This window comes from Pelodiscus sinensis, chromosome 7 (genome assembly GCF_049634645.1).
Source record: "Pelodiscus sinensis isolate JC-2024 chromosome 7, ASM4963464v1, whole genome shotgun sequence".
Taxonomy (NCBI): Eukaryota; Metazoa; Chordata; order Testudines; family Trionychidae; genus Pelodiscus; species Pelodiscus sinensis.
The window spans coordinates 44,712,501-44,820,937 of record NC_134717.1 but is presented as its reverse complement, the minus strand read 5'-3'; the positions used below and the strand labels follow the sequence as shown (position 1 = coordinate 44,820,937).

General features: G+C 42.6%; 10 protein-coding genes and 1 long non-coding RNA gene across 27 annotated transcripts in view; 2 read left to right on the top strand and 9 right to left on the bottom strand.

Annotated features, from left to right (window-relative positions):
• Window positions 1–917: 917 nt before the first annotated feature.
• HOXD1 (homeobox D1) lies at window positions 918–3,746 on the bottom strand. The gene is made up of 2 exons (XM_006119463.4): window positions 3,032–3,746; window positions 918–2,794 (listed from the first exon to the last, which is right to left on the bottom strand). Exons 1-2 carry the CDS (start codon window positions 3,621–3,623, stop codon window positions 2,475–2,477), a joined length of 912 nt encoding a protein of 303 aa, XP_006119525.1. The 5' UTR covers window positions 3,624–3,746; the 3' UTR covers window positions 918–2,474.
• Window positions 3,747–15,002: 11,256 nt separating this feature from the next.
• Window positions 15,003–51,157, bottom strand: HOXD3 (homeobox D3). 8 transcript variants are annotated; one of them, XM_075933697.1, is made up of 5 exons: window positions 51,018–51,156; window positions 40,039–40,065; window positions 24,058–24,141; window positions 18,789–19,343; window positions 15,003–17,344 (listed from the first exon to the last, which is right to left on the bottom strand). In XM_075933697.1, exons 4-5 carry the CDS (start codon window positions 19,282–19,284, stop codon window positions 16,596–16,598), a joined length of 1,245 nt encoding a protein of 414 aa, XP_075789812.1. In that variant the 5' UTR covers window positions 19,285–19,343; window positions 24,058–24,141; window positions 40,039–40,065; window positions 51,018–51,156; the 3' UTR covers window positions 15,003–16,595. The 8 variants fall into 8 exon arrangements, with proteins under 8 accessions (XP_075789812.1, XP_075789815.1, XP_075789814.1 ...); XM_075933700.1 differs by lacking the exon at window positions 51,018–51,156 and adding an exon at window positions 50,048–50,103; XM_075933699.1 differs by lacking the exon at window positions 51,018–51,156 and adding an exon at window positions 41,221–41,330.
• Window positions 25,459–28,339, top strand: LOC106731728 (uncharacterized). Its single transcript, XR_001367991.3, has 3 exons — window positions 25,459–25,597; window positions 26,471–26,689; window positions 28,203–28,339. It is a non-coding gene; the product is annotated as an uncharacterized LOC106731728 (long non-coding RNA).
• HOXD4 (homeobox D4) lies at window positions 34,096–51,647 on the bottom strand. 4 transcript variants are annotated; one of them, XM_006119464.4, is made up of 5 exons: window positions 51,592–51,647; window positions 51,018–51,061; window positions 40,039–40,065; window positions 35,713–36,690; window positions 34,096–35,339 (listed from the first exon to the last, which is right to left on the bottom strand). In XM_006119464.4, exons 4-5 carry the CDS (start codon window positions 36,119–36,121, stop codon window positions 35,035–35,037), a joined length of 714 nt encoding a protein of 237 aa, XP_006119526.1. In that variant the 5' UTR covers window positions 36,122–36,690; window positions 40,039–40,065; window positions 51,018–51,061; window positions 51,592–51,647; the 3' UTR covers window positions 34,096–35,034. The 4 variants fall into 4 exon arrangements, with proteins under 4 accessions (XP_006119526.1, XP_075789821.1, XP_014427206.1 ...); XM_075933706.1 differs by lacking the exon at window positions 51,592–51,647 and adding an exon at window positions 50,048–50,104 and having other exon boundaries at window positions 51,018–51,060; XM_014571720.2 differs by lacking the exons at window positions 51,018–51,061; window positions 51,592–51,647 and adding an exon at window positions 41,221–41,325.
• A 4,299-nt stretch (window positions 51,648–55,946) lies between these two features.
• On the bottom strand, window positions 55,947–58,299 carry HOXD8 (homeobox D8). Of its 2 annotated transcripts, none has more exons than XM_075933696.1 (2): window positions 57,307–58,299; window positions 55,947–56,741 (listed from the first exon to the last, which is right to left on the bottom strand). In XM_075933696.1, exons 1-2 carry the CDS (start codon window positions 57,815–57,817, stop codon window positions 56,449–56,451), a joined length of 804 nt encoding a protein of 267 aa, XP_075789811.1. In that variant the 5' UTR covers window positions 57,818–58,299; the 3' UTR covers window positions 55,947–56,448. The 2 variants fall into 2 exon arrangements, with proteins under 2 accessions (XP_075789811.1, XP_014427170.2); XM_014571684.2 differs by having other exon boundaries at window positions 55,947–56,744; window positions 57,307–58,295.
• A 5,186-nt stretch (window positions 58,300–63,485) lies between these two features.
• Window positions 63,486–65,226, bottom strand: HOXD9 (homeobox D9). The gene is made up of 2 exons (XM_025182811.2): window positions 64,485–65,226; window positions 63,486–64,164 (listed from the first exon to the last, which is right to left on the bottom strand). The coding sequence occupies exons 1-2, from the start codon at window positions 65,113–65,115 to the stop codon at window positions 63,923–63,925; spliced, it is 873 nt and encodes a 290-aa protein (XP_025038596.2). The 5' UTR covers window positions 65,116–65,226; the 3' UTR covers window positions 63,486–63,922.
• Window positions 65,227–66,433: 1,207 nt separating this feature from the next.
• HOXD11 (homeobox D11) lies at window positions 66,434–80,740 on the bottom strand. Of its 3 annotated transcripts, XR_003088641.2 has the most exons (3): window positions 79,510–80,738; window positions 78,439–78,941; window positions 66,434–66,452 (listed from the first exon to the last, which is right to left on the bottom strand). XR_003088641.2 is itself a non-coding variant. In XM_006119467.4 (2 exons), the coding sequence occupies exons 1-2, from the start codon at window positions 80,114–80,116 to the stop codon at window positions 78,706–78,708; spliced, it is 840 nt and encodes a 279-aa protein (XP_006119529.1). In that variant the 5' UTR covers window positions 80,117–80,740; the 3' UTR covers window positions 71,542–78,705. The 3 variants fall into 3 exon arrangements, 2 of the variants coding, with proteins under 2 accessions (XP_006119529.1, XP_006119528.1); XM_006119467.4 differs by lacking the exon at window positions 66,434–66,452 and having other exon boundaries at window positions 71,542–78,938; window positions 79,510–80,740; XM_006119466.4 differs by lacking the exon at window positions 66,434–66,452 and having other exon boundaries at window positions 71,542–78,941.
• HOXD10 (homeobox D10) lies at window positions 68,080–73,817 on the bottom strand. Its single transcript, XM_006119468.4, has 2 exons — window positions 70,333–73,817; window positions 68,080–68,952 (listed from the first exon to the last, which is right to left on the bottom strand). The coding sequence occupies exons 1-2, from the start codon at window positions 71,072–71,074 to the stop codon at window positions 68,675–68,677; spliced, it is 1,020 nt and encodes a 339-aa protein (XP_006119530.1). The 5' UTR covers window positions 71,075–73,817; the 3' UTR covers window positions 68,080–68,674.
• A 5,518-nt stretch (window positions 80,741–86,258) lies between the features above and the next one.
• HOXD12 (homeobox D12) lies at window positions 86,259–87,817 on the bottom strand. Its single transcript, XM_006119470.4, has 2 exons — window positions 87,106–87,817; window positions 86,259–86,854 (listed from the first exon to the last, which is right to left on the bottom strand). Exons 1-2 carry the CDS (start codon window positions 87,665–87,667, stop codon window positions 86,616–86,618), a joined length of 801 nt encoding a protein of 266 aa, XP_006119532.1. The 5' UTR covers window positions 87,668–87,817; the 3' UTR covers window positions 86,259–86,615.
• A 4,712-nt stretch (window positions 87,818–92,529) lies between these two features.
• Window positions 92,530–95,779, bottom strand: HOXD13 (homeobox D13). Its single transcript, XM_006119471.4, has 2 exons — window positions 94,682–95,779; window positions 92,530–93,955 (listed from the first exon to the last, which is right to left on the bottom strand). The coding sequence occupies exons 1-2, from the start codon at window positions 95,340–95,342 to the stop codon at window positions 93,705–93,707; spliced, it is 912 nt and encodes a 303-aa protein (XP_006119533.2). The 5' UTR covers window positions 95,343–95,779; the 3' UTR covers window positions 92,530–93,704.
• A 5,684-nt stretch (window positions 95,780–101,463) lies between these two features.
• EVX2 (even-skipped homeobox 2) overlaps window positions 101,464–108,437 on the top strand; it is an 8,152-nt gene continuing 1,178 nt past the window's right edge. Inside the window, exons 1-4 of one of the 4 annotated variants that reach the window (XM_075933694.1) lie at window positions 101,464–101,856; window positions 103,447–104,306; window positions 105,327–105,577; window positions 106,829–108,437. The exon at window positions 106,829–108,437 is cut by the window's right edge and continues 1,178 nt beyond it. In XM_075933694.1, the coding sequence (XP_075789809.1) occupies window positions 103,883–104,306; window positions 105,327–105,577; window positions 106,829–107,458 (1,305 nt within the window). In that variant the 5' untranslated portion in view covers window positions 101,464–101,856; window positions 103,447–103,882 and the 3' untranslated portion in view covers window positions 107,459–108,437. The other 3 variants (XM_075933695.1, XM_075933692.1, XM_075933693.1) reach the window with 3 other exon arrangements.

Here is a 108,437-nt window from a genome sequence, read left to right as displayed (position 1 = left end):
AATAGCCCCTCTCTTCAATGGTGCGGATATGCCTTGTCAAACGTTTATTCTAAGTGCTGTTCAGATTTTGGAGTAACCGGTCCACTTTGGGAAAAACAAAGGGATGCAGTAAAGGCTAGGGCCCTGGGCTGCAAACCCGCATGCCTTCTTGCAAGGGCTCTGCGGAGAACAGATAAGGAGTGGCAGGTACTTTTTAGCAACAGGGAGCTTTTAGAGATACTATCCTTTGTGATGGTGGCAACAACAACAAAACCTTGAAAGGATAAAATATTTTCTGCTCTTTTCTGTCTCTTCCCTGTGACCTTGCTCTGCTTGGAGAGTGGGAGCTGGGTGGGATACAAGCTGTCCACGCCCCTTTTAACGAGTTCAATTAAAATGGAGTTGGGGCCAAAACTTGCTGCGCTCCGAACAACTCTCAACGGGGGCAGTGATGGGTTTTGTGTGATCAAAACGAGCAGGATTTGCGCCTTGGATTCCAGGGCAAAAGGGTTTGAATGGAGTCGGACAGCCACGCAAGACATTCGAGTATTATGTGAAGCAGAACTTGGAGACCAGATTTATTCCTCCCTCCAGGTGTGAATGTGAAACCACCGGGTGCTTTCAGACGTGTGTTGGAACGGGGAGGACAGAGGCTTTCAAATAATTTCTTTTGGAAAAAGCAATAGCAGGGCTTTGGTGAAACTGTTTCACTTTTGTGGCTGTAGATGTCGGTGCTTTTCAAAGCTGGGTGCATTGCCATATCAAAGACTTCCGGAGGAGAGACCGGAGGTCAGCGAAAATGCACCCAGCCCGGAGCCCTTTTGAAATACCGACACATCACTGTGGGTCCTCTGTTGTTTTAACCGAGACCTAATTAGCATTACACGGCTGAAAGACAGATGGCCCAATACATACGAATCATATTCCCGTTATATTTACAAGTGTGACATGATTTTCCCATCAAGTTCTTTTTAAATTCTCCTCATGCTTAACATCCTTGCGTTTTGGCTTTAAAAATGTTCTGAGTTCACTGTAACCCAGCTCTGCTTTAGCAGGGGTTGTGTGATGCATTTATTTCCCCCCGCTTTTTATAAGAGGATGGTGATGTCATGGGTAATCAAAATATTTCGCCCATGTGAATGGATAGTGGGATGCTTTTCAAAGGTTTGTAGTTCAGTGATTTACTAGAGAAAACAAGAGGCGAGTCTTTCGCGTGAGTCTTTAGCAATTCCATGCGAAAGTGAAGGCCAGCCATTGAACTTATGAACCAGGGCCATGTCCGAGGCCCTTTTTACTTCTTCTCTCTTTTGTGATTCTTATCTTTGGACATGTGAATTCGGCCCTTCACACCTCTTTGATGTGCGGGAACCCTACTGCGAACCGCTTAGCTCTACCTTTATTTTTTTTTTTTTAATCAGGACTACCGTTTGCACAGCACCTTTCTATAAGTTTTTGCACTGCCAAGGTGGGAAAAGAGCAATATTTCCCCCCCCCCCCTTTCTTTTTGTAATCACAGCGTGTCTTTAAAAAAAACCGCTATCAGAAAAGGGGCAGAAAGCATTGTATTTACTGTATACAAGCCATACTGAAGCAAAGTATGACTCTGGCAAAAGGCATAAAGACAAACTAGCAATGATGCTAACGTTATTCACCAAAACCTTCCCACATCCATTTCACTTGAATCTGTTCTGTAACTATGTATTCATTTGACTAATGTCCAAGCCTGGGTCACTTTATATTTTACTTTTTAATAAAAACCAACAGCCATGCTCTAGCAATCAATTCGATTCAGAATTATTCAAAACAAAGCCTATTGTTCAGAAAATATAAATACAATACAAATCCGGACAAAGATGCTAATTCGGAGATTTGACATTTACCAGGTCAGAAGTCCTTGATGGTATTGAACTATCCGAATAGTGATTGTTTCTCTCATTCAGGCACATTGAAAAGTAGGAGCAATTGAAAATACCTTGTAGTGCAAATGTTAAACTTCTCTGTCAGTGCAGAACTTCTTTGGCTCTTACTCATAGCAACAATCCTCTTAATTTAAATTCGTTGCATATATATTTCTAAGCTAGAGGACTTTGCGTGGTCTTGTTTGACCTTTTAAAAGGATAGAGGCACAAGGTATGCCGGCTACTTTAGCAAAAAAAAAAAAAAAAAAAAAATCATAGGGCCAATGAGGACATTGGCCGAGAGTGTTTTGACTGATAGTTTTCCCTGATATACCCATAAATAAAATGTAAACAAATTGCAATAACGAGCAATTATATACTGTTACAGTCCTGCATAAAAAAAATCAAGACACAATTCCTTACGTAGACACACCACAAATATTTCATTGGCAGTGGTAGCCTTAGTGAGAGTAGTAATTTTTTGCTCGGGTTGTGCAGGATTAACACTGCTGAGATGCTCGAAGCATCCTTTGAAGTGTCTAAAAAGCGGTTCCTCATTTCTCGCCAGTGGCTGCTACAACAGCTGGCACTGCAGCATCAGCAGGAGTCTTGGGAAGGAGAGGAGGACCCCGAATTCCTGTCAGGCTTGGCGGGGCTTTGCGCGCAGGGGGATGCGACAGGGGAAGGGACCAGGAGCCCTTCTCTTTCCCGTTTCTTCTGCTTCATCCGTCTGTTCTGGAACCAGATTTTCACTTGCGTGTCACTGAGGTGCAGCGAGTGCGCGATCTCCACGCGGCGGGCGCGGGTGAGGTACTTATTGAAATGAAACTCCTTTTCCAGTTCGGTCAGCTGCTTGGTGCTGAAGTGGGTCCGCACGAGGCTGGGGGGGCTGGGCGCTCCAGAGGCGCAGAGTTTGCCTGCAACACAAACCGCTTGTTCAGTAGCAGGGAGAGCGAGGCACCGCGCAAAGGAGCCGGGTCTCTGGGCTCCAAAGGCGAAGCGCTATCGCGGGCGGGCGCTCCTAGCTCAGGGGGTAGATAAGGACGCGCCCAGGGACATTGCGAGCCAGACCCGCCCGGTTTCGCTCCGAGCACTTAGGGCGCGCGCCCCGCTCCTGGTACCGCGGCCCTGCGCCCCCCGAGGGTTACACTTACTTTTCGTGGGTGCGTTTCGCTTCACTTTCATCCACTCGAAGGTCCCGAGCGCGCCCCCTGCGCGCCCCCCCGAGGCCGGAGAGGTGGGCTTGGGGTAGGCGCCCGGGGAGGGGGAGACGCTCTGGAAGGCTCCCCGCTGGAACCCCGGCCCTGCCTCCAGGCAGGGGTGGAAGGGGCTGTGCTGGGCCAGGGCGCTGTAACCGGCCGGGAGCGGCGATGCGCTACCGGAGAAGACGGATGTAGCATAGCGCAAGTGGCCCCCGCCGGCATCCTCCACCTGGGCGCTGGCTCCGCGGGGCAGGGCGTAGCCGGAGCTCGGCGGCAGGGCGGCGAAGTCAGCAGCAGGTGGCCCGGGGTCGTAGAGCCCCGCCAGGGCGCAGGGCGCAAAGCGAGAGGCCGCTGCGGGCCGCGGCTGCGGAGCCGGGTCGGGCGCAGCCCCTGCTCCTGGCACTAGCCGGCTGCCCAGGTGAGCGCGGTCACCGCGCAGGGGGCACGAGGGCCGCAGGCCGAAAGCGCTGGGGGCTGCCGGGCAGAAGCCAGGGGGGGCGGGCAGCGCATCGCCGCGGGACAGGTACTCCAGGTAGGAGCTCATGGCCCGGGGCGGCGCTGGGCCAGCGGCCGGGGGCGCGGGGCAGGCGCCCGCTGCTCTGGCCCTGCCCTGCTCCTCCCAGAGCCATCGCGGCGGCGGAGGTAAATATTGTCCTAATATAGAGCCGGGGGCTGGCACGTGCCGCCCGGTGGCCAATCGTAGCCCGCCGTGCAGAGCCCAGCTCAAGGGTGCCGGGTGCTGCTGACTGCTTCCTGCCCCGGCGCAAACTTGGCCACGGGAGGAGCGGGGAGCCAGGCAGCGCTGGGACTGCGGGGGGAGGGGGCTGTCGTGGCCCGGAGCCGCCCCGCAGACGACGGGCTGGGGCAATTAGGGAGCTGAAGGTGGGCCGGGGGGAGGCGCTGCCCCCGAGCTCTGTTTGCACTAGGTGGCAGGGAAGGAAGAGCGGGATAAACGCGAGTAATGCAAAATGCACGCGCGGGCCTCTCCAGCGCACCCTAGGGACAAGTGGTCTGAGTCTCACTTGTTGCCTGGCACCGCCGCTGTAATCCGGATTGTGGTTCTAGAACGCCGCGGGACTTGGAATCGGGCCGGTGTCGGTCGGGAGGCAAAAGGACTGGCGGTGCCCTAAAGTGAACTCCCGCCCCTTTGATCAGTGCCAAGTCTTTCACGTGCACGAGAAATGTTCTCCAAGCCTTGAATGTACCTGGCCAAACCTAGCGCTCACGCCTTGCTTAGCTAGAGCTCTGCCTTCCCGTTGTCAGCCCCAGAGAAGGCGGAAGTTTTTTGTACGTTTGGTACCATGTACCTTATAGCCCCAGGGGTTCTTAGCATGCTCTCTGCACTATAATCTACCCCCTGCGTGCAGTACATAGCGAAAACAATCTTTTGTCAACTTTGTGATCTCTCATCCTCAGCTGTACCTGTGATTCCTCTCCTGCATGGGGAGTTTTCTAAGAAATATGAGGTTAAAACGCATCCGGCAGCCAGTTCAGATCTGAAGGGGTTCGATGTTACTGCACGTCACAGCAATTAATGGACCTGCTCCATCAGATAAGTGCTTTATAGTCTCTTGTAAGTGAATCCGAGGGCTCACAATGTTAATGGGCTCTCATTTTCCCCAGGGTGATACAATAGTGTTTACTGAGTGTTTATGACTGGCACAGCACACACACACACGCACGCAAAGAAAACAGGAAAGAGATTAGAGTAAAGCTCAGTGCTCTACCAAACTTTTTAAACTTCATTTTCCTTGGGCAGTAGGGAATTAATCTGGTAGAGGGGAAGATTGGACTCCACCAAACAAGTGATTGTGGTTTCCTCAAGCGTTACAATGCACTTGCAATAAGTAGTATAGACCACTCAAGAACTTGAGAAGTGGACTCATGAACTCCGAGGCTCTATTTCAACCCAAGTCTAGTATGCATTAAGTCGAGATGTGCTGAAAAGGCAAATGGCTTATATATCATCTCGAGTACTTCTTGGAGTTAAAAACCATGTCAAAAAAGGTGGCACCTATCATGTAGCCCACGCCTGGAAACCGGGTGGGGCTGCAGTTGAAATAAGCTTCCTTCTCTACAAGAGAAGTCTACAAATTTCAGAGGCAGTCTCTTAAGAGAGGGAAGAAAGCACATTCCTATTCCAGCCCTATTCTCACCCCAATACAATATCATTCCCTATTGGATATATAAGTCTTCCACACCAATCTCATAGACTACTTCGTTCTACTGAAGGTCCCATCCCATGTTCAGTTCCCACTGAAGTCTTGTAATCAATGTGGAATCAGGTTCTCTCCCCCTGAGATTTTTAATGGAGTTTAGAGTTAAGGGGCCATGCCTAAAACTGACGCCTTCTGACCTAAATGATGGCCTGATCTCCAGAGCAGCAGACCACCTGCAACTGTCCCCAGCACATTTGCAAACTTTTATCCTGGTGCTCCCAGTGGAAGTTGTAGAACCTTGGTGTCCAATCAGTTCATGGCTACTACTATAGCGAACTAGTCACATTCTGAAAACGTAAATATAGTGGTTACTACTATAGCCAACTAGCCACACTCGATGGGCCAAATAGCCATATGTGGCTAGTGGCTAGCATGTTGGACACCACTGTATTTGAAGCTCAAATCAAACCTTGGATTCCAGGCCTTGATGAAGGTAAGAGAGGTCTAAAGAAGGCAATCTAAAAGAAGGGAATGAGTAGGGCAGTATAAATGAAGCCTTTCATTTAATAATAAAACAATTTGTAAGGTTAGGAACTTATGTTGGAAATGTTACCCATTGTTTATGTCCATTGAAATGCTTCAACCCTTCAAACTAAGGACTTTTAAAATTTTATTTTGAATAACAATGATAAATCCTGTGATTTGCAGCGACGAGCCAGAGCGTTTGCTCTCCCCCGCCCCTGCCAAACAGCTCAGTATCCATTCACCCTAAACATTAGGGTTAGTTCAGTAGCTGGCCATTCTAACAGTAGAACAATTGCCACTCTTCTGCAGTCCCTCTCTCAAGCCTTGGCTTTTAAGCATTCAACGCAGACAACAATTTAATGGGGCTGAAATGTATTTAACATCAATTTTGTCCTTTTTTAAGGTACAGATGCAGAAGAATATAAATGTTCTGGATGATATTTCAGGGACACAAAAGCAGTGTGCAAATCAGCGCTTTTCTGAGGCAGTTAAATGAAGAGTTACTGCAGTTAGAAAAATACTGTCGTCTATGCAACTGCATTAAAAACAAGCAACTGACAATTTTTTACTTTGTTACTGGGAACACAGACTTGTGGGTTAGATTTTCGCTGAATACACATTGACAGTCTTCCAACAGTTACAAACTATGTTGTCAGAGATTCGCCATAATGGGAGTCTCAAATTTCAGTTTGCAGCTGATCCAGCTATGAACTCAATCGTTATGATCCCAGGGAAAATAGTGTATTTAACCAACTGAGGCAGCCAGCTGATGCGTGTTCAGGAAATTTGGGTTTTGGATTTGTGTCAATTTAAATCCAGACAATAGTGATATGAGGGTGAACACACCTGTATGTTATAAAATTACCGCGCACTCTCTGAGATCAAAAGAATTATGAAAAGGCCATTTTCATTGTAGCGGGAGGGGCTCAGCAGCTCCAAACAAGCACCAGGTTTTCCCCAAAGGGGCTAGTCTGGCAGAGAATCCTGGGAAGTTCAGGGATGGAAGAGAGTCTCACAGTTAGTGGGAGAGGTGATGTCAGTAGAAAGTGCTAGGCTGGCTAAAAGCATGAATTCAGAAAACCACTGGCACAGAGTTTCTGCTGACCAGCTGCCACAGCCAACGGGAGACTGTTTGGGTAAAAGCCAAGCATTGTCTGGAATAAGTGGAATCTAGCATGCAAGTGTGCTGTGACATCCTCCTGCCAGAGAAAAAGCCTAAAGGAAAGTAGTTTAGCAAAGGGTGTAAACAGTAGTGCCCGTCCTCTTCACAAACACCAGTCACTTAATAGAATTCACTCCAAAGGCAAGCTGGAGTCACAAATATTAACCTAAAATACAAGAAGTCTGACAGTCCAGACACTTGTTTAAAAAGTATTGCTACTATTGGCCATGCTGAAGTACACCTCCAACAAAGTCAAAGGTAGCTTAGGTAAGCAGAGTCTGAGTACTTCGGACTCGGCCCTATTTGAAACCATAGGGAGGTGGGTGTGACTTGAACACCCACAATCCTGTTCTCCCCGAGCAAGCGCCCTATCCCCTAGGCCACACAGGGAACTACCTTGTCACCTTACCGTCAGAGCATCCCTTATCCCTCCTGCCCCAAACCGCCATCCCAACCCGGGAGAAGCCGGACTTGAACCCACGACTCTGTTCTCTCCCGACAAGCGTTTTATCCCCCTAGGTCACACCCCACGACCTTATTGTCAGTTAGTTCGTTTTCCTTTGCCCAAACCACCTCATAGAATACTTATGTCTACTGACGAGCCAGTCCCATATGCAGTTCCCACTGAAATCTTATAATCGAGGCAGGATTTCCCGATGCTGACTGTTTGAATCCTTTTCTCCAGAGGAAATCTTACATTTTCCAGGCCCTAGCTGGCAAATAAAGTGTTTTCCTGGCTGGTCATGTTTGATGGTTTTAATACCGTTTCCGATATTGACACTAATGTGATCATCTTAATGTGATCTAGAAAAGCGCTGAGGATGTTGTTTTGTATCACACTGGTGTAGATGCAACAGAGTTTCTGTGAAACTAAGGAAGTGAAAACACTAGTCCAGATATGTACTTGGATTCTCCCACCTTCCTGTCTGATTTTTTTAACAGATAAGGTGTTAATTCGGGACAGTTACTGATGGATCGAGAAGTATACTGCATAGTATACACCATCACTTGAAAATATTAGGGAATGTTTTAAAGTGGCTCTGCAGGAAAATTGATCATGTACATTTTATCCAAAAACTATAATAAATGTTTGTCAGAATTTGCCAAAATATTATGACTTGTTGATCTGCTATTAAAAAAACAGATTATAGGTGATGGCATGGAAAGGTAAATCAGGGTATTTGAAGGAAGAAACTGTAGTGCCTAGAGCAAGTAGTGTCTTTTGTAAAGTTTTGGACAAAGTAAGGACTGTATTTGGACAACTGGCATTAGCTGATGGAATCCAAATTCAGCTCCTGGAAAAACATGGATGCACTGTGAAGGCAGTTCACTTCTGCAGACTGAGGAGGGTGAAAGGTGCTCATTCAGTTGACCTTTAGAGCAGTTTTGAAGAGGATTTTGCCTCTCTGTATGTATCAGTTGAAGGTGAAATTGGAAGACTAATAGAACCTCCCACAGATGGAGGAAAGTCTTTATCTGCAGAAACTCTCTCCTGTTGTGCATAAATATGGAAAATTTCTGCAATTCTCCCATCGGTGTCACTGAAATAAGATCTGGGCTGATGGTACTGAGCCTCTGCTTCCCCTTTTCATATTGCTTGGACTTTATAAACACTCTGGGAAAGATTAGGGGTGAGAGTTATGCGAACCAATGGTTTAACAACATTGCGAGTCCTGTTTAGGTGGGTGGGGAGGGGTGTGCCAAGAAGCACATCTGTCCTGTCGCCGCCCTGCTGGCCATGCACGCTTCTGCAGCACCTGACTTCAGCTTACCCTCTCCAGGGCTCCTTCAATAAACTGTTACTCGAAAGGCAGTAAGACATTCCCCTACTGTTCACACCAGCACTCAATCCTGGGGCTTCTTTTCTTCACCCAGAGGGGAAACCTGCATTAGGTCTCTCCAGCTTTCCCACCGGGCATCTTTTCTCTCTGGTGTCTCAGAGTAGGCTTGGCCTTATACCCTTTTTCCCCAGAGGGGAGCAAAGCCTTCTAGATGCACTCACATTCTTCCTTGCTTTTGGGGAGTTACTCCCAGCCTACCTGATTGGTGTCTTTTGGTTCCTGAAGGGTCAGACTCTCCTAAGGTCTTCTACGCACAACAACCCTATAGAAGGCTGCTAAAGCACTACAGCTTTGTTGTAGCACGCCAACCTCCTCTCCCAGAACCTTCTGCTGTCCCCACCTTTTCCTTCCCGCCCTCCTTCCCCCCTTTTATAAGCCACAGGTGCACTCGCTTCCAATCTCTCTTAAAGGGAGTGGGCCTGGGAAAGAATGCAAAATCTTACTTCACAATTGCTCTGTTCACACACACACACACCAAGTAATTTGATTGTTCCCCCGCTGACAAATTTATTTGATTTCTCTAATTTTATGTTATAGAAAGACCGCAAATGACTGTACTGTGGCTGATCCGGGTCCAATCCGGTTTAGATCTGTGGGACTCCCTATTCTGAAGTACTATCACAGGACCAGTTACTTCTGTAGAAGTTTTTTTTTGGGGGGGGGGGTTAGTTGCTGTAATACCTAAGTTTATTTTCAAGCCCACTTACAATTTTTTTCCACCCGAGAATTTGCGAGGCACAAGAATAATTAATTAATTAATTAACAAATTAAGCGTTTTTTACTCTGGCACATTAATGTGAGCCCCTTAAGTGCCCAAAAGTTTTGGATTTTCGTTAAGGGAAAAGTTTTAGTTGCATCTTTTGTGCTAAAGCCTTCTGGCTGAGTTCCAGATTTGTTTTTATAAGTGAGGGGGAGAGCAGGAAAATAGGAGCCAATTAAGATGTTCTCAGTGCTATCACGTAGAGCAGCGGCTCCAGTCTTTGAAGTCTACTGTTCCCCTTTCAGGAGTGTATTTATCTTGGGTACCACCACGTTTCACCTCATTTTAAAACTACTTGCTTCTAACATCAGATGAAAAATACAAATTTCTCCCAACACACTATTACTGGAAAATGGCTTCCTTTCTCAATTTGCCTTATAAATGTGTAACAATTGGAACGTACGTCTTGTATTTCCGTGTCCGTGTATTCTACGCAGAGCTCTATAAAAGAGCGAGTCATGGGATTGTAGTTTGTCCTGAGGTCGATAATACTTTTATGTAGATTGTTGTAAAACTATGCACATGTGTAAATGAGTTGAAGACCCCTGTGTACCCCCTGAGGCACCCGTACCCCCCACGCGTACAGAACCACTGACCGAACCTCTAATGGCTTTCAATTTAAATAAGGTAGGCAAAGGTCACCTGGCCACCTTGTTTATCCTGGGCAGGCTGCACTGCTGTGTATGAGCTTCAGGGGCAAAATTATGGGGAGAGGGGGCAGTCTGAGGCGGCTGTTATCCCGACCACAGGGTCACTTTTGGCATTTCGGTTTTGTGACTTGAAGGATTCAGTTGCATCCTCCCTGCTGGCAGTTGAATGCCGAGCGCTAGCCCGTGAATATCAGACTGCGGTATTGTGAGCTTCGGTTTCTGTCTCCTCAGGCTGCGGTTGCTGGTCGAATCCCAGCTGGCCCGGACTCGAGCTGAAGTAGGAGGAACCGCTGTCGAGTGAAAAGTGCCCATTGTGTGATTGATGAACTCTTAATAGAACCAATCTCCCCCTTCTTTCCTCCGGCCCCAGCAAGGCCCGCAGCCTGCCCGCTGCTACCGCTCCCTTGGAAATGGCGAGTTTTTGCCTGACCAGTGATGAACTCCATAGCTAGTGTCCAGAAAGTGTCCTGGGCCAACGCCCCTCTGCGCTAGCCGCTCCCACAGCTTGTAAAAATCCACAGAACTTGCGGGGTCAGAACTCCAGAACACCACGTGCTCCGACCGTCTTTGTGCCGCCTGTCTGCCCCAGAGCTATTGTTCCTAGCAAGGGGCTTCAAAGGCTCCCCTGGCTCAAGCCAGCGTTACAGGGAAACAGAGCAAGCCATGCCCCGCAGTTCTCGGAGAGCATTTGCAGGGGCTTTCCGGGGGGGGCTCACTGGCGGTGTTTGGAAGTAGAAAGAGACAGGCACGAACCGTGACCGGCGGTATCTGTTTCTTTCGTCTTCAGGCTTTTATTTAACTGCTCAGATACCTTTGTTTAACAGCAACAAATCCAGGGGAGTCTGTTGCCGAATGTGAACCATAAGGCAGAATGTCCCCAATTTGCACATTGCTGAGCGTGGCTCGGCCAGGGCCCAATCAAGTCTGAGCTCAGCGATTCGGTGGAGCCACTGGCGTGAGTCCAGACAGCAAGACTGGACCTTAACAGTGCCCCTTGTATGCCATAGGTGCCTGTTCTCCTGTTTAATTCTCGCTGAATTAATTTTTGCCCGTGAATCTACCTTCCAACCACTGTCAGAGGGTTTCCTTGGTTTTCCACCAGGCTGGCGGAGGGCAAGGAACCCAAGTCTGCTTTGTGAGCGGCTTTATTACAAACAATTCACTACCAGGGTTTCAAAATTAGCCGCCTCTCTGGAGTCCTGTCTCCATCAATAACTTTCGCAGGGTTTTACAGCTATGTACATGCGTCCTCTGCAGCTCTGACCTTATTGGCACACTCTTAATAGAGGGGTTTTAAGACTGTTTGGCAGGGTTGTCTCCTCCAGCTTCCTTTCTAGGTTGCTGCTGTGCACATGATTTGATAGTTATTTTACCCCGATCCCTCCTGCTATTTCAACTCCATTCGCCAAAACTTGCCCTGTCCATCTTTTAAGACCTGAGTCCAGGCCAAATCTGCAGCTGTCTTTTCAGAGAGCTGCGAAGGCTGTTCCCTCATTCCACGGGGCCTTCGCATTGAAAACGAATGGCAGCTTTGGAAGCCAAACAGCACAGACACAGGACTGGGGCGGGGGAGGGACGTCAGGGCTTCCAAATCTGGAGAGCTCCCGCCAGTTGGAGTGTAAGGCTATTACTGATGCTTTCTTTTAACCAGCATGCAAGGGAGCTAATTATAAATCCATCTGAGGGAGACTCAAAGCATGGTGATCCCTGCAACTCTAGACATTTTGGCGATGTGTCTACAACAGATACAAACCTCACATATAAAATCCTAAGGTTGTAAAAATCCTCCGGGGGGAGGGGAGGAAAAGTTTTCCCTCCTCACCTATATGAGAGAACGGTTTCGTGCATTATTTCTTTGTCCATGGGCTTACACTGTATTTTCCTGTTCAGCATGGTAGGCTGCACTTCCACATTCAAACAGAAAGAAAGGGTTTCCAGAAGAAGAGGACCACGTGACAAACCGGAGGCCGGGGTGTAATGACTGGCACTTCCACGTTTATTTCTCAAACAACCATTTACAGGCATTGTGCCTATAAAGTATCGAGGCAAATTAGCGAGATTCTCACAGAGATCATGTCAAAGTCCCCAGCCAAAGCTTGGCTATACAGATAGGGATTTCTCTGAGCTTTGTCAAATACATCGGTCCTGTGGTACTTTACAGATATTTCAGTCTGCACCCGTTTTTCACCAGCCCCGATCACGTCCCCCCGCCGACAGGACATTTAACCAGGGGTTGCAGAAAAATCTGCCGCTTTTGCAAGGGCCCCTGTGTTGAATGTAAGCTCTATAGGAGTTGTGTCCAGTGAGACAGACCAAGGGAATGACGAGTAGTGAAGGTGGTCAGTATCTTAGGCGTGCTAAATATGCTAAATATCTTGCATAGTGCCTGGTTACCAGCCCGCAGAGCTTCACACATCAGTTCTGCGCCTCTGCCTCTGGTTTAAATGCCCTTAGCTGGGGAGAGGGCATTGATCTTTGCAGTCCCTGCATTCAAAAGGAATTTGCTGGTAACGCTCAAGGGGTATCTGCCTTTATACTTCCAGGATTTGGTATGGAGGCGGGTTCCCCTATTTCTCTTACTCAGTTCTGTGGATTGTAATGGAGGCTTCGTGGCCTAACTGGATGACGATGTGACAATAATAGCAAAGCGTGAAGTGTGCTCCGGAATCTCAAAGGTCTCCTTTATTTTTGTTGGAATCAAGACTCTGAGCAGACTTTGTACAGACTGAAAATGATATTTCAGCCCAAAGAGCATTAAGCATCATACGCACCAGCCCAGCCTTTATATCAGCCTCAGCATACAGGCATGCCCCGGTTAGTCCCCCCGGTTAGTCCCACCGAGGGCGCCGAACTAGAGTGTAATCAAAAAACAAAAAGCACAAACCACCCCGGGAGGAGGTACAGAAAGGTGCAATTTCTGAGTTCTCTTTCCCTGTGCTCTCAGTTTGGAATAGTAAATAATTAGTGTATGAATTATACTGGGCAGAAAGTTACCAACTTCCCTTCCACAATAAAGATGATTTTCCGCCCCCCATTTATTGACTTCAGTAGCTCCCGGTGAGTTTTGCTCTGGACTATATGCACGCAATAGGATCAGGCCCAAAACCTTTTAGTATGGTGTGGAACTTAATCACAAGTGGTCTCCGCTATCAAAACATCACATTGTTCCCTGAGATGCTCCATATTAAGTAACTTCCTTTCGCAGGAATTAATCCCTAGCAAATCTCTCCTCTTCGCTCAGTACATAACGGGCACAGCCAAGAGCTATTACGTAGATCGCGTGGAGCCTGATCCAAAGCCAAGTGAAATCATGGGGAGTCGATTCGTTGACTTCAGTGGGCTTCGTGTGGCTTTAAGGAGCCGGATACGCACCTAAGCCATGTTGGTCTCTCTCTCAGTAGCCCGTAAGAAGGGGTTGAGTTTTCAATGTTCGTGCACTGTCGCTGACTAGCACTGCGCCCGGCCTTATTGAAATGATGCCGACACGAATTTAAAAACCAACTTCAGCCTCCTTGACCTCGCTCGATGCTCTAAGGCTATTGGTTTCGATGGCGCCGGGGGAGGGTCCATTCCTGGAAATAAATGAAGGTTTGGGAGCCTCACACAGCTCAGCCCCGGCGCTCGTGCTTTGTTTGATTTAGGCTACCAAGGCTCGGAAAACTAATTGCGTGCTCAAAAGGAGCGGAGCGTGTGTTGGCTGGGAAAGCGGGCTCTGTAACGTATGACGTTTTAAACGGTGGCCCATGGAAAAGGTGCCACAGTGCCCCTCTCAGATTGCAGGTGCCTGTACAAACACGGTAAAGACGCCAACAATATAGACAAGGTTCCATCACCTCTCCTAATTAGGTTGTGACCAGGGGTACATACCGGCAGAGTTGCCTCCTACCAGAATAAACCAGAAAAAACGGAATGTATTTATCACATGACCCCTCTCCCACCCCACCTCCCACACACAGCAGAACATTTGCCCCCAGGACATACAAAGAGATGATGTACCAGTGCTCACTGGTAATATTGTGTTTTTATTCCAAAGCAATTTCCTCAATCCTCCCCCCTTTTACGGGGAAGTGTATTTATAATAATTTCCCTGGCAAGATGAATTTTAAGGAAACTAATCATAATATAACCCGGCTCAGAGGCTATGTGAAGTCTAGCCCATTAAACAGCAGACAATGCTTAGACTGTAGACACTCACAGACTCAGAAGATGCACGTTGAGTAACAAAAAATACTAACTGGGCTCCACCTATAAATCAAAAATGCATAATCGGTGTACACCGTGAAATATACTTTAGTCTGAAGAAAATAAAATCATCTACATGTGCCAGTTCAGTTTTTTTATCTGTTTCCTGCAAACTGTAACACAAAGCATTGCATCTGTAAAATTCACGCATAAAGTTTATTACTATTTATCTTATTGATTGTTCATTTAAAATATTAATAACTTAACTGAGGGAATAGTCCATGAGTAAATTGTCATAGAAAACAATTGTAGGTCTCTCAGTGGTTAAAATATGTCTTCGATCAAAGTAGTTTATTCTGATTTGTTTACAGATCTACAACACGGATATTCAAATCTGCGCGGGGAAACGTTGAAATTTAACAAAAGGATACACTTCTTTCCTCGGCGTAACGTGACATTTGAAAAATAACACAGAGGAAAACCGAAATAATATTTCGGATCATTGTTGTCCAGCGAAACACAACTTATCAGAAAATAAAGAGTTTCTACGTTGACCAGAACGTTAAATATTTTTCACACTAGGAATTCCAGGTCTTGTCATCAGAGGATGGAGCAGGGGCGGCAGTTTACTTGTCAAACTAAAAAGTGATGCGTCGGGACGATTTTGCTGGGAATACAGAAGATGGGAATCTTAACTGAACACTTTAAAAAGCGATAAGAGAATAACTTTTTCCCGGAAGAACACGTATGGTTACTGACACTGCTAATACCATTGCTACGTTTACAAAACCGTTGTGAAGCCGGCAAGAGATTAAACACAGCCATGTAAATAAACAGGAGGAAACACGCTTCTTTCTATTTTTGTTGTGTCTTTTGTGGCATAGTCTGTGCATGGCAGTAAGGTTTGTTTTCACAAGAAATGTATCAGCGTGTACTACAGAACATTACAAGAAGGGAGATACTTTCCTAACTGAAAGCTATTGTGGTCACCTCGGAATAGTTTCTCTCCACTGTACCTCAGTTTCTACTCTTAGCGGTTTTCTTTCATTTGTAGATATTTGATTGTCAATTTTCTTTCATTTTTTAATATGTAAAATTAAGCTCGGGCTTCCGATTATATCTAAAAAAATTTATTATACGGTTGTCTTTATACTAACGGTTAAATAACAAAGGAGACGGGCAGCTGTAGCTCGGATTGCTATGGAAACCCTAATTACATTATTCCTATTGGACGGTTTCTATTTTTTCCCGGTTCTTAGCTTTTTCTGTTTCAGATAGCTAGAATTCAGTGCCAACAAAGTATCCCACCGGATTACCGTGTGCAAGAGTAATCAATAAATAAACACCAGCCTCTCGGAGGTTTTTGTATGTAGAAGTTTATCCCAAACAAAATGGCCGAGCGGTCCGCTTTGCAACTTGCGTTAGTGAAACAGACACTCCTCCAACTTAAAAAGGTGGCTTATTTTTTTTTAAAGCGAAATAGCTGTTCGAAGGGCACCAGACAATATGAAATAAATACACTTTATAACAAGGTGTCAGGGCTTCTTTGTGTGGTGCCACAGCTTGTTTTACTCTATTAAAGACTTAGAGTCTTAATTAATCCTTACATCAACTACAAACACCAGCCACTGTTACAACTGTTCAAAACTACTCTCTCAACTAGTTCAGACCAAATAGACTAAATAGGTGAAATGCAATAGTCACCAGGGACCTGAATCAATCTCCCGAAGTTATGGTGAATAAACTCTACAAATATCCACATAAATACAGTAAGACGAGGATAAATAATCGATGATACAAAAATGGCTCGCTTAAAACAATAAATACATATCATTTAGTTCAATGCAATCCTTACATTACTGAAGAATTCATAAATTAACTTCTCTGAAATAAGTTTATAGGCAGGCAAGATGCCAGCGTTCACAATTGGGCTAAAAAACACCTCAGCATGACGCGCTGCTAATACTAATTGAGCTAGAAGACTTACCTTCAAGTACATCATTACCAGATTATTAGTCCCTTGGTTTGCAGTATATTGCACTGTCATGCTTTACACAGCTAGAAAAGAAAGGATCCTTTTCACTGACTTACTTAGAGTCGCAAAAAAGAAGATAGCTGCTAGGGGAGACAAATCCACTAATACTGGTGGCACTCAGAGGAAAGTAACACGGTAACGTCAGAAAAGTGAGGTAATTTAAACGCGAGTACATTGCGCGCTCTGGCTCCGTCCCAGTCCACTACAGATGCGTTAGTTTGGGCGCTTCTTGAATCCTTCCCTGAGACGTGTGATGAGAAGTGAGATCTGTGTATGTAGGATGAGGGTCACAAGGTCCATGGTGATGGTTGCCGGGGATCTGAGCGGCGCAGCTGTAGTCCACGCTGGCAGATGAAGGATGGGAAAGATGGCCGATGTTGAACATGGGGCCAGAGGCTGGCATGGAATCAACAAAGTTGCCTCCGACATACACCGGGCTGCCCTGCAAATTGGGATTGGCAAAGCCGCCGCTACTTTGCATGGTGTGATGGTCATACTCTGCTCCCGGGTATCTTTTCTGCTGGGGCAAACAGCTGCTGAGAGGTGCTGTGTACGCAGCCAGGCCATACATGTTTTGCTGGGATTTGGCAAAGGATGTTGGCGAAGGCGCATCGTAGCTAAGACTATTGACTGTTGGAAGCTGGCTGGAATATCCTACGTGATTTGGGCCGCTTAAGGGTGGACTTCGGTCAGGGGACTGTCCTACGGGAGAGTGCATGATCCCTTTGGCTTTCTGGTCTTTTTTGTACTTCATTCGCCTGTTCTGGAACCAGATTTTTATCTGCCGCTCCGTCAGGTTCAGGAGATTGGCCATTTCCACTCTGCGCGGGCGGCAGAGATAGCGATTGAAATGAAACTCCTTCTCCAGCTCCACCAGCTGCGCGCTGGTGTAGGCGGTGCGGACCCTCTTGGAAGCCGGGCCCGGGGGACTTTTGTCTTCGCAGTTTTCTCCTGCCGAAGGAAGAGAAACAAACACAGGTTGAGGCTTTACAGGCCCTGGCACAGCCTCCCGCTATGGGCCGGGCAGGGATCGAGAGATTGTTTCGCGCAAACCAAACGAGCACCAGCCACGCTCCCAGGTCTGAAGAAGCCAGTGGCTTCGCTAGCGCCAGGAACGGCCGCTGGGCGCCCCAGGTCCGCACAGACCCTGTCCTATCCAACCCAGGCCAGAGGTTTGCCCAGCACCGGATCGAATCCGATGTATTTTGGGTTTGCTTTTCCCTGCTCTCTTCCCCTGGTGGATATCCACCACATCCATGCGTCAACACGCACCCGCAGAGTTGATGTAACATAGCCCTCGAGAGGTTGCCAAGATGCAATTCAAAGTAAAATGAGACACAACGGGCAGGGTAGAGACTGTTTTAAGCGAAAGAGGGTGTCAGAGATTACTGATGATTTCACTATAACCTCTCTTCATATCCCATTAATTCACGATAAGGGTGCAAACTATTCTGGCTTTGTATAACGCTGAGAAACCCCTCAAGGAGCTTTTAGTGGCATCAGATTCAAATCCCTCTGTCCACGCCTCTCTCTCACTCGCTTGCTCGCTCTCCCTGACCTTACGCCCGATCCTGCTCCCAATGTGCACAAAGTCAGCATTCCTATTGTTTCAAGTGGGAGCAGTCCAGGCTCCTTAAACCGGATTCTTTATCCAGGCTCTGAAGCAGAGGTGGAGGAGTCAATAGTAAGGAGCAACACTGGATAACGAGGAGTGAAAATAAATTAGATATTGCGGGATTTGTGAATATGCTCGATTTCACTGAATGGAGAAAGAGGGGAAGGGGCGTCCCTTTCTTTCATCCCAAACCGGAGCAAAGGAGAAAGGGCAGGATTTAAAACTTGCTAACAAGTGGATTGGCTTTCTCGCTTTGAAATCTGAGGTCAGACTCCCACGACCGGGGAAAAGGTTGGGGCTCTTCCGAGGGATGAGTGCTAGGAACACCTGGCTTGAGTTTCAGTGCTTGTGCGGTCTACGTTTCTAAAAGCTCCGTCCTGGAAGCCAGTTCGGAGCGAGCGAGAGCTGACAGATTGAGGCGTTTAGACGGAGAGGGAGGAAATGCTGCTTTTCCCTGCACGCCAGACAGCGCGCAGGCCTGTGTGCCCCACATCGCAGCGCAGCGCCTCCGCCAAACGCTTCGATCACAGCGGGCGGGACAAGACCCCGCAAACTCCGGGGCTGCGGAGTTGCTCTTGACACGGGCACAGGCCCCGAGCCGCAGAGGACTCGATTTAGGCCCTCGCTCAACGTTGCCAAGAGCCGCAGCGTGGAGCCTGCTGGAGATCTGAGCGCCCCCCACTGTGCCCGGCGGGGCGGGGCTCTGGACGGGCTGATGCGTGTGCTGCTTAGCGGACCTGGGGGAGGTGATGGGGGGAGCTAGGCGGGGGAGCGCTGTACCTGAAGCGGCGCAGGTGTTTTTCTGCTTGGAGTTCTGCCGGGACTCTTTCATCCAGGGGAAGATCTGTTTGCTAATGGTGGCGGAGGAGGAGCTGGAGGAATTGGGGCCGCCTTTGGTTTTTTTCGGGGGGGCCGCATTGGTGGGGTTCGGTGGGGAAGAAGGGGGCAGCGCAGGCGGCTGCTGCTGCTCGCCTAGACCCGGGGGCTGACTGCTTGCTTGGCCGCTGCCGTTGGTCCGCATGCAGCTGCCATTCAGCTCGCTGCTCTTATGGGCTGGAGCTCGGATGGGAGCCGAGCTCTGGATGGAGCAGGCGGAGCTCGGGTAGTCTGTGTCCAGAGCGGCTTGTGGGTAAGGCTGGTGGGCCGAGCTGTAGCTGTAGGCGTCGGCTTTGCTGTAGGTGTAGCCCCCGAAGAGCCCCGAGTTATCGTAGTACGCGGTTTTCTGCATCTTGCTCTCTGGGATCGCCAAGGCCTGGGGACCCTGCTCAAATAACATTGACTGGGTCCCAGCGGCTCACGTGTTCGGTTTGGGCCACTCACTGCCTAGGAAGCCACCTGGGGGGAAAGCGAGAGACACAAAAGGAACTTTCATTAGGAGAACGGGTGTGATCTCAGAGCGGAGGGCTAGAAGGGATCGTCCTGACTCCTGGCCATCTTGTCTGGCCTCCTGCACCTGGCAGGCCTCAGAGCCTCACCCACCCGCTCCTGCCGCAGGCCCATCAACCCTGGCTGAATTGATGAAATCCTGCAAGTTACAGGAGAACGTGCTCTTTGCTCTAGTTCAAACCAGCAAGTGATCACTGCCCCACCTGCAGAGGAAGTCTGCTGAACACCCCCAAGATATCAGGCAGACAGACATCTCCTTTTACATCCCCCTCCTTAGAAACACACATGTGTATACATTCGCTCACGTGCTTACATCTAGACTCGTGCGAACTCATTCACTCAGTTCTGCGCTTTGACACACCGACATACTAAGATTTGGCTAGTACACAGATTCCTTTCAGGGAGAGAAAAGAGAGAATAGAATGGATTAACTGACTAGACTACAGAAGCTACACTGAACACAAAATGGGTGAAACATACATTAAATGCCTTTAAAAATAATCCTAATCTAGTTGAGTAATCAGCCAGATCCTTCAAAGTCTTTCTTGAGGTTTCCTTCTAATCAAAAAGTATAGATCAAATCCCAAGTGAAGGAGTGAGCATTGGATCCATCTCTTTAAAATCTGAGCAGATCCTCTGATAATGGCAGAAATAATTTGGAACGCTCATCTAATTGCGAATAATTAATAATTATTCTCCCCGTCTTTAGGAACACAGTTAAGAATTTGTTTCATTTACTCTTTTTTCTAGAGTGTTTTTTTCCCCAACTTTGAAATGACGCTTAATGCTTCTACCTCAAAATACCTGATCCATTAACATAAATTTATTAGGCTTCCAGTGAAAAACTGGGAAGTTGTACTGTCCCACTATACCATTCCCTCATATATCTTTAGATCTTGTTTTACAATTCCAGATGTATCGACAGACATTAACTACTGTATTTTTGTGCATTCTATCCATACATTCTTCCTTCATGTTTCACAGAACGTGTTCTAAATCGACATCTCGCCTTTCCTCTTTCTCTTTATTTTTCCACCATCACGGTCATATTATCATTCACTTTACTATCATATATGAGTATTTCCATAATATGCATATTTGGTGACCCTCCTGTACCATTTTGGTACTGTATAAAGATTAACCCACCTCACTTCTTTCCCTCCCCCTTCCCCCCCAATCTTTTTTTCTGTATACGCAGGCGCAAAAGTGTGAAAGAGGCCCCAGATGACATGATGGATTGAACCAGAATTAGAACCTTAAAAAAACCCCAGAAAATTCCATCTCTATTGTAAATTCTGTCTCTTTTCCCTGCGAAAGATTCCTAAGAAGTTAAAGTATAACTAACGCCATTCACTAACTTAAGTTTGTACTATAAAGAAAACGCTTAGGTCAGCTACTCTATCTTAACTCTTAGATTAATTTTACCCTGCTCAAAAATCTTTCACCCAACGTTTCTTGTTAGTTATTGTCAATCGAATCAACCTGAGACCATTAATATGGTTTGGTTTTCATTATAAATCATGTTTTGTGTGTTAGCATGCAAAACTTAATTCAGATTTCAGTATTTTCCCATCAAACTGGCAAGTGTATCCAAATGAAAAGTTCTCCCGGTAATGAATATTTTTGAATAGATACAAAAGCTGTATACAATTTGTTGAATGTAAATCTGTATTTTATCTTTTGCAAGGTAGGAACTAACACGTAGTTTTGATAAATGCAGTGATGGGGTTGCTACAATTTCTCTACTGGTATTCTCCGTGTTTTTATGCATTTAAAAATTTGCATCTTTTATCCTTCTGCCAAAATAAATTACGGGATATTTCACCTGACAATAGTGTCAGTACTTGAGATATTTGCAAGTGTCTTTTTTATTGTCTAAACTTATTTATTACATGAAAGTAGTTCTAAAATATTAAAGGAATCTCTGTTAATTGTTATTCTTCAAAATCAACATTTATGCAAAGCCATAGTAATGTGTTACCTTTAATTTTATTTGTCTGCTGCTTCCCCAATAGTAATTTGTACAACTAAATAGCATTGTTATTCTTTCTAAAAGTGAATAGAATACAGTATACAGGACTATGTAGCACTTTAAAGACTAACAAGATGGTTTATCTTGTTAGTCTTTAAAGTGCTACATAGTCCTGTATTTTGTTTCAGCTACACCAGATTAACACGGCTACATTTCTATCACTAGAATACAGTACACATTCTAAACTAAGATAACAAAAATTCGAAGTCACTTTAAACTGATAGGTCCTCCCATCCCCTCTTAAATATTGCTTTACCAGAGAAGTTATTTTCTTTCATCAACATGAGCTGATATCATTTTGGGAAACTAGTGGTGGTGGGGGGAGAGGGAGAGAAAAAGGCTTTGCCCCAAACCCACCCTGAAGAATGCAATAAACAGAGGCCCAGGAAGTAATAATGAAAGATTTATTATGAGTGCTAAGAAAATACAACGATCCAGACGAGACTATAATTTACTTTCTGCAAATCATCCACACAGTTAATAATTTTCTACCTTTATTATTTACGTTTTCTGGTATAGTCTGGGCTGAAGCATTTGCTTAACACAACATAGGATTATGCCTATTCTTTTATATACCAAATAAAATATAGTTCCCAAAAGAATACATGAAATCTTAAAAAACAGTATTGCTGAAAAACTGTTAAAAGCCTTATTCCTTTTCTGAAATACCAACTGCTTGTGAACTCTGCTTGAACCTAAAAAGGAGGCAATGGGCCATAAATCACACGGACAATGCTCGACTGTTTGGTGGCTCATCTTTTAGATCTTTTTTTTTTAAATCCTTACACGTTTTGACTCTACAAGCGCACTGCATAAGGCGGTGTGTTTGTATGTAACACCAAAGCACAGGCTCAACACTTCTTCGTTTGACCAAAGACATTCTGCAGGAAAGTAACTTCCAAATGGTTTGCCAGCGTTGTGGGGGGTGGACTGAAATGCACTAGGGCCAGGCAACCACAAAGTAGCCATGTCTGTGTTGCGAGTTCCCCTTCCTACTAGTCAGAGAGGTTAACCTCATCTGAACCGTTATACATCACATATGGTAATAGGGGTCTTTGTCCTGCCACTGTTTTCCAAATGCCCGGAGGCTACAATGCAGCCTACAGTTATATCTGGAAGTCAGACTAGGTATAAGAGATACAGGATTGTTAGACAAAATACCTGATTCTCCCACTCACACGCTCTCACCCCCACACTCACACCCACGTGTGTGCCGAATTACAGCAAAGTCAAATTCTGACAAGTTTCCACTCTCACAATTGTGTTCGATCCGAAACCCAAACATATTCATATTAAGCAGTTCTCTACTAATACTTCCACTACACTTAATTCTGCTTAGGATCAATATCTCATATGATACCGAATAAATAAAAGGCAGTATGAGCGGCCAGTGGAGGGGTTATTAAGCAGCCGGAGCTCTCACGGTGCATATCAATGCACCTGTCACTGTGGTTTGTAACAAAATTTATGACTGCTAGCACTATGGCAGTAAACGCTTCAGTAAGGAATGAAAAGGAAAACACTTCTCAAGACCTAGCACTTTCAGAAGGGTAGAACAGGCTGCGCGTAGGAGGAAGACCAGCAAAAGAATTCCCTACTCCGCAATTTTTCCTTATTTGCAGCCTGGAAGGGGACATATATATAAAGTAGCTAAACAGTTCCCTCCTTTACTGCTTCTTTCTCAGAGCACAGGCTATTTTCCTTCACGTTGCCAAGGATTTCTGAACTCCTTCTGTGCTTATCTGTTGTTATTTTACCACCTCCCCCAAATCACTTTCTACTAATGATCTTTGGATTTGCTGGAATAGAGTTTACCATGCGGACGGATAGACTGCAACCAGAAGACTTCCAGGAAATTAGCTTCCCCTCCCCCCAATTTTTGTGGGAAAAGAGTGACTGATGTAATTTGATCATGGCTGCCACTGATACTGAAATGTATTCTTGTTATAGATTGTACACAATGGCTCACAGAGGGAGCCGCGTTTTAAAAGGTGTATGTTCTGTTTCTCTTCCAGTGATTTAAGACGCTGTGAGCCACCTAATAGCACTGGTAAATCGGGATCATAATGTTGGTCTGTCTGTCTGACCGATATCAGAATTCTTCTGTAGAGACTAAAGGTCTATCTAAAATACTATGTTTTGAAGCTGTAAGATTAATATTTGTACCCAGCCTTCCGTACATAAAAGCATCGTTCAAAGGTTACGAGCTTTGTAAGAGCCCGATCCAATTCCCACTGAAGGTGCTGACAACTTCCCATTCGGTGGGAACAGAATCGGGAGCAGTATCGGTCCGAATGTGGTTTTATTAAATGCTTATTTTGTTTTCTATTGCTGTTTAAATAGGCGTAATAATGAGCTACTTTAAATGGGGCGAGAGCATTTTAAATGCTGCTCTTTGGGTGAGATAGCTTTTACAGTAATAACATACTTTGTGTGTGAGGTACTGACAACGTTATTAAGCAGAAATAGATTTGAAAATCGATGATCAGTTAGCAGGTAACCTCTGTTACCATACTCTAAAATGATACACTTTCAAGCATTTTTGTTCTTTACATATGGTAAATTACTCGTGGCAACTACTTCTGTAGCAAGAGAGGTGGCAAATCTATAGAGACGAAAATAAAAACTCACCACACTTATGTTTTTTCTTGAATTTTGACTTTAACTCTTTTTGTAGGATCTTCGGAGCCCTTTGGAAAATCCGTTGGGACGTGCCTGAAACAAAAGTGAGAACTTTCAGTGGAAGCTGTTTTGTTGTGTACTTCTTTCTTGATACATTTTATAATAAATTCACGCCTGTTCGGTAGCAATTCTCTTTGCCTCCAATTCCACATCAGCTCTTTCACTTTACAAGTCACAGGTGCTTCACATTTATATACTAAGCACACTTGGAAAACCCTTTGGTTTTTTTATACGGTTCCTCGGCAAAACTTTACAGAGGCCTTGATAGACTTTTCCAGACAACACAGTGCATACAGCGCGGGAGGGTAGCGCTCACGTAATTAGAGCCCCAAAGCCTTGTAACCATTTGGGCGGAACATTGGACAAAATAGCTCCAACTCGGATCGAAATAAAAACCAGTTCCACATTCTCACGGCTTCCTGAACACTTCCAGCACCTCCCCAAGTTAGTAGCTACAGTACCAATGCTCTTTGCCTCTTAGGAAGAGGAAGTGCAAACATGGCAATTGTGATGTAACTTTTCCCCCCTCAGCAAAAGGATTTAAATGCATCTCGCGCTGTGCAGAGTCAGTGATAACGGCAGGCATGTAGCATAGGTAAGGAAGAGCATGCACAAGTCTAACCATCACACTAAGAAGAATGGAAATTTTACTAGAAAGACCCCGGCGCCATTACCACGGCGCTCATACATTATGGATAGCTGTGGTTATCTCGGGTTTGTCACAAGAAGTAAAACCCAGGCACAACACCAGTGCACAGCTCTGCCCCTTCCCTTCTCCTGATCCACGGTTTAAGGAAAGAGGCACACAAATTACTTGCAGCTCCCCTTTACATCCCCTAGTTAAGACGCACAGAAAACTAAGATAGACACTTCGCCTGCTGCATCTGCACAACAAATATTTGGGGCTCAAACGGAACATTTTGCGTTTCCCTTTTGCAATGTGTCGACTAAGGAGTCTGAGAACATTCGTGCCAGAAAATCCCCCACAAAGAAGCCCGGGTCATTATAAAGACGATATCTAGCAACCATAAGCCTTTGAAATGACCTTTGGCTTGTATAGCAATAACTCACCACTTAATGAACAACCAACGGAAGCGCCTCCAATAGCTCACAACATAACAGAGCTTGCAACTTTCCACCAAATCTTCTCTGTCCCTATCCAAACCCAGTATGGTGCAGCATTCCCCTTCCAATTCACCTTAATTTAGGCTGGCAAACTGAAGTTTGGGAAGTGGAGCCTCATCATTACACACGATGCTCTACCAGGTTCTCGGTCCAAGGCCTGTCCCGGTAACGTCTTATATAATATATTCACGTGGGCGTACGTCAACTTTAAGCGCTTTATTTATTTTTTTTTAGAACGGAGTTCATTAGAAATAGTATTTTACAGTGTGTAAGAAGAAAGCATAAATTCGGCACACCTTAGCTTCTGGCCGGAGAGATCATAATATTGTTATCAAGTCATTGTTATCCGCTGTTGATTGACCTGGTAAGTTTTCATTTTGTGTCTAATTAATTATCGACTTCTGATCCTTTTTGCAGCGGCACTACCGCCTCACCAGCAGCTCAGTGATGCCATCCTGATTCTAGAAATGGGTCTCTTTGGAGCCCATTTTACAAAGACATCTCTTTGATCCTAACTCGAACAACATCCGAAGTTTGGGTTTCTAAGGCTCTGATGCTTAAACACGTTGGCTTTGTGCTGTCGTTAGTGGAGCTTCGTCAGAGAAATAGAACTGAGCTCTGATAAAAAGTTGCCAAAGATAAACCTCAGGAAATCTTTAGAACTATCCAGGCATGGACCCAATATAGGTATTATTGAAATTTTAGGTGAAGTTATAAGTGAGTGCTTCCATCGAGCCAAATGAAATGCTGCTTGCAGTAATTGGATTCAGCTGACTAACTTGGCAGGCCAGCAGCTTGGAGGCATACAGCTAAGAAAAATGTTCACTGCCTTTACGTTCTGATCGAGCAGAGCACACGCAATTGACAAAACAACTTTCTTTCCTTCTGTTCATTGTTCTGCATAAATATGGATGAGCATCTAAAATGAAGGAAGAGTTAGCTGCCTAAGAGATAGAAAGACTTCTGTTCAGATTTTGTCCGGCACTGCCTTCTTCTGGTATCCAACACAAAGCTTGGATATTGTATTTTGCTAGTTTCGATAAAGGTAATCGGAAACGCTATTCCATAGTTCATGCATTTTAAAAGGTAGAAAGTTATTTAAAGCACGGATTTTGCATGTAGTGGAAGGTGCTATTTTAAATAGCAAGAAGTTGAGTTAAGGTTTAAACATGTTTCTGTGGGATCCATTCACTTTTAGTAGCCAAAATAGGCATGAATATTGTTTGTATTTTCTTAGTTTTAGATGCAAGTATCCAGTACACATTCCCTCGCTTACCACGCTGGCCCATTTACAAGTTGATCAGACTATGGAAATAGACGTAAAGAAAACTTTCGTGGTATATGAATGGCAAATAGCACTGTAACAGCGCGTGTGACTGAAATAAATAAAACCACAGTAGCGCGGACAGCAATACAGGAGCAAATGATATATATGAGTCAAAGGCTGAGGAAATAGGTGAGTATGGAAGATCATTTGCTAAGTGCATTTAAGAACCCTATGTGGAGGCTCCCTTACCGGTGAATCTATTTCAATGTGTAGAGTACAGATCAACCCGGCTACATTCTGCCCACCAGTCGAAGTCAGAGATTTAATAGGATGCCCCATAATACTCTGGCAGTAACAGTACATGAAAAAGTTATTTTCTTTTATTTGTTTAACTGTCATTTAATACTTGAAAACAACCAAAAACAGGACCGGGGCAAACAAATTCTCCCGAACGTTTGGGAAGTGTGTAAATTTCCGAAAAAATAGCATATACTTAAGACAATACTGCTCTAAACTAGATGGAAACATATTTCTAGACATATTTTGCAGTCAGATCACCGATGACTAATAAATTACACTTAGTCTCTGACTAAAGGCGATAATGCAGACCTATGGTTAAAGGTTCCATTTTGTCATGCAATTGCTTACCTGTGTATCCATTTATCATAAACCTGTGGTCCTCAGTCTCAATATCTGTGCTTGCGGTTGTTAGAATAGATCCTTCCCCCTTTGTCTGCAGACAGGACTGTCCTAAGCCTGATCTTGCGGTTTTACAGACATTTTCCTACACCAGTATTCCCGATAGAATGAAAACAGGTTCAGGCTCAACTACCAATAAAAGAGGGCGAGTGGAATTCGGAATTTGTTGTTGTTGTTCTTTTTAATTCACAACAACCGTCCTTGGCAATCAACTCCACGGAGTAAAAGGAAGCAATTGGCCGGCGATTGCTTTGTTTTGGTTTTAAATCGTGCGGCCATTTATGTTTTTTTTTTTCAGAAGGGCAACAGAAACCCCTTTATAATCAGAAATATAGGCGCTGCCTTAAAATACAAGCATATTTGTTCACGTGATCCTGAGAGCAGATTGTTCTGATTGAGGCTGGAACTTTCACAATGTCCGTCCTCTCTAAACCCCCCAGAATGTACATGCCTGGGAGTATTACACAGGGATCCAAAAGCCCCCTTAAGCTTCCTGTGAAAGCAACGCAGCAGTCCAATGCAAAACCGCCTCCCCTTCCAATAAAGACCAGGTTCTAGAATTGTTTTAGGTACCAAAAGGCAACAATTCCTTTCCGACGTGTTACAAATCCCTTTGGATACATTGATCTTTTGGGTAAAGTATTTTGAAGACCTTCTCTTCCTAGTTGAATCAAGTATTCTTAGAGCTTTTGGACAAACTGAACTATCACAGCAACCTTCAATCCATGAACACTCTGTACTCGCTATTCTATTAATCCGTTTTCTTTGTGGGTACCACAAATACACGGGATGTTAATTTGAATGGTAGTTTCTTCAGTCGTTGCTGATCAAACGACTCGTTAAATCAACATTGCCTATAGAAGATGAAAAGAAATTTGTATTTTCTGTAACCGAAAAGACGGTTTAATAAAAACTCTGGCCCACAAATGCATACTGCAAAGCTGTCTGAAATGTTCTAGGTTTTATTAGTATGCACTAATTTCTGTTTTCTCCTTCTCTATAGGGGGAAACATTTAGGTAAAGTCGAATATTTCAGTTCGGAAGATTAAAGAAGCCTTAGAAAAATCGTCTTACTTTTCTGTTTGTGCACTGATTCTGATTGGGGGGGAGGGTGTATGTACATACATATACATATGTCTGTGTATATACACACACGGATAGAAAAGGCACTATATGGAGAACACGTCCTGTATTTAATGAGTGTATACAAATGTTCTGAAATCAAATTCTGTAAAAATGTATTTTAACTCCTTTGTTTGATTACCTAAGGTGTCTGTAGATATAAATAAACCACACCTAATCTAGGATCTGCTAAGATTTCATTACCATCCAAAGCATGGAGATCTGACAGTAACGTATTACCTTACAATACTGTCTATAAGTGTATTGTAACATTTATCTAAATTACTCTGCTTTTCCTGACTTTGCAAACAAGTTATAAAAAGATTGCAGTCCTCTTACTGAAGCACGCGTTCAAGGTAAACGATTGTTTTCGACTCCGCATTTATAATGTTGTATTCGTTGGAAATGATGTACCTGAATCTTGCATCAAGTAAAAGGCAATTGTTCTTCGAATAATTTCCTGTTAGACATACGTTTCTCTATCAGTGTCTCTGTCTAAAATCTAGCTGTATTGAGTCAGAGGTATGTATGTGTGTGCCTGTGTCTTTACATACATACATACATACGTAAGTTCGGAATAGTGTTTGCACATTTTCTAATGACGAAAGTCTCGTTTGCTCGTTACACAAAAGTGAAAGTGCAAAGTGCGCCATTAATCAAGGAAAGATCAAGAGGAGGGAATAAGAAGAAAAATCTCCCTTTTAATGCGTAATTTGTAAATCTCTCTTAGCAAAAGTCACACGCCACCGAGGGGTTCATTTAGGTTATACGGCACCAAGAAACCAACAACTGCAGCAAAAATTAAGAGTTTGCACGGGGCCCGAAAAAGCAATAAAGAAGTGTGAAACTCCAGCGATAGGAAGACTGAAGCTCTGAGTGAATTTGTCTCCAGTAAAGGATCTGAAGACTTCTCCAGTTGGAGCATATGTTCATAGAGCAATAAAACAGAAAGATTTACAGTCTTCGCCCGCCCCTCAGCAGCCTCGCACCCTTTCAGGAATTACTTACGATGATTTATAACAACAACTCCGGCAATTGTCAAACTGATCAAATATCCCAGGCTAAATGCAGGAATAAACGTTATTATTAAAGCTGTTCAACTTCTGTTCGGGGCCATTTTACCGCGTGTGTTTGTGGAGTTTGGGCTCTCTCTGGGCAAAGAGGAAAATATAAACTTCATTGATGAAAACAAGAGGAGTTATAGGGAAGCAGCGATTCTGGGTTTTAGTCACTACCAAGGCGCATCCCCGTTTGTCATCTTTGAATAATTGAATTAATGTGTTATTGTTTGAATGTATAATTCATAACAGAGGAAACTTTGCCTCTGCCCTGCCTCCGAAACGGAAGCTATAAAAGCTATAATCTGGGTGTTTAGAAATGACTCCAGCGAGGGATAATAAAGAGTATCCTGTTCGCATGCAGTAGTTTCAACTGGCTATGGGGGTTAATAGAGAATTCTCAGCCGTGCGGTCTGTGTTTTATAGCAGGGGAAAACGTGGTTTCTATATACAAGCTGAAATCCTCATTTTTGTATCAGCGTGCTCCGCTGGCCCCGGAGTTGCAAGAGTGTAAGTCTCCCGCAAATTGACCCGAAGACTGGGGGGCTTTTCCTAGGCTTTTTCTATTTTAGACACCCCCTCCCCCGCTCTCCCACCACTCACACAAACACACACACACACACACACCGCAATGCTTTGCTCATCATTTCAGAGAGAAACCGAAAAGGACCAGGTCAAAAATGGGCATTTATCCTAGAAAAATAAAAATAAAATTAACAATAAATCCTTCCCTTTGTGGAAGGGTAGCAATAATGTCTTGGGAGGGGGCGAGAAGCAAGCTCGGAATTCATTATCTGCTGCTTAAAAACCTGCATTTGGGTAAAATTTCAACTCCGTTCTATAGCCTTCTATTATGACGCAAGGAAAAATTTACGACCCTTGCTTGAAAAGAAGTTCAGGCCCTTTTCTCACCATTTTAAGAATGGGCAGCAGATGCCCTGACAGCCAGTATTGTTCCCAGTAAGACATAAGCAACCAGTAAATCTACTCCCATTTCACCACACATACAGCTCTCAGCAAACCCTTGCCTTGTCTTTTGCCTTCCTGTTACCTCTAGGTAGAACCTGTCCGCGCACACACATAAACAAAGGGAGCCTTTGCCCAACATCATAATTTTTCATAAAGTGTAAATCTTTTCCCCTGCATCTAAGGTCACCACACAAGCCTAGACCAACTTCTGACTATTGCATGGTTCCAAATCAGGAAGCAAAGGGTCCTATTTGTCAAGCATTTGACAGCTAAGTGCATTCAGAATTTAAATATGAAGGAATAAAAGTAAAATGTTTACATACCAAGCGTCTGTTTTTCGGCTGCTACCCAAGATATAGGTGTGCAGGGAAAGAGCCTACACCCTTTGTATATTATATTCTTGGGATCTCTTCAGTTTTCAAGTCTGATAGAGTCCTTTGCTTGGCAGATTAATGACGACTCCGTGTTTCTTAAGGGACGTGCTGAATTAATTATTTCGCAAATCACGTGGTCAGGACTTCTAGAAATCTATTCTTATCATCTTCCTTGCACTTTGAATTCTGCCTGTTATGACTATTCCTAGCAAGATCGGTTTAGTCTGGACTGTTACAAAAATCAGGGGAAAGGGATAACAAACATGGCCGTTGGAAGCTGTGTGGCTCTGCACTGAAAGGTCCCTATTTACTGTACTGTACAGTGAGTGGTGTTTGCTATTGACTCTGCCTTTCCTCCTCATTCTTACCTTAACGACTAGTGGTGATATAATATACAGAATTGTATTGATGTATTGGTAGTAACAGGAGGAGCCATTAGATACAAGGCGGTCAAAGTGGGATCATAAAATGGGTTTCAATATCTAAACTTAATGTCTGTGCACTTAAAAGTACACATGCAAGCACATCTTCCCCCTGCATTCCCTTGTATTCCGGGTGCAAGTCGTATTTACTGCGTTATGTACATTTCACGTTGGAAGAAGAATAATCTATTTTTGGACTCATGCCTTGGCCGCTCTTCAAGAAACGCTGTCATATGTGACATACATCTGGGCTAAAAATAGTGCAATCGACCTCTTCTAGGAAGACGTTGTTGTTGTGTTTGTTGTTTCAGGTGCTTATATAAAAAATGAAAGGAGGTGTCTGCTACAAGTCTACAGGAAAGTTCAAAATTCGAGGTTTGTCTTTGATTTGTGTCTGACTGAGATCAGCTGAAATAAATAAACCTAATTAAAAAACCGAACCCATTCCTCTCCAATTTTTAAAGTCACATTAAAACCTTTCACCGCCCACCTAAAGCACACGCCACTTGTGTGAGGTTAAGAGGCAACTTCAGGTGTGGCTCCTTGATACTTATCAAGCATCCTAGCATCCGTGAGCCATTGAAGAGTGGCTTGTTAAATGTAAAACATTAACAAATGGCTGAGGGGCACTTTAACTGCGGCCCGAATGTAAATACAATCTTCGGTTTGTCCCAGAGTCACACCATCCTAGCCAATGTCATTAGAAAAGCGGTTCAAAGAGACACATGGATGGATATATACTTCGGGATTAAACGTAAGCTTCCATGCTTTTATAATGTTATGAAGGAAAGGGCCTGCCTGATTGGAGGATAGAGATCCACGTGATATGAGCAATTTGGTCAAGGTACAAAACAGAATGAGTTTCTCTACCTTTTGTTATTCCAGATCTATTATGGAGGACTTGTATCAAAACTACAAGAGACCGTTAGTATAAATAATACTTTAATCAATGGCAGCAAAACACTGATAAAGTCTATAAAAAGCATCACAGGCTGACAGATATAGTATTGTTGGACAATGCAATCTTATAACAAAAGGCTACACAACGTGATAAGCATAAAGGGACATCTTTACTTCATAAACTATATAACATAACCTTTCAGTAGAGTTACAACACTTCTGACTTTTCTCTGGAGTAAAATGGGGGCTACTAGCAAATTAGTGTTTTTGTTCATCGTGACACAAAATGTACATTCCGGAACCTTCACAACACTGGCAGTGTAAAGAATACATTTTGGTACGCTCGTGCTTCAGTTCAAGTATTTGCAGAATGTATTCATGTGTTTGTAGCCAAGTAAATTTAAACTCCCCCAGTCCTGCCCAGGCTGGACTGGCAAATAGGGTTTCAAGAGCTGAGTCTGAATCAAACATTGGTCCAGAAGATATTAACATTTCAAAAGACAATGGGCCAACTTCTATTCTCAGATATACCCTTGTGTTACTTCAGTAGATTTCAACTGTGGAGGGTGGAAGACCCATCTGAGAGCAGAATTTGGCTCTTTCACTTCAGGGATCCATCTCAACTTAAAAACACAAAAATGAGGGCTGTGTTTCTCGGAGCAAGTTACTTTAAAGAATATTACACAACGGAAGTCAAAGTTGTGTCTCCCCCCCCCAAAAAAAATTAACATGTCCACATGATTCACTATTAGCTCAGCACAGACATTAGGTAAACAATAGCGGGATTCATCTTGAATCCGACTAACCAGAGCTTCTTTTTTTAGATTAATTTCTTCAGCAAATACTTTATTAGTGGCAGCCGTGCAGATTTAACGCTGATTTTAAAAAGAATTAATTCCAACAACTTCGAAACTTGTCTCAGGAAAACCCCTTCCAAATGCTGCATTTCACTGCTCTCCACGTTAGAAAAAAGGAAGAGGGGTTAGGGTCCAAAAGGTTAAGGGTTTAGAGGTCATTCTTCCCGGCTGAAATACAGCTAATCGAATAGAAAATTTGTCCTTTGGATGAACCTGTTTCTGCAATTTAGCCGAACTTCAGTAAAATACCTTTTCAGCTTCTCAACGTGAAAGCGTCAGAGAAAAGACGCCTTTACTATGTATGAACTCTGTGCTTTTTGTATTAGAGACAATGACGCGAATAATGCAGGAATATCCATCTTTAATATCACGACGTGGAGATTCAAGTATGGCCATGTGCAAGTCTGAGAACTAGGCTAACCCTAAGGAAGAACAAAGAATTGTCTCCAGGAGCTAATACAAAAGACCAAGTCTTCTGAGATACTTTACTGAGTTCTAGGGATGAGTAAAGGGCAGAAATTAAACCCTGACCACGGATAATTTTGCTAACTAAATGATTTTTGAAGTTCTTGCCTTTTTTATTCCCAACCTAATATTAAAACATTGTTCTTAGCGTTTTCTCAAATAAAATGGCCAGACACTAGTTTATTGTCAAAATAGTCCAACTAGAATACATTTGGGAACAGATATTGTTATTTTCTATTTTTTTGTATGGATGTAAGAATTTAGGTTACAATAGCAGTAATAACTAGTTAAACGAGCTAGTGCACTGGTACATCCTCTTGACTATTTTCAGAATGCGAGAGCAAAGGACTGATCTTTAAATCCGTCTACATTACGGTGTAAGTTAAGAGAGCAAGTTGTGTTTGCTCAGTTTATTAGCATTTAGCGAAGAAATAAGAAAGGCTCATTGCGCAACAACTTTTCATTGGTGCAAAAGACATCCCCGAACAAATCGAAGTACATTGGACTTGCCCAGCTATTCTATAACATTACATTCTTTCTATAATTAACTTTCTTTCATTACTAAGCGCTCAATTCGAACTCACTTTTCTTCTTATTAACGAAGAGCTCTCCCAAAATCATTTTTACTGTCTTTCTTAAAAACAATACTTGAATTAAAAATAAGACATGGAACAAAGAGAAAGTCATCTATTGTGAAGACATGATGGCTTAAATGATGCCACAAATCGCTTTGATTTTTCACTCTGGATGTTTATTTATTTTTTACAGTTTTCTGTTTGTTTTTCTTTCTTAAATTAGGAAACGCTGGTTCAAAGTAGAGCGCCAAATAAAGCAAACATTTAAAATACAGTATAAAGAATGTATCTTCTTGCTGATACATTTTGTAGGTTTAGGAACGCTTTCATATTTTACACAAAAGGAAATCAGAAAAAGACACAGAAAAGTTCTGTATGTTAAGGTTAATTGATCATTATGCATAAGGATACAGAAAAGAAGGAATACTGAATTTCACCTCTCCTCTTTAGCATTTTTGGTTTGACTATTTTTTCTTTTCTTTTCTTTTTTCTTTACTCTTTCTAACTAACAATAAATAAATACGCTAATATAAACAGAAAAAAATAACCCGTTTTCACTTCATTTCTAAGCATTTGTTCTGAGGTGTTATGGAAAGGAGCATGTGTTTTCATCACACCAGGAAATGTAAAGCAGCAGAAAAAAGTTCACAAATACTAGTCTCCCTAGTTTAAATAAAAGAAAAAGCCTTAGCTTTCTGTCCTGAATTTGTCCAAATGCATAACCCCGAAATTGTATGGGGGCAGGAAAGACAACAAAAACAAAATACCGGAATAAAGCATCAAATCTCAACTTTAAAATTCAAAACTGAACAACTTTCATTTTCCATTATTTGTTAATTTCTATGGTCAGGAGATCTCACTTAATATTTTCTCACTTCCCAATATTTGCAAGAAGAGTTTTTACGTTGTGCTAATGTAGGTAATTCAAATAAAGTCCAAAGTACTGTCATTTTGTCTCCTTTGTACAACAGTACCTTAAAGCAAGATGACGCTCTTGAGTCTTTAACTGCTACATGCAGGTTCTGCTTGGATAATGTCACTTATGTACAGTACTGTTCCGAATCAAAGGAAGAAATGGAAAATTTCACCTCTTCTATAAAGTTGTCAAGTCAGTCTGATGGTCCTTGGAAACAGTCTGTAAATGTTGGTTTGAACCAGATGAAGAAGACCTACCCTTAGTGTTGGGCAGTTTGTGATCTTTTTTCCACTTCATTCTTCTGTTCTGAAACCAGATCTTGATCTGGCGTTCAGAGAGACACAAAGTGTGGGCTATTTCAATACGACGACGCCTAGTCAGATACCTGTTAAAATGAAATTCTTTTTCCAGTTCTAGGACTTGCTGCCTTGTGTAGGCTGTTCTGGAGCGTTTAGGTTCGCCTCCGGTGTAATTGGGATTCACTGAGAAAAAAATACGTAAACTTTAAAAATCTAATCTTGGCTTTCTAGTTACAACTTCACAAAATAAACCTTACAGGCTACCATGTGGCTGTTATGTGTGATCACATTTCCTTACAACAGACGTGCATGTTTCCTCCTCCTTTATGGACACAGATACTCTGGAAATCTCTATCATGCTCCTAAAATGGAGTTTTCTCCTGCACAGACAAGAGCCACATGGCCAACGGCCTATTTCCTCTGCAATAAAAATTTACGACGAGTGCAATTGGCTACCTCAGTTTTAAAAAGCTCATCTCTTGGAAGGACTTTAGCAAAGATCTAACTGGATTTGCTTAATCAGAATAGAAGAGCAAAGCAAGAAGAGAATCCTTACCCGAGTTAACATGGACTTTCTTCATCCAGGGATAAACTACTGCTGGCTGCTTAATTGCTGACCCGTTTGGGGTTTTGAGGTTTTGCTGCTGGCTGCAGGCTCGTGAGTTGGCTACTGGAGGCGGTAGACAATGCTCTGCTTGACCGGGGAAGTGGCTCGGTGGGCCGGATTGCTCCTGTCCATGACCCCGCGGCTGCACTGCAGAGTCTTGGGCATTGCTACAGCTAAAGGGCTGCTCGCTGTAGTTTGACCGTGGATAGATTCCCTGATGCTGAAAATCAGAGCCCTGCGATGCGGTGTAATAGTCGGAGCCCTGCTCAGCTAAGTAGCTATTCTGTAAATATTCCTCGCAAGGAGGAAATTTGGGATCCACATACTTAGAGTTCACCATATACGAACTCATGGCCATTAATTTCTGAAGGTAGAAAATACTAATTTTTCTCGTGTTGTCTTTTTTTCTCCTTCCATAGAGCCCTCCTACTTGCTGTCAACTGAATAAAGTTAGGCAGCCATGTGACTGGCTCAGCCAATAGGGAGGCAGGGAGTTTATCACCGGATTTGTGTGCATCTCATAATTTTCACCAATTTAACTAAATAATATACATGTAATCAAGTGACCAAAATTCAATATAGTTTATTTTCAAAAGCAGGTATTAATAGGTTAAGAATATTCATCAAATGCTGTTCGCTTCATTGACCCTCAGGTAAACCAAGCTTTTTGTGTGAATTGACTTTTCTAACCTTTGATGCCCTTTAGTCTAATTCACCAGCAATAATTTCAAACATGGTTTGTTACATTTGTCAAAAAAATATCGAAAGAAATAAAGACCGAGAATCTCAAGGAGCATTAAGAGGAAAGAAATTGATAAGGAAAGAAGAAAAAAGAAAAGACATCAAAGAAGAGGGTAATATGATGTACAATAGATCTGTCCTGTCTTTGTCTTGCAGAGGTCATCCAAAAGTTACCAGAATCTAGTTCTGTTGAATAAAATTAGGCAATCAGTAACTTCCAGTTCACTTTGCAAGTCTCAATATAAAAATAATCATGCAGATAGCAAGGAAACATTCATTTTTAATCACTAAAGTCTAATCAATTGATCTGGAGATGGCATTTAACTTTATGTACAAAATTCTCAGATGTAATTAGATAAACGCAGTCTTCATTCATCAATAGCGTTCTTGGGATACAAGTAAATACCTTTCAGGGTTGCGAATCCTACCGTTGCTAGTGTCATAAATATTTGGATTCAATCTGTATACTGGATAGAAAATTTTTGCTAACATCTGGCATATCAAACTAACTTTTAAAGTGTCTTTTAAAAGATTCACTAGATAATTGGTATTTTTCAAAAAAATTGTACTGATCATGTGATTAACTTTTTAAAATTAGCAGACTACTAGTAATAGTTACCATTGAACAACACAAATAGATAGTAAGCATTGTTCGGCGTAGTAAATATGATAGAGGCAGCAAAACTTTTAGAGTGTCCCAATATTCAGCATGCACATGTCTTTTGATACATTCAATATTTAAAATTCTAACCATTTGCAGAAAGGTGAAGTTTTTGCATCGACCATATATTCCCCTAGAATCGAATCTGTGACTATGTGAATACCACACAAATTCGGTTCTACAGGGTATATATAGACAACGTAATAACATTCTGTTTTCATCTACAATATAATAGTCAGGATCATTGCAATTTTCTTATTCCTTACTGTCTTCTGAGGAATACAAACTTATTCTGTCGTGCTAAAATTCTGAAATATGGATTTGATGAAGGGTGTGATTTCAAAAAGATTCAGGTATGTTATTATTGATGAAATGGAACCTGGTAAGAATTTATAGCGACGAATTTCCACTAACATTATTACAAGTTATTAGTAAGATCTGATTATTACTTTAGATGTTCTGTCATTTAAATCTCCACTAAAGTCAATGGATGTTACTAACCAAATTAAATTAGTTTAAAAATTAAAATTAAAAATAACGAGGAAATATACATTTACGTTATGGATTTGAAGAAATTTTACCTATTTTGAACATTTTTTTCAAAAAAATCTCTTTTAATCGAAACAAATAAAACAGGAAGCAACACAAACACACACATACATAAAGAGAAAGAGATTGGTGGAAAGAGTTTTACATTATAAAGTTTTTTGCTTTATTAAAATAGTTTCCAAATTGATCTGTATAACACTTTGCTGTCTCTACTATTCCTGTTAGCTAAATGTGAGCCTATCATCAAATAGCTCCGCTTAGCTACTCTCTTCAGGTTTTCCGTGCGGTAGCGTTTATGGTGAAGGACAGGGCGAGAGGTCATTCTAAATCATTTACAAACATAGCCCAACGTTTCATTATTTTTACTTCGTGGACAGCAGCACACAGGAGCACAAAAGTTCACGAATTGTGTCTGACCCAGCTCCTCAGTGCTGTCCTGTGGTCAACCTCTTCTCCTTCGACTATTTCACACAAGGAACTTCAGGACCAACAAGAGCCTGTTTCGGGGTATTAGGATTATCAACGTGAGGTTTCTTTTGAGGCTGCATTTAACATCTCCTTTGGACGGAGTCCGAAAAGCTCCTTTTAAACATCTGCTTTCTAATTATGGCGGGGATGGAGACTCGATAGCAAGTGCAACGCCAGACGATGTTCTGAGCAAAATCGTTCTGGATGGCTGATAGGTGCATTTCCATATTTTAAAATAGCCCCTTTGCTTGCTCTTTTTATGAATAGAGTTTAGCTACGAAACGCTCAATGCTCTCCAAGCCAACGCTACAAAATTTGGTTCACAGCTCAGCACAAAGTCTTGGCGTTCTAAAATCCTGTGTAGAGTTGAACAGAAGGGATCGATAATGTTGAAATAGTCCTCCCCCCCTTCATATTCTGTTAAATACTGCCCATTTTCATATTTGTTAGACGCTGTGACCCGCGTTTCACCTTATTGCACGACTTACTCAGACAGGTCAAAGCCAAAGAGTTATTGATGAACAAAAGCGTTAAATATTCACCTCCTGTTCAACTGCCCATACAAACGCTTTTGATCTATCAGCCTTTTTTTTTCTTGTATTCTGGTTCATAATCAGTATGCTAAATGTAGGTTTGGGAAAAGAAAGTAATCCACAGAGTTAGGGTCGGCCACAGAGTTACAGGGGAAGAAGAACATTCATGAAACTGAGCGCTGAGCTATAGAAGAGAAGTTACCTATGGAAGGGAATTTAAAACCCTGCAACAGAGACAATTGTTTAATTCGGTCAGGCAGGGTTCGAAAACTAATACTGGAATATAAAAACAACATCAGCACCATCCGCCTGGGTTTAACAAGCAAAAGAGGTCGTTGGTAAGAATGCATGAAAAGGAAGCGGAGAAAAATATAAATAAGCACAGTGCCCATCCTGCACATTAAACAGCCAGTTCATGCTTTGCAGAAATGGTAGGAAATGTAAGTAGAATGAATCCTCAGGAATCTTTAACTTTCATTTTCCCTTTAAAAAAACAGGTCAACCTTTCCTCGGAGACAGGAAGTTAAAATGCATTTAACTACGATATTTGCCATTTTCCCAGTCCTAATGCGTCATAATCAAGCGTTTTCCACTGTATATTCAATTGTCTTCGCCACAGAGCCAATATTCCCTTAAATTTCATTTTGGACGATCAAGAGATTCGAAAATCAGTAGCTGCCTTTGCTAACCTCAAACATTAGTTCTTTTCCACTTCCTCGGATCATTTCAATAAATGCCATGTTTTCACTAGCTCAAAAAAGACTTAATTGAATCAGTGGGTCCGTGATATTACTTAGAATAATACAATTACATCACTAGGCAAACTCACTACTGCTAACAACATACACATGCCATTGTTCCTTCATTCATTATGCCATTCCAAACGAGTTTAAAATGAGATAACACACGCAACTGTCTTTTGAGCCCTTTCTGGAAAAAGAGAAATAGCCAACCTTACGAGCAACCGTGGTATAACATGATCAATTCAGTATTTGCACAGGGAGGCGCTGTATAGCTCTAGCAAGTTAAAATGGTATTACTGCTAATTAGTTTATATTACTTAAGAGCAGCATAATCTGACACCTAGCCCCAGTGCTGCACTGTAATTAGCTTGAAAGAAACTGTACATCAGCTTTTAATATGATATGTGATCATAACATGCACGAGGACAGGCTTAAATAATTTGCAGCCCCAAAAGTATGTACAAATAAAACAACTGCGCAGTGACGTAAAAATGGCATATCTTCTCTGACTTTTCCAGGCTGAGGGTAAGAATCTGTTTTCACGCAGTGCTAATTTTGTAAAAAATTGGGAGTTACTTACTGTGGACGTCTATCCATTGTGTCGAACCTGTCGCAATAGAAACGTTTGTTATTGTTATATTTCACAGATACATAATATTTATTCACAACATTTGTGGAAACATATGAAATGCATACATGTAAATAGGCAGAAAAGGTGATAGCAAATTCTGAGGACAGGAGAACAGGAATTCCATTTCGAATAAAGAATAATATTCAATCAGATTTTTATGGAACTTCTTTCCCCAGTGGCTGACGTGTGTTGGTTTCACTTTTACTGTTCATATGGTATACTTTTTATTTCAGAGAAGTGAGAGGAAACCCTCCACTTTCACCATTTGAGAAAGAATAACACAGGCCTATTTTCTTTTGTAATTCACTCACATCCAAATGAGATATTCAGCTCCATTTTTGATAACTCATAACCCATAACGAGTGGCAACACGTCACAAAACATCATATCCTTTCTGAGTCTAGAAAGAACTTTAATTCTATTTATATTTCAATAGGACAGCAGTTACTCCAATATTAATACCCTTTACGACTGCCAGTAACTATACAAACATCAACCAGGACTCATTAGTGTCTTTGTCAGAATTAGTAGAGAGTATTTTTTACTAGAATTTACCTTCACTTTTCTTTGTAACTAGAGTTAAACGGCAATTTAAAACAAAATTTGCTTTCATGCAGACTGAGCCTCATTAAAACAGATGTTTAAAGAGAAAATGTCAGTATGGTTTTATTGTTAATGGTTATTTTGCATCACCCATTGCATGGCTATCCCATCTTGGAGAATTTTCTCTTAATATATAAAGCAATTGACTAGGAAGTGATAGTTCACTAGACATAGTGATCAGAGCCTTTCCCTCCCTACCCTATTCGGTTTTATTCAAGGACAACAACTAGAATGTGCAAGAATAGTGAATCTCAGCAGTTAAGCATCAAATAACAGTTTCCCGGGCTAGAAGAGGGTTAATTTCAGAAGGAAACGCTATATTATATTCAGACATTTCAAACATGGAAAAGCAACCTAATTCCAGTCTCTGCCTAATCCCAGCTACTGAATCTGTCCCCGTCCATGTTTACAGTCAATCTGATTCAATCCTTATAATATGTCAGGGCTGCTTGTAGTTGCAGGAGGCACAAAGACAGCAGAGCCTGTGGATCACGTATATGACTGTATGAAGAGTAATAACGGACTTACTGTGTGCTTTTCCAGTAGAAGTGGGGGGCCTGAAAGAAGAAATGTCTCGATGTTCGCATTCAAGCTGAATGTTCCTTGCTACTACTTTCCGTATTACTGCTTCCAGGAACTGAGGCATCTGCACTTGTATGCTCTTAAACTAATTTATGGTGGGAATTATATTTTGGCTTGTCAACTCTCAAGCCATAAAACAAAGTTTATTGGAATCACGTGCTTCTAAATAGCCACTCAGGGCCTATCTCTGTGGAACCATAAATAACGTTCAGCTTTAAACTTTTATTCACTAAATAAAGGTTCGCTGAAACTGTTCTATAAAACGTAAATAGTTCAAAATATCAAGGCAGCATGTAAGGTCACAGTTGCGTCCCTATGACGGCCTTTAAAATAGCATATTGCACGGGGCTCTACTGAAAAGTGGAGCTAGCTCTCCAAAATTGCTTTGGGGCGTCGGAGCGTGTGTGCATTTCTCTGTGAGTACCAATTCAAATCTTTATTTGAATACGTATGTTGCACGTAGGCATGGGGAAGCAAATCGTAAGGGGAACAGAGACGTGGTTCATTTAGGGGATTCCCCACCCCTTTAACCGGAAGTTTAGGGCATTTTGGTCAAAAGCCCATGGAAAACGGTTTTCACTAATTCATCTGCTAAACTGTTTCTCGGTGGATTGGTGCCAGAAGACGAAAGTCTCCTAACACATGCATGGGGCTTGTAGGAGATGTTTGAAGGGCGTTCGCAAGTGGCCAAACTGCTTAAAACAGCAAGGCACCGGGCTTTCTCAAGTGAGAAATGGCGAAGCCTGCCGCAAGGAAATCTTTGATAACCGAAGCTGTAAGGAGGGCTATAAAACAATAAAACAGCGCTGGTGTGAAGGCGCAGGCTGTGAGGGAGTAAATGAGGGTTTCAAGGAGTCTAAGCACAGGAAGTCAAATGTCACTAGCAGTCCTACTCCACCTCCCACTCCCACCCTCCCTTTGCCTCGGCACCAATTCACAAGACGTGACCGTGTGCTTTTCCAATTAGAACCCCAGGTCGTGCAGTAGCATTGGTGGGAAGCGTTGCCGAGTCGTGCCGGGGCGCGGAGCCTTCTCCTTTCTAAAGTTTGGAAAAAAACTGGCAGCAGACCTCAAAGAGTCTGACCAGAGAAGGGAGGCTCCTCTCGCCTCGAGTCCCGCCTCTGCGTAGCCTCACCTCACGGCAGCTACATAAATTATTAAAAAATATTCAACTATAGATTGAAGATAGCAGAGTCACGTCTAGCGCGCATGATTAAGTAGTTGTTATTGTCAGGAAAGCCAAGAATCTGGAGGCAAAAGCGAATGCCATAATCGGCAATCTGCCTAATAAAGACGTATTTGTATCTTAACTTTCCCAGGAGTCTTCATCTTTCTCAAATAGTGTAATAATTTGTCTTTCACAAGGCACAAATTATGAGGAGTCCGGGTTTTTTTTATTATAATAGCGTTCTGCGCTTGCTTCATTTCTTTGCCACCTGGCTATTTTGCACTCTGGTGTTTTCCTTTTCCCTGGTGAAAACTTTAATTAAAATAATGTTTTCGTGTGTTCATAAATAGGACAACTCTTGTGAAACACGTTGTTTCTTTTTATGCTTTGTATTGCCTCTGATTCCTGAGTGAACCGTGACAGAGCTTGGGGACTACACTCGGCCATTTAATGACGCAATTAAGAAATGAATGTCAGAAGAAACGTAATCAATCTACCAATGAAATGGAAGCAAGTATTCCAAAAATAATATTTTTTGGATTTGGACCGAGAGAGCCTTCAGGATGGTTTGCCACATTAACATTTCCAAGGATATACCGAACTACCATCTTACCTTACTTCAGGAAAACTAGGGATCAATGGACGTTTAGAATAAATTCTTAGCCAGTACAGGGTGCGAGATTTGGACAACGTTTTAAGATGAGGAGTTAAATCCTCGCTTACCATGTGGAAAATATATCCCTCTCAGGTTTTCAGACCTTCATTTAAGCACTATCATTCCGTGTGAGCAACAGCCTTGAGAATGACAGAATGGAACTGGAAAAACTCCTAGAGAAGCCCTTCTAGCTGAGAATAAACCAGAACCTACATTGCCTGTCCACCTAACATGCTCAGTGAACGCAAGTGGATTTGTGGGTGGGCGGTGAATGGAGAATCGAGCCTCTCCGGGAATTCCAGAAAGCTACCTGCAGGGATAAAAACAAATGTCTATCTCTACATAACTGTCAACTATGTAAAGGCATGTTCTGGTCGTTCTGCAACTTGGCCACTGTAACATTATGGGTCTTTCTGCAATGTCACGAATTGATGGTGAGAGACTATGACATGCACCCTACATGAGATGTATCGAGGTATGTGTGGGCACGAACATATCTGGTGTTTGTCCCGAACTAGTGTTATGAGCCTTAAGTCCATGATTTGAAAGAATACAGTCAAGACCAAATTTAGTTCAGTGACAGTCTTTCTTCCTAGCACAGCAGTTAAATCTTCAAGTGCTGACCAGCTGAAGCATCCAAAAACTAATTACATGAAAGTCCTACAGATAATTAGCTCACTTTCACCTTTAGCAATCACTTAATCACAAAGAGTTTCGTTGCAAAGGGGTTTGTGTGACTGTAGATCAGACTCTAATGGGGCAACCGTCATTATTTTGGCAGGTCAAAACGGATGGAGTCTAAAAATCATGTTGTAGAGAAAATATTTTCTTCATACAGCAGGATAAAATATTTTTGGAGCTGTGTAGGCCACTAAGGTCATTGTGATACAGAAAAGAGGGGAAACATGATTAAGCTGGACAACGTGGCAGGTTAAGATCATGTGTTAATGCTGATCCTGTAGTAACAGTCTAATAAATGAACAATGTCAGATTTTCTTCAACTGCAAGCACAATCGCGTTAGCTCCTTTTGCAATAACCTGGACAACATAAGAGAAATGTATAAAGTGGAATTTGGCACTATACGGAGAAGATGAACTGTGGGAGATGGTGTGTGTGTGTGTGTGTGTGTGTGTGTGTGTGTGTGTGTTCACTAAAGTAGCAAAGAGCATCATCAGGAAGAAAGCAAGGCACAACCGGACGGTTCTCGGTGAAATATTAGCACGTTGAATACGTGTGCAGTTCAGAGCAAGACATCACTGTTGAGTGACTAGGAAGGTACGGAAGATAGAATACACGTGTAAAGACTGGAAAACACACATTATTTAGCCTTAGTCGTTAAGAAATCAGAATGGAAGCAACAATCATTCAACTACCCTGAAAGATGCATGGAAGATCCAGAAACACTAAGAGCGAGTAGAAAATGGGGCTGGTATGGGCAGCATACAGCGAAGTTCTACAAAGAAATAAATCTTACTAATTGGGGTGGGGAGATACTTTGGTAAAGACTGTCTCCTGTCCACAGAATTTAAACAAGGAAATATGATGTTATTCCCATCGAACTCATTAGGAATGCTACTGTGACTTCAGAGTCTGGTCAAGGAATACGGAAGGCAGATATTATTGATCTAATGAGAAAATGGATGGTTTTTTTCCCCCCGAATAATACTTATTTTTCAGGAACTTGATGTTGCTGGTTTTCAAATGGAACATAGATAAGAAGTAAAATAATCCAATAACAATCTGTTTCCCCTGGAAATCCTAGTGATAATAGAGTGTGATAATTGTAATTATTTTTGTGTGTGTATGCGACTGGCGTTTATGTACTTGGTGGCCACACAGACAAGGATCCTGCCCCGAAGAGCTTACAGTCTAAATGCAACCAGCAGCTGTGACGTTTGTATCGCTGTGACGTAATGTACCATCTGAGCGAACGCTTTCAGCTCAACCTCCAGTGTGATCTTTGTGACGGCCAATACATTAGGTTCCATTATCTCATCAGCCTGTGCGCAGACCTATGGATGTGTGCTGCTCAGAAACGTAATGGGGACGGCTTTCTATGAACGCCTCTGAAACTTGAGGGCCTCAACCTCAGCCTTTGGAACAAAACGAACGGTGGCCGGTGGGGTGGAGAGGGGGTTGAGCAGGGAGATCACAAAGGCTCGGGCATGGCATCCCAATCGAGGTACGGGTTAGGAGTGAAGAGGCGCAGCCCTGTGTGTAGTCCCAGGGTGCGAGAGCGGCAGTAGGGGAGTAGGCCCCTCAGGTGACTACTCATCCCGCTGAAGGGTATCGAGGAAAGAAAGGGTGTGGGAGATAAGGGGCCAGGAAGGTCGGGCTGGTGAGCGGACCTGTGGCATGACTGTGCAAGCGGAAGCCCGAAAGGTGCAGCTGGGAAGGGGACAGGGAGATTTCTTTTGTCACCCGCCTCCAGAGAGAGGAGCCAAACAAGCGGGATTGCTCCCTCCAGGGGAGCCTGAGGGGGAAAGGCAGTAGGAGGTGCTGCAGCGGAGATCAAAAGCAGCGCCAAGGATGCGGTGGCTGGACATCAAAGGCTGCTTGCTGGCACTGGAGAGCAGCGACTCCTGAGCGCTGGTGAATTATTGTACAAAAGGCAGCCTAGGCGCCCCCATACATGGGGCCTGCACTGGATGGCAGTGGAGGCTGGCGGGGCTTTAAGAGCCAGCGGTACAGAGGACAGGCAGTTCTAGGGGGCACGGGAAATGGTCTTTTCTATGAGTGGGTGGCGGGGGCTTGCCACATCCGTTAGGTGAGTTTGACGCAGAGAACTGGGGTCCCGCAGAGGTGCGTGCGGGGGAGAGTGGGGAGGTGAAGTGCAGCAGGAGAGGAGTCAGCATCAAGCCTTTAATGACTCAGTGGATCAGCAAAACTGCATTGCACCCCGGCCTGTCTCCACCGTTCACCAGAGTGGCCCTCCCAACGCACCGGAACGCACGCGTGCTGCGTGTGTGTGTGTGGGGGGGGGGATAGCTGTGCTAAAGGAAGCGGTTTTTCCCACGTGCAAAGGGTCTGCATCGCACTGGCTGATACCCCTAGTAGCGCAAATCGCAAAGCGCGCGCGAGCATTTCCCTGCAGTCAGTAGCCAGCCAGGATTGCATCCGCGTGGCCGTGTCTGCCGGGTGCCGGGTGAAACGCAAGGTCGGGTGAGCAGTGGCTGAGGCAGTGCTGCTCCGGGCCGGGGGAAGATCCGGGGGCGGGGCGGGGGAGTTGGTCTCCCTCCAGTGTGACTGCAGAGCTGCAGTAACTTTGCTCTGGCTAAGCTAAGGGCAGTTCTCAAAGACAGGAACCTGGGAGGCTTGTCCTACAGCGCCTCCTTCTGGACGAGTGGTCAGCAAGCAAAACGGTTATGCACACCCCGGGGAAAGGCCTCCTGGTTTTTCAGGGACATGTTGCCCAGTGAGACAATTTTGTATAATGGTTGCGGGGAAGGGCTGTGGGGAAAATGTTTTCTGAAAACTTGGCCTCTTTTGACGTGGCTTGGATAAACCCTATGAGTTCATTCGCATTCAACAGATAAACACAATTTCAGTGCTCCAAGTATTTACAACATGACCAAATCAATGAAAACCTCTCCGATTTTGCTATATGTTGTGTTCAAACGAAGTGATAAACAAGGGTTCATGGCTCAGGTAACTCGCAGGGATGAGTTCTTGTCTTATTTTTAGGGGTCCTCAGGGCTGTGCAGTCTAACCGTTCATCCGTTGTAGAGTTTATTTTCGACGCATAAGCTGCGAGGACAGATCCAAAAGGCAAAATGTGCCTGGATAGTTTTGAAAGATAAAAGAAGTCACACGTTTGGAAGGAAGATTTGAATCTTCTAAAGAAAAAAAGTCTTCCTGGTACTTAGGGGCAGATGCTGCCAATTTACTCGCTTTTAATAGCATGTTACCCTTCGAGTAGTGCTCTTGATTTTGGGGCTAATCGAGTGCCAGCAGAAGAAAAACGTATACAACTGAAATTAACAAGTAACTGATGTTAAAACTAAAGTCGGGTCTTTCCTGACAAAAGGACAAACGCTGGGGGACCTTCTGCCCGGTACTCTGAAGGAGAACTCCCCATTGCAGGCGGGGGAGGGGAAAGTGAGGGGGGGACGGATGCTGCTTTAAAGGTGCATTTTCTGGCCCAATGTCAGGTAGAATGGGAGTCTTCTGAAAACAGCGAAAATAAATACAGAATCAAAAGCTCATTGGGCTTTCCCCCCCCAACTTGTTGGGGTTCATTTTTTAAAATTTTGTTTAAATATATCAGATAATACCTCCCTATAGGTTACATCTATCTATCTATCTATCTATCTATCTATCTATCGCTACACATAGCCTATAAAACACCCATTCTCCGCATGCAAGGATGTATGCGCACACACAGGGAGAGAGAACTATACAGACATAATATCCTTGCTAACAATGAAACGCGGGTAGGAGTCCATAGATAGATGTGAGACATTGGACAGTTTTCCTTTTCATTAAAACCCGTCGAAATACATTGTTCAGCTTCCCACCTTCACCTGTGCCAGCACTTAAAACCATTTTCAGGAAAGTTGATATAATAACCGATTCCATCAGACGGGCAAACTAAGTCCATACACTCCAAAACACAGATTTATTGGAGAATCGAGGGAACTTTTATTATTTTATTATTTATCCATTTAGATTTAGAGATCTGAGATCACTTTCAGTTTTAACAAGCAAAGTTGAGAGGGGGCATACATTAAATATATATTTGTTCTTTGCTTTCTACTTTGGTGGTTCACAGTATAAGCTGTATCCTACTGAATAGCTGAACTGTTTACTGCGCTTCATCTTTTCCTTTAGCTTCCTGTTTTTTTCCTCTAACACTGCCAGCAGCATTCACTGCCGCACTGCAGTAGAGCAGTAAATACCTTTAACAGCTGCCTGCCAGCCAACGGGTGAAATACTGTCTTTGTTCTGATTTTTCTGCCTCAAGAGCTCATAAAGAAGTCCATGAGAAATATATTTCTTTGGAAAAGCATGACTGGGAAATAAACAAATCTTTGGGTTCTAAGACTCAGAGAAAAATATCCCTATAATTATTTTTTCCGAACTATTAGGTGCTTTATATTCGCATTCCCTACCCCCTTTAAATATGCACCAGGCATCTACCGGATTATATTCAACTCATTCATCTATATTTTAATTCGAGACAATAAGGAAATGTTCTTACAATAACGAAGTAAAGTTACTATAACTTTATTTTTAAATGTTAAACGAGTGTTAATAAGGTCCGGATAGCACACTGGTTCCTGGTTGCAGTTTCCATAATTGTCGTTATTTTTTTCAGAACCTACGCCATTAAATGTATTTAATAAACCTAGAAATCAATATTCACATTGTACTTCTCACACCTGCTTCATGTACGCTTTGCAATCAAATAGACACAGCTAAACACACATATATACTTTTTTTAAAGTGTTTGCAACTTAGAAGCACACACACATACATACTTAGCAGCATGTGTGGGGGGGAGGTTTAATAACATAAATATATCGAGAAGATATAAGGAGAGCAGAATGGCATTCCTTTTAGGAAAGAAAACCCCGCAAAGTACCAAAGAAGGCGTTCATGGGGGGGGGGGGTGTATATATGCTCATATGTGTGTTTTACATACATAGACAATGGGGTTTGTGTATGTATATTCATACACACAGAGAACTATATCCAGAAATATATATATATATATATATATATATATATATATATATATATATATATATATATATATATATATATATTTATTTCTGGGAATGGTTGTGTGTGTGTGTGTGTGTGTGTGTGTGTGTGTGTACACATATATAGAAAAACCAATTTTCTATGTATGTAAAATACACACATATGAGCACATTTAAAAAATGCGGCCTTGCAAAATGATAGGGTATTCCCCCACTCTCCTAGAAGCTGCTAATAATTTGAAAACATATAGGAGAAAGAATTTTGCAAAATGTTAGAGTTGTATTGCTAAGCAATTACGGAATTACCTATACTGATATCTAAGAGGGCAGTGGCCTATTAAAGAGTAACAATTTAATTATGGCATAAGCATTAGTGAGTTGCAAAGTATGCCATAATAAAATTGTTAGTCTTTAAGGGGCGACTGGACGCCTTGTTTGGTTTTGCTGAAACAGAATAACATGGCTACCCCCATGCCAGTAACTATATGGCTTTAAGGAGTTTTTCTGAGAAACAGAGAAATGATTAGCTAACGCATAATTTTCCAATTGATATTGTAAATTGCTGCGGCGTCAGAAGTTATCTCCCGAACCTAACAGTCATTTAAAAACAAATGTAATTATCGTTTTGCCAAAGGATACATATAAAACATCAGTTAGTTCAGGGTCTTTATTTTACTCATTATAGGAAGCTTATGGGACAATATCCCTATTGGAAGGCACACAGTGAGGGAATGACTCAGTTTTCTTCTTCCTGCTTCAAAACAGGTATCCTGGACCCGGAATCCTTTCTGTTTTCATAATCAATTTTGAATATTCTGTCCAATGCATATATTTGACATAATAAAAAATCGTCTGTGACCTAAATTATGCTGTTGTAAATTGTATGTATATATTGTATAATATGTATTGACCTTTTCCCAGAATCGTAAACATTTGACGCAATACAACATTTCTATCATTGAAGATGAACATACATATAATTATTATATATACATTTCAAAATAAAGTTTATACTAGTTAGATTATACATATAGGCATAATAACACCGAAAAGATATATTATTTGTGTATACTATCTATATATTTTAAAGTATACCTATGTTTTTAGAACGGCTATCATTGACTTATATATCAATAATATTGTTAGAAATATTTCACTGTATGTTTATAACTCTAGAAATGTTAGTATACCTGAGTGCATTTCTGTATATTCCTTGTATCAATATAATACATGATATAAAATACCTCAATAAAATAAAATCAAGATAATATAGAGCTGGCAAAAATTCTCCGTAGGTAGCCCTGAAAAATTAAAAAAAACACTGTATAGACAATTAATATAAAGCTTCTCTAAGTTCTGAAATATTCATTAACTTAAAAATCTAATCACATTTTCATTATTATAAAAATCTGCCTTGTGATGAATAAAGCTCAACCGCAGGAAAGAATCAGATCCCATGCACTTCCTTTATGGTTTGCCATAATTAAAAGCATAGAGAGAAGAGCTGCTGTAAAATATTTTTATTCAGTGTCAACGTCACTCGTAATTTGCTAACGGCATAAATCCAAAATCACTGAGAATTGATAGCACTATTCACTCAGGCTCATCACCGATAACCTTGATGTGGCATTCAGCGTTGCAAATTATTAACGACTCAAATTCTGGTTAGAAAAACACCTGTTAATCTGTAAAGTTATGTAAATGCATTGTACAATCTGGAGCAAACTGCAAAGTCGTTAGACTAAGCAATCGGTCAAAAAGCCGAGCAAGGCAAAGAATATCACTTTGGGGCAAAACAAAGAATATCACACACATTTAAAAGCCTGTTCTCTATCTTAGCTTACACTCCGCTTCATCTAAACTTCCTGCTTCGGCATTCAGAAGTCTGTTTTGATCACCTTTGCCACATTTTCCTATAGCTTGTTCTTCGAGACAACCCTGAACAACAGACCAGACACACCCCAATTGAAATAGTTTTGAAAGTGGCTTAATGGGTCAGAACATGCCCTGCAGACAGGTGACAAAACAGGCAAGGGCAGTTAGCAGCCACATTCAGTGCAGTTAGTGACCTGGACCCGAAGCTATCTGACTGCCTTAATGAACGCTACAGATATTACTGTCCCTTACACTTTCTTTTATGACTTCTCAAGTCATTTAGTGGCGTCTGGGTTCTGGGGAGCCCTGCAATAAGGCAGAAATGAAGGGATTCCTTACCCGTTCGCTGCTCTGGAGGAAGGCAGGGGAGCCGAGGAGGGTCGCTGTAATCCATTAGACGGGTTGGTAGCAATCCGAGCCGCATAAAATAGAAAAGCAAAAGACAATGGGCTAACAGGTACAGGGAGAGGGCTCTACCCAAAACAACCTTGCTCCAGGAGCCAGCCTGGCAGACTGGGACCTTGCCACTCGGCAGCGAGATGCTAGCTTATGAGTCTTCAAAATAGCTGGAGGCTGACAAGGTAGCAGCCCGCAGGAATCGGGCGAGTTTGTTTTAAGAGCCCTGGTCTAAAGTGGATCGGTACACAAACATCATAGCGAGTGTAATACACCTCATCGGAGACAAAGGTTAGAAAAAGAGGGGCTGAGGCTCTCAGAAGGCAGAATGCAGGGGAAAATTCGCCAGGGAAATCAGGAAAAAGGCCATGAAAGCCATCACTGCCTGCACATGACCAGCCTCAGCCAATGACGAGCCCAAACAGGTCATAAAAAGGTCTATTACCAAGTTGTAAATTTTCTTCAAACAAAAAGGAATTTACTGCAATTCCTTGCGGATTTTGCACATACTGCTCACCAGCGCCATGTTTCTTTTGCCTGCTCTGTCTCTCTCTAGCCTCCTTTCCTTCCTTTCCTCTCTTTTCCGTGGCCTGGCAGAGCATCTGTGCCTTCTGACTGGGGCGTGTTGCACTCCCAGGCAGAGAAGTTATGGAAGAAAAGGCAAAAGAAACCCGAGTTTATCCGAAGCGTGTTTATTTCCACAAATTCACAAGCCTGGGTTCTCCCGTCTCTGGGGTCCTCCCACAGCCCCGCTGTTCTGGGACCAGCGCTATCGCTGGGTGAGCCTCTTGCCTATCTCTTACTTAAACGGCTCGGTTTTCATATGGAATTCATTCCGAATCCGTTTGGAATTGATTTACTTTGTATTTTCCCCCAACAAAAAGAAGCAGTTCTGCATTAGCGCCCACTACCGAACTCTAGCTCCCTGATAACTTACAAATAAACTCAGCGGCGGCGATTTCTTCCTAACTAGCCTCAAGTTTTTAACGCTCACAGGTTGCTCGGTGGCGTCTTGCATTCGAAGGTGGAAGCACACGCGTTGTTCAGCCTCTGCGTGTTTCCCCACTTGTATTCAGTTTGATTAACCCGCGTGTATTTGGAGAAAACAGGCGTAAGTCTGACTTTCAGCATCCAGAAAATACTTTGATTCCTTTAAAATGGGCACTGGACACATAAATGAAGATTGGGGCAAAACCGCCTGACATTCCTGGGTATTTCCTCCTTGTGTTTTGAGGTTAGGCATCGGCTACGAATCCCCTCTGATTAGCATTGTGGAAAATAAGAGTTAAAAACGTATTCTGACATATACCCCTCTCTTCTGTATTAGTCTCCATGAGTGAAGGACACATGAGCAAAGGGCCACGGGAATGATTTTCACACAAGCGCAATACACACAAGGTCCCTGCACCGAGGTACCAATGGCAGTCATATTTGGGATTCCACTCATTCGGCGCCCAGATGTTGAAAACTGATATTAAATTGCGCAAAGATGAAAGATGCCATTTTCATAAACGGCGCGTGGGCTTTATTTTAATTGGGGCTGCATCCACTCATTTTTCCTTCCAAATGTTGCCGCTCCCACTGTAAATTACAGGATTTTACGCGGCTGTTTGCTGTCAGTGTGAGCCATTTTGCTCCATCAATGTATTTACTAAGATACGACATTGTTATCCGAGAGCTAAGGGTCCAAAACGGCATTATGGCGTCACAAAGCCAGCCATAAAAGAGTTGAAAGACCCCTTGCACCGAGAACGTGCAAAATGGAAACATTCTGGGATCCTAGTACGGGCCCACTGCAAACAAATTGTATAGAGTGGAAGTTAGGTCCTCTTTTATCCTGCTAGTCTGCTTGCACACAAGGCTGGGAATGCATGCACACAAGCAATTTTGTAATAAAATATTTGTGTTTTGTTCTCTCTGCTTTGAAAAATAGATTTATTTTAGAATAAAATATTTCCCCTTCATTCAGATTGCTGAATATCGGTTGGGTAAATAGCCACTTTAAAAACAAGATTAAGCTTCATAGAGTGTATGTGAGTCATTTGTAGGCTAGCTCACACACTCGCGGCCTTTTAAAATGGCTTTCCTAGTAACAGGATTTTCCTGCATGCAATGTAGTCAGAGCCGCTTTGGTCCGCAGTAAAGATGTTTATGCTCTCCCCGATCAAAGGGTATCTTTGTACCGCTGATATAATTAAAAAAAATAAAATAGGGTTTTTTGTTTCCGAATATCAGGTCGCCTTTAAATCTGTATCACCAATCACACAGCTATTGCGGACACTAGGGGGGTACTGGTGTATTTATGCAAATTCTTGCAGCAAAATGTTTGCTTCATGGGTTTTCTGCAGTGTCCACACATTACCGAGTTTTAGTCTCGCAGGAAATGAAACTTTTCAGGTGTATAAAATAGACCAGAACAAGAGCTGTGCTTGAATGCTCTTCCCGCGATACTGCTTGCTTTAGCTGAGGTAAAATCTGGAGTATACAGTAGGTTTGAGTTAACGACACCAGCTAACCTGAATTTTATAAAATCATTGCCCTGTGCCAGATTTAGGCCAATTCTCACACATATTTAGACCGGCTCGAAGTCGGGGAAACTCCACCGAGTTCAATGGAAGTCCTATGGATTTTCAGCGGATAGTTGAATGTCTTCTACTGATACATAGTTCTCACTGCGAGCTGATCCCGCACTACTGAATTGAAAGAAGCAGGGTCTGACCCAGTAATTTTGTTTTAGTAAACAGGGCTGCACATAGATTTTGTGCAGACGTGCGGGGCCATTTCTCAAGCCCACACCCCTCCCCAGTAGACATTACAGGCAACTGGCATTTACACATTGTTAAGGTTGGTGTCCTCAGCAAAATTTAACTTTCTGCTTCCGTGAGGACAAGTTTGTTTATCAAGCAGATAATTTAAGAGCGGGAAGCCATTTGTTGCACCACTGAGGGCATTCCTGCGGTTTCTTTGCATGCAACATAATTCATGTGACGTGGGAGGGATTATGGGCAGGAGAAGACTCTAAACGGAATCTGGATGGAGACTATGAAATAGATATCTTCATCACAACGGGATCGTTTTCACCCGATCCTATCAGATCTTGGGAAATGTGATATTTATGTTGTCTTTCAGAAAAAGTAATTAGAGCACTATACTACAGCAGCAAATCACGCATTGCATGTCATATTTTTCTTACGAGATCTTTAGGACCTTCAGCCTTATTGGTGAGAGCCCTTTACATTGGCTGCTGTGCATATAAACCTTTTCCTTTGTACTGTTTAACATTTATGAATTTAAGGATTAAGGAGACTGCGTTATACCTGTACCCAAGAGTTTGTTTTCAAAAGGCCTTAAACGAAATGAGAGAAAAACAAAAATCAGTTATGTGCAGATAGCTTTGGTAGTGATTAAAAAAAGGCCTTTTCATTTGTTCGTGCTTGTTTCGCTCTGTAATAGTTTGGGCCGGAATCTGCAAACACTTATTTCTTACGTGAGTACCTTTTATTCATGCTTGCAAGCCAGTCAAGACAAGAGGGTACTCCTGTGTGAGTAAGGAATGTTCAAGTGAGTGAGGCTTAGCAGGAGAGAAGTCCTGTATTTGGCTGCGCTTTCCTTTAAAGATAAAATAAAATGGCACCTGTCCAGTATCGGCGTGAGGTTACTTGCCAGGGTCCGATGATGAGAATAGATGTATTATTAATTATTATTATTAATGCTGATAATGATAATAATGCATAATTTTTCAGGCACTCTGTGTTCTGTTTAGATTTGGTAACCTTTTACATCTAAGGCAACACTGAAATACTTGATGGATAATATTTTGGAAACGTGAATACTCTTAATTACAATTGGATTGAAATTTAGCAGTGTTTTATATATATATATAACTTCCACACACACACACAAATGCCCTGGCTAGTTACCAAGTGAAAACATGGAAATAAACTTTACTACCTTGCTGACAATTGAGGTCTTGTAGTATCGCGAAGACATATTATTGTGGAAATGCATACAGCGCATGCCTCATGAAAGCGATCTACTTTTGATTAAACGGCCAGGGAAGTGTGATTAACAACAGCTCATTCCCCTGTTTTGGGGTTTGATCCCAATATTCATTTGCTGTTTTCAAAACTAACCATATGAAGACGCGCTGCCGACCTGCACCTTTGGGAAAAAATGGAGATCAATAAAACTATTTTACAGGGCAAATACGGACAACACAAATAAATATGGCACCCCTTCCAATCTATATTGTAAAAGGGAGAAAATGGACAAGCACCATGCAATTTAGGAAAATTACAACAGCAGCTGAAAATAGGAGGGAAATTCCTGGTGAGACACACGATTTCTAGTAACTGTGAAACAGTAGCAGTGTTGGAAAGCTAATGAACGTGGACCCGATCCCACATTAACTAGGCTCCCCAGTGAATTCAAGAGACCACGGATAAAAGGAACGTAGGGACAGGCCTTCTGAACTGTATCTTTGGCCTTTCCAATATTCATTGAATAGACGATTTAATTTGCACAAAGTTCTTTCAGTCAAATTAACTATATAGCACGATATTCAAGGGCTGCTAACATTGCAGGCAGCGGCAGTGGCATTGACTCAGCAGAAACCCGATCAAGCCTGTCTTTTTACAAACCTTCACGGCTTTGTGGAAGTTTCCATAGATTTCAGGTCACCTGTTCTTTGTTACAACGAATGAAGGGGTTTTTTTCGGCGAATTTGTTCTCCTGAGAAACGGGGCTAAAACTCTCTCACAAATACCCCATATAGGGAGAAGCAATGGAGAGGAAAACGTAAGGTAATTACAGAGCTCCTGAAGGTTATCGAGCAAGTAGATTGCAAAAGGTAATCAAGAAAATTGATTAGTATTACATTTGAATAAAAATTTGTTTATTTTAATCAAGTATCAATAATGGAAGGTAAATATTTTAATAAGATAATTTCTTCAAAATTATTAGATTTCTTTTAAGTTAACATAACAGGAAAAAAGTTTAAAATAGTACAAGTGCACTTGTTCTGATTAACAAAGCATTTTATATGTCTGGATTATTGGTACTTATCATTAGGAAGTTTATGTTGTTGACAGTAATCACGCATCTTTTAAACGTTGAACATTGCAATTAAAATATATTGCTACAAATTCGGTATCCAATTTCTTTTTAAATAAGAGTACATGAGCTAGAGATTGGGCCTGATAGAGTAAAAACAAACAAAAAACAACCACAGGGCACAGAAACTCCAAGCGTAGTGAATGAGACAAGAAAACTTGAAACACAGGTAAAGGCCTTTACAACAAAGAATCCCGGCCATGTTTCCCAGCATAAGTGGATCATTATTTTCAAGTCTTTTATTGATGGTAAAAGGTAAAATTTAATTAGTCTGGCCTTCGGCTCTGTCTTCTTCCACATCATGTGGTTCCTTTTTGGCCTCCCCTTCCTTTCCCTCCTGCCTGGAAGCGGGGAATTTGTCCTTGTTGTTTTCTTTTTTCCATTTCATCCTCCTGTTCTGAAACCAGATCTTTACCTGCCTCTCGGTGAGTCCTAGCGCGTGGGATACCTCAATCCTTCTCTTCCTTGTCAGATAAGGGTTAAACAGAAATTCCTTTTCCAGCTCTAGAGTCTGGAAACGGCTGTATGTTTGTCTTCCTCTCCTCCTACCAGGCGCTGCTGATTAAAACAAAAAACACAGTATTTTTCAAAACAAAGCGCTCATTGGCTTGGGCGCTTATCTAGGTGTCTGTTCGCCTAGCTAGAGCCATACAGCGGGGAGACTAGCGAGGTGCCTACAGACGAATGCAATAGATCTGTGGCTATTTAAGTATGCAGCTATGTACAAGTGAACAGAAAGAAATCGCGGCAGAGCATTGCCTTAAACTACCCTGCTTTTATTACACATCAGAACTCGCTGGCTTACTTCATCAGCGGGTCACCACACCCAGTGTGCACACGAAGCCCAGAGCTATGTTGGTAGGGGTGCACCGGGATTCTTGGGGTTCACGCCCCGCGCGGATGATCAGAGAGTTTAAGGCTACTCTGGTGTCTCCTGCGCCTACTGCGGAGACCTTTGCTTTCCGCGCGGGGCTAAGCTCTGCTCTTACGGCAGCGCGGCCCCAGCACGCCCGGAGCAGAGACAGGAAGAGGGAGAGAAGCAGGAGGAGGACAGGGAAGGGAAAGAAGCAGAGAACTCAGACGTGAGATGGAAGCAAATCGGCTTTTGCCTGCGTCCAACCTTGCGGTCTCATCCAGGGGAACATTGGAGCGGGAGACGAGCTCTGATTTAAGTGGTCTGGTTCCTCGCCAATATTAGCACTGGACGATTTACAGTCAGGATATTGGACCAGCTCGGCCTCTTGCTGGCTCGTAAAAAGCGGCTGTCTCTGTAAATTATCGTATCCGTAAAATTTCGCGGGCTCCCCGTGACAGGTAATCCCGCCGCAGGGGGCAGGCGGAGGCGGCGCGGGAGCGGGGGGAGCAGGCGGCTGGTAGGCAGCCGCAGGGCTCCCCCCGGCCGGCGGGTAATAGCCGGGGGCCCCGCCGCCGGGTCCGGGGGGCGGCTGGAAGCCCATGGCGGCCGCGCTGTTCCCGTAGAGCAGGGTGGCGTGGCGGCCGCTCCCCTCGGGTGCGAAGGGGCAATCGTAGTACGCGGGGCTTGGGGGCTCCCCCGCCGCCGCCGCCGCTGCCGCCGCCGCCGCCGCCGCCTTGTACTTGGAGTACAGCGGGCTCACAAAGTAGGAGCTCATGGGCGCTGCCCGGCCGGACCAGCGGTCACCGCCGGCGCAGGGAGCCCAGGCTCGCGAGGGGCAGCCGCGGCCGGCCCGGCCCGCTCGGCTCCGCGCTGCTCTCCGCGGCGGCGGCGCCCAGGGCTGGGACGGACGCGCTCCCCGCCTGCCCTGCCCGGCTGCTCTGAGCGGTTCCCTGCGGGCGGGCGCGCTCAGCAGCCCCGCACACACGCACACGCGCTCCTGGGCAGGCCGCGCAGGGGGCGCTTCGGGCCTGGCTGGGCACGTCCGGCTCCCGCGGCCCCGCGCAGCCCCCCCGCCCGCCGCCCCCGCCACCTGCACCCCCGGGGGGGTTGCCCGGAGCGCGCATATTTGAAACCCCGCTGAGCAGGCCCAGAGATCGGCCCCAGATAACCGCGGGGCGGCTCGATCCAATGGCTGAGCGCGCCGGGGGCCAGGCGCCGGCCCGAGACACCGGGATACCCACGCCCACGCCGGCTATAAACAGCCAGCCCTGCCAAGGGCTAACGCGCCTCGTCCACATTCAATGGCAGGGCTACAGCGCAGGCCTGGGCGGCCCACGGCCCAAGGGAACCCCGGGGGACTTGGGGCAAGGAGGGAAGGCACCTTTAACCCGGAGAAGCAAAATCACATGCTCGGGGGAGCCCTAATCCCCTCTTCCCATCGCCCCCCATCCCTGGGAAACAGAAAGAGGCCCCGCCGTTCTCCGTCTACTGCCGAGGCCAGCCGAGCGGGTGGAAATGAGATGCACATTTACCCTTGACGCAGCGCACGCATGGCTGCGACTCCCAGGTTAATTGATACTTAATGGAAATCATGCCCATGAATATACTTTCCATCATTTCACCCTTGGTGAACGTCATTAGCGGGCCAAAAAAAGGAGGGGGTAGCGGAGAAAAGAAAAATGCGGGGGTGAGCATTAGCATCGCTCGGGGCCGGAATGAGAGCTAGGCAGGGAAGGTTCCCAGGAGCAAGGGGAGGAAGGAAAGGCTAGCGCGCCAATGCATTGGCGTTGCTCCCTGTGCAGCACACACTGCTCGCTTTGAATTCGCCTCAGCTGAATGCCAAGGGAGAGTCAAAGCTTTCAAGGCCAGAAGGAACCTCTGTGGTCATCTAGGGTGACCTCGCGTAGAGCCTAGGCCCGAGAGCTCCCCCAAATCGCTCAGAGAGACTGGTCAATGTTTGTTCCAACGTTTTGTGCCCAAAGCTCGTGGTTATTAATCTGCTCTCTGGGCAAAGAAACACGGGGCATTATTCAGGTCCCTGACTACGAATTCAGTGATTCGGCCTTTAAATTCAATTCAAACAGGCTTGAGATTGAGATCCAGTTGCCGGAGGAGTCAGTGCCTTTGGTTACAAGCGATGCAGACTCGATCCTCGAATTTCCCGTGGTTTTGGCACATGATTCTCATCAAACAGAAGTGCGTCAATAGCATTAACTTGAATCTGAGCTCAGTATCCTGGTTTAAATAGACAATAAGATGTAGGTGAAATATATAGATCCAGAGCCACGTGTGACCGCCTAATGCGAATCGGAAAAAATATTTGTGGTTACATGAAAGAGACTCCCATATCCCTTCGCATCTCTCTGTGTGTCTCTCACACATACTTCCCTCTTATGTTATTACAGTTAATAAACTTTTTGTTTGTTTGTTTAGGTAACCAACTCAGATTTCCCTTGGCGTCACATTCATGCGGTAACTTCCACAAAATGAACTTGTCTTAGACTTAAACACCGGCACAGAAACACGTGTCATGGAAAGAATACCCAGTTTAACATAAAACACGTTAGGACATCTTTCAGCGGAAAGGAAGAAATACGTGTCATAAAAACATTAAATGTTATTCCGGAGAATGTATTTTCCAGCTCAGTTGTTTTAAAGGATATGCATGCAAATTACTGTTGATGTTCTGACTTCACATCTGTGATTGCTACTTACCTCTCACAAGTATCCTGTGTTCAGTTGAGTATGTGTGCTCTAAAAACGTACTGAATTGCCTATTCTATTAGCGTAGGCCTTGATCTGGCAAATCCCAAGTCAGTGGAGCCGCCCTTACTCAGGACAACGCAACCCTGTTTGTATGAAAAAAGCTGCCCACCTGATTTGCAGGGTAAACCTCAAAAGCTAGAAGGGCTACAACATTTAGGGTTTACCTCAGAGCAACTGGGGAACCCCTACATATTTTCCTACTCAAAACTTTTGTGAGATGGAAATGTCTACCCATGGGGACAAACCTTATTTTGCTTCTTATGCTAATTGGGTGCAGAAATATATCTAGAGATTGCCTGTGAAATATCGCATTTATAGTATTTCATAACAATGTATCCGTCTCTTAGGTCCCTAACTATTCTTTAAAATAAATGTGTTTTATGCACTCTGAAATTTGTAGTTTTTCCTTTAATCCAAAAATATAATTATGCTCAGATGATCATTCAGAGAAAAATTAGATCGATGTTTTATCTTAATGAAACAGATACCAGTTCTGACCTTAGTAAAACTCGTCTTGTTTGTAAAACACAAGAACAAGATCACCATTTTGGGGGGAAAGTGTATTTCAAACTTAGCTTCTTACCTTCTTTTACTCTTGTTCTTCATAAAGTTTATGTTCATACTCTAGAAGTCTGTAAATGTATAGAAAGAATGCACAAGACGTTTGCTTAATATTCATAACGAGCTTCAAGTACTTTATGGTCTCAGTAACAAAACCTAGAAAATACAGAGAGCATTTTTCCACAATAGGCCCAATAAGCCAGCGTTACTGATAGTTTTTTTTTTCAAGGCACAATTTATAAGTAAAGGATTTTATCATTGTGTTTATTGTCATAATTTAAATATAATACAATGAGCTTAAACCGCTTGGAAATATAACTGTTTACTTATGTATGGTCTCATAGAATTAAATATGATGCCAGACTGCGGTGTAATCTGCAAAAATCTGTCACCTCAAAAGTGCTGATTGCGCAAGGTTTTTCAAAGCTATCCATTTAGACGATAGTAAAGAACTGTTACATGTGTTTAATTTTGGTTAAAAATATAAAATCCACGATTAAAAGTAGAATTTTCTGTATTTCAATAAAATATATTCTGCGCGAAAGCCAGAAACATCGTCAGCCCAGGAATCATAAAATGGAGCAACATCGCTCTCTAGTGGTCAACTGAAATCTTGATCAGCAATCAAAGCGCTTTATCTTCTATTTATTTACTTATTCTACCTTGATTTAGAAGTAGTTTACTTGTTTAAAATCTGGCCCCCATGAATTATACAAATATTAGCTCTTATCTTTTACCTTCATCATCTAAAGTTATGTAAACAGGACATACAAACCCGAAGGAATGTAGAAAGCCACGCTCTTTACACTGGGAAGTATCTATAGCCACAGTCACAAAAAGCTTTTCATTCGTAGTTTACAATACCATATATTTTAACACATTTCTACAACTCCTTCAGTTTTTAACTCTGCTATAATTAAATTATGAATGTCTTCTTTACACAAGGCAGCTAGCAAAGTAGTCTAAGGGCTTAAATATTGAAAACCGTCGCTATCTTATTTTTGGTCCTGTTACTTCACATACAATGTATCACTAGTACTAGATGTTTGGTATTTTCAGGTTCAGTATTTTTTTTTTTTTTGCCTTGAACTTGCTTTTGATTTAATTATTTTTGTAATTGTAAACTTAAGTAAAGACTGTTCTTTTCACCCCACAGCCAATTGTTTATCCCAAACAGTCTACTGAACTGATTGGTATAATAAATACTTCTTCTATTTCGTTCTTACAAGCAGTCAACGAATAGGAATTAAAACGCCATGTCGCTGGACACAGAGAGTACTTTGTTTTAAATGGAAGTTGCAGGCTACCCAGTGGCTCAAAAAGCCTTCATTTTCCTCATACCATTTGGAATTAAATATACTTCCATACGAGGAAAAAAGGACAACTTCAGTGCTGCCACTTGGAGTGGAAAATATTAAAAACAAGTTCAATCTATCCAGCGTTAGTTTGATTGCAATTTCTTCCCAGCGCATGCAAGGAAATAAATGCAATAAAGTGTTCCGATAGCAGTAGTACAGTTTACATTTTAGTTATGGATCAGCCTGTAAAAACGGCTGCTTTCAAAAATATACACGTATTCACAACAGTGTTTATCGCCACATAACAGTTCTACAAATATAATTTAAGAATAAATTAATTGTTCAATGTTCACTTTTCGACCTGAGTGTCTTTTCTTGCCCGTGTTGTCTTGGCCCAGCGGTGACACACAGCAATTTATAGTCCAGATTTTAAGACCGAGTTTTGTCTGCATTTTTGTTTTCTTCTAACAATCGCAAACATCAAAATAAGATAGTTTCAAAGAAAAGCGCCATAGCATATCGTAAACTCATTAGGTCCAGACGTCTAGCCATCTCAATGGTTTTATTATACCTCGGTTCTTCCTGCTTTAAAAGAATTATAGGTATAGGGTTGACAATGAATGGGGAAGCAATGCAACACCTTTTCATCGCACTATATGCCTTTCCACTTTTTTTCCAGAGGTAAAAACATTAAGCACCAGGTCTCTGCGACTCTCTCCTTAATCTTAAACAACTGCTCATAAATATTTACAGATCCTTCATTTTAATGGTTGCTCTTTAAACAAAGCAAGGCTCTTTTACAATGAACTTCATCTTAATTATCTTGATAAAGTCATGTGTGTTTATAAATGCGAAAGGCATGAGACGTGTTGCTACATACTCCTCCCCTCCCCCAACTGGTAACTTGGAAGTGGCATTAGTCCATTCTGAATCTATTGGCGTTCAGATTAAACAGCACAGAGATTCAAATGGAAAACAAATTAAGTAGGTATCATCTTAAATATTTGGCTTCAGAGACCTATTTCGGAAAATGTCCTCGATTACTCCACAAGACATCACCTGTGAAACGTCACTGGTTTATGAAAGACAGTTTGTGCAAAACGTGTCTCAAGAACAAATTAGGCAGGCATATCTACAATATATACTTTAAACCAACCCGCTTGTGATTAACTTTTAGAAAGAGATGGTTGCCGACTACAGTCGAAACATTGTGAATAGTTTTGCTTGTCTCGGCAACTAGAAATGTACCACTGAATTAGTGCCTGTGCTGAAGTAGTTTTCAGGAGGAGCGACCGTGTGCACCCATCTCCGGTTCAAAATTCCTGTGTACAAAATAACCGAAAGTCAAGAGTCTCTGTTGCCTTATTAAAGGCTCGCGCTAATAATAAATGAACCAGCATTATACATTCAAATGCTTAGTGGGGTGTGCATCTACCAGACACTGAGAAAATTGTATATTTGTTGTTTTCATATGATCGCGGCTAATTACGCAGTGCCAAAAGAAGAGGAACGCAGGCATTGCCCATATAACTGCGGGGATTTCATTTGATCAAGTCAAAGTTTATTATGGAACAACTGACGATAATTACAACAGGTCTTTAGTTAGAAGCATGTGGCGGCGGATACAACATTTACCAATATTCCTTCCAACAATCCAAGGCATCAGTCAATGTTAGGCCTATTGAAAACGGCTTCAAGTTTGACACAGTCTCCTAATAGTGCACTAAAGAAGAAGAGGAAGAAAAAAATGAAATGCTTTTACTGCCTCGCGTCGGCACCTTTTGCCAAGGAAAAAATTCAGGACTAAAAAAGCAGAGGGTTTGATAATGGTTTCTTTTAATAAGTCATGGACAACACAATACTACTATTGATTTAAACAAGTGTACTTCAATATATATATTTATTATCATAATTATAATTACGTCCTTTGCCTTTATTTTGGCAAAGCGACTATCTACACTACATCACCCTTTAAGAAACAGGTCAGACATTTAACATTGAAGTTGCCAAAGCGAACGTGCACTCACAATATCATAAACCAGTTTCGGAAAAGGAAAGAAGAAATGAAGCAACTTTTATAAACACATTGGCGAGCAAGACAGATCCCCCTCCCCAAAAAAACAACCCTGACAAAGACCATATTTGCACTTCTACCTAAAAGACCAGCCTGATTTAAAGTTCTGCAAAAACGCCTCTGGAGCTGGGAGAGGAGGGGCAGAAGAAGTGGAAGAAGAATGCGTGTCTACACCATGGACTTAGTCTCCTTTATTTCCTTTCTCCTTGTTCATCTTTTTCATTTTCATTCTTCTGTTCTGAAACCAGATTTTGACCTGTCTCTCTGTGAGGTTTAAAATCCTAGCTACTTCGTAACGGCGGTCCCGAGTCAGATACATGTTAAAGAGGAATTCCTTTTCCAGTTCCAGCGTTTGGTACTTTGTATAGGGACAACGCTTTTTCCTCGTTGAACGAGCGTGGATCCAGTTTGCCGCAGGATTATCTGGAAAAAGGGAGGCACACAGGGAGGAGGAGGGGAGGGTGAGGGGAGAAAGGTCGTTAAATTAAATTTAACGAAGGATGGATTCTTTTCACAACTTTGGAGGAATTATCATAAAAGCCTTAATACCCCAGTCTGTTTACTGTACAAATCATGTCTTGATGGTAGGTGGTTCTGTGGAGTCTTTTATGGGTGCTTGTTGCTGCTTGCGCTAGAGTAGGCGTCTAGACGTTTTTATAGGTTAGTAAAACTATCAGTTTTGCACATTGGAGCCTTACAGGGTTCGGCAGTAAATCAAAGGGGGCAATTTCTTTTTTACTTACTTGGGTCAAGTTGCTGCTGCTTCTCTTCCTTCAGATCGCTGCTCGGGCTGGGCTGGTGGCTGCAGGCGGGAGGCTCCTTGGCGCTGCAAGGAGCCGTCTTCTCCCGGGTCTCCTGCAGGAAGGAATTGCACGTGTACTCGGGCGCGCTGATCCCCTGAGACCCCCGGGACGAGGAGCACTCGGCCCTTTTGGAGGTGGAGGAGGAGGAGGAAGAGGAGGAGGAGGAAGACGAGGCAGCTGCTGCTCCCGTTTCAGGCTTTATCCCGTAGTGGCGCCCGTTGGAGGAGCTGCTGCTGCTGCTGCTGGAAGGGAAGCCGGGGAAGGGCTCAATCCAGGAGCGCACGTAGCGGCCCGTCTCGCCTGCCCCTAAGGGGGGCTGGTGCATGTAGGGATGGTAGAGCCCTGTCATTGCCGCTGGCGGCTGAGGATGGACCGTGGACCACGAAGTGGAGAACACGGTGGATTTGGGTGCAAAGCTACAGGAAGAAAAATCTGAACTCTCGGCAACACCTGATGGCCTGGAGGGCGCACTGTGACCTGCCTGGACGAATCTACTCCCGTAAACTTCTTCGCTTTCATGGCCTATGAGAGAATCGACATAATAGTTACTTATGGTGCCACTAGACGACATTTTTAGGCTCCCCGCTTAGTCATATAAAAGGTTACACTGTTAACTGTATATGATACCCTCCCTGAGAACAATCGTAGTATTTTGCAGACTGCAACCCTCAACCATTGGTTGCGGAGCCCACGTGATCATATTTACCAATACTAGGAGTAAATCAATCCGCTAAACTGGGGCTGCTGTGATTAAAACACACGCACACACACACACACAATCGTCAACAACAACAACAGGCAACGCCACCCAAACTGTAACTGTCCGGCCCGGCAGGGGCCCCGGGGGACAGAGCTGCGCCTCCTCTGTCCCAGCAAGATTCCAGGCGGGCGTGGCTCAAGGCAGCCGCTCGAGAAGGAGGCAGCCGGGAACTATTTCTTTCCCCTCCTTTGAGTGATTTCTGCCATTCATTTCTTAATCAGCGAGGCGCAGGGTGTTTAAATAAACCCAGCAGCCAGGCCTGCCGAGTTACACTGAAATCCGCCGAGAGAACCCGCTGGGGAAGGGGAGATTCTTGCTTGTAAAATCAAACCACATCCCAGCGCTCCGAGTATACGACTGCTCATAAAACAGGAAAATGTTACAGTAAAAGCACATTGTGGTGACTTCCATATTTCAGAGCATGTAGTTGTCTCCCTCCCCCTTGTAAAGAAAGTTTCTATTGAAGGGACTTAAAAGAGAGAGCGAGAGCGAGAGAGATGCCCATTGTGTTGTTTTAAAACAGGTGGAAGACCTCTGTAATGATTTTATGCCTTTCCATAAAAATTTTATGAGGTGGATTTGATTATAGATTAATGTGTCCCTAATAAAACGGACGGATGGAACAGCAAAGCCCGTGTCTCCCTGCACCACTGACGTGTCCCCGAACACATGCTCTTGGATGTGTTAAACTTCGGGTGCTACGCGGCTCCAACATGGCAAACGCTCTTCTACAATTAATTGTAGTCTCTCCACAATTTGGGGAAGGAGCTACCGGCAAATGTTCTCCAACGGAATCTCTTATACGTGCATTACAGATATAAATAAACCCACATTTGGAAACCGTTCTGTGTGAGCAGGCGAGACGTTGCACTGCTGATAGACAATGTTTTCTTATTTAGAGTCTAATGGTCAGCAGCGTCTAATACATTCCTACCAAGCACATGCAACACACATCTTGCTATTATCACCCCACCACCACCAGCACCATAGTATGAGGAGAATAAACCCCCTTTATTTACTCTATATCCCTAGATGGGTTATACCTCGTCCACTGAAAAAATATTTGTTTAGTATTTAAAACTAAATTACCCATATTCTTCTGCACATTTCTGTTCCCTCAGACAGACTGAAGATGGGTGTATTTGAATCTGAAGAAAATGCAAACAGTTAGTTCATAATCCACAACAGTGCTCGTTGAAAACATTACATAACACCATACAGGAAAACAATTCCTACGCACTGGCAAATATAAGGAAGGGACTGAAATTCCTGTTTATTTAATGATTTATGGCTATCTTCTTCCTTTGCATTTGCATGCTTATTTTTTTATTTTCCGTACACAAGGCTTGTTTCATGTCAAGGTATTGCACATACTTGTTCATAAATGTAAACTGATAAGTCAGGAAGATTTAAAATGGATATTTGTATACACGTGAAAACTTGGTGTGTAGACACATAATCGCATTTCTACTACTGAAACTTCTTTGGTGATGCATTGAGAACTTTTATGCGAAAGGAGAAGAAAGTAAACAGGTTCAATATCTCTTTTTGAAACTGATAGAGATCTCTGTTTTTAGTGTGGATATTTTAAAACTAGGGTAAGAGCAGCATACATGAATACTATCGGCGCCTTTAGCATCAAAACGTTTATGCTCTTGCTGATGAAAATATTGCATATTGTGGCCAACTCGAGTATGTCTACAATAAATATACCCGCGACAAGGGGGAGATTGGATATCACCATTTGCAGTATGAACTGTAATAGTGCTATTAAGGAAGAAAATATTGTAAATATCTCGTATCTTATATCTTGCTTTAGAAACTACCTGGTGCTTTTTTTGCTTGAATGCTGTTCAATATCCACATTTTTCTTCCCAGCATCGCTAGAAGGTGAAAGTATGTTCAAGCATTTGGACTTCAATGTGGAGTCATGTTCATTTGCAAGCCATTTACAGTTCTGTTTAGCATTTCACTCCTTTCCTCCCACCCCCGCTGGCAAGATAAAGTGGCTGCTAATAACATGCTTCAGCTTTGTACCGTTAAGAATCGTGAACTTTATTGGCTTCATATATGTTGTAAAGTGGCATTGCGTGAAATAAAACGATCTTCCGAGCAAACAAAAATGGTGCAGGATAACAAAAGTGGGTCTGTATAGGCTGCCATACTGAAGTGTGCACCGTTGTGAGCATTGCTGGCAGAAAACTCCCATCTTTGGCAGATATTTAAGAAAAAGGTTTCTCTTCCACAATACTCATGTCAGCAAGAACTTCAGCATGTGTTGATGTACACAGCTCTTTGGATTTGTATGTTTCATTTTTAAAAGCAAACGAGGACAAGAAATCAAACTCTACATATTGTAGGTACACGATGACTGTTATTTTTTTTAAATCAACACACTAACGTCAAATAAAACGACACAGATTGCTGACAGCTTGTACTAGAGATTTTTTTATCACTTACCATTCATGAGTTGAGTGAATGAGGATGTCCAGCATATATACCATAATATTTTACTAGACTTTTTGCATTCACTTCTCAGAATGCGAACGATTACACAACATTTCACCGATTAATCATTTGTTTACAGTCACAATTATCAATGAATTTGGTTTATGTCATTTCTTACCCCCACCCACTCCCCAAATAAAACCACGCACACAAAAGAGAAGAAACAAGGAGCTACATTAATCCAAACAACTGCTGATGAGGAAAGATCAGGCAACCACCTTGGATTTATACTTTTAAACATTTCTTTAGAAAACCAAAGGAACCGCAGTAGTTTACAGACTTTATTGCATTATACATGCGAATAGAACATGCACAAGAAGGATATATTGCGGCTGTACGACTACTATACCACATCTGCACCACGAGAAAATGTCTACAATGGAGAAGAAACACCTATTCCATTTTACGAAGGACAAATTCTAAATTCGAGAGAATAGTTACATTGTAATGTGCTTTTTTTCCCAAAAAGTTTTCCCCCTTAAAGTACTGAATGTCTTCAAAATGGTATGGCCCGTATAACAGCTCCCACATAAATAGCACTTGATTAGAAAAAACATGAAAAAGTCACATTGTTTGGATGTTCGACAGTTCCAATAAGTTAAGACCAAATGATAATATTCAATCATAGTTACCCTGCATTACGATGAGGAAAAATAAATTACACGTGCGAGGCTTTTATATATATACTCATCATAGTAATACATATTCACTTGCAGCACTAAAAGAATGACAAAAGTCACATTCTATCAGAAAAAATGGAAAATGAAGGTTGATTTTCCCCCACCCCCCAAAGTCTCTCCTGCATGTAGCAACTGGTGGTGCTGTGCCCATTTCTCACTGTTTCAACCCCCAGGTTTACGGTTTAAGAGAAGGTCAGATTAGCGGTCAGTTCTCGGATTCGGTTCTCCCTGCTCATCTTCTTGAGCTTCATTCTGCGGTTTTGAAACCAAATCTTGACCTGCCTGTCAGTGAGGTTTACGCTCTTACTGATCTCTAGGCGGCGCTCTCGAGTGAGATACATATTGAATAAGAACTCTTTTTCTAATTCCAGTGTTTGATGTTTAGTATAAGGACACCTCTTCTTTCTGCCACTCTTTGCTGTTAACCAATTGCTTGTTGGCGTATCAGACTTGATTTCCTCTATCAAAATCAAAGAAGAAGAAAAAAAAATCAAAAATACCTCAGGCTGGTAAAGTGTATCTACCCTTGGCCATGAACCCTCATCTATAGTGTCTGGCAGATATGTTAAATGTTGGTATGAAACATTGCTAGCATGAGGTGTGTACACTGGAATAGATTTTTAATTGCTGCCAGATTCAAGATAAACAGTTCAGATAAAATGACTCACTATAGTTTTGGAATTTGGGGCTCTTTAAAAAATTCTATCCAAAGTTTACAACTACTACATAACATTTGAACAATATTTAACCTGCTATCAATGGAATGGTAACGTTTTAACAGATCTGGGCTGCACATGACAGCAGAAGTCTTATGAAATATTTATTAGAAAAATCTCTCAATTAAAAAGTATTAATGCAATATATTTCCTATCACATTCCTTTATGTCATAAGTGGAATTACACAAAGAGATATAGAAGCAGATATGGAGTATTTTTCTTAGCTAAAAAGATTTTTTTTTTAAATTAACACCTTATACCACGGATTTTTTTTCATTTTCCTTTTAGAATTTTTCCATTAGAAAGAAATTTGTCCCAGATAAAACTGGACTTGAATTGTTAAATATAAATATTATACATAGACTCTCTATGCACATATTGGGATAAAAATCGTCCTAGAGGTTGTAAGGCACATTTTTAGAAGAAGAAATCTCCCGTTTTTGATACTCCACCATATTCCGTTCGAAATTAAGGCTCTTGTGCACTTTTAAAAGGAAAATAAAATCCAACCATAGTCTCCTTCGGCTTTTTAATACATTTCACAATAATGTTATACTTTTAAAGACAAAACAAGGTTAGCAAAAGCACCACTTCAAAATAATCCACTTTTCATGAAACAGATAGCGGGCTACTGTTTTCATTGTACATGTGTTTTAAACTTTATACAGCTTTGTAACACCCATTTAGCCTCTATTTTAATAGGAGCATAATTAACTTTCAATGCAATCAAACCACAGTTAGACTCAGAGAAAATAGTTGACCAAAATACTACACGAGAAAAGTTAAACTGGTCGTATTCTACAGGCTCCAGAGCTATTTTAAGGTGTTTTATTGATTTTTGATACTGGTCTTTATTGCAAAGAATAAAATAGATATTTTCCGCATGCACAGAGGGCTATCTGGCTACGATGATATGTACCTCTGAAAAAAAAAAAGAATTTGCAATCTTTTGTGGAGCATTTTGCCCTTCTAAAAGCTTCAGAGAGACACAGCACCTGCAGCCCGATTCCTCCTTAGCATTAAATGTTATGGCTGTAATGCTTGTTAGTATTTTACACTGTGTTTTACGATGCTGGCGTGTTCAAGTTATACCACGTTACGGTTTAAACTTTATAATACCGACCTTTACTTTCCTTCTCCTGGACTTCTGGGCTGGACACAGACCCTTCAGCCAGGCAGCTCCTTTCCTCTTGCAAAGTGGACTTTGGCTCTGGACTTTCCACTTGAACGACTTTAGCTGAGTTGTCTTGGTTGTTCGGATTTTCGTTCATTTTCTTTTCCATCTGAAGTTGAGAAGATATCTGCGGTTTGGAGCTGCCGCGAGGGTTTAACTGTAACATTACAGTTGAACTCGTTTCAGGACTATTATTGTACTCTTGGGTTTTCCCAGTGGCGTAGGTCTGGCTTAGTCTAAAATATCCTGGGACAGGAACCTCGGGATTTTCAATGGGACATGATTCAGAGACCAACCTCTGGTACGAAGGGACGTCTGACGAAATGAGTTTTGTTCTCTTATCGGAATACATGCAGCAATTGCTTTCTTCCTTAATATTAGCAGTGAAGGAACAAGTGGGGACCTGCTGTGTAACAGGTTGCTCTATTCGACAAGATCTGTTCGGGTCTGTCCAACTGTCTACTTGAGGTATATAAGGATGCACATTCATACCCATATTTTGGTGATTAACTTCTCTTTTAGCCAGAGACGGTAGGAGTCCACAGGTTTGCATTCCATAAGTTCCAATGTCTGTGCTAGGTGGCATGTACATGCTGGCGCTGTTAGAATAAAAACTGTCACTTCTACAGGCACTGATCAGAGAATCGACTAAAAAGGTGTTAGCAGCAGGAGAGCTGCTGGGAAAGGACATTTTGGGGCGGAATTTGAAGAAGAGAGATTGTGTCCTTTGGAGGCTGACATCTCTAGGAAAACATGCCCTGTGTAATTGTGGATGCCTCTGCACAACCACATGACAACCAAGCCAATGAGATTTGAAAATGGCCTTGAGCCGCTACCTCCCCGCGAGTCACGTGCTCCGCGGGCCCGGCCGGGCTGCCTCGGAAAGGTGGACAACAGCGACATCTAGAACGCCAGCGGGGAAGCGCGTCTCCCCGCCGGCGCCTGGCCAAGCAGCCCTGGCGCACTGCGCTGATTGAAAACAAGGGGCTTGATTTCTTTTAATTGCGGTTTATTGCAAGCCCGCCGAAGCCGACTCCGCCGAGCTCCTGACAGCGTGCTGCCCCTTGCTCCGGGCAGAGGGGGACGAACGTGAACCAGATCCTTGCAGACACAGAGCCCGGGACGATCACTGTCATGTACATAAAGCAGCCCCCATAGTTTGTGCTTTTTTTTTTTTTTTTTTTTTTTTTTTTTGCTACGAAAATAATGAGCGGTTTCTTCTGACCGCATGGACGCTCCTCACTTCAAGACCTTGTGCAGTTTCACGCAGAAGACACTTATTGGCAAGCAATGGGCTCTCAGAGCCACCGGCCCCAAAGATCACTCCATGAGAAAGCCTCTTCCTCCCCCTTTTCCTTCATACTAATAATACTCATGAAAAAAAAAGAACCTGAAAAGTTTGAGACAACTGGATGTGCGGAACCATGTGCGAAACCCGAAGGTGTCATTTGGTTATTATGCAAAGAAAAATATGTTTGCCTTTTATGGATTTTGTAAAAGCATTGGTCCCTGACAAGCGAAAGGTACAAAAGGTTGTGGAATTTATTAATACGTATTAAGAAGAATCAGAGCGATCAATAAAATTCTCATCTACATTCTTGGGCTACTTGGTAATTTTCTTGCTTCTGAAGCTTTTTAAAGAGTTATACCCTCTGTTGCCACACACGGGAAGATATTTTATTAACAAATCAATCGAGACTTTGTAAAGGATAAGATTAATAGTTAAGATTTAGCATAATGGCGTTCGCGTTATGAATTATTGAAAATTATAGTATTGATTTTTCTCCTCGCTACTAACCAAGAAGGTCAATTTTGTTTTAACACAAACCGTCCTATATTAAAAGCTATACTTTTATCATAACGTAAGGGGTAGAGTTTCCCTACATTCCTAAAATTGTTTTACAGTGCTCTCGCTCTCTCTGCATGTGCAAATAAAATAAATTAAAATAAAAAATAAAAAATGACTTGCCCTAGACACTGAAAGCTCCATAAAGATAATTTCTTCTTCTGTAGTATTGCTCATTAAAAACATACAGAAACTCAGTTTTATTACAAGTGTTCACGCCACTTCTTTTTTCCCTCCAGAATGATAAATGCCGCATGAATATTCTAAAAAAATCACAGAAAGCAACAGTAACTGCCTACGTGGCAAATTAGACTTTTATTTTCCAACATTATAAATGTGTTTTGTTTTCTCCCTGTTCACTTTGCAACTATATTTACAACCAGAGCTGTTACTTTTAAAATGGTGAGGGTCCAAATTTGATCGGGAAACAATTCATTCTAGTTTTGCCTAGTGTCAAACTCAGACATTTCTCGTCTAAGACTAGTGCTGTCAGGGAATTTCATACAGACAAAGTGAACTTGTTGATAAATACTCTTTCAGGTTCCGCTAGCTATTTAACTTGGGGGCCTTTACAATAACCAAACACTGTTTTTCCAAAGTCCAGATGTCTAAGAACAAACAGCACAGAACAGGGCATTTTTACTGTATCTTTTACACAAAAGCACAGTCTGAAATGGCATATTCCAGCACGTGAAATTGAATTTTATACGAGTTCCTGGTATTGGACTGTTTTTTGCTTTTCCGTACCCTTTACACTGTTGGAAACAATAACCCTATTTAAAATCTCACGGTGGCAATGAGACAGACCCTTTAAAACCTTATCGCAGCTGTTCAAATACAACATCATTGTCAGGTTAAGAGCCAGTGTCTTTTACAGCTTCAGTCTAAAAAGCTTCAGTGTTGCCAGAGCGTTTAAATATTACCTTCGTGATGTAAGCTGCTTTTAAGATTTTTCTGCGCTCCCCAAATCTTGTATACCTCCCTGCCCTCTTGCCGGCATGTTTAATCGCCACAGAGAATTTAGCACAGACAACGGGCTGGTGTGTATATTTAAGATCATTATCAGAGCCATTGCTAAGATTTGCCTGAGCTCAGGACCAAACTGCAGTCGAGTTCATGACGCTCGCTGTTTTCAGACTGGGTTATTCCCCCTGCTTTCTAACAATTTCCTCTTTTGGAACAAAAAGCCCTGCCAACCCACGGAGTTTCAAGAAACAAAATACTCTTTTCCTTGACGCAGTTTAAGACTTGACTGTTAAATCTAATCAGGAATTTTATGCCCATCAAATGGTCCTTCGTAATCTTTATTTACTCTTGAAGGAAAGAGTGTCCCAGAATTACCCTTACTGAAGTGTTATCCCAGAGGTTTGCTGTGCATTTCGCCCAACACTAAAGTTAAAACAATAATCCTTAAAAGCTCTGCCTTCCTGCGTCCCTTGTATTTAACGAGTTGACTCTGCAGCTCCTAATTATACATTCTGTTTCCTTGATTTAAGTGCAAATACGATTTTTAACATGTCAGAATATGTAGCTCAAATTATTATTATTTAATACCAAGTTTAGGAATGTCGAAGAGCTCAATTTGATCATAATAAATCATGGCTTTTTAAAATCGTCCATGAAGCCGCCTAACTTTTATTTGGGGGGGGGGGGGGTAAAAAAGAACATTAGGAAAGTTGAAGATTGTTTGACACAGAAGTTGAATAAATGTGCAGCAGTCTTTAGGGAAATAGCTACTTACATTCTGGGTATTTAATGTCACTGTTCTTTTTAATTATATTAAGATGGAATAAAGTAATTAACATTAATAAATAAATCAATAGTGTGCAATAAACGAGATATACAATCTACATTAATATAAAAGGTTTGCTTTCACAGCCCCATTTTTTTTCAATGGGAGACCACCAAGAGGGCCCATCTACACTAGATTACTATTTGTAATAAAATATAAGTTGACATTTTGCTTTTCAGTCTTAATAAATATTAGTAATAGGAATTCTAGGTTAAAAGACGTTGCTGTGAAGTTTCATTTTAATTCCCCTCCCCCCATGTTATTTCAGGTTATTTCATTTTTACCCCGACCGTTCTAATGATTCTTCTATGCAATTTCCTAATTTCCTCTGCTGATATCGGATTATTGACGTAGGATGGGAGAGCGGTTACCAAAAAGGAGAGCTATTTTGCAGCTGTATTAATCCGCGCGAAATATATTGCGAGAAATAGCTAACTTCAAAATAGCCAGAAGCCCAGGATAACGCTTTCTATTTGAGAGGAAGACTCTAAAAATGCAAACTATTTTATATCACGCCATTCTGTCGCTGTTCGATTGAAGAATATTTTTATTTAGTGACATATTTGTCTACAGACTTGTGACCTCTCTTTTTTTAAATAATGGCAACATTGTTATGTGTCATGTTTTCCTACGGAAGATTCAACTTCTTGCTTGGGCTGTCGAAATTAAAAAAAATACACCGATGCGCCTATGTATTTCAGCAGTATTGTGGCCGATAAAACAATTGTGATTCCCTGCCATCGTGATAGCTATGTAATGGGTGATCACATATAGGTGCATTGCTTATATTAGCCTGATAGTCCCACACTGTTTAAGCTGTCTCCTATTGTGCATACATATGTATTTGTACACGTAAGTATAAAACTCAGTGTGCGATCTGGAAGTTATCAGATTTTAGCGTGTGGACAGATTTTAGCGTGTATGCCTTAATCTCGTTTAATTTAAATACATTTTTATCTCTATATAAATTCCTGACAATTTGTTCTTTAACCAGAAAAAATCTTTTAATTCTTCTGACAGGACCGACTAAAATAAATTGGGAAAAATTAACCCAGTATAATCTCCGTTACACATCCACAGAACCATCATATTTACATGATGATTCAGAAAAGAACAAAGCAACATTTTAATCTTCATCTAATTATTTAATTAACAGCATATATGTTTCAATCACAAGTTTACATTCTTTGAGAATGGCCTTCCTCTAAAAGTGAGGGGCTAAAACATATAGAAGCCAAGAGGTGTAGTGAAGAGGCAAGATCCCAGAAGAAATACGTTCATTTTAAAACGAACCAACCAACAAACAAATAGACTTTTCTGTATTTATTCCTTCTCGAACTAACTACATTAATGGGGGGGAGGGAGGGTTAGCTATGTATTCCGGATTCTGTTGATAAGAGTTACCTTTCTCTTCAAAGATTCCAGTGGTCTTAGATAGGACAATATCCTTTTATTACAGACGGCAAAGCGTAACAATGAACTTCTAAAAAACCTAGCAGACAAACTGTCAACTAATTATTTCACCGGGATGGGGCTTGTTAAATGCAGAATATCGCTGAACAAACAGATCATGCATTAGCTAGTTTTAGATGAATTTTGCAAATAAACAGATTAAAAACTGATCTTTGGTGTTATTATTTACAAGTGCGCATTGGAAATAGAAACACGCCAGTTCACTGGAAGAATTCCAGGAAATGTATCTTGTTATCTTTCATTTCAGAACCTTTTAGTTACATTTTAATAGGTCTCTACAGTATTTATAAGGAGAGAGATTTTATTTAGCAATCCCTTGGGAAGGTGATGTTCCGATATTCAAAATACGTACTCCCGTTTTGTAATTTGTACTAAAGAGGCACAACCAGAATCAAAAGACCGTCTTTTGTTTAAATCACACGCCCCCATAAAACTATGTTATAGCTGTGTTTACACTTCTTTAAAAACAGGTTTGCAATAATACCTTAAAGATAAGCTTTGAACTGGAAATACAGATTTTAATATAACTTTTGTTCTTTGGGTGTTAAGATTGCATTAAAAAGAGTAAATAATTGATTTTCGCTCTACTGAACGGATTCTGCATCCTATTATATTTCTCTTGAAATTATAGATTTTTTTAAAACCGCGAATGTATTATAAAAGATTACGACCCCCCCAAAATTATTTTCAACTGGCATATTCTTCGAGCATGTCACAGTTATGGGTTATTTGTTTAATACATCTTTGTGATACTTTATTTTCTCATTTCGAAAGCCCTGAAATCTTATCGTTACTTATATATTAGATATTTTATTAGTAATACAATTACTATTAGAAGGAAACTAGACTTGATCATCAGGACAGTTGTAAGCATTCCAGAACGTGAGCGCGCCCTCCTGTGGAATTCAGCGGCAAAGCACAAGGAAATTTATTTCCCTTCTTTGGCTTTTCGTTCAACCTTGGATGCATTTAGGTGTATTGGACAAAGGGGTTTATCTCGTTTTTAAACATACATTCAAAAATAATATAGCTGCAAAATTCTATAGTGATTATACCGGTATATTTAGTATCTGGTAATCAGCTTTGTGGGGACTTAACATATTAAAGGACATGTGCCCTTGGATAATTTATTAAATACACAGTGGGGATCTGGAAATCAAATAACTAATTTTTGCACTATGGCTTTAGACCCGGAAGAGATGTGGGATTTTTGTGATAATGTTAAAAGATTTATTTAATAGTTTCCTATAACTACAAGTTTCCCCATCCGATAGGATGTTTCCTGTTAAAATGAGTTTGGAGATGAATTCTCTGGAAATATTGTTTTCCTCCAAAATACGTAATTTTTTTTTTTACATTCCACTGTTCTACAGGAATTTAGCTCGGAGCGATTATACAAAGGATGGCGTTTTCTATGTTTCCTGGACACGACGTAAGTATTAAGAAAAGTAGAAGATATTTTGACATACACAACGGACTAGATTAGGGAACTGTTCGAACATAGCCTAATGGGGAAGTATTCAGAATGACAGCTGGAATTTTCTTTGCGTTATGATGCATTTGCTAATAAGGCTCTGTAGTTGTTAGTGTGTGTGTGGGTGCGTGTGCGTGTGTGGGTGCGTGTGCGTGTGTGGGTGAGACAGAGAAAGAGAGATGGAGATGGAGAGAGAGAGAGAGAAAGACAGAAAGAGAGAGAGAGTGGGTGGTGGTTGAAAATAACAGAGGAACCTTAAGGCGCCTAATTATTCAGAAAGGTTAAAGGTGATGACCTTGACATTTTGGAAGTTCAAAGGCATACACTTATGTTTTTCTTGCTAAAGAGTTTCAAAAATTATTTTTTAAGCTATGCCTTTTCACGATTTTATCAGATAATTATTAGTTTTTTGTCTTTTCCTGAATTATTTCCCTACTTTTGCATTTATTGGATGCAAGTGTAATGAGAGCCACTTAGGTCTATTCAAAAAAGCCAAATTCTTTTCTCACTCCTTTCCTTTATTGCACTTTGCGGAAATCTCTTTTTCACCCACCAGAAGGTGTATAATATAACCCAATTAAGCTGTTTAGACCCTCGGTTTTTATGGTGTTGTCTAGACAGTTCAAGGTTTTGTAAACAGCTCAGTCAGGTCATACTGCATGATGTGAAGAGGGGAGCTTCTCCAAATTGTTTTGCTTTCAAAATAAAGACAAGGGTCAGTTGTGTTACACTAACGTGGGGGGAACTGACTACATTCCTGTGATCAAATACAGGAAACTCAGAACGAATTGGTTAAAAATGGGGAACATATTTACGCTTTTTTCGCTAAACTTTGTATTTTAAATGGTTGCAATAGTTTACAGCTGCCTGTTGTCTGAAATGTTCCCGGTGCTCAATCTGACAACCCTTCCGAAGCTAGTAAACGTTCTGAGCTTTGAATTCTTGTCCCAAACATTAGAAGCCTGAATAAGCTTTTTCCATAGTTTTTTTTAATTGTGGCACCATCAAAAGTGGTGATCTTCAAACAGCCATCTTTGGGCTGCCTTAAACTGAGGGGGAATAACAAGTGAAGGTTTCATATATAATCAGTTAGAGTTTTAAACTAATATTCATTTAAATTCCGTTTAACATAATTTGACTTAACTTTCTCCCTCGTTACTTCGCTGATTTTGGCTCTAGTCCGGTACACACGCTGATTCTTCAGAGATGGCAATCCATAAGTGAGCAGAATATATGACCTTAACTTTACTACAAACCATTTATTCATATGAAAAAGACAGTGGCCCATGCGTATGTATCACACACACACACACACACACACACACACACACACACACACACACACACACACACACACAATGTACATTTACCATCTTTTAAATTAACTGCATTCATTTAAGGGAGAAAGGGATTATCCTAGCGCAAAGCCAACAGGGGGGAAAAAACTCAAGCAAAATCTACCATACACACCGCCGGTCCATTGGTGCCATCATGAGAGAGAAAAAAAACCACCTTGGGCGACAAACACAGGAGAATGGAGGTTTGGGTTTCCCCTTATGAGGAGCGTGCTTCGCCAAGCCCCGAGATGTCCAGTGGACATTGATTGTTTGGAGGCACCAGAGTTGAACAAGAAAATGAAACTTTGCGTTCCGCTGGGTGAATGTGTCCTGTAAACCAAACTCCTGGCGTACTCATATGGCAGGTCAGAGCGAGTTTTTTTTCTTCTCTTTTTTCCCCTCAAAACAAGGGGTTTCCAGTGAAATATTGGAGTCGATCTCTGTTCAGTTTCTTTTCTTTCATCCTTCGATTCTGGAACCAGATTTTAACTTGCCGGTCGGTGAGGTTTAGCATTCTGGACAACTGCAGTCTTTTTTCTTTGTTTATGTATACGTTGAAGAAAAATTCACGTTCCAATTCTCTTATCTGATATTTGGTGTAGGGGCATCTCTTTTTCCTTGATCGCTGGGGGACTGCTGAAATTCAAGACAGAATAAACTGATGATGCTGTTCCAATAAACACTTTCCGCTCACGAGAGATAAGATAGTTTCACAACATCTCATTTACTAGAAAGCAGCATCCTGCCAGTTAAGAAAATATTCAGAGAGATTTCACTCTCCCACCCACCTCGTCTCCCATCGGGGTAACTTTGCAAAGGGTGGACATTTCCAACTTCCCCTTATAAGAGACCCAACGTAGCAATACAGAGAGATGTTTAAATTGGTTGGAAATAGTCCAAGGTTCTCAAACTGCTCCCCCAAACAAAGGAAATATCAGGGTCCATAATATGGGTGTTGTGAACAATAGCTGTGAAATCTCTCCGCCCCCCCAAAATCAACAATTTAATCACAATCAATATCCTCCTTCAAGAATACCTTAAGCCCACGTAAATTGGTTTCCTATCGTAAACACGCTTTACAACGGTGAAGGAAATCTTATAGGATATATAAAATCCTTTGGATGCTTATAAAATTGCACATAAAATGCGGCTTGACAAAGTGTTGGCCTTGTACTGTTGCCCCCAATTTACTACTGATACCTACCTGAACTGTTGCTCTTCTCTGCAACAGCCTCACCAGAAGGGGAACCGGCGCTGTTTTCTGTTGTCACTTTCTTCTCGTGGCTGGAAGGTGTTTTGCTACAAGTGCTAGTCGGAGGTTTCAAGTCGCTCTTGGCCGCTTCCCCCTCGGTCTCGGCTGGCTGCTGGTACGGGGGTCCCTGGGCTGTCTCGTAAAACTGGTCAAAGCCCTGCGGGAGAATGCCGTTCCTCCCCACCGGGCTGTAGAAGTTGGAGGCAGCCCCGGCGGGTCCATGGTGACCGCACACGGGGTCCGTTTTGAATAACATTTCCGTCCGCCTGTTCGCGGGCTGCAGAAAGTCTCGGTGCATAACCTCCTCCGCGGGGTAATAAGGAGCATAGCTGCTCCGGTACTGCCATTTGCTGCGCTCTAATCCGTATTCCCTGAATGCCACTTCGCGCACAGGTTGGACATGAGGTAAATTGGAGGAATAGGGGAAAGTCATTTGACAGGAAGACGACTGCGACAAAAAAGAGGGCTTCGTCGAGAAGTCGGAAGGGGAGACGTAATAAGCGCACCCGGGGAGATACATGTTGGATGCGCCGTGGCTGCAATCTTCAAACTCGGTCATGTCTTCCCTTGTGCGATTGCAAGCAACCAGGAGACTTCAGTGCATTGAACGAGATCCATCTATTGCACAAGAGGCTTTGGACAGGATCAACTAAGCAAAAATCCCCACCGTGTGCTGACGTGCAATTCATCTTGATTGATTCTCGTGGTAATTATGTCACGTGACGCAATGTAGAAATGTCCTTATATCTATATGAGCCCCTCGGACAGGCTGCGAGGAGCTCGCCAAGGAGCCTCCCCGGCACCGAGAGGCGAGCCAGGCATTTGGACAAATGTTACATTTTTTGCCTTCTTCCCGCCGCCGCCCGCTGAGGCGAGTCGAGAGCCAGGCGAGGCACCTGGGGAGGCACCGGCTGGTAGCGACTCCCACACGCGGCTCCAAACGCAGCCCCTGCCACCGCCAGAGCCAAGCGCGCGCACACACCGCCCCTGCCAGCCCCGCTGCCTAGGCATGTCTCTGCACACCCGGAGAGACGTAGGCAGGGGCAGCCCCCCTGGGAAAGGGCACCCCGAGCCGTCCGGTGCCAGACCTCGGCACTGCAATTCACTGCTGGCAACACTGGTCAGTCGCACTGGTCAGCAGCGGAGGAGAATACATTTAGCATAGCAAAGACCCTGTTTTACATATTCTAACCTCTGGGCGGATTGGCTGTAGAAATCCACAGTTGGCATCAAAATCCGTTACAACATTCAAACTATGAGACTCCAGGAACCTTATTTCCCCCTTCCCTAAGTGCGGGAGAGACTGACAAGAGAAATATACGAGGAGCCCGTTGTGTTAAAGGGAAGCTCTTGCGGAGTTAATCTACAATGAGCGATTATGATGCAACATCACATCTTTGGAGGAATAGAAACCCAACCGCCACGATTTCCTTGGAAAGCTGACTATCAGATAAAGTGAACCTCTTCGGACACCCCCAACTTCAGACAATGGTCCTTTGAAAGGGGGAAAGGAAGTTGTGGTAGTTAAGGCAGAGCTAAATGTTAAGCGTTAGCCCAGACTATGTTAAAATGTTATGATACGTAACGTGAGCACATCAATGGGCCACGTAGTGTGGAAGCAAAATAAATTGATTCATTAACAGGCTTCAGAAATCGCTGCAGCGAGAGAATGGTTCATTCTCAGAGCATTTACCAAATCTCTATAGGAATCTTTAATTCCTCCACAGTACAAAATGTCTAGTTTAGCCACAGGGCATGTTGGTCTCCAAATAAAAACGCTCACACACTCGCCTTTATAATACCTAGGCTCGCTTTTGTAAAAACCCCTTGAAAGCCACGCTTTTGCAGGACATTATATGCAAACGCACAGGCCACAGATGAGTAAAAATCTGGCAAAACCCTTACAGGTGTGAGAAAGAAAGAAAGAAAGAAAGAAAGAAAGAAAGAAAGAAAGAAAGAAAGAAAGAAAGAAAGAAAGAAAGAAAGAAAGAAAGAAAGAAAGAAAGAAAGAAAGAAAGAAAGAAAGAAAGAAAGAAAGAAAGAAAGAAAGAAAGAAATCCCAAATCCTCACATTGTTATCACGGCTGAACCCAAAAAGGTCTCGGTCTAACCCGATGGGGTATAAAATATCTGCAGTGCGTGATAGCAGAGGCATCCGCAATGACACACACCTATACTGCGCACTTCGCCTTTAGCTGGAGCAAGAGGCAGGTAGAATTTTTTTGTTCCGATTTCCCCCTCCCCAAATCTTCAGGCGTGTCCATACCATACAAGGGTTGTCAAGGTAGCTCTCAAAAGTGCCTAATTTCCCCCATTTTCCAAAGGGACTATGTCCACAGCCATTCAGACAACTTGAAGTTCATTCTGTTTGTTCCTAGTGCCTCGCTTGTGTACCACCATGAATGCGACAATCTGGTTTATCCCCTCAGACAGGCTCACTAAAGAGCCCCCCAGATACACCGCACGACACACAGACGCACCATTCCCTTGCTTGCGGGTGACTTCGAAGCCTTTTCGATTTTGCTGCAACAAATGGACTAGCTCCTAAAAATCAGGACTGCGAAGTTAAAATGGCTTCTGCTTCGCTTCCCACCCTGAGTTCCCAGCAGAACCTGGCAACGATTCGTTTGGACCATGTTCCAGGATTTCTCAAGACTAATTTAGCAAATTGATGTGGAGCTATGAATCTAGGGAACGTCATTTTCTTTAGCACCCGAAACAACTAATTAAGCTCCAGTCGGAATCGTAGCCCTTCCTTTGGCTGCAGACCCCCTAGAATCCACTAAATATTGGGGTGGGAGCCAACCAATTTCAAGCAATTCAAGTTCAACGACATGGCGACGATTTGTTAATAAGAAAACAGCTCTGATAGGAAACAGTCCCTGCCCAAACCAGAAAAGCCAACCATCTCCAATAGCACTATAGAGATTCCACCCGAATGAGATAAATGTGCGAATTGCTGGTGGCGAAAGCATTTCTACCCCATACTGGCTCCTACTTCAGCTCCAAGTAACCCTTTTTCTGAGCGGATGAAAGAGCATCGAGACATAACTGCACCTAATGTGCATATTCCAGCGAATACTGTACCGTTAGGCGTCTTCCAACATCTGCTCTCGTTGCTTACAATTAGCAAGTATTCTTGTTCCAGTGACATTTCCAAAAGACTCCGGGAAAATTAAGACGACTTGCATAACATTCGGAATTAGAAATATGCCCAGTCCGGCTAGAGAAGATGCGGTATTTTTGTGCCACCCAAGATAAGACACTAACTTGACCTTAACTTTGTTATGGCGCCCCTAGTATCTGGAGAACGTGAACAGACACTGTCTGGCAGCTCTCGTAAAAACTGACTGGAGAAGAGATTCTGAGTCATTTCATTTATTGCCACTACAGTTCTGCAAGAAAGCTTTTCCTCCCTGCCAAACTTTAATTATTTATGCGCTTTTAGGAAACACAAAAGCAGCCAGAGTTTCCTTTCCTTAGCAAACTAGCACAAATGAAAACCCCTTTCTTAATTGGTTTATCGGATTTAGATTTCGGTCCCAATGCAAAGATGTTGATGTTGAACAGAATATAAGAATTCATGTGTGTATTGCTGCAATGCATGTATGTTTATGCGCGCATTTGCACGTACACAGATACACACTCGACCAGAAATGTATAGGTAGCTAATTACGTATAGGAGTATATAAATAGATGAGAATATATTCGTATTTACGTAGTATGTACATATTTATTAATACACACGTGTATGTGTAAACGTATTTAGATACATACGCATGTATATGTTTGTGTATCTATCTGATTACACACTCAACTATGTGTGCGCGTGTGTGTGTACACAGTACATCTTTCTATATGTGTGTATTTGCATGTATGCATATACACACACAACGACCAAAGCTGCTTTACATTTAAGGTTGCAGTTTGTCTACAAAATTGTGTGCCACTCTCTGTGTATTTTGATTATGTAGTTTAGATCCTAATAAGTCTCCCAGTCTTTCTGTTATTTTGTACTTTCATGTCAAGGCAATAAAGAATGCAGAGTCGCAGTAAGTGAGCATCGCAGAGCAATTAAGTTTAATTAATAATGCATTGTTCTTTCCACATTTTTTATCCGATATTCCTCTCAAACTTTAATGTCAGAAAATTAATAAATAAAATGGTTGGCAGTTTGTAATTGTAATAGAGAGAGACTGGGGAAGACAGTATAAACATGTCAAATTTTTCCTAGCCAGTATTGGAAAGGGGGAGGAGTAGAATCAGCAATGTAAGTCCTGTATCTTTTCTCCTGGATTCCTTTCAATAGAATTTCTTCCCATTATTACCGAAGAGCATACTACGGGAAGAAGAGATTTGTATTTGCCAGTTCGCATTAGCTTTACATTACAAAATCTTTAGAAACATAATATCCGGAATTCTCAGAATGTATTGTTTCGCCTGTGGTTGTCAGAGGTGCTCATTGTTTGGAGAGCGAAATCCTCACGCATATTTTTGCCTCCATTGTGAAAAGAGGTAACAGGATCATTTAGAAGACAAAAATATGAATCACCAGTTTGCCAATACTTATTCTGGTCCTCGGGAATATCTCTGGGCCATTGCCCCCTTCCCTGTTCTGTAGCAACCAGCCTAAGGCATTCCGAAATTTGGCACCCCCAAATAGCCAGTATTTATGTCCAAAATGAGCTGTACCGACTGTTTCCTTACAGCTGCCACAGCACATTTTAAAGCTGATGCTTGGATGGGAGCAAAGTTCAAAGGCGTGTTTTTTAAAATTATATTTTTGGCTAGCACTGAAGCTGATTTCAGACAGTCACTAGCATTGTATTTATAGATTGTTCCTTTACGCTGCTCCCTATCAATTTGATTCTTATTTACACGCCCTGAAGAAGCATATTTAAGTCTATCAGAAAAACATAGGTATCCCTCCGTCTCTGTCATATTGAATTATTATTATAAAGGAATGGCAACCCAAGATGCCTCTGCATTAAAAACTGGTTTACGTGGAAAATACATGCAACGGGCATTTTAAGCAGGACCTATAGGTCCCTAGAAATGTTTAAAATATAAAAACCCAGTACGTATATGTAATTTTCATTATATTCGCATCTGGTATGCAGCTCAGTGTGCCGCTCACAAATCAGTTTCACATTTATGGTAAATGGATCAGCCAAAAAAAAAAAAAGTAAGAGAAGTGGATATAAATCGATAAAACGTTTAAAAACAATCAGATGAGTTGGAAAATGTATCGAGCTCTTCTCTCTGAAGTCCGAGGTATTTGTAAGTGGGGGTGTTTGCGTTGGACAAAGGCATGGAAGCTTTTGTCCCCTGGAAAAAGACATGCACAGTGATCATTTGATCGTCCAGATGAAATAATTGCAATGGAAATAAATCCCTCCCCTGACTTGGCGAGTTTTCAGTGTTTACCCAGTTTCTTGGCACAGTGTTTGCTGGGGTAGGCGCGGCATTGGAAAGGAATCGCAGATCGGCCTGTATGAACCGCATCTTTAGCGCCTACAAGGGGAGAAGTCGATTTTTTATTTTTTTCTCCCACGAACCAGGCCAAAGGCATTCTGACCGAGTGACTGCAGCGCAGGCTGAGCACAGCGCGGGCCACTAAATACGCGAGTTGCCGCCAACAAATGGCGCGACCTACACGATTTTTAAAAATTCCATGTCCAGCTGGTGCAGCTCGAAACGGAGCAAGCAGCTTTACAGTAGCGCTGCCCGGGAAGGGAGGGGGCGAGTTAAAATAGCTCCTTAACGGTGACATTTCGCTGCTTCCTTTCTTTCAGGAGAGGGCGGACGAACGGGGAGGCTGAGGGAGCTCATGCCACTATCGTTTGCCCTGGGATACTGGCGCATGGACCGAACAGCTCCTTACGAACTTGAGTGGGGGATCGTTATTTGTGCGAGGGCGGTTCAAAAGCAGTGGGTGTTGGGGGGGGGAGGGGGACAGGGGAAAACGCCTCGCCACTTTCGCGGACACAGACAAACAGTATTGAGGTCCAAAGACGAGTCCCCCTTTCTTTTCCCGGAGCAGGCAGTGAGAGGGGGCGCATCTGAAATCCAGTGCCAAGGGGCAGCGCTTGTACACGCAGCTCTTTGTGGTACACAAGTAAGAAGCTGCGGCAAAAGTCGCTGAGGCCTGCCCGTCGGTTTCCCACCCACAGTTTAAACGCCTGGGTACAAGAGCAAGGGGCTGCAGGAGACCCCTCTACCCTCGGTCGCACATGGGCGCTTGAAGATGCACAAAGGATTTTTACCCCAGGTACTTCAGACATTTTCATACAGTTTGCCGGGGCCTAAGACCGCAGGAGAGAGATTTTTTCTCCCCTCCCCCTTAAATAAGGAACAGGGGTTAACGCGCCATTTTCAACACGCAGGAAACGTAGCACGAAGCAGAAAAATCTGGGGCGCACTCTGGAGCCGGGTAGGCAGGTTAAGCCATGCCCTTGGCACAGGTCACGTGCCCCGTTAAAACGCACGGCTCTGGCTTCTCGGATCTCTCTCATGACTTAGAATCATAGGGCTGGACGAGACTTGGTGGATTATTACACATGGGGTTTCTTTGTCATACCCTCTTCCACGTTTAAAAAACAGGTTGCTTCCAACTATAGAGTAAACAAACACTGCATGCTCATTCTGTAATGCAAGATAATACACGAAGGGACTCGCCGGGATTTAAGTATCCAAGATCATTACTAGTCAATGTTCCTTTATTTTTCTGCAAAATTATGTTTACATACAGTTAGAGAAATTGATCTTAGCTCAGCACAGCTCATCCTGCAAGCAAAGAAAAAAGAAGTAGAAGAAGATCTATTATAAAGGGAAATAAAATATAAGAGCTGATAATACAGGTCTTTGTAGCCTTTTCGTGTGTTTACTTTCTTCCTTTTGGCCAAGGATTCAGTATTTGCTAATTTACAAACGCCCCAAAGGTTTGCTTAGAGCTTCTAGAATTTCTTTCAATAATACTAATGAGGTTTTCATCGGGAATACACTCTACTCTAGAGATGCAAAAGACAAGTTCATTACAGGAATGGCAAGACTTTTGTCTAGTACATAGATAGCGCCTGCTCACGCATTACTACTCTTTTCTTTTTCATCCGTCGGTTTTGAAACCAAATTTTAACTTGTTGATCGCTTAAATTCAGTCTGTTTGATAGCTCTTTCCGCTTCTGCCGGTTAATAAACTCATTGAGGAGAAACTCGTTTTCCAATTCCGCAATTTGTTGTTTTGTGTAAGGTTTCCGTTTCTTTCTTAATCTTCCCTGGGCGGGACACCAAGGCATACCTACAACAAACACGTCGATAATTTAATGGATAACACAGCTGCAAAACAGAGAGCATGCAATAAAACCGCATTACATAAATGCAAATTGCTCAAGGTATCTTTTCGTCACGTACATTGACCACCACGAGAATTATCTATCGTGTCGGCTTTACTGATTATCTCCCCACGGATACCCGTGTAATTACAACAATTCTAAGCCTTTTTTTAGAAAATCGGCCTTTTCTAGAGAAAGGGAGTTATTTAAGGCATACCATCCTGCACTGAAGGTCTCAGACATGGCTGGACTGCGGAAGGCTGCACTGTCAGGTTCAAGTTGACCGAATTCTTGATGTCCTCCTTTAAGCTTGAAGTAGAGGAATTCACTTCAAAAAGAGCCGAGGAGCCCTGTAAACCCCTCTGCAGGCTGGAGTGGTCATACTTAGCTGGCTTTAAGTGGGCTGGATGAGTAATACTTGGTTCATTGGCAAAAGAGTGCCTCTGCCTGCCTCTTTCCTCCTGTTTGGAGCCTGCTTCGTGGGCGTAGTATTTATTGTTTTCTTCCAGGCACTCTTTGCTGCTGTTGGAACTGATGTTGATGGGAACGGAGCCCGTAAGGTAAGGCTGCGAGGAGCTGCTGAAAGCAGGGCTCTGAGGCTGAGCCGTACACGAACTTGAGCAAGTCCAGGGCAGCGAGGTTCGGGGGTAGGGAATGGTGGGCAGAGCCGCCAACTGACTGCCATTAGTCCGCAAGTTAGGGAAATAAAAGGAATCCGGCCCTTGCAAATTCAAGAGAGACCCAACGTAGCCCGATCTGTAGAGACTGCGATCGCACATTTCCAACAAAGGACTTCAGCTGTTCGTACCGCGGTATTTAGTTACAACGGGGAATAAGCGGAGAGCCTAAAACGATTGGACGAAATTTTGCATACAGGTTCTTCAGAGCCGGTAATTTCAGCACCGCCTACCCCCACTGAGCCCTCTTTTTTAAAGTATTATAGTAATACTTGAAATATTAAAATCCCTCACTTGCAAGGGGGAGGGGAAAGCGTTGTTCCTCTCCTATAAAAATGAATGGAGTAGGAGTATAGCGCTGCTGTGCACAGGGGAAGAGAGGAGAAAACAAACATTTGCAAAGCCTTAGATAAGGCACTGCAGCTAGAACTGTGGTTTCTCCTTCATGCTTACTTGGCTCGTTCATTATACTGCTTAGGCCTTATTTCTCACCTGTGGTTTCTTCGTTTAGTGTAAAGATGCAAGCTATTTGCTACGCATACGTATGCACATGCCTATATTTGTAGTGCAAACATCATTCTATACATGCGTGCAATTAAAATCCCACTGATGATCGGCTAGGATTGGTATTAGTATGGTAATGACCTGGTCTGACTCTAGCTGTAGATGTATGCCCCTTTCAGATTTCCAGATCTTTTATCTCGTACTTTCCCCCATATACTGATAATGTCAGCAGTGACTGTCTCTGCTCTTTACAATGCATTTAGTAATTTACATTTCCACCACACACACGCCTTTAAAAATAAAACGTGTTCCACTCTTTCTCTGAACCCGTTTCCTACCGAGGACCCTGTATTTTAACACTGTAAAACAAAAACATCGGTCAACAAAATGTGTTTATAAAACCTACGATTACTTGTAAAACAACACCCCCCAAAAGCCCAGGCTTTGTTTTATTTATTTTTATTTTCGCAAATCAGGGTTATTCATAAAGGACGGGCGAGGGAGGAAGCGAAGAATTAATTGGGGAACTGGGAGAGAACACGCCCCATCTGAGGGATAAGAGGCGAAGGCAATAATTAGAAAGCGGTGGCGGTGCGTTTTAAATTGTCTGACTGATACGACATAAATTCCCTCCCATATTTCCCCGCCATTAGGAGGTCAGCTCTTGGCACTCGGGGTTTCTTTCGTGTCAAATATGAGTTCAAGAATTTCCTCTCTCCCTCATCCCGCTTCTCGCACAGCAGCCAAATGAAAATGTATGTTAGAGAGCGTCCACACTGCGACTCGCAAGTCTTTGGCAAAGGGAGAAAGAATTTGGAGTTGTTGCGTTTTGGGGACCCCTGAAGTGTCAATTCTTAATTCAGCGAGGCCGTGTGGACCGTAACTGAGATCGAAATATTCCACGAAAAATACTGCGATTGGCTTAAGAGATTTGGAACTATCCGATAAAATACACAGAAAAATATGGAAACGGTGAAACGAGGGGCAAATGGTCAGAGGAAAAAGCTTCGGCTCCTTTTAGACATGTTTGAGATCCCTCTTCATCGGGCTGCTTCTTTAGGACAGATTTTCGGAAACCAAAGTATATTTCTAAAAATATTGTCAGCGTCCATTCTTTGAATACATTTCACGCAGAACGTGCACACAAGCTCCCTCAATTGCGAATCTTTCATGTGGATCGCTTCCATAAAGGGATTGCCCCCACGACGGAATTAACCCAGCTTCAAACAGAGACATAAACTAATGACTTCATCGCGTTACATGGGCTTGATTAAAATATCATGGTTAACACTAAAGGTTAAATTTCCCTGTTATTGTCTTGTTAATTATAGTTTTAATCTTGGTTTTATTTCTATGAGGAGATCAGAGGCATGGGCAGTCTTGACATTTTCCTAATGAAATTCGTCTTTCTGTTTAATGGGAATTTTGGATAAATTATACAGTAATTTCATTGCCCAGGAAGAAAATCTTTAAATGATTACTCTCCAGATTATCCTCCTAGACCACACAAGACCACACAAGCTTCGCCGGAGGATATTACTGACCACTGCCCTTAATTTTTATTGTTTGAGTTATGTCTACCAATTGAGTCTCTCTTATTAACTTATTTGTTTTCGTTTTCCAATATGCTAGGAAATAGTTGGGAAAAGTTTAGTTCTCTTCTGCGCTAGCGTTTCATAAAGAAAACTGTAATTGCTTTTCGGCTCTTTAGGAGGAAAAGAATAGGCATTTTGTGTTCAAAAGCGTATATTTTTTCCCCAATAAAAAAAACAAGAATAGATGTGAGCTCAGTTTCCGGAAAGAAAGGTGACACTTCAAACTAGCTTTTATGGCGTTAGAGAAGCCAGGTCTTTTCAGTTTACCTTAAACTCATATATAATTGTAAATTAATAATAAAATAAATATGCAAAGAGAAGGCTTGGCAGCAAGAGAATGCAGGAGAGGAATTTGTAGCTGCAGAAAATAATGGTTACGTTAAACCTGCCCAAACATGATAAAATACCTTGCCATGTAATCCTTATCAAAGTTCTTGCCCAAGGTGGGATGAAAATAGCAGCGACCAGGCATCTTGTGGGAGAGGCCAATCTCTTCAGATGTTCAACTCTATTCTTTAATAGAACCTGGGAATCCCCTATATTTCTTATTTGTACAAGAAATTTATTTGGCCATTACAAAGCTAGATCCGAGACCTTTGCTCTCAAGCGCTTTGGGGTCACTGTTGGATCAAAATAGTGTGACTACTAGATCTGACTACGATTCCACACCCCTTGGTTTTATAGGCAGCGGCTTTCCATGGCAAAAAAAGGTGCGCCGTGTAAACTAATGGCATTATGTTGTCATTTGTACTGTACTGTGGAAATGCAGCACCTGGATGGAGTGAATTGCTTTCCCGGCCTATGCCAGAGATTGTCCAGGAGATGGCAGGATTGCCCTATTCATCGGCGAGCACAGCCCTGCACAACTGCAGGAGTCAAGAGCAGTGGTAAATACAGGGCAGCCAAGTCGCCACGGCATAGTTCAGTTCCGTTTATTAATGTACTCATTAACTGGGTGAAATAAAACTGTACATATATTATATAATAAAATGTATTGTCAGCAGCAACGCCCTAACCTTGCTAATGTATATAATCAGTATGCTCATGAGTCGTGTGAATTAGAACTTTCTCTCCTTCTCACTTTTATTACTCACAATTACTGAGTACATGAATTATATAGTAGCGGATTATGCTACATTTCATGTGTCTAAAATAAATCACCGCACATAAACTGTGGGGTGTCTTAGTTGGGTGCTGGCAGTGATATGAAATGTACACTGTTCAGAGAATGGCTGGGTATATTCTAATTGATCTGATATTCCAAATCAACTGTGCAGAATCCAGTAGTCGATAATGATGAATTTGGCTCTAGCACCAATGCAGCTACCCATGCGTGCTGCCGAAGCATTCTTTAATTTCTCCCACATCACTTCCGTGCTCTTTGGATGCGTATTAACAGACAGTGCCATTTTAAAATAATGCTTTGAAATGGAGATGATAAGGCAATATGTGGCCTTTCTGAATATAACTACAGTTTTCTTTCTATTTCTGCACCTTTTAGGTTACCTGGGACCAACATTAAAATTAGTCTCCTCACATGTGATCGAACGAGTCGCGCGTTCTGACGGGATTCCAATGTCTGGCGTGAATGTTACGTGGAGGAGTCATCTTGGCTAAATCTGCAGCGGGAGTATTCTGATACAAACCGAGAGACAAGGCGGACTTTGCAACAGACAACAACAGTGCCAGAGAGTTCTGGGCAAAATCAAAATTAAATGTGAGAAATAAAAATGTAGCCAAGGAGTATTTCTTAGTTTAAAAGGGTTTCCAAAATGTTCTACCAGACAGACTGGCTTTGAAATATAGCAAGAAAAGGAATTGTTTACGTTCTAAACAAAGCAGCATCGGTAATCAGAGAAGGTTCAACACTCTTTTGGTTATTTACTCTCTTCCCCATGTACTTCAAGTTAGAGATGTTCCCCCCAAAGTCTCTTATTTTCCTAGGGGTAGAAAATCCAATTTGAGACCTAACTCTTCAGCGGAGGAAGATTATTTTTTCAAGTTAAAAAGGAAGGTGGAGGCGGGGATGGGCTGGCAACGTGTGAGCCAAACACTTCGCAGTACAGGTCAGTTTTCTTTTTTAAAAAAATGAGCGGGCTGGGAAAGAGTCTGGGCCTCTATCTGCCTTCCACACAAGTCGCAACAAATATCTGTGCTAAAATGCCATCTAAATGGAAGTAAACACGTCTGGAGTATATAAAACACTGCCAGGCTATTTGAAGAAGCAGCTGAAATATCACAGCGGACCCGATATGTGTTTCTGGAAAGCACAATTATGTTTCCCAGAGCAAACTGTAGGCAGAACGCGTCTTTTCACTCACGATACAAAGATCTGGTGTAGCATAGAGCCCCGTTTCGGGGCTGCGTACATGCTGTTGTTAAGCATTTGATTTCCTTAAAAAGCCCGAAAAGTAGCCTCTCCATAATGCAGCCTGCGAAACGCCGTGCTGGAAAAATGCAATGCGATTTTCTTCAATTACTTTTATATTGAAAAGAAGTCGTTTTATTAAAGACGTTTTAAGGAGAGCTTGGCAAACTCATTAACGGCTTTGAAGTCGAGCTCAACACAATTCCAAATAAAAGAAAGCCTTAAACCAAGAACGGAAACAATATCGGTTGAGGAAGGAGCTCAGAGTATGTCTCACCCACATACATTAAAAATCAACGTGTTTGGAGCAATCGGCTAGTACAATAAATAATAATAGTTCGGAACGCGACACATTTTAATAATTACACGAGACACAGAAATTGAGAGATTTTCTCTTTTCTCTCCTAGCTGTAAACTGACGTGAGTGTCTGACATCTCTGCATAGGTATGCACACCAAGATTCAAACAAAAGCAAAACACAACGGCCAGTCTCTCTGCTCTCTATAAATTACGGCATCTTTCGAACGCCATAGTTTATTGCTTCTTTCATTAGCACCCGTGTATTTCTGCAACTTAAAGGTATCATCAAGCTTCTCTTCTGGAACAAGAAGGTTTCGAACCACACGATAGGGTGGACGTGGAGAGTCTTTGTGCTTGTTCAGACAAACAGGATAATAGGGCATTCAATACATTATATAAAAAATGTACATACGTTTACACACACCTTTATACAGCATGTCCTCTATATGTAATATGATTAAACATTGGAATTCCATTTAACTGTGTGTTCCTAGTATGCAGCTAACTATCTAGGTATAAACTGATAAAACTTATCTGTTTCGGACTATCTTTACTAATGAACAGCAAATTATAAACCTATAAATTGTACTGTTTGAAGTAATTGCTTGGGATGCACTGGAATACATGCATCTGCGTAGAATATGTTGATAGGCTTTGAATTAGGGAGTATGAAATCATTAATCTGCAAATGACTACAAAGTAAAATCCTAGAAAAATATGTGGAATAATTTAGGGAAACAGTTGAAGTTAAATATGTTTTCCTAGTTCCAATCTGGCTCCAAATGGCACGTTTTCTGAAAAAATAATAACCACGTCCCAGCTGCATAAAAGAAGCTATTTTCACATTAACAACCACTCACTCTATCTGTTGGTGGGCTCACTTTATTTTAAACCGAGAACAGCGTTGTAATGATTTCTTAATCCCCAATTACATTATATTACTTATTTTTTTAAAAAATAATAATTCTGCGTCCTGGTGACATTTATGATACCAAACCACAGCTGACAGTCTTGGCACCCGGCTGTTTAGAGACAATTTTTACAGAAAAGAACCAGATAAGTATTTAAGAAAATTATAATGGTAACTGCTCAGCATACTTAAAGTCGTTTATACTGGCCTAGAGGGAGGAACAGAAGATATTAAAATACAAACAACAAAAAAGAGAGAAAGAAACAGAACTACAAAGTCAAGATTTGGCAGCATTCTCCACGGATCAAAGAAAAATGCTGACTTTAGTTAAAAGCAAATCACAAAATCTCGCCTCCGTAGGAAGGGGGTGGGAAATATTAAATATATTTTCAAGTCTTTCCAAAAGTCTTTAGCTGATCGTAAATTGTATTTATATTTCCACCACTGTCCGCAACCAAGAGATCAAGATACGTTGTCCTTCAGCTTTGAGACTATTTTCTTATCCTTCACCCTTCTATTCTGAAACCAAATGGTAACTTGTCTCTCAGACAGGTTTGTGGCTGCGGATATCCTTCGCCTCTTGTCCTTGTTAATGAACTTGTTAATGGCATATTCATTCTCCAGTTCTTTAAGTTGCAGTTTTGTATATGGCACTCGCTTCTTTCTTCCCCGTCTGTAGACACACATATCTGGCTGGTTTAGTGCAACGTCCCCTATTGTAAAAGACATTATGCGAAAAATTAGAATTTTATTACAGGCGTTTAAATCTTAACTGATACTCTCTGGGCACGGGTTTTCATGGGCAAATAAATAATGCTAGGCTGTTTACAGCTTATTATTATTTACACATCCACATTAGTTACACGCTATTAAAGCACGAAGATCTTGATGGTCTGTCATCGCTTCCCAAGCCTGCATCATAGCAAGCCTGCAAAGTTTCGCCATACATTTGCTGGGGGATGGGTGTGTGGGTGTGTGTGTGTGTGGGGGGGGGAATTGTGTGAAATTACATGTGTGTAAAGTACACAGAGAACTTTGTTTAGTGCGTGTTTCCCTGTTCCTGCCTGCATGCGGTTTTGTGCATGTGCACGCTCCCCGCATGCAGTTTCTTAAGCACTCTAGAGCGAGTAATAAGGGAGAGCCTGAAAAACAGAAACAAGCATTCCAGACATCAATTTGCATCTTCCCAAAATACCAGGGGCAACACAAATCCAATCATTAGAACAAATGTAAAACTAGCCATTAGGCTAGGCTAGCTGGGAAGGGGAAGTTTCAGGGCTCTGGGATCGACCACACAGGGTGGAAACCCAGAGGGTGACACTCTTCCAAACCATTTTCCCCTACCCCGGGAGGCTGTGTGCTCCGAGTAACCAGGTCGCCAGGCCGGGCCGTGTAACCCGCGGTGGGAATAAAACAGACCATTGCTCTCCCGCTCGTACCTGGAAAGGACGATTTCCAAAAATGGGAGCTCTGGGACTGGTCTTTCGCACAGTAAACCTGGCTGTTCCAGCCATTCGCCAGAGTCCAAGACTGATAGCCCTCCATGGATATGTATGTCTCGTGCCTCGGCTCCCCGGAGCCGAACGTGGAGACCATGTCTATGTACCCGGGGACGTGCTGGTACGGGTTGGTGTAGCCCTGGTAAAAGGACACTTCCTTGGCCCGCGAGGAGACTTCATTGGCGGGCACGCTGGTGCTGGCCAAGCTGGAGACGTCCATGTACTTTTCCACCGGGAAGCCGCCAATGGAGGCATGGGGGGAAGACTTGAGGGCGTTCTGCTGGATCCCGACGCCGTGGGACATCCGACAGCTGTAATATCCATTGCCGAAGTGGTAGCCGTAACCCAGCGCCGGGGCGGCCGGCGGGGCGCCGGAGCCTGGGCACTCCTTGGAAGGCGGCTCCGAGCGCGCCGCGGAACCCGCGCGCTCCGGGGGCCCCGCGTAAGCGAAGCCCGAGGCGGCTGCCGAGCGGCCGGAGTGAGCGGCGCCGAACACGGGCGACGAGAGGAAATTGCGGCACTGGCTGGAGGCGCCGCCGCCGCCTTCGCCTCTTAATCCTTCCATCTCCCAGCTCGCGGCTTTGCTCATGGCCTTGCACATCGCGGGCTGCGGCGGGGTCCCGGGCTGGGCATGGCGCAAATTGTTATTGCCTCCAACAGGTTAGATCATTGCGGTACGTTTATAAAAACTAACTTCAGGTTGGGAGGGGGAAAAGGGGTGGGGGCGGCCTGCTCCAGATTAGTTTGCTGGAGTCCGGGGGCGCCTCATAGGCTGCCGAGGAGCATGTGATCCTCCGGGCGCATGAAATAGTTCTGAGCGCTCAGCCCTGGCCCGGGACCGGCGTGTCCCCTCGCCTCACTCGCTCATATGTGTGCACTTCGGTCCACGGGCGTTTACTCTGAAACACGCTGGTTGCGCTACTGCGAGAGGGAGTTTTAGGGTCCCTTTTTTCTGGCTTAAAACAGCCGCTCCAGCGGCGCTTTTATCTCCCGCCTCCGATCACTTCAACAGGCTTAAAATAAAGGAAGGAAGAAAACAAACAAGCGCTCCAACTTTTTGCCCGCATTGGTTAACCCTTCCGTTCCTCAGCACAAAGCGCGAGTAAACGCAGCCCAGAGAAGGAAGTAGAGCTAATGTGCAGGAAGGGGGAGGGGAGGGACGGATTGTCATGGTCTCGGTGTTCACTACAGTTCACACTTGAGATTTGTCTCTTATTTCACTCTCGATTCGTATGGTTATTTAAATTCCGGCTAAGAGGCTCACGAAGTTTTTAATTGCTAGCAGCCAAATTGTCCTGTATTTGAACGGTTACTGGTAAATGTACGTAATGGGGGTTTATTTAAATAACAATATAGTTAGAAGTAAACATTCCTTTCCTAAATACACTGATTGACATTTTCGAATGATTAATGATCGCTACAGGGAAAGCATGCAGTATCTTTCTACTATCTTAGGAAGATATACAAGATTTTGTTGCATGGTCATGCTATATTGTCATTTGTAATCTAGATAGAGATACGCAATTTACTATGTGCGTTAAAAGTATATAGAAACTACAGTGCTGTTTAGGTTATTTCTGAAAAGTAAAGCACAACATACACGTATATAGATACGTGTATGTAAGATCACAGTCACACAAACACACGCACACAGAAATGGCATATCTTATATCACTGCTGATAGCCATTAAAATCCACTGTGTGCACTGCACAAGATAGCCATTAAAAGCCAGTGTCTGTACTGCACAAGATGTTAAACCTGGGATTCATTACACATGGCTTTTTTCTTGAAGTGTCAGTTAATGTAGTGGTGAAACTGACAAGGTAAAATGCCGCGTTTGCTTATTATTATTATTATCATGGTTCTAGGATTAACGTTCCAAGTCTATGACAAATAATTATATTGCCTAATCGACACTCGTGTCGTGTCGGTTTTGAACTTTCAGTAGTGCAAAGATTCTATAATGTAGCATGTTCTATAAACGTATCTAAGTCTTCTTGGATTGGCTTCCTTTAGCGTTCTTGCTCTGGGTTTTCTTGTTGCAAACACTTAATACGCTCAGTTGTACATCAAATGCAACAAGTTACTACAGGGAAGCTTCTCCAAAGTAAAAGGAAGAGGTTTTTTATAACTTAACATGACCATAGAAGTGGTTTGTATGCGCACATCCCCACACAGTGGAAGACCCGAAGGAAAAGGATAGATTATAGAAGGCGAAATTAATATTTCGCATGATTTTGATTTGAAATGTAATTTGCATTGATAACAACATCCAAGGATCATAAGGCCTGTTAGGGTATTTTATGCAGAAAGGGACAAAGCTATGACTCTTTATTTCACACTGGCTTAAACGAGTTGAATGAGAAAACGAACCACTTCTCAGTACTCGCAGGTTTTTTAGCTTTGTAGCACGCCTAATAATATTTGGCAGTTCTGGAAGTGGGGTGAGGAATGACAAACTGGTGCCAATAATCACAGTAACAACCGCCTGGCAAACACAAGTTCGTGTTCATTAGCTTCAACCACTTAATTACTATTAATCTTTCATAATCAGGTAAGAAGTCAAATAAATAAACCAGACAGGGCTACGTATTTCATTCAATTATAAGCCGACTCAGTATTTGTTCCCAAGATATAAAAAGGTACCTAATTAAGGAAGTGGTTCGTAAGAATACAAGTAAAGACTCATTCCTTTATTTAACTGAATTCAACTTTCTCATGGATTTTTAGACTAAAATACACAATATTCTGAGATCTTTAAGGTCGAAAACGTGTATTGCACTGGCCAAGCCCAATTTTCTTTTTCTACCTCCTATTCTAGTTCTTCTATCCCATAAGTGTATAGCAATCATCTTTCCTGTCACGAAATATACAGAATGTGTTTAATAACATCAAAAGAAGCAAAGTGAAAAGTTCCTTGTCTGTTTAGTCCTCTTTCGTAAAAGCAAATAATTGGTAATTATGCTTTCGAGAAATGACACTCAATACAACTTTCGCTTCAGTGGGTGTTTCTAGATTCCATGCCTAGTTGAGACTTTGTGTCTGAACAGTGGTTTGGGATCAATAATTTAAACTCGGTAATATGTCATTTTGTGAGGAGTGTAAAAACACAGCATCGCCTTACTCTCACGCTTTGCACGACAGGATATTATGAATGTGAATAAAAATAATGAGCTCATAAGTCAAAGTCTCTCTCTGTTTGAAAATTCACACCCAGTTTACATGAGTTAAGATTTGTGCTTTAACTGTTTGGTGCACTTACAGGCAAAATAAGAATCTAAAATAGCTAATGCTTGCTTCTGTGTACTATTATATTTTTAATAATAAAGTATTCTAAAACAATTCCTTATCTACTTCAATTATTGTGAAAAATGTACTTAAAGGCGGTCGCAACTGACAACTTTGAAACTTGTTAGTAGATCCTAATAATGGAGGTTTTCTTTTGCTACAGAACGTTACAGGATAATTTCCCTCCGCCTTGGCGTATAGTAAACGTGTGCATACTTGACAACGTATCTGTACTAAATTTTCCATTGAGAAATAATTCGGGCATCATCGTAATAAGTGAGCGAGCGACTTATCTGCAAACACAGCAGGCAGGAAAGGTACTGAGCTCTTCCCGTACGGAGCTATACGGCATATTAAGATTTAGATATGATCTCATTTCCTCAAAAATCTTCGGAACAATCTCCTAGAGTTAGTAATCAAATCTTTGTCTTTATTCAGCATATGGACTGAGCAATTGCGATGCTTGTCTCTTTCACCACTCTTATCTCTCTGCCCAACAAACACACCCTCACCCTTCCGCCACCCTTCTTCATTTACCTCCTTTCCAGCCTGCCAACTGATCTGGCTTTGGGGATGTAGTCCTCTTCTTAGCTATATTTTAACTCTGTTTCTTTATTTCCATTGCCCTTGTGAAAACAAACCCATACCAAACAAACCAAGGAACTTTGCACTTTTTGGTCCAGCCTAAATACCTCACGCACATAATGAAGAAAACAATAGAAGAGCAATAGCTCAGCTACTACTTTCTCCCATCCACCCTGGGGTTCATTGTTTAATTTTAACTAATTTGTGTTTGTAGAGGACAACATAGTTTATTTTCTACTTTTCCATTTCTTACTTAGTTGAAATTGAAACATTTTCGATAAAGAAAAAGCTCCATTGCCATGTCAGGATATTTGTTAAAATATGCTTTCCAAAGCTGTCTTATGCTAGGCACAGAACTTTATTTAGGAGGTCAATTCACTTAAACATTTGAAAGATACATTTGCATAGACTTATAGAAATGTAGATCCGGAAAGGACTTCGAGAGGTCACCGAGACCAGTCTTCTGATTTTTGAACATTGTAAAGTATCACTGCCCGGTGGCTGCCACATACTCCAAACAGCCTCTTAGGCAAACGTGAGTGTTTAACATGTTTCCACCCATATACTGGTATAAAATCTTTCGTAAGTCCCAGGCCAGTATTTAGAAGCATCTCTCGAGGTGACGTTACATACCAGTCACTGCAGGGAACTCAGATCACAGATGAACCATTCGGTTTAAACCGAAATAACTTTTTACCCAACAGAAAATATTATCATCTGAATTTACCAACATACTTCCCCTTTGTAGCGCTAGCCACAAAAAAACACACAACTTTGTAATCTATAGCGCTCAACGCTTTCACTGAGTTGTAAACAAGTAAAAAAGCACAAGTAATTAGACAGCTATGTTGGAATACTACTCACTAATAATTCTCCACCTCTCATTGGCAAATTGAATACATGTAAGTACATTATTATAAATACAGTAGGTGTATTTATGGGTACATGTAATTTTTCTTTATATAAAGGAGAATATGGGGTCATAGAAAGCACGGATGTTTCCAGTAAAACTCTAAACATCTCCTGGACCAGCAGCAAATCTTCAGCAACAATCTCAGATGGCTTCCAGTTTTTGCAGTGTCTGAGGTGTAAGCAGTGAAAGAGAGACGTTCTCTCATGTTGCACTAGTCAGCATATCCCTTTCTGTCTCACGATGCAGGAACCCAGCTCCGTCACTAGATGGCCCTACGCGTTTTTCTGTAAAGGCTCGGAATGCAGATTGATGTCGGTTGGAACTGTATTGTTTCCTTGTACAACAGCATTGAACCTTCTGGCTTGCAAGGCAGACATGTCCGAGTTTAAAGGTTTGGTTTTTATTTTACTACAAAGGAAGAAAGAAGGTTCCCACAGAAAGCGAACTGTTGTCATAGAACAATCTTTCGGGTATAATTGCTTTAGGGCAATAAATCTCAGCTTGTTTCTTTCCTTCATAAAACGAGCCTTTCTGTAATTCGCTGTAGCTCTAACAAGTAAGTAAAGCACACGTAGGCCCCTCGTTTCATTTTGTGAGTAGTCAAGGGTATGGCGACATTGTTACATCTCATCAGACCATAATGCACTTGCACACGAAAAGTCTCTTCTTCCCCCTCCCATCACTTGTAATAATAATTGGACAAAGCTCATTGATCGCTATCTATTTGAGAGTCTGAGTGCTCCTATGGAAACCCGAGTGAAATCAGCTGCAACACAGGATCTTTAGTTATTTAAGAGACAATATAGAGGTATGCAACCAGAAATTTGTCGCCGTCTCACAGCTGAATTAGCGCATTTACAAGTTATATGTTACCTGCAGTAACCTTACAATGCTTTACAGCGCTTTACAGTTTACCTCTGAACACTCAAAGTTAAGAATGAAACATACATTTAGCCAGTGTTTCCCCAAAACACCACAAAACTAGCTAAAAAGTGGATAAGATTTTGGTCGATGTAATGAACATTTCATTGCATTGAAGCCAACTGCGATTTTTTTCAATTAAGATTTAACAGAGTTGATCAAAATATTATTTGATGCCATAAGTAGCAACTTTCAAGATAAATAAAATCGTTTGACTGTAGGCCTCCGCGGCTATTTAAAACTTATAAGAACAATTGAATAAACAAAGTCTAGCAAAACATATTTTCTCTCTCTTTCTATCACTTCTTTTACATGTATCTGCTGATGTAACCTTTTAAAATATGCGTTGAAAGATTTTAGACTGAACACATTTAAAAAAACTATAAACATTGATAAAATATATCAATCTAGTTTTCTGAGAATTTAAATATCAAATTACTAGTTGATTAGTGGATATCCATTGTGGGAAGAATAATGAATTGTATTGTACTGATCGTTTTTATTGCTTAATATTTATTTAACAGAGGATTATCACCGTCATTATGGCATGTAATTTGCCTATCATGAGAATGCACCTACATTTTGAAACACGTTATTCATAAACTGAAGTATTATTATTTAAAAGGTGCACAATGTAACACAACACTAATTAATGTGATGTACAATCTGCATCGGCTATATTATAACATATTGTTTCACACTGGAAGCTTTCTTGAAGCCTATTCCTCCTGCAATATATCATAAAACAATTATTTTCTTTTTAGTGGTTCAGTAACGTTTCTGGAATATAAAGCTCTATCGGATTTGGAGTGCTCAGATCTGAGTATGTTGCAAATGTAGTGTCTAGTTGTGGTTTTCAAAAACGTGGGGAAAAGATACTAACCCAGTTAAAGTATTTAAGAAAACAGACGGGGGCGCCAAACGACAGCAATAAAGCTACCCACAGACTTCCGTTTCCCTTCCCATAACTGGTAAAGCACTACTCAATCTGGACGAAATAGGCTTTCAGTTCTACAATTAGGAAGGGTATTTTGTATAATAATTATTTCAATTGGTAAAACATAAGTTTGTATTTAACTGGGCCCAGAACCTTTTGCGATGGAAAATTTGGTTGCAGTCTGGGTTACCCATATAAAGTCAATAATAAAGAAGTTTTGTGAATTCAAGTTAGGCAGTGTTTACACTACAGTACCTACAAACAGAGCCCACTATGTACATCAAATCACTCTTCTGATCAGAATTGGTTAATCTCAGGGAATTGCTGTCCTTATAACGTTTTAATAACAGGATAGTCTATGGAGACTCTGTCAGACAACTGTATCTTATTTCAGTAAACATCGGTGTAGGAGGCTGTGCGCTCTCTACTGATAAAACAGAAGCCATCGCTTTGTCGTCACTTGTACTGGGGTAAGAAAGGCAGACACATCACCATCTCTTCTGGGTGTATTATTTTTGGAGAAATAAGAGTTTCGGAAAACGTGTGCGTGGATTGTGTTGGCAATATGCAGGGCTTTGGCACGTTTACATTCCCAATATTACTATGTTTTTTGTGTCTAAATTACACTGCTCAAAGCTGCCTGTGATTAGCGAAAAAGATATTTACTTCTGTCTGGTTTGGGGACACCAAACTGCAAGCTAAGTTCACATTTCACAGAGCTGACATAGGCCTCTCATTAATAGAAGGCTGGATTTTATAAACAATGCCAAAGATGTTTCCTAAATATTTCATGGAATGTTTAGGGAGACTTTTAATATGTCCTTTAAAAACCGACAAGAATCATAGGCAAAAGCATAAGAATTAGGAGATGCATGTGACTTTAACAATACAAGGAAGGGCTTCTTTTGGCACACACACACACACACACACAAAAACCCAGGTAATCACAGGAAATGTTGGAGTATTTCTATACCTGATGAAACTCAGGGTCTAAAACTTTATTGTGCGGGTAAAAAAGAAATCTCTCAGAAAGCAGAGATTAGGTAGCTATTGAAGAGAGCACCAGAGATGCTAATGACGAAGGATTTATCTTCATTTAAATGGTTGCCATCAGCGTCATTATTACTACCAAAGTTATCACTGAGGAGAGACTTTCCGATAGTCACGTCTACTAAGCTGGGTAGCCCGTGTCCCTTACAGCACAAGATATTTTACTCCAGATCAACCCGGATAACAACGGAGAGCGTGAGCTAAGTGATCCACAGGTAACCTTAGGGAAAGAATGTTGAGGAGAACTATGGCTTTACTCATATTTGATGTCCTTGAAACACTAAACTCAAGTAATTGTACATGTAGATATCTTGTTTTAAAAATGCTTCGCTTTTCGTGGGGAAGGTGTGAAAAGAAACCTGTCTAGAGAGCGAAATGACAGTGCTGCAGTTTTAAATCGCGGTTGCATTTAACGTTATTTGGATATTTTTTTCCATCAAATTGTACAACAGAAACTATTTTCCCAAGAGGGAAAAAATCGTAGACTAGCTTCGATAAAAACCAGGATTATAGAAAGTAAAAAAGACACCATATTTAAGGATGCAACGAGGAAAATATACTAAATAACCCCCCCAGGATTACAATAAATCCACGTGAAGATTGCTGTGGTAGACGCACTAGAACTGGTTGGTACCAGGAGCAATAGTTTTTAAAAGTCTCAGTATACGGTTTGTGTGTATGGGGATGGTTGGGTGTGTGCTAGTAAAATTCTTAAATAAAAGTACTAGTGCGTTCTTAATCGGAAAGAAAAGTAAATAAAATACTGCGAGAGGGTATTTTTCCTCTTCCAATGTTTTCTCCAGTTGTGATAAAAAATCCGTTCTTAGATATAAAAAAGCATTATCTATTATTTACCATGTAGTTCTGTCCGAGGACAAATGAGAAAGAAGCTGCATCATTAGGACCTAAAAGGCAACAAAACAAAAATCAGAGCATAATGATGCACCTAAATGAAGGGGGAAATGTTGCACAGCTCATTTTATTAATCAGACTGTCAATTTCACCCCCAGAGGCCAAACCCCAGAGCAATTCAAGCAAGATCTGATCACGCTAAGGACAAGAGCTTTACTCTTCACTTCTTGTCTTTCTTTCTTCCTACCTGGATATATTTATCTGCTCAGAAGCCGCCTTCATTATCCACTGACAGAAGCTTGTGTTTATTTGCTTATAAACCTGTTACAATAAATGATTATTCGAACAGCGTCATTCCTACCTTAATGACGAGCACCACTTTTTGATGAATGACATTTCGGGCTAGAAAGGATGTATGGGTCATTTTGACCAGTCATTCCCTCGCTTTGGCATCCCACAATTTTTACGCCTCCCTCAAAAAGAGATAATAATATTTAGAGACACTTGCCGGGCTGAATGTGAATTAGCCCCTGCTGCAGCTCATCATTAGGACAGGACCAGCCCTGCAACTTTGACATTTTTTATAAAGCTGAGATGATGGAAAGAATAAGAAAAGAGATGATTCTGATGGAAAGAGGGCTGCACAGCCCTACAGCTGGCAAAAGGCTCTCGAATTTGTCAGACTCAGCTGGAAATGCAGTGCTCGAGGCCCTTGAAAATTCTCAACACACTGGTCGCCTCAGCCCTAGACTAACTTCCGCCTCTCTGCACAGCACTATAGGGGACATCCCTGCCAAAGGCAAATTTGAAATAGACACTTTATTCAATCTTCAGCATCAGAGCAGCGAAAGCAGCGTCTCCTCAGAAATTCCGCCGTCGGAGAGCAGGAAGAAAATTAGCCATTATTCAGAAGTTGCTCAAGAGGCAGATATGAACAGTGATGTGGAGGTGGGCTGCTCAGCGCTCCGCTCCCCAACTAGCCTGAGTTCCTCCCAGCTGAAGGAAAACAATAACAAAGGTAAATATTCTTGTATCCTCTCGGTCTAAGCGGTACTGTTATCTGCTGGAACTTGGTAGCGTATGGAAATCGCCTGCTTTATTGTGCACAACCACTGCTAAGACGGTGCTAAATGACTCTGAATGTGTTAGCACGATAGAAAAAAATACACAAAGCAGGGCTTATATAGCAAAGTGTCTCTCTATGGTCATGGGAATCTCTCTCTTTCTCTCATATATACACAACTATGTCTATGTGCATTTATGCCGTTTCTCTCGTTCTGTAGCTGTCTTTATTTCTCCATCTATACACATATAAATACATGGAGTTAATTGCGTATATGGACATGTAGAAACTATGTATCTGTATATGTGTGTGTTTGTCTTTCTTTGTGCATATAAAACGTGTCTTTGTGTATTCACACTTATAACTGGCCATTGTTTACTTTCACTCTCTACTCACGCTATTTATATCCCCCCACCGTACCAGGTTTGAAATAAATTCGGTGAATTATTTTCATTGGGGATTGTAATAAGAGAATAATCAATGGGGTTCTTTGGGACAACAGCATATGCATTTTTTGTCAAATGTGTTAAAGGAAAGCAATCTGCAGCACAACGCAAGGCATAGGCTTTGTTTATGGCTGCCCTTATTTTGTGCCTCCCCAACGAAAATAAAAAACCTTCATGTAGCTGTTAAAAACTGATTCACAGATTAGAGCCCAGCGCAGCCTGAGAGCCGTACCACATCTCTTAAAAATTGTGCTCTGCATCTGTGCTCGTGCTTGGCTAATTTGCTGCAGAAGCGAGAATTCTATAATTACTAAAAATGCCTAAATTACTTAGAATAATTTGGTTATGAAGTGATTTAAAAAAACTTTATTGATTCTATTAACAGCAGCAATTTGTAACGCTGACAGCTAGCATTAATTATCAGAGTTCACAGCCAGCTTGGTAACGTTACCTCCCGCTTTATTTAATACACACATACCCATCGAGAGGAACAAATCTTTATTTCACTATTTGCTTGCTTGTTTGCCAGGCTATTCAGAAAGCAGCTCAGCTCCTACCACCACCACTTCCTCCTCAGGGTCGAGCTTAACCAGCCTGCACAGCAGCAACGCACTGGGCAGCTCCGGCTCTGGGGCTGATCAGGTGAGAAGGTACCGCACCGCCTTCACCAGGGAGCAGATAGCCCGGCTAGAGAAGGAGTTCTACCGGGAGAACTATGTGTCTCGGCCCAGGAGGTGCGAACTGGCCGCAGCGCTGAATCTCCCTGAGACCACCATCAAGGTATCTCAGCTGAAGCGCTACAAACGCGGGGCTAGGACACTTGATGTGGATTTTGGTGCTTTTGTGCTGTCTGGGAGCTTAAAATGTGCGATCGAGCTCAATTCCTGGCAAAATAGATGCTTCTCACTGACAGAAAATTACAAGTGGCGTATGCCCTCATTCTTTATGGCAAAAGAATAAATCCAATGCTAACGTAACAATTGAACATAAAAATAGATAGTGTTGCCTAAGTCCCACAAGGTTTCTTAGCTATTTTTATCTTTGGTTAAAGAACATCCGGTCTTTTCTTTCCTGTTGGGTTTGTTTGTTTCTCTGGGTTGAAACTTTTTTTTTTTTAATTTGCTTTTTAATTTTCCTTGTCAGTTTTTATTGCATTTGCACTTTTTTTAAAAAAAGGGGGGGAAACAAACGATGATATTAAAAATGAAACAGAGGAAGTCAGGGCAATAACATACTGTTTCCCACATTGCGGACAAAAGCACTTGAAGGACAAATGTATTATTTAAAATGGCTTTAGAGTTTGATTGGCACAAAGCAGAATCATTTCAGTGATTTATTTGGGTGAAATCTCTTTTGATTGGATTATTTTAAATAATGTGGTTAATTATAGGATATTAAAAAGAGGCAGTGGAGGACCAGAAATCTGGAGACGAGAAAATAAGCTGCTGTGTTGCAGAAGGCGAATCTTAGGCGCTCTAGTTCAGGCTTCAGAAAGATTTGTATTTTGGGGATGTTCATTTTCTTCCTGTTGTTTTAGAAAATAATATCCAGAAAGGATGTTACAGCGGAAGGGAGGTGCAAACCCCTCTTGTTACAGGGCAGAAGCCAGGCTGCAACGTTTGCACCTCGGGATGTCATTTGCATGGCTGCTTTTAAAAACAAACGCAAACATTTTGCCGTGTGCAAACAACGTGCAATTACCAAAGAGCAAACAACAAAAAAAGGCTTCCCAATAAAAGCAGTTGGGTTCCTTCAAAGGAGCCACTTTCCTTTTTAACGCCGGACAGTCTCGGATGTCAGCGGGTTTGGTGCCGGCTCGAAGGGGAGGGGGGAGGTTTTTTAGGTAGCAGAACACGACTCTACTTAATCAACAACCCCAGCAAGGCTGGGCAAGGGGAGTGGGCTCCGGAGGTGCCGCCGGCTGCCCCTGTGCGGAGTCGGGTGGGTGCTTTTGGTGTCTGTGGCCGGCTCGGCAGGAGCCGCTGCTGCGCTGCTGTCTAAGTCCTGTGCTTTGTGTCCCCTCCCCCCCAGGTGTGGTTCCAGAACCGGCGGATGAAGGACAAGCGGCAGCGCCTGGCCATGTCCTGGCCCCATCCGGCCGACCCCAGCTTCTACACCTACATGATGACTCACGCGGCGGCCACGGGCAGCCTGCCCTACCCCTTCCACTCCCACGTGCCCCTGCACTACTATCCCCACGTGGGGGTGACGGCGGCCGCGGCCGCTGCGGCCGCCTCCGGAGCGGCCGCCGCGTCTCCCTTCGCCACCTCCATCCGGCCGCTGGACACCTTCCGCGCGCTCTCGCACCCCTACTCGCGCCCCGAGCTGCTCTGCGGCTTTCGCCACCCGGGCCTCTACCAGGCCCCCGCCGCCGCCGCCGGCCTCAACAGCAGCGCAGCGGTGGCGGCGGCGGCCGCGGCGGCCGCGGCCTCGTCGGCTCCCCCGGCCGGCTCCACCGCCTGCTCCTGCCTCAGCTGCCACAGCAGCCAGACGGCGGCGGCGGCCGCGGCGCTGGGCTCGCGCGGCTCGGGCTCGGATTTCCCCTGCACGGCGGGCTCGCAGCGGGCCGAGAGCGGCTTCCTGCCCTACTCCGCCGCCGTGCTGAGCAAGACCGCGGGCGCCTCCCCGGACCAGCGGGAGGAGGCGCCGCTCACCAGATAACTACCCCGCCCGCCGCCGGGGCGACCCTTTTGTGACGAGGAGCGGGGGCGCAGCCGGGCTCTGGGGGAAAAGCTCCTTTTATTTTTGTAGCGCTCAGCGCCCTGCTCTGGGGCAGACACAAGCTGGGGGGGGGGGGGACACGGCCGAACTCACATTCCCCGGCGGCCCTCCCCCCCCCCCGCCAGGCCGGGGCGGCCCCCAGGAGCTGGCAGGCTGCAGGCAGCGCGGGGCAGGGGCCAAAGGCCGCCCGAGGCGCCATCCAGGTGACCCTCGTGGGAATTGCAGGGGTGTCTCTGAGGGCAAAAGTGGCCTAAGGACTGAGCGAGGCCTGCAGCCATTAGCCACGTGTCCGTCTGGAAATGGGGAGGGAGGGAGCAGCGGAAGAGAAAAGGGTTTCGGTTTCCTTCTGATTTCCTTTGAGTTCGAATTGGAAATGCCTCGCGAATCTGGTGTGCAGACAGGAGCGGTAGCTAATGAGGCTGCTGTGGCTGGGCCGGGCAAGGGAAGGGAAATGTGAGATTGACAGGATGCTCTGTAGGATCGGAGAGGCAGTTTAAAACTCGTGGTTTCCAACTACCATAATCCACGCGATCTGGGAAATACTTGAATCTCTCCAGGTATAGGACGTTGTTCTGAAGCATTGACCCTAGGTACTTTCCTCACTTTAATGGTTTTTGTTTGTTTCTTTCCTTTGGTAAAATGGCTCTTGGATTTATTTCCCATACATGTCTATTATGCGTTAGCCTCTGAAAAGCCACCCCTGGGTAACTGAGACCTACCATACCAAACCTCTGCTACTGGAGGGACTTCCTTGAACTTGAAGAAAAGCACATCAAAAATCACCAGTGTTACTGCCATGTCAATTCTGATGCTAATAATGTGCAGATTATGACGAAAATTGCCAATCATGTTCTCTGATGGACCTCCTTTGAATGTAGAATTGGAAAAAAGTTCCCCGCGCAGAGACCTGCTGTCAAGT

Coding starts and splice junctions, on each gene's coding strand:
- HOXD1 (XM_006119463.4), bottom strand. CDS start 3,623: ATGAGCTCCTACCTGGAGTACCTGTCCCGCGGCGATGCGCTGCCCGCC. Junction 2,795..3,031: donor GCGAAACGCACCCACGAAAA/GTAAGTGTAACC, acceptor TTTGTGTTGCAG/GCAAACTCTGCGCCTCTGGA.
- HOXD3 (XM_075933698.1), bottom strand. CDS start 19,284: ATGTTATTTGAGCAGGGTCCCCAGGCCTTGGCGATCCCAGAGAGCAAG. Junction 17,345..18,788: donor AAACACCTGCGCCGCTTCAG/GTACAGCGCTCC, acceptor TTCCTTCGGCAG/GAGAAAACTGCGAAGACAAA.
- HOXD4 (XM_006119464.4), bottom strand. CDS start 36,121: ATGGCCATGAGTTCGTATATGGTGAACTCTAAGTATGTGGATCCCAAA. Junction 35,340..35,712: donor GAAAGTCCATGTTAACTCGG/GTAAGGATTCTC, acceptor TTTTTTTCTCAG/TGAATCCCAATTACACCGGA.
- HOXD8 (XM_014571684.2), bottom strand. CDS start 57,817: ATGAGCTCCTACTTTGTGAGCCCGCTGTACTCCAAGTACAAGGCGGCG. Junction 56,745..57,306: donor CCCCTGGATGAGACCGCAAG/GTTGGACGCAGG, acceptor TGTTTTAATCAG/CAGCGCCTGGTAGGAGGAGA.
- HOXD9 (XM_025182811.2), bottom strand. CDS start 65,115: ATGTCGTCTAGTGGCACCATAAGTAACTATTATGTCGATTCTCTCATA. Junction 64,165..64,484: donor GCAGCAGCAACTTGACCCAA/GTAAGTAAAAAA, acceptor CCCTTTTTCCAG/ATAATCCTGCGGCAAACTGG.
- HOXD10 (XM_006119468.4), bottom strand. CDS start 71,074: ATGTCCTTTCCCAGCAGCTCTCCTGCTGCTAACACCTTTTTAGTCGAT. Junction 68,953..70,332: donor CCAGGAGAAGGAAAGTAAAG/GTCGGTATTATA, acceptor TGATTTTGATAG/AGGAAATCAAGTCTGATACG.
- HOXD11 (XM_006119466.4), bottom strand. CDS start 80,116: ATGACCGAGTTTGAAGATTGCAGCCACGGCGCATCCAACATGTATCTC. Junction 78,942..79,509: donor AGAGAAGAGCAACAGTTCAG/GTAGGTATCAGT, acceptor CTTGAATTTCAG/CAGTCCCCCAGCGATCAAGG.
- HOXD12 (XM_006119470.4), bottom strand. CDS start 87,667: ATGTGCGATCGCAGTCTCTACAGATCGGGCTACGTTGGGTCTCTCTTG. Junction 86,855..87,105: donor GAGACCTTCAGTGCAGGATG/GTATGCCTTAAA, acceptor TGTTTGTTGTAG/GTATGCCTTGGTGTCCCGCC.
- HOXD13 (XM_006119471.4), bottom strand. CDS start 95,342: ATGTGCAAGGCCATGAGCAAAGCCGCGAGCTGGGAGATGGAAGGATTA. Junction 93,956..94,681: donor TTGGAAATCGTCCTTTCCAG/GTACGAGCGGGA, acceptor CTTTTACAATAG/GGGACGTTGCACTAAACCAG.